This window comes from Scleropages formosus, chromosome 6 (genome assembly GCF_900964775.1).
Source record: "Scleropages formosus chromosome 6, fSclFor1.1, whole genome shotgun sequence".
Lineage (NCBI taxonomy): Eukaryota > Metazoa > Chordata > Actinopteri > Osteoglossiformes > Osteoglossidae > Scleropages > Scleropages formosus.
The window spans coordinates 11,310,940-11,455,118 of NC_041811.1; the positions used below are offsets into that span (position 1 = coordinate 11,310,940).

At 39.9% G+C, this 144,179-nt stretch overlaps 1 protein-coding gene and 1 long non-coding RNA gene across 3 annotated transcripts; one reads left to right on the forward strand and one right to left on the reverse strand.

Moving 5' to 3' along the window:
• Positions 1-11,203: 11,203 nt before the first annotated feature.
• On the reverse strand, positions 11,204-109,036 carry LOC108927221 (BMP/retinoic acid-inducible neural-specific protein 1). The gene is made up of 8 exons (XM_018740358.2): positions 108,965-109,036; positions 81,612-81,879; positions 59,184-59,374; positions 54,696-54,865; positions 42,026-42,131; positions 23,166-23,402; positions 18,352-18,574; positions 11,204-12,350 (listed from the first exon to the last, which is right to left on the reverse strand). The coding sequence occupies exons 2-8, from the start codon at positions 81,827-81,829 to the stop codon at positions 11,210-11,212; spliced, it is 2,286 nt and encodes a 761-aa protein (XP_018595874.1). The 5' UTR covers positions 81,830-81,879; positions 108,965-109,036; the 3' UTR covers positions 11,204-11,209.
• Positions 109,037-109,237: 201 nt separating this feature from the next.
• On the forward strand, positions 109,238-111,850 carry LOC108927198 (uncharacterized). Of its 2 annotated transcripts, XR_003797769.1 has the most exons (4): positions 109,238-109,318; positions 109,645-110,072; positions 110,166-110,262; positions 110,416-111,850. It is a non-coding gene; the product is annotated as an uncharacterized LOC108927198 (long non-coding RNA). The 2 variants fall into 2 exon arrangements; XR_003797768.1 differs by having other exon boundaries at positions 109,645-110,262.
• Positions 111,851-144,179: the final 32,329 nt, after the last annotated feature.

Here is a 144,179-nt window from a genome sequence, read left to right on the forward strand (position 1 = left end):
GTAACTGAGTCAACACAACTCTTTTCACCTGACCAGTTCCCAGCCATATAAAAGGGTTAAAGACACATAACTAGTTTGTGGATTCTTGATCAGCTCTTTACTGCAATTGCCTTGCGATACATGTTCCCCGTTCAGTGACCTGTTGCCCAACTTCCTCCTCCAGTCTGTTTCTGTTCCAGTGCCCAAACTCCTGTCCTGTCTACGCCAGTCCTTCGTGATTCTGTCCAGGTCCCATATTCGTCTTTGTCCCACCTCGTCTATGTCATGCTTCTGTGCATTAGCTCTGCTCACATAACCTTGTTTCCCTTACTTTAAAGACACTCCATCCATCTTTCACTGTGTTAACCCTGCACTTCATTTCCTGATTTGCACTGTGCACTTGTATATACTGTACACTCTGCATATAAAACCGTTGCACTTTTTATCTGTGTCCAGACAGAGTTACAGCAAAATATGTTCGTGTTCATTTCACATTCAGTATTGCAATGACTTTGATAGATCTGAACCTTAGGCATTCAGTAACTGTGAGGGTAAACACTAGTTCTGTTCATTGGTGGCTTTACAGTGTATGCATGTGATATTCTACAAATGCACTTTCACAGATCTTGTTCAGACTCTGCTAAGGAGCAGCATGCAGGATATCTCTTCATAGAAGGCCAAGACAAAGCTCAAAGAAGAATTCATTTATGCGTGTTGACATTAGCCCCATTTGTAAAAGACTTACTTTTTTATTGTGTCAGATAAGAAACCTAATTATTCTACAAAGAATATAAGTCTGTCACATATTATTCTACCCCCTCAAAGGAATTTACATTTCAAAAAGCAGGATCTAATTACCATGTCATTGCACAGTTCAATAACAAAGATTATAATTTTATAATAAATCAAATAGCTTTTGAATCATTGAAATTACTGTAATTGGTTCTTTAGGGGTATCTGTGCCCATATATCCAAGAATACATTTGTGATGGGCATATTTAATAGACTTTCTTTTCACTTATGTACAAAATGTTGATCAAAGGAACAGCTGCTTGAATAGAAACTGGAATATACATTGGGAGAGATCCTTTTTTAGCTAAAATAGAATGCATTATTTATTTGTGGTTTGGTCAGGTGCTTAAATAGCCACATTTTTTGTTCAGATTTGAATTTTTCCTTTTGGTAAAAAGAAAAACACAATTGTAATATTTTTTTTTCCTTCTGGAAAGTTTTGTTTCGAGGTTCAGAACAGACTCTTAATATTATTTGCTTTATTCTTTCTTTCTTAGAATTACGGAAGTGATAGGCATTTATTATAATTAATTCAATTTCAACAAGTGAAGATTTCAGCAGGTATGCAAAGTCTTCATTTTTTGGTTTTGAAAGTCATTGAAATACTCTTAATAATGAAATTCTTAAAAACAACAAAACAGGCACAATACCATATTTTTTTTTAAAAAAATGACTTAACTGATGAGTATTATTCCAAAGCCATAACTTGAACACGTCAGCCGAAGTGTTGTTTCTGTTTAGACAAAGCAGTGTAAACAAGGAAAACCCAAAAAACATCTTGAAAAAACGGACGAAATTGTTTTACCATGATTTTTACTTTTTTTTGTTCATTTTTTAAAGATTGTTTTAAAATGAGCACTATATGCTGTAAATGAATTTTAAAAAATTAAAAAAGCAACCTTTTATTGACTTTTTTGCATTTCATAATCTGAACTAATAGCTTCATTGAAAATGTTTTGGCTACAAAGTTCAATATTGCATTTCTGAGCCACAAACTTTTCCTTTTGATGCTCATGCCTCAGTTTTAAAAGCATATTGCTAAATCTACATTACCCTTGTGAGGGACCTTTGGAAGAAACTACATCACCTTTGTAAGGTTGACTGGAAAGTACAAACAATATAATTTGTCATTAACTGACACAAAATGCAATTTTAGGCAATATAAATGTGAATACTTTGACTAAACTACTGTCAGCGTGAGAATGAGAATATGCTTTGTATAATTTAATGCTATCTTACTTTCCATCAAATGAAGAGTGCATTTGTGTAATTTGATATGATTTTATTCGGTAAATGTAATCCTGTTTTCTTTTCCAAATCTGATTTAAAATACAGGGGAGAAACAACAATTAGCTCAAAGAAGTAGAGTTATTTTTTGAAATTCCACTTTTTTGCTGAGATTTTAAATGAAAGTGCACACACACACACACACACACACACACAAACACAAACACAAACACACACTCTCTCGCTCTCTCTCTCTCTGTGAAGTTGCTTGTCCCAAGCAGGGTCACAGCGAACTGGAGCCTAACCCAGCAACACAGGGTGCAGGGCTGGGGAGAGGACACACCCAGGACGGGATGCCAGTCCGTCGCAGAGCACCCCAAGCAGGACTCGAACCCCAGATCCACCAAAGAGCAGGACCCGGCCAAGCCTGCTGCGTTACCGTACCCCCCCCCCCGAAGAAAGTGGCTTCTTAGATATTTTTTATCCATTCAAATTTCTAGAAGTTCCTGAGACTGCTGACTTCAGTATATTCATGTTTGATCATTTCACTGAAGGCTTCAGTAAAATAACATAATGATTATAGTTTACGGCTTTTTACAGTAGATTTGTCTCACAGCAGGTCGAAATGCGAAAGGAACATCACAGAAAAGGCAAAACGAGTAGTCCAAAAAATATTATGTCAAGGCTGTCTTTCGAATGGAAACTCTCCTTAAGGTACAATGAACTAAAACAGTTATGGGAAAAAAGTAGCAAAAATGTAAAAAATTTATTTTATCAAAGGTCTCTTGCGTGTTCTTGTACGACACCTGGATCATAACTCATGGGCTAAGAGGCTGGTGTGGCAGGTATTTCATGAACAGTCAATACATGCAGTAATAATTATCATTGACTATAACACAGTAAAGCAGGTATGCACACACACACACATTGTCTGAACTGCTTGTCCCATATGGGGTCACAGGGAGCCAGAGCCTAACCTGACAACACAGGGGGTAAGGCTGGAGGAGGAGGGGACACACCCAGGATAGGATGCCAGTCCGCCACAAGGCACCCCAGACGGGACTCAAACCCCAGATCCACTGGAAAGCAGGACCCGGTTCAACCCACTACACCACTGTTATATTCAAACATCCAACAAATTTTAATAGTTGCTTTGCACTGAACTGGATTAGAGTGATCCAGAGTCCATCCCGAAAGCATTTTGAGCAAGGCTGGGGGAGGTATCCTGAAGAGAACGCCAGTCCATCGCTGGATAGCCACACACAGTAAAGGTAATTTAAAGTCAGCAATTCACCTGATCTGCATGTCTTTAGACTGTGGGAGGACAAAATACAAACTGTGTGTGAGCTGTCGTTTGGTGCAGGCGATGAGGAGCATGCAGAGTCATGGTCAAAAACAAGCAGGGGTTGCCGAGGTGCATACACTGGTAAAGGGAAATAGCCAGTAGACAGGGTCCAGTAAATGATGCCGAAGGTCCAAAGCCAGAAGAGCAAAACAAGGGGCATAAGGGGGAGGCAAGGAGGCAAGGTCGCGGTTCCCTAGGTAGCTGCTGTTGCTCGAATGAGGAACGGTGCGTTATGGGGCCATCCTTATGTAGCCCATCCCTTGATCTGCCACAGGTTCGGTCGTCTGGCATGCGGGCATCACACAAACTCTCTGAGGGATCGAACCCAAGTTCTGTGAGACAGTACCATTACTTAATTCACCATTGTGCTGCCCACATTATATACAGTATGCATTTATGTATGTCTGAACTATTTTTCAATACTTTTCCCGTTATTTTCTGTAGTTTCCAAAGACTGACTAAAGCTGTCTCAGCAGAGATTCTGCCAGTATCAGGGTTTAAGACATTTTCTTTTAATAGCGTGGTGTCCTGTAACACCACAAACATATTGCAGCACAATAGCTTACGTCTAAGAAAAAAGCAGAAATAATATTTTCGCTGCTGTGAGCGCTGAAACAATAGCAGCCGGAAGCTGTTTACCGTTGCATCACTAGTGGCTTGAGATACATACGCATGATTTGGTGTGAACCTTTTACAGGTGAGTTTATACTAACGAGTGTATTTAATCTGTCTGCTTCCCTCTGTGCCCTGAGGAAAAACACATACACTTATCTTCAAACATTTGTGGCTAAATAGGATTCACATTGTCTGCATAATGGATTTGAAATATATCTATATATTCTTTGTTTAATCTTTTGTTCATTCCTTTCTTTCTGTACCTTTATCCTCTGTGCAGGATGACAAGCTATGAGGCTTTACCCACATTGTCTATGCAAAAAAAAAAAAAAAAACATGATGATAAAAATCAGGGTTGTCGGATCCTTGAAACCCGCAAAATTGCTTTAGTTAATAATAATATTACTTATACATCATCGTGACTCAAGACAAATTTGAAATGTTAAGAACATTTTATTTTTCAATTCTAGCATTTAAGGAACTTTAAAAACTATATATATATATATATATATATATATATATATTTTTTTTTTTTTAAGAAAATAACCATAGATGACAAAAACAAAAAAAAAAAAAACAAAACAAAAAAAAATTAACTTTGCCCAAAGAGTAGGAGGGGTATCAGACCGAACAGAGGACACAAAAGAGCCTGGACCAAAGTGCATGTTTGTTTATTGGAATCCAAAGGGTTAGGCTGGTATTTGTGGTCAGGGACAGGCGAATGGTCGGGCGATCAGCAATCCGGGTGAGAACGAAGATCCAAAGACGAAGTTGAGAGAGGAGGCAAGTGATTGGGAGCAGGGAGACGAGGAACTGGGTTCGGGAGCGTAGGGGAACAGGACATGGAATGTGGTAGCTTTCTTAGGCACAGAGGGGATGTTGTCTCTAGTGAGACTCTGCAATGGGATGGTGGTGGACTAACTTCCTTTATACCTGCTTGGGCTGAGTAGGATCAGGTTCCTAGGGCATGGTGCTGCGCGTGGTAAGGGGATGTTTCCTTTCATATTCCGTAATATAAAGTAATCATCCCTTTGTCACGCCCAGCACCACCTTCCTCTTACCCCCACATGACTATGAGAAGATCGAGAAGTACCAAGGGCTGAAGGAAGAATTGGAATGAATATTGAAGGTGAAGTCCAAGGTGATCCCAGTGGTAATAGGAGCACTCGGGACTGTGACCCCCAAACTGGGAGAGTGGCTCCAGCAGATTCCAGGAACAACCTCTGAAGTTTCTGTCCAGAAGAGCGCAGTTCTTGGAACAGCTAGGATATTGCGCAGAACCCTCAAACTCCAAGGCCTCCGTAGAGGACCCGAGCTTGAGGACGATACACAGACACCACCACATGTGGGGATGGGAGGAAGATTTTTATACATATATAAAATATATGTACATACTGTATATATATGTGCACGGCTCTGGCAACCTGTCCTGGTACACTGATATATCTGACTACCACTGGCTGTGATTGTTAAACAGCATCTTACCATGACTCCCCTATTTAAGCTCCCTCTGCACACAGTGAAAGGATCCTTGAGATGCTATACTTGGACTTCGACGAACTGATGAATGACCTGGAATCCCAGTACCGGATCTCCGTCTACTGTTCTGAACTCCTCCCCGATGCCTCGCCCGGACTAAAATAAAGTTACAGCTGAATGAAGATCAACTAAACAGAGTATAAACATGCACACATTTACATAAAGTATAAAACACATACCATAGGAGGCATGCCACGGACAGAGTCACCTGATGAGATAGCATATTTTCCATTAACATGTCTTTAGGCTCTGGGTTTCCTTACCAGCTTTGCTTGTCATTTTCTAGTGCTGTGACATAAACCTCAGAGGCCACAAACTGTATAGGGAAAAAAATGAGCTCTGTCTTTTTTCAAGTGAAAACACGCAAAACAACATTTTCAGCTGCCATACAGCAAACGTTTAATTTAAACAATCTATATCCACTGGTATATACAAGATACACATTTTCAATGATAGCATATTTTCCATTTTTATCTTATCTGTCTTCAATCACCATTGTGTTTTCTAAAATTATAGAAAAAATAATTGAAAGTGACCTGTATTTCCACAACCAGCTATTACCTGGCTGAAATTTTAACACACTTTTAAAAAAAAAAAAAAAAAAATTTAAGAAATTAAATATTAAGACATTCTGACAAAGATGTATTCTGTTTCACATCCTCTGTTTCCAGGATACAGGTTTCCAGGTGGTCTCTGTACCACCACATCACTGCAGTGGGGAAGCTGCTAATGAAAATGAATGGATGAATGGAATTGTTATTGAATATTTTTATTTATGATAGGTTTATGTGAAGTTTTTACAGAACATAGCTAGTGAATAGCTAGAGGAATATCTGTATTACACTGTTTTTATGTGTGAATTCAGAATTTTGGAGAAAAAAAATTAGGAATACATTGTTGATGGCAAATGTGTTAGATCAGGAGCAGGGTATTTCACAGTATGGACACTTGTGTAACAGGGATTTTTTCTTGCTACAAATCATATTTAATTCATCGTTCAGGTTATTGTTTTGTGTTAATGTCATCACATTCAGTCTAAACCTCATGATGGTACTTTTAATGAAAGTGTTCCATTAAACCAGGTCAATCTCAGTTTTTGCAACAGGGCTGTAGCTAGGAGTTCTGGGTCTCCTGAGAGAATATTGCTCTGCCCCGCTGCCATTTAATTTGAATAAATTGATTACTAATGGAATTTTTGTGGTTGCTCTCCAGGTGTGGGCCCCTACAATCATCATCACCATTCATCTCGCTAGGGACAGCCCTGGTCTGCAAGGTTGCATCCTTCATAAGCAGTGTCTACTGAACATCGAAGAAAGACCCCTTTCTCCTCCACCTCGCCTCCTGCAGCCTGGCCCTGTTTACCACAACTCTGTCAAAGGACCTCTTTCAGCGCATACAAGGTGCCAGAGTCGTAACACTACGCCCCGCGAAAGAGAGGAATTTGTCTGACATTCCTGCACAGAGGATTCAGGGAAACTGTGAAGTTTTATTATTGGTCCTATGAAATCTGCCTGCTTGGCAAAAGCTCACTTTGTGTTTAATGAGAAATGTCATGAAGTGTTATTTTTTTGGTTACTTGCAGCTTTTTTCCTGTTGGTGGTTACTCACACAATCTGTGTCATCACGGCCTTTCAGAGCTGACATTATGTCTCTCTGTGTGGTCCTTCTGCTGCCAAATTTGTGTTGCTAATAATAACGAGGCAAAATGATATGAAGGGAAAGAAACAGTGCCTCAAAACTGCAGCACAACTCCAGCATCCATATCCCCAAAAATTTGAACTTAGTAACTAGCTGTTACATATAATAAACTGTTGAAGTTTTTTTTCCCTTTTTTATTATTATTGTTTTTTTTGGTAGGGGGTGCAATTTCAACCAATCAGAAGCACAGATCTCTGAACGTGCTAGGAATATTGTATACTTTGAACACATAAAGTTCATGTAGTCGCTGCCTCACCAGATTACCAACTTTTGATCCAATGCATCCTTCAGAGTGCTTCTGTTATTGAACCTGAAAATAAAAAGGTGGTCATTTTCTCTTAAAATGGGTCTTTCCACTGTTCTGCTCTAGCAGCGATGCACAGGAAAACACAGCCTCAATTAAAATGCACAGCAGTGGCATCCTAATTTCCAGCCCTGTTGAAGAAAACAGACCCCAAAGAACTCCGTAATCACACTCAGCCATCGAATAAAACATTATACATTTGGATATTGTTTCTCGCCTAATGTTTCTGCATTTCAAAATAGTGTTTCACTTATACAGAATTTAGCTAAAACATTACAGTAAAATAAAAACAGCAAAGTAAAATTTACAGAAAAGTAAAAATCTAATCATGTACGATCCATTGTTTGAGTTAAATTCCCTCTCTGAGTAATGACTTCTTGGAGATTATGTGGCCCACTTGTCAAGATGCGTAGAGGACAAATGCCAATTAATTGAATAGGAAACATTCAGAAACTGCAGCCTGGAGGCTGACCTGAGGACATCCAAAGCCAAGAGCATAGAAAATAGATTTTAATGGACTTTCTTTCATTTTAGTTGGTGCCAGATGCAGCCAAAGCAAAGATGATGAGCAGTCTGGAGTCTAGTGGAACATTTCCTATTGTCATACGACAGGAAATCTTATACCTTGCTTTTTAATTTTTTTTTTCTTAAAGGGGCGTATAAATCAAAGAGTTTGATAACAAGGATTTCAGTGGTGCGTCATCACTATTGAGTTCCTGTGAAAGACAATTTGCTGAATAGAAAAATTACATTTTTCTGTCTTGCATGGAAAAATTTCCTTTGGGCAAGTGTCAAAGCCTAGTAAAGCATAAATATCTCAAGTAGTTAAGTTTTCCATTTTTGATATCCCTGTTTTTTTATATGAATTTTTTTCCACTGCTTTGATGAATCCAGGGTGGAAGATGAGACCTGTTATGTGCCATCTGAAAGAACCAGATCCATCTTAATCATCTTAGTTGTTTCAGCTGTGATCAAAGCTTGGGTGTTTTGTGTGGGCATGATTTTGAAAAAATTATTTGAGCTGACTGACTAAAGACTTAATAATAACCATTCACACAGATTTAATCGTACAAATTGCCGTTCTTCCATCTGTTTCTACCAACATGATACATTTTTCTACCATTCTACTTAACACATTTTTGCACACATACACACACACATACTAACACATACATGACACTGTTTACCCAAACGAACAGCTTAAAATTTGTACACACAGACAAACTTTTTTCTTATTAAATATAGCATTTAATGCGAAATAGATTAATTATATGAAACATTCATTTGAAGAGAGCTACTATAATAGTTCCAACAGAACAGCAAAAATTACACACGGACAAGGAATTGATTGCTGTAACATCAATTAAATGTACTCAAGGTATAGATGTGGTGGGAGTCTGTACTCAGCGTTACAGGTGTGAATGAATGACTGTGTGCTTATGCATCATGTACACGCTTGTGAGACAAGGTTTAAGTTTTAAGAAGCCTCTGCCATGAAAAAACTCAGAAAATGAAAACTGACTGGTGACCCATCTCTCTGGATGAACATTTATGTAATATTTAAAGAACCTAAATATAATATTCTTTCAAGTTGTGCTAGAATTTCCCTTCCTAAATTCCCCACACTGCAGTTTTAAAGCAATACTCGCCATACCTCAATCCATCTGAATTATATTCTCTGCTTTACAATAATTCAAGTTCAGCCTCTGATGTTGCAGATATATCAGTACAATGTCACTATTTACAAGTAAAATGTACATTAGATTCATATTCACACTGTGTATCGGATCTATATCTCTTTCTGAAAAGACTCCTTTCACACATGCACGGTACAATGGCATTACACAACACCGCCTTAATGAACGGCTCAGCTCAGAGCAAAAATAAATAAGTAAATAAAAATACCGAGGCATCGGATCAGCACTGAATGACAAGAGTTTCCGAAATTTCAGTAGTGTGAGCTGCTTAAAAATAACATCCTCTCTTTTCCATTTTAAGCCTCAGTACCTGTTAATCCTGTAGCATTTGTGTGTATATAATAAAAAATGACCCTTATATAGTATGTTAAAGGGATAATAACAGGCACTTAATCATACCGCAAACATAATAAGAATCTTTTTTAATCAATATCAAAAAATAATTTACTTGGATTTAATGTTGGAGTGTGTATATTTAAAGAATAAGATATGTATGCTGAGAGAGTGAAAAATCATCTACCGCATTCGAATAAAAGAGGTATAACTTCTCATTTTTGTTTGTTAAAATGTTTTTATTACTTAAATCCACATCTTGCAAAGGCAGTGTTTTAAACCTTTGAAGCATGGGGATTTGCAAACAATAGTTTACAAAATAAAAACTGAAAGCTAAATATACATACGTATATAAAGGAGATTTGTAAACTAAAATCATTATAAAATTGTTTGTAGTCTGATGCTAGTCCGTAAGAGTCCTCGGTAATGGCTTTTAAATTGTTATGCCTTAATCCTACAGTATATACATTTTTGTTTCACTTTATCATCCATTATATATACATATACTGTATATAGTATATATAAATCAAAAAATAAAAGCTAATTTTTTATGTACGGGCCATTTTTCACAGCGAAAAATGTGTACAGGCCTATTCGTCATCTGCATCCCCCTGGGAAATGGATGGCTTTTATGTGTCTGTCGCAGATGCGCGTGAATGATCGATGTTCAGATTTGCTCTCACCCCCAGAAAGTCTGACGCATCAGCGGTCATGGGCCGAATGCTCTTTTTTTATTATTATTTTTCTCTGCGAAGCCACATGAAATAGCTTTGATTGTTCATGTTCATACTGACAATATTGCACCCAGGCACCATAAGTACAGACAGCTTGGAGATTTGAAACAACATATACTGGTTGGATTCCAAACATTGGAGATTATGGGCGTCAGACAATGAACATTCATTCTCCAAAGATAAATAACCAACCTGTAAGATCTAATGAAGAAAAAATATAGAAATCCCAGGATGCCTGTATTTTAACAGGATGGATTTTGTGACTACTCATGTTGTTTCAATTTAAAAACCAGCCTTAACGTTTGTACGAAAAGACTATTTGTGTTGCACTGAATTACCGTATACGACGGACATCCTTCTCCCCAACCCCGTGCTAAATGCAAAGTTTTTGCTATAAGTTTTAACATTATGTCAAAGCAAAATCAAATATAAATATCTGTGAAGACCATCCATGGTTACATTGTTCCACTGATAAAACATTGCATGTTAATTATGTTCTGTATTTACCCACTGTAGTAGTCCAACAAAATAATGATTTTGGTAAAATAAAAAAAGATGATATCTGGTCTACCTTTACATTTTTTATTAGATTAAAATGTTTACTCAGTTAAGAATGGCAGTTATCATTAAAGTACCTTTGCTCCCTCAGAGTAAATTCAAGGCCTCTTTGTCAGCAAATGTTTTTTTTTTCTTTCCTTTCTGTACGTTCTGTAAGGAAATGATAGACATGCTTGGACAAATATGGTACAGTCTTGTTAAATGGTTTGAGTTACTCTTTTTTTTTCCAAATTAAAAAGTTTCGTCCCTTTTTTGTATTTTAACAATTACATTTACAAATTTTCCAACAGTACATCAATAAGCAGAACGAAAAAACATCCAAAAAAATTGTTTGCCGTGTTCAGTTTGTTCATTTGTTTGTCTGCTTGCTTGTTTAATTTGCTTTCCCTCAGCAGAGTTTGGTAGTCAGACGATCAGCCTGTTTCAGGATTTCGGTGTTGTACATGTCCAAAGCATGGTTGACCCGGATCATCTCACTGTTGTTGAGCTTCAGTCGATGCTTGAGCATACAGGAGAAGAGATCCAGCTGGGGCTTCCCGGGAGCTACTGGAGGGGCCAGGCGATTGATCCGATCTCTGATGTCCAACAGCAGCAACATGACAGAAGATGACGAGTAGAACTGATTGCCCTGGGTGTAGGATTGGTTGACCTGCTGCACGGCACTGCGGAGGAGATCAGCGTTGAAACGGAGGCTGTAGCCAAACACTTGGACATCAGAGATCTTGATGTAGATCTGCCTCTTGTTGGGATCTGAGAGGTCCACGGGTCCCTGGCCTGTGTCGTTGCGCAGGGTGGTGGGCATCTTGGCCCGGCTGCGTAAGTAGATGTGTACCGTCTCAAAGAAGGTCTTCCAGCGATTGCCCAGCAGCAAGGTCCAGTTGTAGCACTGCGAGTTCTGCAGCCGCACCCTCTCCCAGCGTGGGTACCCGTGCTCTCCGAAGGGCATGCTCCAGCCCTCTGAATGGCTGCCACTGAAGGGGTTCACATAAACAAAGAACATGGGGTCAATGCTGCTGTTGCGCATCTGGCAGATCTTCATGGAGAGCCCAATGATCATGTGGAGGTAGTCCATCCGGTTCTTGTTGCTCTTCAGAGTGAGGGACATCCGCTTGCGCCACCGTGGGTCAAAGAAGGTCTCCAGGCGGATCTCATTGCTGATGAAGGTAGTGTGCACATACAGGCGGGAATCCATCTTCTGCAGAAGGTACTTGAGCTCCAGGTCCTGGAAGTCCAAGTCCGTCTCAAAGCTGATGAACTGCTCACTGCGCTCCGAGTCCACATTCTGGGGCTCACAGCGGCCACGGTACAGCTTGTAACCCTTGTTGCAGGACCCACACTGTGAGATGTTGGCCAGGCTGCACATGGCGCAGCTGTTGTTTCCGCCGATGATGCAGGGGATGGGCCTCTGGCATAGGTTGACCCCAGTGTGGCACACACATGTCCGCTGGCTTTCCAGAAAGGTGCCCCAGAACCCGTTCTCGTTGCAGTAGAGGAAGGACTGCACTCTGTTTAGCCACTGCAGCACGGATCTAGACATCAGGAAGCAAAACAAGAAAAAACACAATGATGAAACATTCCATTAATTACAGTCAATTGAAAGCAACAGCCTCGGTGTCACAGGGGATTAAGTGGAGCCAGCAAAAGTCAAAACACCGCAACTGTCCGTCACAGTCCCGTCCTGATGCTTCAGGCCTCCTGCTTTACATCCTACTTGGAGTGTGTTGACCTCTGTTCATACGCCCTCCCTCTCAGGGCTCTTCACTTCATGATCACTTATCATCTCAACGATCTTTTAACATCTGCTGGATGAGGGCAAATTTTGATTGTGAGAGGGGAATGTGTGAGTTTTAGGATGACATAAATTAACCTACTTTCCAAGGATAACTCTGATGACAATCATTCCAGGTGGCCAGCAGAACACGCACACACTTGTCAGGTACATGCAAGTAATGAGATGAGAAGTTCCTATTGTTTTTACAGCTGATTATTATTGCTGTTATTAGTTCATTGCTTGGATGTTGACCTGTATTCGGCTAGGTATTTTACTGGAATGGTAAAGGGCAAGTACCTTGATCAGCATTAGCAGGGGCATCAGTAGGGAGTGCGACCTGAATATGCAACCTTCATTTTACCTTCAGGCTTATGTCCTTAACCGCTACACCACTAGCTACACTTATAGAATAATCAACAAACAATGCAGTAAAAAAGGGGGCAGAAATTACTATTTGTGAAAGAAAGTGCCGGTCATAAGGAACAAACAGTTTTGCTTTCACCTTCCCCGTAGTGTTTGTTCTTTGGAAGTTATTGACAAGTTAATGCCTCCTAATGTGCTTATCAAATAAATTGTTTTGTCAGAACTTAACATAATGAAAGAAGTAGACAGTGGATTACAGTATACAGTAATTGAATTAAGTGGTTTTGTGTGAAAGCGGGTCCTATTCAAAATATCAAATAAATGTATTATCTTAAGAGAAAATGCTGAAAAAAAGTTGAATGAAACAAGAAACATGTGTTGACTTTATCTAAATATGAATCACAGAGAATCATAACTATGTACTAAAAGAAGTAATTTTACCATACACACACACTTCCTGAACCGCTTGTCCCATACGGGGTCACTGGGAACCGGAGCCTAACCCGGCAACTCAGGGCGTAAGGCTGGAGGGGGAGGGGACACACCCAGGAGGGGACACCAGTCCGTCGCAAGGCACCCCAAGCGGGAGTCGAACCCCAGACCCACTGGAGAGCAGGACCCGGTCTAACCCACTGCGCCACCGCACCCCCTATGTAATTTTACCATATAAACAAATTCATTTTGTGTATTTTGTACCATGAAAAAAGAAGAGAAGCCATGTGTCACGCCCCCCTCGGCACAACGAGGAGCACCTGTGGCTGATCAAGGGACGGGCGCATAAAAGGGAAACGCTGAGCTCACACACAGATGCGGAACCTTGTTAAGTATTGTTACTCACCTGCATACCTTGCCTTCGCTTTCCTGACTTCCCTGAGCCCTTGTCCTTGCCCTCGCCCACGTCCTCATCCTCACTCTCCTCCTCATATCCCCGAACCCCCTCCTGTATCTCCACGACTTCCTGGTTCACCACGACTCCTTGCCTGTCTTCGGATTACATCTCTCGGCTTTTCCCTTTGACCTTCGTTCGCACATCGGTGACCCTTTGCCTGTTTTTTGACCATGTTTCCTGGATTGCCCCCTGAAAGCCCTTCCTGTGCTCCGCACTTGGGTCAGACGCTCCCGCCCCGGGGGAATTCCGTGACACCATGATTTTTCCTTATTAATATAAATGCATGTAGGTTTTGTGAGTGTAGCACGGTATAACAATGAGTAGTGCTGGTGTCTCAGAGCTTTTAGGCTGTGGTTTCAGACATCAGTTAGAATGTGGATCAGTCTGTGTGGAGTCTGCATGTTCTCCCAGTTTTCTCATGGGCTGCCACAGACAGTTGAAAGACATATGTCAAGCATTGTTGAAGCGCTTCCAAAACTTCTCTTAGAGTGGAAGGCATGCAAGCCATGAATGAACTTCAACTTAACCAAAAATACTTACAGATGCATGGCTTTGTGATTGTTATGCATTCATTTATCTGGCATGTTTCTCCAAAATAAGTAAAAATGTTGAGCTTGTGCAATAAGCTACTTACAATAATTGGCCCATTTATATGGCAGGGTAACTTTTAATGTATCAATTCAGGGTAAATGACTTGATCAAGGGTACCATAGCAGGAATTTGAATCTACATCGTTTGATTTCAGGAAAACAGCTCTAACCACAGCACAACTCGCTACCCATGGTCAAAACTATGCATTGTTTTTATATATAGCCTTGTCTGTGTGTGTACAATCTGATTATCCACTGTGTATCAGTTTCACTAACTACTGTTTTATGTGATCTCTCATGCTGGATGCAGTAATGGCATGTTATCATATTCGAGTCCTTTTATATTCTATTACTTATTTCCTCACAACCAGCCTTGCTGGCTCCTGGTTTGCCACAGGGGATGATATGGAAATGACTTAGAAATGGCTGTGTGGGTTGTTTGTACAAATGAGATCCTCATAGTGGTAATGGGGTTGCAGACTGCTCTGGTTCTCGGAACATATGATGGATGCTGTCATAAGATTTTTTTGGAAAAAATATGACCATTCCTTTCACTCGATATTAGTTTTGCTGATTGGCTCTTTGCATTTATCATGGCTGTATTGTATTTATTCATTTGTTTGTTTGTTTATTAATCATACTATTATTTTTTTGTTACTTTGCCCAGCAAAGAGCTGGCTTCCTATCCTGGGTGTACCCTGTTTCACACTTAAACTGTGGACCACCAAGTCTCTGATCTGGACAAGCAGTTTTTAATAATGGATGGATAGATTATTATTCCCCTTCTCCCCATTTTCATAAACTGCTTGTCTCAGTTCAAGGTTGCTGTAGTCTGCAGTCTATCCTGGAAACATATTACCTGCAGTAGTGAACACTCAAGATCTGATGGCAGTCTCTTGCAGGGCCGCTCCACACACAGACACAGAGAAAAAAGTTTGGAGTCACCATAAACACAACTTTGGACAGCAGAAGGAAACTAGATCATCTGGAGGAAACCCATGCAAACATGCGAAGAACATGCAAATTCCATACTGACTGAGACAGATTTGAACCTACATTCCAACCTAAAGTCGAGGAGATGTGAAGGAGCGGTTCTACCTGCTTTGCCAATGGTTAACATATTTACAGTAATTTACACACGCAGACACTTTCTGAACCGCTTGTCCCAGACGAGGTCGCGGGGAACCGGAGCCTAACCCGGCAACTCAGGGCGTAAGGCTGGAGGAGGAGGGGACACACTCAGGACGGGACGCCAGTCAGTCGCAAGGCACCCCAAGCGGGACTCGAACCCCAGACCCACCAGAGAGTAGGACCCGGTCCAACCCACTGTGCCACCACACCCCCCCCACAGTAATTTATTTGCATGTAAATCTGCTTTTTCACAATAATTAAAAGTACAACCTTGAAGATGGCGATATATTCTGACACAAGGTTATGAAAAAATCATGAACTTTATAAAAACATAAGACCCCTTCTTCCTTAAAGCATTGAAATAACCATGTATTTCACTGTTGCAGAGTACCAAAATCAGAGCCATTATCCATATAAAAAACAGCTCTTGGTTTTGCTGTAATAGGTCCAAGTGTTTAATTTCATGTATGCACCGATTATCCTCCAAATGAATACAATATTTAATCACGTAACAGCGTGTAATTAAACCAACACCTAAAACGTGGGCCTCGCAAAGAGCTTTCAATGACTGTTTTTGCCCAAACTAATGGCTCGCTCTAATTGCAGCCATTTGTCACCGGTCGCACCTGATTAACTGCACTGAGTGATCTGCAATAACAAACATGAGATCCGAGCTCTGGGTTCACCTGTGCCAACAGGTATTGGAAGAGACTGAGTGACAAGTCTATTGAATATGCCACTTTTTCTGGGTTACTCAGGTATGCATTGATTTATTTGCACCATATTACATCATTACAAATAATAATGACCACTGTTATATAATGATGTGTTTTGTCTCGGGGGGGGGCGCGGTGGTGCAGTGGGTTGGACCACAGTCCTGCTCTCTAGTGGGTCTGGGGTTCGAGTCCCACTTGTGGTGCCTTGTGATGGTCTGGCATCCTGTCCTGGGTGTGTTCCCTCCCCCTCTGGCCTTATGCCCTGTGTTGCCAGGTAGGCTCCGGCTCTGGTCCCCCGCGACCCCGTATGGGACAAGCAGTTCTGAAAATGTGTGTGTGTGTGTGTGTGTGTGTGTGTGTGTGTTGTCTCCATTGATTAAACTAGTGTCTTAAATCTGTATAATAATAGTCCAGAAGCATGTGTTTCAGGTAAGCCATTGATTATTTCCTGGTGTACACCACCCCAAGCTTGCCCTTGACAAGTGGTTTTTGATAGTAAATTAGTTTTATCAAATTTATAATACTCTGGAATGCAAGGAACTGCTCTTGTATGGTCAGTACTAAGAAGTTTTAGTAGGTCTTTTGGATATTGTTTATTTTATCAAGATGTGAGGCATAAATAGGATTGCCCCTAAATTTGGTGGACTCATTCAGTTGTTCTGTTTGGACATTAATAAAGGAAAACCACAGTGTCGTTGTTAGGTTAAAGGAGACACTCAGGGTTCATGTTGTAAAAACGATTACATGCCCTTGCCTTGGAGGTCTCGACCAGCAAAGTTGCAACACACTGCATCACGCATGTGGACACGCAAGCATGCACGATGTAGCCGACCGATGAAAAAGGTGAAACAAAGGGCAATGCCAAGTTCCCTCTGGTTGAGTTGAGCAGGGATTCATACTTTCTGACAGCTATGGGATCCTCTCTTGCTGTATGTACGTGTGTGTGAGTGTGTGAGTGAGTGTGGGTGAGGGGACACCATAGCCCTGCAGCTGAATTTCCTCCAGCAGCCACTCCTGATGCAGGACCCCCCTCAGGGACCCCTGAGGCACAACTAAGATATGGGATAAGCTTAAACATGCCCACACACATACTGATTACTACTGTAGGCCAGGGGCCGCCTGTTCCAAATATCCTAACCTACCCCAATCCACCCTCTCTGCTCAGCATACATTAATTTCATTTTGACTTCTTGCACTCACAGTACTAAATCACAGCAGCCGTTGTTTCCACAGAGGATTGTGTTTACAGAGCACCCCTGTTGTTGATTTTGTTGATGACTGCCTTGTTGGGTTTAGAAACCATTATGTCGGTTTTCATCAAAGTGTGTCCTCAAAGGTATTATGTATGCTTTAAGATGTGTAAAGCACAAAAACAGACAGAAATTCTGAGATACTATTTACCTTCTGTCCAAATGCCTTCGTGTTACCTATGTCATCAGGCTAAGTGAAAGTTACGTCACATTATTTAGCCACATTTCATTACCCGTTAACGATTTTCATCAACCCACACATTTGGTACCCATGGTCGAGTTTACCAAAAACTTGACAAATCCAGTCGACCTCAAGTGAACTAAACGTTTTGCTCTTAAAATGCAAGATTGAGATTAGTTCTTTATCAGGTCCTTTGTCCTACAGGCTCACTTTAAGCTATCAGTCCCATTTCTCAGATGTCCAGCAGCAGCATAACATTCTGGAATTTGAGAGCTATACTCTCATCACACCCATTAAATCAGATGCGACCAGGATGGTGTCTTGAAATCCCATAGACTTCACAAATCAGTGTTGTGTTAAGGGTGGACTGCACCATACACAAGCACTAGGCAGTGCTAGGCTGTGTATACACTTGACTGCAATATTTTCACTTCCATGGCAGGGTGGATTCCCAAAACAAGTAGTCCTCAGATATGTCACGTGATTTTTTTTTTTTTTTTCCTACAGCTCCTGCAACTGCCTGCATGATATATTTTTGCAATGATCCCTTTTACCAGCTACTCTATTTACCATATTAGTTTACCAAAGTAGCCTTTTAATTAGCGATGCATGAGTTCAAAGCACGTGCAGGAAACCCACCTCTCTCTAGGCATCTGGTGGTTAGGCTTGTGGTGGCAGCGGATGCTCAGGCTGAAGAGCTTACGTGCCGTGCGCTGCATCTTCAGCCGCTGGGCCTCCAGGGAGCTCTGCAGCAGCCTGTAACGGGCCTGCAGGTCCCAGTCGCTCCCCCACAGCAGGTGCACACTGCTCACGGGCAGGAAGTGGGTTGAGGGCAGTCGCTTCAGGAAGGACTTGAACTCATCTGAGAGGGATGCAAACAGACAGAGAAGCAGTTTAATAGCAGTTTTTTTTTTTTAGTTAATTATAATTCTGTAGTTTGACTTAGCATTTGGCATAAACCCTTTTCCATGTTCTCATCTGCTTCCCCCACAGCAGCCAGTTACAGGTCCATAATAACCTGGGTGTCACTCCCACAGCCACCACACCTGCCACTGATCAGAGAGGAGAGGTATAAAGGGGCTGGCAAACCTGCTCGCAGAACCTTGAGCAGAGCAACTGCATCTCCAGTGTGTCTACGGAAAAGCAATCTCCTGCGTCCTTTTCCCTCGTTCCTGCCTCCTTGATCCTGGCCCTCGCTATTATCCTTCGACTACATCTCTTGTCTTGTCCTTCGGAACCATGTCTGCGACTCACCTGACCCACGCCTGTCCGTGACAGAGGTTTTTGCCTTTCCCCTTTGCTTTTGTATAGAATAAACGTACCCACATTTGGGTTCAACTGCAACATCGCTTCGCCATTGCCTCTTTCGAGATGACACTGGGACAAGGAGACATGATCATTCTCTGCATATGCACTTTACCAATTAATCTGTGATTAGCCATTATTTTCCACAAGTCTTACTTGAAAACTGTGTTTAAGATGTCAGAATATTTCCCCCCATTGCCATTTTAGATATGTCGAATACGCTGCCCCTGAAGAATGTACTGTAGAAAACTTTGTGACAATTTCTTGTAAAAATGTACAGTATTAAGTCAATTTTAATTGACTAGTTCTTTTTACATTGACTGTCCTACACTACGTAGCTTACTATTCAACCATTTCAGTTGTTGGTTGATCTGCTGACACTTTTCTGGGCTGCTATCTAACAAAGCAGAGCCCCTGCTTCGACCAATCTTTTTTTCACAGGTTTCCTTTCTTATCTGCTTGACACTGCTCCTTTGCTAGTACGTTTATGTCTTTTGCCAGTTATTTAAAGGCTAGAATTAGTGTACATGACATTGCTGAAATAGCAAATCAAAGGACTGATAAACTCTATTTATTTATTTATTTATTTATTTATTTATTTATTAGACAAGGCCCATTGTTTAAACAACTTGTAGTCACAGAACTAGTTTCCTGTAATCTGATGAGAGGTTTTACAATCACCACATTTGCTAAAAAAACACAATGATTGTATAATGAGTTTGAAAACAGTCTTGTCTCCCAGAATAACCATTCATTCACTCCTGCAGCTTTTTTCCCATTACTATCTGATTAGCTACCATTTTCACAAGCATATTAGATGTCTCCCCGTAAACATAACTGAGCCGTGTTGCGATATTAACATAGTTCTATGCACAATTTGTGCCATAACTACTTGGCAATTGTCAATGCTTTTTGATGTTTTGGACTGCTGGCTCATTATGTTGCTACGCTATCATGTGCTTGGATGTGGTAGGCATTGGTCTTTCCATAAAAAAGATGCTCGCCCTGTAAACACAGCCTCAGTTGATAATCGTCAGTACACATCAGTTCACTATTGTTAACTCCACTTCATGACACATAGACAGAGTGCAATTCCACTTCCAATTTCAGATTTTTCGTTATGTCAATTTGGAAGTGAACCCAACTCAATTTCAAAGCATTTTCTGTCACTTGTGAAGCCATATGGATGTTTATTACAAAGCCACACGATTTAGAATGGTCTCTTTAAAGCTGTGAAATCACAGTTCTGTGACACTGGAGAGTATGATTTGTGTGTCCACTTTCATATATACCTAGGCGTTTTGTGTTCGGGCTTTATTATATCTTAATAATGTATAAGGTAGAAAGCATGTCAGATATTGAATCATGCCTCATGTATTTTAATCAGGTCAGTTGGGGAGAAGGATAAAAGATGGACAGATCTGAACATGTCTCTCAGCACTATTTCCTCTCAATATATAGATGGAGAGTGAAGTCATTCAAAACTTGATTAAGTAATATTATGACTCAACAGCTTATTGAAGGAATCTTAGAATCATAAGTAAGTATATGTATCATTTACTTATTTAGCAGATGCGTTTCCCTAAAACAACTTCCAATGAGCTCTATGTAGTGTTATCAACCTACACACCTTATTCACCAAGGTGACTTACACTGGGTCACTCATCCACACAGCAGTGGAACACACACTCTCTCTGTCACGCACACACTAATTGTGAACCTGAACAGCATGTTTTTTGACTGTGGGAGGAAACCCACACACAGACACAAGGAGAACATCCAAACTCACACAGGCTGAGTGGGGATCAAACCCCATATTCTCACACACCACCAAGGTGCGGTGAGACAGCAGCACTACTCATTGTGCCACCCCCAATCTATCAACAGCCAATGATTGTTTCTGCTGCATAGTGATACAAAATAAAGAAAGAAGAACAAAAATTTTAACCAACTGACAAAATACGTAATTTCAAAATTATCTTGTGGTTGGTATTAAGATAAGTCGCCGATCAGTGATCGGTGAGAATTCATCATACAGCAACACAGACCGAATTCTGAAGTCACATTAAAGTGAGATTGCAGTGCAGCTATGTTTATGATTCATAATTATTTCAGAAAAATTAAGCTAAAGCTGAATTAAGGGATTAAATGATTGATATAATGCAAAAAATACGACACTTTGCCAGCACTGGTGGTAAATGTAAAATCTGAACTAGTTCTACGAAACCAAAGTATAATTATCGTTTCTATCCAACAAATGGGAATACTGTTGTATAACGACTGTTTACTCAGTCCAACAGTAAATAGTGGGTGGATTGGTATAACTTTGACAAAGAGGAAACCAGAATTGCACAAGTCCTGATTTCTTTTATTCAAATCAACTTTCACTAAGCGATTATCTCTTAAGCCAGCTACATTTTACAAAAATGTTGCATCTGAAGTCTAGTTTTTTTTTCTATTACATATATAAATAGAAGTTCTATGTAAATTAATGCAAATTTAAAAGCTGATTATCTGATAATAATTACACTTGTTCATTTAGTTAAGGTTTTTTTCTAACAAAACTAAAAAATTTCACAAGATTAACACTTTTTTTTTTAAGCAATTAATGGTATGCACTTCCCACAAAAGCTTTGCAGCACAAAGGGGGCTTTAAACCTGCAGCATCCAAAAAGAGAAGCAGGAATTTTAACCGTTATGCTGTTGAGAGCCAACACATAGCATGCCATTAGGGAAGTTGTCATAGTTCTCATTTTGCTGAACAAGGAAAAAAGATCTTATGGAGAACTTGCTGTTCAAACTACTAAAAGAATGAGAACATCAGACTGTTTCATGTCTTTTGGTGTTTTGTAACCATATTTGCAAGCTAGTTTAATTTTGCAGCAGCTGTTAGGTCCACTACACTAAGTAGTTAGGTATCTACTTTCAGTTTGCAATTCGGATTATTAGATATACCCTAAATCTGGAAACACATGCGTGGCATGGAAAACAAGATGAAAAGATACCTGTTTACTAAACCAAATCACTTACTAACATGAGACAATGACACTGATACATCATCAGCATATCAAAGGTAGCTCAATTAGGAAAAGTTTAGTCATTCCTTATACTGGTAAAGTAATCTGGGTGAACACTGAAATAAGTGATGAATCAGTTTTCAAAACCCTATATTTCAACATGGCTTGATTGGCAACATGTAATCAATGTTAACTGAATCTTCTTCTGCGGTGAATACTCCAATACCAAGTGTTTTTGGTTTTTGAAATGAAGCAGAATAAGGAAACTGACTGAAAGTCAACTGCAGGAACTTCGCTCTCAAAGCTGAAGGCTTCTACAGGACACTGAATAATTCATTCTTCCTTTATTGCATATTTCAGAATTTAACACAGTAGCTTTATATGACACATTCTGGAAAAGAAATTATAACAGGCCTCTCCCAGTTAAATTAGCCAAAGGATTTGATTTCAGAGTGCGCAGTTTAAAAATACTGTGGTTGTAATAATATATTTTATTGTTGGTCAAATATAGATGTTATAAAGAGAACTGCAGTGAGGCATCTTATTTTTTGAGCAATTTTTACCTTACAGTCTTCATTCCTTTTTTTGCCTCAAAGTTGCATAGTTGCAAAAATGTCTTTATTAGTTTGAGTTTTTTTTTAAAACAACTTAGCCATTTATCCATTTTTACTGGAGCCATTCAAGTTATTTTTAATGTTAAAGGGCAAGTCTCTGCACTTGAACCAGCAACATTCAATTGATTGTAGCAATAACATTTAATAGAGTGGCAAAACATTGCACTTTCCAGTGGAATTTCTAAAGCCGGGGTAGCAAGTAGTATAGTGGCTAGCGATGTTGCTTTTGTCTCCGAAGGCTGCAGGTTCAAATCACACCTTCTGCTGTAATGCCCTTGAGCAAGATACTTACCCTCAATTGCTCTGCTAAAAATTACCCAGCTATATAAATGGGTTAGTCATTGTAAGTAGCTTAACACCATAAGTTGATTCGGAGGAAAGCATTAGCTCAATGAATAAATGTAATTCATCCTTCAAGCCTATCTGTGTGAACACCAAATGCCTTTGATAATTCAGTAAGTATGAATATATAATGACAGTATCTGATGTGGCAGATCCAGTCTAGGTTTCCCATTACCTGAGTTCTCAAAGTCCTTGTAGGTGGCAACCCATGACTCGGCCATCCCCAGCAGGGTGTTCTCGATGATCTGGATGTCAGTGATGGGGCAGTTGCACTGTTGGAACTCCTCTGCGCATCGGCATGAGCATTGACTGTTGCGGCACACGTACTCCCCCTCCCCGTTGCACATGATGTAGCTCAAGGCAGACTGGACAAACTTCTCCTGCAGATATTCTGGAAAGATGACCTGCAGACCTGCCAGGGAAAGAAATGGAGGAGTTTTATTTGGTTTGCTGGCTGTCTAAGAGTATGTGGTTACTGCCGCTGGGATTGTTACCATGGTGATGCTGCAGGTGTTTGAAATGGTCTGCTGTCTGTGATGACTTTTGGGGCGGTACAGACTCAGAAGAGTTTGAATTTATTCCATTTCAATAGCAGACTTCAGTTTTAACATGCCGGCAACTTACAATACACAATTTAGAATGTCCTTCAGATGTCCTCTTGCAAAGTGTCTTTGTATAACTTGACACAGATGAGCCTTGATGTGTGTTGCTTTGTTGTTTTTTGGTTTGTTTAATCTGATTGTATTGTTTTATTGAGTTATGGGTGTGTGCGCGTGTGTGCGTGGTTGGAAGTACAAAATATTGTTCCATGTACAGTGACCCAGAACAAAGTGTGAGAACACCATAAACAAAGACATCACAGAGTTCAACATTGTGGAAAGCAGCCAAGAGCTGAGGAAAAATAACTTTGTCCTCCAGAGAAATTATAGGGCAATGTGTTCTCCAGCTTTCATCACACCTGCACCTCGATCCACTGAATCCAAACAGGTCCAGTCCTGCGTTAGAAAAAAACTATAAGCCACTAAACTCTGTGATGTCCAATGTGTCTATAGCATTTATAAGTCCAACATGAATATTAAACACCAGGAACATAAATCACTTTGTAAAGTAATCCAGGAACACAACCAAGAACAACATCAGCTACTGACTAATATTGGTTTGAGTCATCTATAAATGTGAATTCAAAGCATATTTCACTAGCACAAAGCAAGATCCACTTGTCCTTGTTTCTGGAAATCTTTCACATGACAGAGATTACGTAATGGACAGGAACTAATTCAAAATGTTATTATCCTCCTGGGACCCAGGGGAGATTTTTTTTCTAGGGTATCAAGGGAATATTCCAAGCTTTTCCCCAAAGACATCTTATGATTTATTTCCAGTTGTCATCTTTATTGATTTTCCTTTGCATTAAGACAATTTAGGATGTGTAGATTGGAAGAGAGGACAACAATGAATTGCCAGGTGTCAGGATTCTATAATAAAAATACGGATTTTCTTTAAAAGTAAATGTCAAGCTTTAAATTTATTTATCAGATGCTTTTCTCCAAAACGACTGCCAATGAACTCTATGTAGTGTTATCAGCCCACACGCCTTATTAACCAAGGTGACTTACACTGCTAGATACACTACTTACAATGGGTCACTCATCCATACATGAGAGGAACACTCTCTATCACTTACACATTATGGGGGAACCTGAACATCATGTTTTTGGACTGTGGGAGGAAACCCAAGCAGACATGGGGAGAACATGCAGACATCACACAGACTGAGCAGAGGTCGAAACCATGTCCTCTTACACCCCCCAGGCACTGTGAGACAGCAGCGCTACTTGCTGTGCTACCGTGCTGCCCCAGATGTGGTTTGCTATTGAGAGAAATAATTTGGTTTTCTTTTTAATAAAAAAATTTCGTCATGCAGGATTTGGAAAGCATGTCCAGCATTGTAAACAACACTCTTTCAAAACTGCTTTTTTGCAATTCTTGGCACATATGATGATTGCGCTTCATATGTAATCAGTGTTAGGTCATCAGCATCATTCCGAACATAAGCGAGTCCAGACTATAATATAAATTAATTTCACTGTGTTTTCAAAATAATGGTGCCATTTGGTTGAAAAAATTTTAAAAGGAAAAGTTATATTCTATGGGGTTAAAATTCAGCCTTCCGTCAGACAGGAAGGCTGCTATTTCTTATTATGCTCATTATTCTCTACCTAACAGAGAAAGGCTCAAAGATTAACTGAAGTTTGCTTAAATTCCTGAGTCACTGTTTATTAAGCTTTTTTTTTTTCTTCTTTTTCCTACTGGGATGTAATTAGAAGGAGATGCACAATTCAGATGCACAAGATATTTTCCCCACCTGAATTTCCAGCATTACAATCCTTCAGAGAACAATGGTGTGCTCTTCCATGTTAATGAGTCATACCAGGAAAATCCATGCTAAGTGTAGTATTACACTAATAATATTTTAATAACAATCATGCTAACACATAGTTATCACCGCTGTCTAAAACTGTCCAATGTACTTGACAGTACACAGAATTCATCCATGCTTTTATTTCTTTCTACTGCTTATGATATTCAGAGATAAAACACTGAGAATGTTGTAAAAGATCCAATGTGCTTTCATTCTGGGTTTTCTCATCCTTTCCAAAATAAATGTGATTCTGCCAAAGTAAACATTTTGTGATTCCTGTAACTCAGCATAATGATTTCAAACTATTTGGAAGCCCATCTGAAATAACTGCAGAATTGAAATGGATGACAATTGGGAAACTGCTTATTATTTTGTACGTCTGGTAATGTGGACTTGGCCTGATCGCAGGCCCCAGGACAGCGAAAGGGATCACAGACTTAATAAGATTTCTCACAGGCCTTATGATTTTTTAAATTTATATATTTATTTTGTTGTGTGTCTTTGACTCTGTGGCATTCAAACCGGGCTCCACGTAACACCTCTGTTACTCCTGTTGTGCAACGAAAATGGCACTCTATTGTGCAGGAAGTGCTCAGCATGGGTTAGCCACACACTCTGTTTCTTCATTTGCCACTTCCGTAGACTGGTTCATCATTGCTATCCCTGAGTAATAGCCTTGTGAGGAAAAGTAGAGATTGATACCTTCTGTCTCAAGTGAACTGGACAGCAAAAGAGCTCTCGCTTACTCTTTCTCCACTTATATTTTTTCCTTTTTCTTTTTCTCTTTCTCTCTTACTCTCACTCTCTGACAGCCTGCCCAGGGGCCCCTAGAGCCAATATTCATTTAGCCTGATATATTCCTGGACTTGAAACTTTAATGTGATTTGTGGGAAAATCCAGATGGCAAGTTCACGGATCGGTGCCGCTCGCTGACAGTAGCCGAGCCAGCGGCCCGCTTCACAATAACGCCGAGTCCAGGCCCCATTCTCCTTTATTTATTACTTCGGCTCACGCAGAAGGTGATGTGCTGTCTCTTTTTCATCCGATCAGAGCGTCACACTGTTTTGTCCATCAGAATGCTGTATCCGTTGTGCTTCAAATCATTTTCATTCAAAACACGACACTCAAAGCTACATTAGTGTCAAAATTAATCAGTTAATAAAAATTATATAACAATGCCTATTGTCTCAGTCCTGTTTCACAAATATAGCACTATATGTCTACAAATTAGTATGCTTGATATATTATATAATTCTACAAGTATTATTTGTACTTTTATAGCTGTTATTTTTTATCGGTTACAATGATTTTTTCTAAAGCTATTTATTCATTACCTCATAATTGCAAAGACCAGGAGCTTGCATCTTTTTTTATGCTATGGTACCCCTTAGGTATGATTTAGGGGTAAATCACTGTACGTAGTACTTAGCGTACTAATTTAACTTTGTAACTCACTTTGGACCAAAGTGTCAGATGCATGAAAAAATGTAGTAATTACCAACACGACTGTCAAGGAATCTGCACCGCAATACCTACAGGACTTGATTACTCCCTATACCCCAGCAAGACCACTGGCTGCTTGGAGGCCCCACTCACAAAAGGTCCAAAATCAGAAGTGCATTAGCTCTAGTAATGAGTTTCTTCTCCTCCAGAACTGCTGAATCTCTTTAGACATTTTAGAACTGCCTCAAAACTCTTTCAAAGTTATTTCCTTCTTGATCTTTAACTCCTCCAGAAATTTCCACCGCAATTTCTGCCAAAATCACCTTTGTGTTTTGTAGAAAACTCAATTTTATAGGCAGCTACTTGTGTAATTTGTACAGGCAAAAATACTGGTACGGGATTAACTGTGCTTCAACAATCGTATGCCTGCATCTAAAGCTCTTTAGTCTTTGCTCTTTAGGGAAAATAGTCTGCTAAATGAATAGATGTAGATAAATGTAAGTTATGTAACTTTCTCAAGGGTGTGAAGGCTGGGCCAGTTCTGGAATTTAAACCAGCAGGTACTTGAAGATCAAAGTATAGTGTCTGCTGCCTTTTCTGTCTTTTCTTATTCATTTTTTTCACCATAAAATAATAAGATAACAGCATTAGGAAACCTGAATTTTCCTCCAATCTAACAGACAATCAGTGCATATGCACAGTGGTATCTGACCTCTACCAAGAATGGTGCACACAGAAACAAATAAGCTGCCATCATTGTTTTGAGTCATCACTGCCCAAGACATAAAAGTGAGTAACTGTAGCAGTTAAATTGCCAATTTTTAATGTGTTATAAACTGAAGTGTGGCAACCAAAGTAATACACGCATATTTAATATCTTTCCGCTTCTTACTCTGTCAGTAACCTTAATTCATTGCAAGCCTACACGACTCAAAGAATAAACGCCACTGTGAATAAAATGCTGCTAGACCACAAATATATGAAATATGTCTGCCATGGGACCGAACATTTAACAAAGGCAAAAAGAAAAAAAAATGTATCACAGGTACCCGATAAAGCGTGTCAATGCAGTGCTCCCTGAACATTTCATTTTTATGAGCTGACGGGTGGGAACAACGCCCGGACTTAGTGTACAAAGCCTTTTACAAGCCTGTGCCAAACAGTGCCCAAAACCATGCCCTATAAACTTTGATTTTATCAAGGATTAATTGTCCGTTGCACAGTCACAAATTCACAAAATAATCATTACTTAGCGTAGTGTTCCATAAAACATCGCTGCCTGAAAAGAGGCATATAAAATTGCACTGAGAACTTGGTAATCCATGTAGCAAACAATGAAAACAATGGCGACATCAACACTGCATTTTTTTTCCACCTACTGTACTTTGCAACTGGTCATAAACTTTCAGGAGGCGAGTTATGATCAGCCTCAACTACACCACTGTATAGGTCCTATGTACTTGCCTATGGAATAGTCCAGAATATGTTCTTCTTCTTCTTCTTCTTCTTCTTCTTCTTCTTCGTCTTCGTTTTTGTCTTCTTCTTCTTCTTGTTATTATTATTATTATTATTATTATTACTTAGGCAAGGAATTTCTACTGTATCAAGGGTATTGAAAGTACTTGATCAAGGGTACAAATGCAGGAGCAGGATTCAAAGTTGATGGCTCTACACTATCTCATGCAAGCCATCATCCTCCAGTGCAGCTGTTCAGGTTGTTATTGTGATTTTATGTGCTTTAACATTGATAAGCAGTTGGTCTTTTTGTTCTTAGGCCCTCTGCGCATGCTCTGTGTGTAAAAGTAGCATCAGTGGCTCAGCTGTCAGGATTGCTCTTTCAGAACCCCCATGAAGCGGCACAGGAATATTCCCTGAGTTACGTTTTCTTCCTACGTAGCCCGTGGGAACCTTAATGTCAGTGCTTAAGCATCATTTATAGAAATGATGCGCATTTATGCATTCATGTATTCAAAGGACCTCACTGAGCTTCATGCTGTGGCAGTATCTCGCTTCATCTACCGCCAGTGTGTTAATCCTACCTGGGAAACTGCAGAGTGGGTGTAACTGGAACGCTTTACTTGTGAGAAAAAAGTTTTTAGATTCAAATCCCATGATGGAAGGTGTTGCTGTTCACATTAGCAAGGTCCTTGAATTGCTTCAGAAGAACTGCCTGCCAAGCCAATGAATAATAAAAATAATAATCGTTATGGACGGCAGCCAGTTTGCACGCGACTACACGGCAGACCATCATCTGCAGCAGACCAGGGGGTGACCGGACAAACCAATTATACTGAGTGCCAATGAAACAACAAGGTGGCAAGGGGCAGACAGGAAATGTCACGGGAACACCTCAGTTAACACCTCCTGCCCTTTGAAATAACTGCCTTGGGATCACAGATAAGACAGAAGCCCAATTTAGGGCCTCATCTGAAAAGCAGTGCCTCTCCCAGCACAGTGAAGTGAACCAATTAATGCCCTGGGGTATTGTTGGTTTCTTTCTTAAAACCTCAGTGACTTCTCGAAACCTTTTCTTCCAGAAAATTCCACATGCTTTTATTACAGACCTCAGATTTGGCATTGGATAAAGCCTTGACTGGCTTTCTGCAGTACACAGGAATGGGATTATACAACGGCATGGCACTCAAAGTGTTTCCTGGTGACAGGAGTAACTGGCAAATGCCAACGCTTACCATGCTCCTTCCTGTTGAAGCTTCATTTCAACCTGTGATACCAGAACCCAAGCCAGTCCCTTTTGATTCCACAAGCTACCTGGCAGTACACTGCCACAAGAGTTTATTCTTCCGAAGTCTTGCTCCTCACAGTAAACAAACACACACACACACCCCTTTCACTGGGTAAAAGAACAGCTGTGCCAAGGGAACCATTTGATATACCAATGGTTCGAAACTGCCCTTTGGTGAGAAATTCACTTATGCTGCAAAGAGTACCTTTGTCATTCAAACCACCTAACATGGATCACAACTGCCTAAGACCAATGTCATAATTAAATTATGAATGAAATATATGTTCGGATTTCTTAAGAAAAAAAATAAATCTTTTCCAGTGGAAAGCAGAGAAGATGACTGGAACCGCAGGACCCTTCTAATTTAAGTCAGTAAAGGACAGTTCAGTACTTTGTAAGTACTGGAGCGAAAGACATCATAGTAAGTTGGAGTGACTGCAACGGTGGCAGAATGGCCAAGAACCACCCTGGCTGCCAAAATGTCAGATTTAAAGCGTATTGTTGAACTCTAGCAAAGCTGGTGATAATACTAAAATATCAGGTGCAAAACTCTACTTTGATCGATTGAAGCCAGTAAAATAATTTCAGCTGGCTAACTATTCTGTGACTGAAAGGAAGCTCTCACTGTGCTTACGGATTTAGAAACATCGTCTGTTATTCTAAATGAATTAATATAAGCACATAGTTAATCAACACCATTAATCTCCCATAAAAATGTAAAGAATGCCAAGAGGTATGTCAAATGGCTGGCTACACAAAGCCTGAAGAAACAGTATCCAGAGAGACAGTGTATATAGCCACCTGTTTTCTGTGTAAGGCACACTGATACACACTTCAAAAAAAGGGGGGGCTGAACAATTACCATAAAAGCAGAAAATTGCGTGTATAAATTGCTCTAGTGTTCTAAGTCTTGGCCCTGTCACCAAAGAGGGTAAGATATAAATTGCATGTTGCCAGAGCACAGAGACTGGAGTGGTAGCAAAGGCAGGCAATGAAGTGTCCTTGGTCCTGAAACCGTGCAACCTCTTTTACTGCATTGCTTCCAAAATATGTGTTGCTGTTGTTTTTGGGGTAGAACATTTGTAGTAGAACAACACAGTACAGGGCTTTACAAATACAAAAAGACCAAAATGGCAGCATACAGTAGGGAGAAGGTAGAGGCTCTTAGATAGAGATTCTTAGGTTGGAAATTGCATACATTACACTGAAGAAAGTTTATTTATCATGTATCCTAATTGGTGTTGTCAAAGAGTTCTTACTTCTTTTTTTTTTTTTTTAATTCAAATATTTTTATAGTGGCAAGTGGTAGTTAAGGATCTGTGATAAAGACAGTAAATTGCTTTAGGACTTGGGTCTGAAGGGTTAGCTGCTCAAATCCCTCTTAAGCACCAATATCCAGTCATATACATGCAAGATGTAAAATTCAAAAGTATAAAATATACAAACAGCAATGTAAGCAGAATCATCTGCTAAGCCAAAAAGTATTTTATGCATTTATTTATTCATTTTAACTTGAGTAGGTACCTCAACCTCAGCTTGGCATCTTGCCTGGTGTGCTCTAGCCTTTCCCAGTGTGTCTCGGATTACACTTCCAGTCGGAAAGCTGATGAGCCGGTTCTTTGCAAATTGCAGTTTTCAAAATGTTCAAAATATGTCATCGGTGACTGAGACAAGTTCGTTCACTCAGGTCACTAGCAATACGGTTGTGGCTACCGCAGCCTGGGGAAGACGGCTGGCGACGGGATGCTATTGCAGAGGGTGTGAGTTGACATTGAAATTACATGCTTCGCAGGCAGAAGCTGAAATCATGCATTGAGATAGCATCCCCAAAGGATACTGAATTAGCCATGACAACCCCAAACGCTCGGCCAGCCGTCGACAGGGCCAAACAGAAGGGCGGAGTGTAATCCACGATGGTCGGCACCAGGGCGCTCCAGTGCAAGACTTCTGCTCTCATTTGCTTTACACACTGCTATTATGTAATTTCTCAGGGCAGCACTTTAAAGGAGTCAGAAAACATAAGCAGAGAACCACAGTAAAAGCATTAAATTGCAAAATTCGGTTTATTCCACATTACATGAAAAATGTGAAACGATAACTGCATACTGGCAAATCCATTTGGTCTTTCTTGAGCACATTTTTTACTGTCGGAATAGATATTACTTTTGGAATACTTAATTGAGGCTTCTGCAGTGGTCCACAGATAAATGGCTTTGTGTCCCACAGTGGGAACACTATTGTAAGTGCATAGCATGCCACAGAAGCTCATTTGTAGTGAGGATTCCAAGGGACCACAAATTGGCTTGTGCTCCTTCGGTGGAATTGAGAATCATGGTTCTCTTCCCTTATTCTTCACAAGGACACTGGAGACCTGTACAAATATCAAGCTGCAGGTGAAAGTGGGCAGCCTACACTCTTCTCTTAAGATGCTACATGCTTTACCTGGAGGAGCCTGCAGCTCGTAGGGTGAAAAAAGGCAAAAATAAATAAATATGACAACATTCAACTACTACGGCCTCACAGATTCTAGGCTGGGCTGGTATGAATCCAGCTTAGTCTAGGTGGAGTTTGTATGTATTCTATGTGTTCGTGTTTCCTCCACGTGCTCTGGTGTCCTCCTGCAGCCCAAAGACATTTTTCAGGTAAACTGGTGAATTTAAGCTGCCCTTATTCTGTATAAATGTGATTGAATAAGTGTGTGTGACTGTTCCGTAGTGTGTGACACCTCTCCAAGGTGTACCCTGCCTCTCACCATATGCTTATGTAATGGGCTCCGGACCACCATGACCCAGCATTGTATAAGTGAAAATTAATAGTCACTTTATGGATGAGTGAATGGATAGATGGGTGGACTTATAAATGTAAAAACTACCCAAATTCAAAAGAAAAGTTAACTGTGTCAGTGACCAGTTAGAACAGTTATTTCATTTGTTAAAAATCACAAATATTGTCATTGGTACCAGGTATAGTTTTCATAATTCCAGAGCCCCTGATGCCATGAGGCAAACTTAGAAAACAACTGTGGCAAAAGCTCTGAAGTGTTTGAACCGGGCTGTCAAAAGTGTTGCGGCTAAATCAGAAAACTAGAACCCGGTCGATGAAATGAAACCTTGTCTGAATCCGTGGCTATGAGAAAGCCTTGGATTGTGGCAAGCGGCTGAGAGAAAAGACCTCGAGATGCAGTGGATGTGATTATACGTGATTTATGGCTGATTTATAGGCCTACCACCCTAGGGAGAAACACACTCTTGATTGACTGCCTCTGATATAAAGTTAACCTCCAGGTCAGCACGGAGTGATTTAATCAGGTAACCAGTTAGATGCTGCAGACGGAACCTGAATGAATGGTAAATGCCATCTATCTGCACGACAAGGTTTGGTATATTCACTTCTGTGCAAATTTATTTTTTAAAAATAGAGTAACTTGGACAAAGTAGGACTTCATTACTTTCAACGTGACAGGTTCAGAACTGCAAAATATTATTTATGAATATAGATACAGATAGCTGAGAGGCCGCAAAGTTCCCCAGCACTAAATTCATAGTGATGATTATAAAGTTTCTAAGTTGCGTGTGCCTTATTATGGAGGTGTATGAAGTGTAAATTTCCGCAGTTATTTGGGTTGGTATACTAATGTGCTTACAATTACTTACCTGTTTATACTGCTGAATATTCTTACTGTATGAATTCGGGGTAAGCACTATGATCAATGGCATAACAATAGGAGGAGGGATTTGAACCAGTTCCTTTGATTGCAAGGTAACAACTTAAACTACTATATTTTCTGATGCCCCATTTTCTTTTGCAAAACTACACCAATGAGTAATTCTTTTACCCCCTCATCTTAAACAAAAGAGTTAACAAGACTGTCCTTATAATTAATGTGTCGGCATGCATCTTTAGTCTTCTGTTTGTTTGTTTGTTTGTTTTATTTTTTATATTGCTTTTATGAATGCTATGAAAACAGAGAAATCACCAATGGAATGATAAGCATGTAATCCATCAAACTGCGGATGAATTGCCTGTAGGTCTTCTTAATTTATTTTCTCTTCTCCACTTTGAAAAGTGTTGGCTCAGGCCATTTTAACTTATTCATAAATCTTCTTAGATAAGCTGATAGCTCCTTGAAGCTGAGAGAGGGGATGAAAAAAAAATGAAATGACTTTGCTTTTGTTTTCCTGCTAATTTAGGGCGGCCGTGCTGGAGGGAAGTTGTGGCTCAAGAAGTGGGCTGTTTTGACGGCAAAATCTCCTTTGTCTGTGTCACACAGAACCTGTTCTCGGTGAGCGAAGGACTCACAAAATACTAGGCTTCAAGTGAATAGAGCTTTCAAAGAGCAGTACAGCTCGTTAACTTTCACTTCAATTTAATATTTTCCCTCCTTTTGTGTGTCAATATTTATACACTGAGTTCTGAAAAGCCCAGTATTGAAATGTACAATAATGAGGACTTTTTTACCTACCGTGTTTTACTAAAGCATGAAGACAACGACTTTTTTATTACTTAAAGACCATGATCATTTTGGTCTCGCTGAAATTATCAAAGCACTGGCTTGGCGAAAAGAGTTACTATACAACAAATTCCTATTTTAAGCCTCCTCTGACGTCAAATTAACAGATAGTTTTTTGTCGCCACCCTTGACATATCCTTCTGGCTGCCAGTCTATATTATGTTTTAGAACATACAATAAGTTTCTGAAATAAGCATCCTCCCGATTACCAACAACAAATAAATTGGATATACCAGACCCGTTTACTCTGCATCGTTTGATCAGTCAGTTGTTCCTACAAAGTGCAGTTTCTCCTCCAGAGGTTGATCCTTTTCTGCCCTCAACCCCAAATGACATCCTGCAATGAAAAATTAACTTCTAAAAAACTGTATTATAATATAGTTACAGCTTTACTTTTCCAGCTTTTAGAGCTCCAGCAACTCTCTTTCTAAAGTCTTCTGAAGTGTCTTTTGTTCTGGTTGTGATGTGCTTCTCCAGATCTCCTCAGTGAGGAACAGGCAACAAAATTTGTAAGATTTTTTTATAAGGCAGGGCACCAAAAACCCTCATTTGTTATGTGTTTATGTGTGCTATCGGTTTGATCAGATTGGATTTATTTATTATGACTATTATTATGAAAATCATACCACATTTGAGAAGCCACTCATGCATAAATCTGTGTAATTCTAGACTTCACAAGCTGTTCTTCAAAACTGTGTATTCTGTGGTTTGCTAATGATTTGCCCAGCTTGCCTCCAAACTGAACAAGATGCAGACCTTGGGTAATGGTGATCTTTAGACTCTGTAAAATGATTGCAACAAAAGTCACCTTTCAAAAAGAACATTATAGTGCATTTCAAAAAAAGTTCTGACACTGAATTCTGTTTTATACTGAAAATCAGATAAAACCCAAAATGTGAAATATTTCATTTGAAAATACCTTCTGATGATTGAACAGTTAAGGTTGGCACAGCACATTGAAAAATAGAACAGGAAAGTCCATGTTATGGTTAGTGTAACAATTACTGTGCCCAATGGAACAGTCTGACAATCTTTGAATAAAGTGCTGTTGAATTTTGTAAAAGCAGATGAGTGCTTACAACACGCTGGTTTCAATCACATTGTACATTTGGACGAGTGTGGGGTTGGTTCCCTGGAAGAGCGGATTTTTGGGAATCTTACGGTGATGTCCAAGACTGTAACATGTTCTCCGCCAGATGCTCTGCAAGTTCCAATTAGACTATTACACATATAACAAGGTCCAGTCTAGCTTTAACAAATTAGTGGGAATAGTAAGGTAAATGGTGTTCATTCAAGTGCAGTGTTATCGAGAGAAATAAATACCCCAAGCGACATTCTGAACTGATTTAACGTTCACATAATTTCCATTTGGCAACTTAATGGGGAAAAGCAAAAAGCTATTTTTTTTTTTTTTTAAATTTGATGAGTGGCTTTCTTTATACTAGGTTTCAGTAATTGATTTTAATCTACCGTATATATTTGATACCACTGAGCTGGTAGTTCCAGTGTTCAGCAACCTTTTGCTGTTTAGAGTTCATATTATATGAATAATTATGCAGTTTGTAAATTAATAAAATGAATAGAAAATATAGTAAAAAGCAAGAAAAGTGTTGGTGTTGCTAAAATATAGCAGTCAGTGTAAAAGCAGTGGTAAAATAAACTCAGTGTGTAACTCAACTGTTTTATTGCAAGGTACACAGAGTTTTATGTCTAAAGCAAACTTTCATAATGTTTCTTACTAAACAGTTTAACAAAACCATCAGATAAATAAATAGTAATAATGGATAGCCAGTGGTTTTGTCAAAGCTTTTAGTTCAGAACATCATAAGTTCTTTCTTTTTTTTATTTGTTATGATGTGTTTTTCATTGAGGGGGGCGTGGTGGCGCAGTGGGTTGCACCGGGTCCTACTTTCCCGTGGGTCTGGGGTTCGAGTCCCGCTTGGGGTGCCTTGCGACGGACTGGGTGTGTCCCCTCCCCCTCCAGCTTTACGCCCTGAGTTGCCGGGTCAGGCTCCGGTTCCCCGCAACCCCGTATGGGATAAGCGGTTCAGAAAATGTGTGTGTGTGTGTGTGTTTTTCATTAATATTGCTAGTTACCACATGTTGCAATTGTCATGACCTTGGGGAGATTACAACAGAAGACCACAGGGGAAGGTCATCATAGCTAATCCTACATACATGATGAACACCTGTACCTCATTAAAACAGTCTTGAAAAGAAGTAAGCTTACCTGCAGTACTTGCAAAATCTCATTGAGGAACCTTTCCTTTCCTTGCTCCTTGGATTACAACCACAGCTCTTTGGACCACGATTGTCTCATTTGAACAACAGCTCTTCAAATGATGACCCTCACTCTTCGGACTACTGTCATCTCATTTGAACCACGACTCTTTGTACCATGACTCTTCAGACCACGACTTTCTCATTTGAACCACGGCTCTTTGGATCGCGACGCTCGCTCTTTCGACTACAATCTTCTGATTTTAACCATAGCTCTTTGTACCATGACTCTTCGGACCATGATCTTCTCATTTGACCCATGACTTTTCAGATCACAACTCTCGTTCTTCACAGAATGATCTCCACATTCGAATCTCGGATCACAACCCTCACTCAACAAACCATGACCATAAACTCAGCCAAGCCCCTCACACACATGCCTGCCTCATGAGTGTCTTTCCCCAGGTCAATTCTCCAAAGCCCCGTTTCAGTACTCTTGCTAACAGCTTCAGTTCCTGGCGCCCATCAGTGTAAGCTGCTCAGACAATCTCCACACTTGCATTCTGACAAATACCTCAAGAGAAACATGACAGCAATACTGTAAACACATACACACACACACTGGCTTAAAACGCTTATCCCAAGTGTGGTCGCGGCGAACCGCAACGCAAGGCTGGAGGGGGAGTGGACACACCCAGGACAGGACGGCAGTCCGTCTAATGTAAACACGGTAGTTTAAATTTACAAAATACCTAAATTTGGAGGTAACGCTTCTTCACCTTGGTTTTTTTGTAACCTGTCAAGTAAAAATTTTCAGAAAGAACATCGAACTAAATTGCAAGGTTTAAATTACAAATAGGAATGTTAAATGTGAATTGTAGATATTTATGTTCTCCTGGTACTAAAGAACAAAAGTTCTGTAACCCTAGCAACTGGTAAAGCTGATCCAATTCTCAGACTGCAGCACTGGAAATTTCATTTACAGCGGGGGGTATCCTCCCCTCACCCCCTCCTCCACCAACCCCTGACCGCATCAAGAGTGTGAATCGGTGACTGAACAATGATCCATCTCCCCTGCAACTCTCCGTTAGACTCCTGCTGGGTGTGACGCAGGGCTCCAGGGGTGCCCTTCACCAGAGATAACACAATATTGGGATTCAGTCTGTCACAGAAGTGCTGTGGCGCTAATGATCCACTGCTTTCCGTTACCGTGCCATTGAGGAAGAGAAGGCTGGAGACACCGATCCCGCAGCCATTTCTTATATCTCTGTTACGCATATCCCTGCAATAACACTTTCTGAAATATCTTATTGCATAGTGGGCATAAGTACAACCTGGAGATGGCAATTAAAAGTGCATAAATCCTACAATTCCTCTTAAATCCTCATCGCACTTCTTAATTCAGAACAAAACGTCTATTAGAACAATTTTTTACTGGTGTCCTCCACTATTGGATTTCAATAGCCATATTAAACATTTTAATCACCTAAACACATTGCATCACTTATTCAGTTCTATGAGAACGATGATGAGAGGTTTTCTGTGATAAACATACAAGTACATGCTTCCTTGAAATGATAAGAGTATTTTCATTTCAGAAAATTTGCCCGTAAAGCAAGTTCTTGCCAAACCAGTTCATAATAAGTATTAATTTAATCGGCACTGCAGGTAGTATAATGTTCAGAGTTACTTTTTCTGGAAGTGGAAGTTTTACCTTCAAATCCTGCTTGCTGTTGTAGTTGCCTACCCTAAATTACCTCACTAGAAAGTGCCCAGCTGTGAGCCACTCACTGGAAATGAGTGTAAGTAGCTTAACTTTATAAGTTGCTTTGGAGAAAAGCATCAGCTAAATGGATAATCGCAAATTTAATCAAGAAAATTAAATAATATGCTATTCAAAAGATTCACTAAACACGCACAATTTCTGCTTTATCATTTAAGTACATGAGCATATCAGATTCAGTATCAAGTCCACAATATCAGAACACTATCTAACAAGGCTGCTGTAATAATTTCTGCAGTTACTAATAACCCCTCAGTTGAGTTATTCGTGAAGTATCATCTGAAATGAGTATCATCTGAAATGATAAAAAGTTTAATCTGAAATGAATAGTAAATCAAATCACAAAGTCTTTGAAGTGATATTGCCTAGATATTGATATGAATATGATATTGTCAAGGGAATAATATATGTGTTTAACACTACAAGTGTTCAACTAGGGGGATGCAGTGGTGCAGTGGGCTTTGTGGGGGCCTGCTTTCTGGTGGGGCTGCGGTTTGAGCCCTGCTTGGGGTTCCCTGTGACGGAATTGCTTCCTGTCCCGTCCTGAGTGTGTCCCTTCCCCTTCCAGCCTTGCATCCTGTGTTGCTGGGTTAGGCTTTGGCTTGCTGTGAGCCCCCCCTTGGGATAAAAGGTTTCACCCAATGTGAGTTCTGAGCTAATAGGTAAGGTTTCGCATTCTTGCCTTCTCAAAATCTTTTAGCACTTTCTCTTGTTTGCTTCAGCATCCATTATTATAATAGATTATGATTTTATACAATGATAATTAAAGGTCATGAGATTTCTTATAGATGCTCGTGAAGAGTCACATGGCTTCAAGAAACTGGGGTACACAAAAGTCACACCCCAAATGGGTAGGAAATGCTACTCATGTTGACGTAACCAAGGCTCATATTTTTAATTGAAATTTCTGTTCTGTTCTTGAAAGGCATTTCTTCTAAATGTCTCACTATGCTGGAATGTCTTAGTGTACTGGAACTACCAGCTCAGTACAGTTATGTTATAGGGTATTGATCATCTATTCATAAGTACAAGTTCTTATTGAACTCTTATTGATGAGAATGCAACATACCGTAATTGAAAAGCAGTTCAAGCAAGTATATGATTCAGATATTTGAAATTATGTAATCAACACATTGACAAATATTTTTATTATACATAAGCTGTTTTTAATCTCTTATTAAATGTGTAAATTCATTCAGAAACATGAAAGTGTACACAAAGTATCTGTAAGCTGCCCTGGTCAGAGCAAACAAGAACAAAAAACAAACAGTGGATAAAAAGTCTTTTCTTATTCTGTCCTATGGCCCTGTTAAAGGTTAACTGCAAGTGCACATGACCAGGTGTAAAATGAGCACTGATGGTTTCTAGCAGCCCTTATAACTATAAAAGTTGCCGGAACAGCTGGGCGCACTAGACACAACTGATATGAACCAGTAACCTCAGCGCTGCTGCACTAAAGAGCAGCCTGTCGTGCCATATTAGTCAGCCAGGCTGTGCAGATAAACACAACCGTGGTGTGAGACAGCAGCCTCCAGAAGATTAAATTAATCTGACTGCCACATATTTTCTCATTTTCCGCATGATGGACAACTACATTCAACCATTAGATGGTGGCTGTTTTTTTCTCTTTATAGCACTCTGTGTTGATGCTCATAATGTGAATAATATGTGCATTTTTTGAACATCTTATTAATGAACAAATGGCATGAGCTGTATAAGATGTGAATGGGAGTAACCAGTGTTAACTTAATTATTTTAATGTTCACCTATCTAACTGTCCCGAAATATATTGCTATAGCGTCCAGGCTTGTTTTTTTTTTTTTTTCTTCATTTCTTTTTCAGATTTGTCATTCGACTTTTTGTTTGATGAAATGGAAGTAACATCTAAAAGGCAATTTTATTTACAACAGATACAATTTCCTCAAAGTGACTTTTCCCACATCTGTATGAGATAAATATGAAAGAATGGGCTGAGTGACGTGGGTGGAAGAGAGCCAACTGTTTTCATGGTTATACCAGTCATGTCCCTGTCTCCCTGTTGCATTAGCATCTGTGTCGTGCTGTATTTTCCTCTTCGCCCTGCCTCGACATGGCAGCCCAAGATGCAATGCCGGTAAGGAACGCAGGCCATGCTGCATTTGAAGGCACAGTACCTTGGACGTGTCTCGGAATAAGGTCTGCGTGTTACTTCCCATCATCTGCAGGATGCCTTGACACGCATGGACTTTTCTCAGGATATTAAACAAGGACACAAGGACACAGTGTTCCATCAGAGTATCTAAAGGGTATAATTCTGTGATGAGGTTGAAGCCCAGAGGTCGAAGCCAGGCATAAAAAGACATCCCTAGTGTTTTTTACGCAGTGCTGAAAGACTTAAGATAATCGTTTCCAAGGGAATAGAACAAAACAGATGCTCCCCCGCAAAGGCACCTCGGTGCATTAGCATTTCACAGTGTCTTAACTGTTCAATAACCAAGTGAACAATTGAGAAATGTTGCGGCTTCTTTTCATCACGCATTTAATCTCTTTAAACACATAGAGAGGAGAAAAAAAAGATTTTGAGTCTAAAATCACAGAAAAGGGAATAATAACTTATCACAGAATAAAAGAAAGAGGACAATAGCTTGCCAACCCCAGATAATACTAAAGAACTACTGAAAACACACACACACTCGTATATATAAACACTGTTTGTGTGTATGTAATTATGTATTATATAATTTTGTATAAGGAGGGTGAGGTGGCACAGCAGGCTTGCCTGGGTCCTGATCTCTGGTGGGTCTGGGGTTTGAGTCCTACCTGAAGTGCCTTGTGGCAGACTGGCATCCCATCCTGGGTGTGTCCCCTCTCCCTCCAGCCTTATACCCTGTGTTGCTGGGTTAGGTTCTGGCTTGCCGCAACCCCTCTCAGGACAAGTGGTTTCAGCCAGTGTGTCTATGTAAGCATAATTTTTGTATATGTAGATCCATCCTCCACTGTAGAGGATGTATAGAGGACTTTTAAGGGTATCTCCTAAACTGAACATAGAAGACTTAGTCCTAATATAAAAACTTATATATTTTCTGTGTGTGCCTATAGATTTTATTCAATGAATGAATGAATGAATGAAACTTTATTAATCCAAGTGAATTATTTATTTAGTGCTTCTCACTTCTGAGGTTCTTTCTCTCTTTCGTTGTTCTCATAAATTTCCAGCGGTCACCACCCTTTCCACCCTTCTTCCTCTTCCTTGGAACTTCCTATTCCTTCTCCTTTAAAGTGGATAATAAGAAATGGCACTAGTAGGATGTTTATGCTGTCTATGTGGAAACTGTAATCCAGTTAGCCAATGATGTTGGGGTTAACAGCACTTCTGGGCACTCTCTATCACCGAACACACTTGCATTTCTATAAAGGCTTGTAGGATTATAAAGATAGAAAAAATAATCTCTTACTAGACTCATATTAATCTTTTATGAGATTTATTTCTGAAGTGAAATCTGGGTGGTACTTCACTAGGCTGTCTGCAGCCTGCGGATGAGAGAGACTGCAGGTGGACAATGACCAAAAGCTCCCAGCTCCACCCAATAGCAACACAGGGGTAATTGCCAGTCACACCCACACACACACACACACACACACACACACACACACACACACACACACACACACACACACACACACACACACTGTCTGACACCGCTCATCCCAAGCGGGGTCGGGGCAAGCCGGAGCCTAACCCAGCAACACAAGGCTCAAGGCTAGAGGGGGAGGAGACACACCCTGGACAGAACGCCAGTCCATCGCAAGGCACTCCAAGCAGGATTCAAACCCCAGACCCACCAGAGAGCAGGCGTAGGCCAAACCCGCTGCACCACTGCACCTCCTTCCAGCCAAATCCTGCAGCCATTTTACCTCCACAATGAACCACGTACCTTGCAGGTGCAGCTTGCTCTCAGGGCTCTGAAGGAGGACAGAGCTCACGGAGTCCAGGTTGTCGTAGCTGCTGCAGCCAAGTGGGCCCGTCCGCGTCTCTGTCACCTGGGATACAGTGGAAATAGTGAGTCTTCATCTCCGCTGGGGCCGCAGGTGGAACTGTGCATGAGGACACCACACTGTACCCTAAAAGTTGCTGATTCAAGTCCCAGAATAGGTTATGTTATACCTCTGGGCAAGGTATTTACCCTGCATTGCTCCAGTAAAAATACCCAGATGCATACAGTATCACCTGACTCCAGTCTATAGAGTATCATGGCACAGAGTGCTCCTCACAACCCTGAAAAAAATTCTCTTTTGTTCATATACTTTATACAAAGGGTGAATATCTGAATTATGCAGCTATGACACTGGGCAATATGTGTTTCAACAGTCTTTGCCCCCCCATATCTTGCACAAGAAAGTACATGTTTGTTACGCTCCTACATCAGAAGCATGACTGTGGAAGAAAAACACAGCTGGAAGTTGTGGAAGGCCGGCCAACCTGTAGTTACACAGAAGCTGCTGAGATTAAATCCATGCCTCTGACCTCTCGAATGGCGTTCTTTTAAAGACCTTAAGAGACTTTATTTTATAAGAGGCGATCACAGAACCCCATTACGAATAGAGCTCTGGAACATGTAAAGATTCAACTGCGGCTTTAATTGTACATTTTCATCTTACACTGCAATATTTTTTGATTTCCATTGATTTTCTCGATAATTCTCTAGTTAATTGAACTTTGCACAATCAACAAGAAAAGAGGAAAAATATACAAAACCTGAGTAGCTATAAAATTTGAATAGTGAGAAATTTCTCCCCTTTTATGCTAACGTTTTTAAGAAATTTGCATTGAATCTCCCAAAAGCCTGACATGCACTATTTCTCCAGAAAAAAAATACTTGATTAATGTTAACTTTCTTCTGTGGCATTATTGCTTATCTTTAGCTTTGTTTGTTGATGGAACGGTAGTCGTTTATTTGTTTATTGCCTTTTTTGCTCTTTTTCCAAGCACTTAACAGAACAGAATTTGTTTTCGAATAAACAAGTGGACAGCTAAAGCACATAAGCACAAACAGATCCGAGATGCTTCTTCGGCTGCCAAGTGCTGCAAGTAAATCAGTGAGAGAGAAGCATCTGGACAGTGTCTCCACACTGCGGTCCGATTATAAGATCAGCTTTTCTAATACAGGGAGGGGCTGAGGACGGGGCAGCTTAGATATAGGAAGGGGGTAAACTGGGTGAATTTATAAAAGCTGCCAGACAGGAAGCCCTTTGTCTCTGCAGGGAAGGTGAAAAATGCCCTAATCTCTACTGAATCACTGCTTTGACCCCTCAACCAACCCATTAGTGAATAAAGAAGGCAGCTAGGAAGATTCTTTGCTTTTGTGTTTTCACATTCAGAGGAATCATATGTCATTTTACATCACAAAGGGTTTCATGGCCAGGAGAGGTTTATAATATAACCACATATATTTCAGTTGAGGCTCACAACAATTCAATGGACCAGAGCCAGTGATAGGGGCGTGTAGAGGCGAATGGTCCCCACTGTACCCTGCCCTCTAAATATAACATTTAAGGTATGAAAAATAAAAGTTCAGAAAAGTTTTTACTTCAGGTATTTGTGCTGTTTTTTTTTTTTTTTGATCATTAAGCACAAATGTAGTTTGAACTGCTGATTAAAGGGGGTTAAATCAATTCGATTTCATATGAGCAGTGTGACTGTGTGAAGACAAAGCTTGGTTTAACTGGCAGTTGACACTCCAGACCTTCAGCTTCTACTTTGCTTGTGGTAGTTTTGATTAGTTATTTCATTATAGTTTAGTTTTATTTAATGCTTTGTATGTATCTTGTTAAGTAACATCTTATTGGTTTGCTCTGTTTCTGACAGTTAGCTGGCGAGATGCAAAAGTAACCATCACCTTTTCCATTTCTTGAAAACAAAATCATCTGTCCACTTTTGCCTCCAAAATCCAAATCCTCATTGGGACATGCATTGATTTCTAATACCAAAAAGATTGATATTAAATTACATGCATGCCTTTAGTGGGCTTGTTTCACCAAAGCGACATACGTCTCAGAAAAGCATAGAAAAGCTCATTACATCACAGAAATGGATCTTGAGATTAAAATGCTAGTACATGGAAATCAATAATGGAAAAAGGATTAATTAATATACAGTATGTTTAATATTTTTTAAGTTTCATTGTTACTTAAAAACATGTTTCTGATGTAACAGAAGATATAATGGTTGCAATTGTCACCTTCCAGTCAGAAGGTTCTGGGTTTGTATCCCTCCTCCTACTGTTATACCTTTGATAAAAGTTCTTACACTGAACTGATAATAAAATTACCTAAGTATAAAACTGTACATTGCCTAATAATGTTAAGCACATTAATATTTAAAATTAGGATTGAAGGTGGCGTGGTAGGTTTGACGCGGGTCCTGCTCTCTGGCGGGTCTGGGGTTCAAGTTCCACTTGGGGTGCTCTGCGACGGACTGGCATCCCATCCTGGGTGTGTCCCATCCCCCTCCAGCCTTACACCCTGTGTTGCCGGGTTAGGCCCCAGTTCGCTGCACCCCCACTTTGGACAAGTGGTTTCAAACAATTAGGATTGAAATGTTTCAGTTTCAGAACCACTTGTCCCATACGGGGTCACGGGGAACCGGAGCCTACCCGGCAACACAGGGCGTAAGGCCAGAGGGGGAAGGGGACACACCCAGGACAGGACGCCAGCCTGCCGCAAGGCACCCCAAGCGGGACCCGAACCCCAGACCCACCGGAGAGCAGGACTGTGGTCCAACCCACTGCGCCACCGCGCCCCCCCTAGGATTGAAATGTGACTTAGGCAAAGGCACCATCTGAATGATCAATAGTAATTTCACAAGTCTAGTACATGAAATCACCAATGTCCATCAGAGATGCTGCTCTACATGCAATTAACGTCAACACACCCGGCCTCCCCTGTCTGCACCAATTCTTTGTGATCCTGTCTAGATTCTGGGTTCTAGCTTTGTCGGTGTCACACCTCTGTGTATTTGGTTACATGAAGGGAACTAACATGTCCATCGAGTCACCCCTGCACTTCATTTCCTGATTTGCACTGTTCACTTGCATACATGCTCTTCATTTGAGATTACTACATTATACACCCGTGTCCGGACACTACAGTAAAACATAACTGTACCTGCTTTAAGTCTGGATCTCACAAGTAACTATTCTACTCATTCAAAATTCCAGATTTATTATGAGGTCAGAAGTTATTTGTGAATATATCAATTTATTTAAAATATACAAGATTCCAGATAAGAGATATAAGCAAAATCAGTTTAAACAACATAAGGTGACTCATGCCTAGAAATACAGGAGCAGGACCCCTAAAACAGAACTTGCACTTTTAATTGTTTAACCAGCCCATCACCAAGTAAGAATAGTCATTCACAGACTTTTAGATGATACGACATTCTGAAAGTGTGATGCCATTAATTCTCAAAGTGAAAAGACTCCAGTCCAACTTTGAAAGTGATAAACTATATTATACACTAACACACTCATTGTGCCTCCACACCTAAATCTGTAACCATACATAAAATACTTTTACTGTTTGTTCCATTGAAAAAGAGCTTCTAAAGTTCAAATCAACCTTGGGTGATAAAAATGACCAAAGTTGTGTTTATTTCTATCCCCCAAACTACACATAGACTGTCCAGTCTTACTATGATGGATTATAAACAGCCAGATACTTAGTACATCAGATTATTAAAATGGAAAAAGAACAAAGAAGAACAAAAGGAGATCAAATCTCTGGAACATGGCAAGGATTTAGAGGATTTAGATTATTTAAGCCGTACACAACTCTCAAATCCCCCTTTGACGCAATGCTTATTCTTTCCCGGAATAGCCAAGTGAAGATGTCTCCAGGAACCATGAAGTTTCACAAGGAGGGCATCTGGGAAATGTGTTATTCTCATGCAAAGCGTGGCCTCATGCGTTCACGTGAGTTCAAGGTAAATCTCATTAGTGCTTTAAACTTGATATTTTGCATTCAGAGCATACACAATAAGCTGCTTTAAAAGACACCACAAAGTATGCTGAGATTCTGAAGAGATTTCAGATTTTGGTATCTTACGGGAAACAGTGATTAATTAATCAGATATAAACGGTCTGCATTTTAATCCTAGATTTTCTGCAGATTTACTTCTCTTTTTCTTGTTACTTGCAGGTGGTGAGAAGCCAGTTGTCATACCTGTGAGCTTGTTAGCTTATTCTTGTATGTTATTATTATTTATTCATTTTGCTTATGCTTTTCTCCACAGTGACTTACAATGTGAGGTTTTTACACTAAGCTTCTTACAGTGAATTATCCTTTTCTACAACTGGGTAATTTCCGCTATAGTAATTGAGAGTAAGAAGCACGATCAATGTTTTTTCAGTGGGAACAAGATTCAGACCTGGTTGCTTCAAGTACAAGGTGACAGTTATTTGGTGCAGGAGGTTGAAAGAATTGTCATGGCAACTTTGGGCAACTGAGAAAGTATCCAATGGAGTAACTTGTGTGCCCATGAGGAAACTGTTTTTTTTTTTTTTTTTAATGACAGAGTTTGATGAGGAAATATATGCGTTGCACATAGACACTCGTTGCTCTTGATCTGGACAAGCTCTGATCTATTGTGTTTCATTACTGAATGTGATCCCCTGTACTTGTCATTCTAAAGGACATGCTAATTACCTTGAGATATTTTCCCTGCTGTACATTACAGGTGAACTTGGTGTTAACGTGGAAGCAAAAGGCACCGCTGTCATGAAACCAAATGAAAGCATGTCAAGGATAATGGGTGCGGCATTCTCTGAGATTCTGACACAGGATAATGCTATTGAAATCACCCGAGGGTTTGTTTACTTGTAGCACAAGTCGTTTTGATGGCTGAGAGTGCATACCCTACCCCAGGAAAATGAGTTCTGGCTCTACGAGTCCTTGGGATGAAATTCCCCTCATTATTGGACTTGAGTGCCATCATTTAGCTGATCTTTCCTAATCCTGTCAGGCTTTCAAATTAACTATTCTTCAATAATTCAGCACATTGCTGTGGTGGTGTGCTTGGCTGACTGTCTGACTTCCGTGTCTCCATGTAGCTTTCCAAGATTCCAATAACAAATGCTTTGTGGGATGCCTGGATCGATAGCAAATTATTAACATTAACCATGACAGGCACAATTCAGACCTCTTTAGTTCCTTTGTTGAGGTCAGTAGCCTTCTAAATTATTCCGTTTTATGTCTCACAGATAGTCAAATACAGGAACAATATTTCATGAGCAAACATATTACATTCATCACAGCAGCCCTCAACACAAATTACAGTTACCACGTCATAACAAATCTTGAGCAGACATGGGCCAAATTGTTCAGTTCATTCAATGAAGAGCAAAGTCAGATCTTAATTAATTGCATGATTCAATCAAGAATACACAGGGGTACCAGGAGACCAGGACTGGGAAGTATTTTCAGTGGCCATGGCAGCATGGTGGTTACAAACCTAATGGTTTTCTCCTAAAAATTGCTGTGTTACATACCTGAACGGTCATTTCTGTTTAACGAGGCATCTAACCTCAACTGAGCAAGAGAAGTATCAAGCTGTTTAAATTTTTGGAATTGTAAGCTGTATCAGTTAAACAATGAAAGAGCAACATCAGAAAAATAGCCTCTTTGCATGCATATTAACATGTAAGACATTGTCTGATGTCCCAGCCAAATGCTCACATCCCACATACTGTCACTTGCCAGTTTGATTTTATTGGAGTGGTAACCGTCTTCTCTATTCTCCTCTTACCTGCGTCACCGTGAAATCTTCCAAATCTTCACAGCATACCTTCCTGGTGGCCTGGTGAGACTCAGTCTGTATTGCCCATGACCTCTCTACAGGAGTGGTGTTAGCTTAGATGACTTTTTTGTTGGTGCCTTGTGCTCTGCATGCCTTGATCAATATTTCATCTCTACCATCTACAGTCACAGTCCTCACACAGTATGGGTCTGAAACAGTGAAAACTGCTCTTTACTGAGATCCTATCAATATATTTCAAGGATATAGACAGTCCTCAACTTACAGAATGTGATTTATGAGAAGCTGGACTTATGAAAGCCTTCAAATTATCCTAATATTATTTTTAAGTCCCAATGTTTAGCCATATTGTCTAATGATGAATGCTCTATGTGCTGTGCAATAACACTGGCTGGCTGTGCTGCTGCAAGTCAGCCATATTTCCTGTTGTTTGAGTCTCTGTTAGAGTTTGAAGGCAGAAACTGCATTTTATTTACAAATTTTGTCATTCCTGATCCTCTTTTTAATTTAAACTGGCTAGCAAGCAAAAACATGAATATTCCCATGGTGCAAAAAAGAAGAAAAACGTAAAAGATTTTGAAATTAAAGTGAAAATAATAGTGCAGAAGAAAAATATAATTATAGCACTGTACTGCATTTAAATTAATATTGCTTCATATTAGTATTATTTTAACACAAAAATGGGCAAAATTAGTAAAAAGCCCTATTGTGTAATGTAACATTCATTCATATTAATTGCTTACATTTTCTTATGTTTTTTATAATTCAGGCTGACGAAATTTAAGATTTAGAACAAAGTCAAATTTCAGTGAGGTTGTGAGAACAGAACCTTGTCGAAAGCTGAGAACCACTTGCATTCTACATTTGTACATACATGCAAATGTCCATTCCCAACGTTGTAGGGATTTTTTTTTTTTTTAAGTCAATTTAGTAACAGGTAAACGAAAGCATTCTGTGTGTTTGTGGGTGTGTCAGTGTGTCTGAGTGTGCGTTGATGGTCACAAGGCCATAATCAAGTGCCAAGACAAAGGAAAACAATCCTGTTGCTGTCGTATTCCCTGCAAGACAGCAGCTTTGTTAGCTTCGCTGTGCTCTTTAATTTGTCGACAGTCGCATATTTAGCTTGTTTGTTTCCTCAAACGTTTGTCAGCCTCTTTCATTGCGGCCTAGACAGCGAGCTTTCATTTTTGTGTTAGCTGCACAGATCTTACTGCCCATCATCTTGGTTAACTTGGAACAGATCTTCTCGTTCTTAAGTGGCAGAAACGACACCTATCTTTGATATCTTACACCCTATGATCTCCTGTCATTGACGTGGGTGTTTAGTACGCTGTCCTTGATGCTGCTGCTCTGAATTTTCAACACATCCCACGATATTCATACACTGTGGCATTTCTTTATGCCATCTTCATACAAATGTGATCTAGTTAAAACCCCTGCTGTAATTACTATTCCTTTGCTTGCAATTACATGGTATGGTCATGGTCCTTACATGGTAAGGTCATGGTCCTTGCGATCAGAATAGCCTAGATTGAAATCCTTCTCCTCTGTAGCACCTTTGATCGAGGCTCTTACCCTAAACTTATACAATAACAATCACCCAGCTGTATAACTGGGTAAATTACTGAAACTAACTTAATGTAGTACACCTCACTGTTCTTTCCACACTCCAAAGTGCAGTGAGCCAGTTACTGTATTATAATGTGTGGATGTTGGGCGCACATGGAATTTTATGTCTTGGGGCGTACATATGGAGGCTGCATGGACACTTGCTAGTGTAGTAGTTAGGACTTCTTTCTTCGTAGATAAAGGTTGCAGGTTCAATCCCCACCTGTGGCTGTAGTACTCTTGAGTAAGGTACTTACCCTAAATTGCTCCAGTAACATTACCCAGCTGTATAAATGGCTTAATAATTGTAACCTTAACGTTGTAAGCCATTTTTGAGAAAGCATCAGATAAATGTATGTGCTTAATCATGACCCGCTGTTCATTCCCAGGTGTACTCCATCTTATAATTTGCCCTTGCAGGGACTGGCTATAGACTCTTTACTAATCTTTACTTCTTCAACATTACAGCATCAGTGGCTTTTTGCATATCTTGTGTTTTGCTCCATCAGAAGCAGCAAAGAGATTCTTCATTACAGAACTGGACTTCTGATCAAAAAGAGCAGGAGCAACTGTTGTGTCCCGAGGGCACAGGGTCTGACATGGTGGACTCCAGCCAGTATTCAGCTGGAGAAATGGACTGCATTTGCATTGTTCTGAAATTGTATGTATAAACCTCCATGGACATTATTTGTATTACCTTATTTGCATTACATCCTCCTGAGAAACATACAGTATGAGATTGATTCACTGCTCAAACTCTTTATGATGGAATACTTACAAAAACTGTATTCAGTCTAGCAAGTTGGAATAAGTATAACAATATTCAGAGTAACTTTGGTGCAACTTTGTTCTGTTTTTGTTATTGATTTGTGATTCCTAAGATTATTTATAATAGTTAAAAGTTCGTTAGAAAAAAAGGAGATTAGAAACATTTTTAATAATAAACATTACATCCCAGTTTAATACTGCGCTTGCTTTTGATATTATTCTATTGTCTCCTTATTTATCCCCTTCAAATCTGGGTTAAGCAGCATGCCTTTGAGTCTGTAAGCTGAAGATGCATTTGTCCTGGGAGATTTGGCAGAGGTTTAGATCAGATGGAAGATCCATTCCACCCAGTAGATTTGGAAAAGATTACAAAAAACACTGCATCACCTTGCATTTACATATTGAGTCTGCATATAGAACAACTGAAAGTGATTCATCTGGAAAGTGACCTTGAGGGGGGTGCAGAAGCCTATTTCAGAACATAATTATCACAGCCTACCAAGGAAAACATTCAATAGTAAAATGCAATTCTTTGCTATCATTAAAATGCTTCATTGAGTATATTATCTTTTTCCCATACTCTGCCCCTACAGAAATGGCACATTGCAAATTTGGGCCTAATATACCGTAATACATGATGCTCTTTTCATTTTCCCAGCAGGCTACATGGTCTTGCACAGTTTGAGGTTTATAATGCTTTGCTTTGGAGTTATCACTTTTCACTCGTAGTGGGCGACTCCTACATGGAGTCACTGCATGCTGTTTGTGTGAAATTGATTTTGCTTCAATTATTTAATTGCCTTTCCTATCTTAAAATAGACCTCAAACACTCTTTCTTGATTTTTTTTTTGCTTGTGTTTCTGTTTCATTTTTTCCTTTGGTTGGTAGATGAGGACACAAATCCAGCTAAACCAATATGTACAGTAAACCAGATCATCACACAGTAAATTTGATCAATATAAACAACATTTTTTATTTTAAACTTTTAAAAAATTATAAAAAAACAAGCATGAAGACTTTGAATTTGTCAGAAGACTTGGAGACAACATTTCGTTCTAGAATTTATTATATATTTAGCTATATTATAAATCTTGCATTATAATTCATGCCTTCATTCATGCAACTCTTGTCATTTTAAGGAGCACATACACTTTTCAGGGATACATGTCTATTCTTAGTACTAATAGGTAGGTGACTGTACAAACTCAGGACAGTTACAGCAGCGAAGAACAAGCTGAGTTAAGAAATTTATTTATAGTAAGTGTTCTGTGTAAATCTGGTGATGCTGTGAAATCTGGCTCTTGGTCCCAGGTTGGTCTGCCTGAGATTTACAGTCATTGTGTCGTCTTTTTTGTTTCATTGTGAGGAACTGCACTTAGGACTTGCTGTGTTTCCTCTGATAACCTCGACTTTTACGCTAGCCCTGGCTTTCTCTATGTTGCAGACTCTACTTCCCCCTTATCATTTATCCCCTTAGTGAGAGTCCATAAAGTAGAGTCATGTAGTCATGTAGTATGAATGTGTACTAGCTCTGTCTACAGGCCTTCACAAATCAAGAGAAATTTCAACAGGAATAAAAGAAAAAAAAAGAAAAATCTGACATCAGCTTGGTTTGGGAATGCTTTTGGCTGAAAATGGAATTGCTTTTCTTTATTCTCCTAATGCTCAGAGGTTCATTGATTTCTTAATGCTGAAAGGCAAGAAAGTGGCATTTGGGATTTCCAGAGTAACAGAAATCATTGGATGAGGCAGGCAACCTTCTCTTGGGGGACTTGAAAAACACCATACAGAGAATCTCCGACTTGCTGTCTGTGTTACCACTATGCCGCCAAAAAATGTCTTCATTTTTATTAAGAGTACCATGCTGGTGAAAACCTCCTGAGTGACGTTCAGGCCGTGACACCCTGGGCGCCGAGAAGGAGAATTGGATAAACAAAGCTGAGACAGCTGGAGAAGAGTTTGGCTGCGGGGCCTTCCCCCTCACGCGTGCTCTCTCTGTTCATCTGTCTGCTACAAATCCACCAGAACCTACTGAAGTGTTGGGCAAGGGGCACATGCTGCCCTGCGGCAGGGGATTGGGAAGGTAGAGAGCAACACTTTTTCTATTTCCCCGATTATGCCCGTGTGCTCCCGTCTGAGAATGCAACTATATGTATCCGCCTGTGCCTGGGCTCCAGGGTTGCGCACCAAACACACAAAGGACGAAGGACGCATTAAAATGGAAGTATTCACCAGAAACAAAAGCAAAAGAAAGCACTAAAGCATGAAGTCAGATACTGAACCCTTCGTTGTTTTGTTTAACAGCGTAATATTGTTATGACTGTTTACACGTCTGAAAAAAATGAAAATAATAAATTTAATAACTGAAATACGAGCAGGCCATCTAATGTTCTAATGTTGAAAGCTGCCACTCATCAAAATGAAATCGATATCCAAAGGGCAGGGCGGTCCCTCCAGCTTTAGAGATGAGGACAGGACAAAGGGCTGAGCATCGTTGTACATCAGAGATGGCTGTCTGCCGGCTACGTGACTGCAGGCGGGGAGCGAGCACTTCCGCAGCTGAGCTTGGCGCACTGGGACTGTGCCGACTGATTTGGATAATGTTCTTTGTGCCCAAGCCAACAAATATTATTATGCATATCACTGGGCACCCATGGCTTTATTTATATTTGTGCTTTTGTTTTTTTTTTCCTTCAAAAATGGGTTAGCTTTTTTTGCTTCTTTATCCTGCCTTTTTTTTAAATAAATACATCAATAAAAATTGATCAATTTTATGCTTGGGATTCAGTTTTTGGTCTGTTTGTCCTTTTTCTACTATAAGTAATTCATACTGTTCCTATGTGTTACAAAATGTCAAGTTACGAATTTTCAAAGACACGAGTCTTGTCCAGTTTACTCGTTCATTTCTAATCATACTTTCCTTGCTTGCTTATTTTCTGAAATTTGTTTGCTGCAGTCTGAAGGTGAACTGTATTTACATTCCCAGCTGATAGCAGTCAATAAAAAACTCACTTCTAGTATTTGTACTTTATGTCTGGTGTTCCTCAGTGTGCACAGTGATCAGTAAAATAATGGGGCATATTGCCCATTATTGAATGAATCAGTCAACAACATGCATTGAATAAGACTTTGTAGAGACCTTTTAAAATTATTTAGCTTGAAGTTATAATTGTAAATTGAAATAAAAATTATTTAAAGTATTTTTATTGGCATGGTGGCACAGTGAGTAGCACTGCTGTCTCATACCACCTCAGTAGTGAGAGGACATGGGTTTGATCCCCACTCAGTCTGTGTGGAGTCTGCATGTTCTCCCATGTCTATGTGGATTTCCTCTGGGTGCTCTCGTTTCCTCCCACAGTGCAAAGACATGCTGTTCAGGTTCACCCATAGTGCGTGACTGTCACAGAGAGAGTGTGTTTCACTGATGTATGGATGAGTGACCCAATGTAAGTCAAGGTGTAAGTTACCTTAGTGAATAGGGTGTGTGGGCTGATAACACTATATCGATTTCACTGGAAGTTGCTTTGGAGAAAAGTGTCTGCTAAATAAATAAATGTAAAATATTCAAGACTTGCACAGAACCTAACCTATGAAGAAATCAATGCACCTCTGTATTATTAAGCATTTACTAATTGCATTACAATTTAAACAAATCAAATTACAATCAGACTTCTGAAGCCAACTCTGATTGTGTGGTTAGTGCATATCGAACTGCTGGATATGTGAAATAAATTAATTTAGATTCCAACTGGTTTAGATTGAGCTTTTAATAAATATCTGTGTACTGTGCCTTTTTGAAGGCCATGGTGTAAAAAAAAAAGTGTTTGTCAATGATGTGTCTCTCTATGAACACTTTCGACTGTAATGTGCCACTATTGCCTGCTTTGATTTGACACAATGAATTAGTCTTGAGATGAGGCTGTCAAATCCAGACACATCTGAGCATAATTACTGCACAAGGCAAATTAAATTACCGTAGGGTGACGAAACAAAGTTCTCCTTCTTTAGGGGACAAAAGAACTGTAACACTGGAGGACAAGGCAAAGAAAAGATGCATCTGTGTCTGGGAACTTGAGCCTCTCTGTACGATCACTGACTGTTCTTCTCCAAGTGCACACCACCTGGACACTTAGTAAGAATATGCTGTGTGAGCTTCTTTTACTACCCCCCCCACCCCCCAAAACAGAAGCCAACCCCCCACACCTTCTGACTCAGCAGCCATTGTCAGCTTCACTTATATTCATCATGCTTGACTTCCTGCTTCCCAAGGCCCGTTCTGCCAGAAGCCCTCGGTCAGTCTGTCACTCCTGACAACAAAGCAGCTCAGCGGGCCGACTGGGAAGTAGACAGGCAAGGTGGTGGTGGTGTTGGTGATGGTGGTGTGCCATGGCAGTTGACATGAGGGTGGGATTTACCTTGATAGCATTGGTGGAAATCTGGATCTCGTGCAGCTTTCTCATGGTCCCATCCCGGTCTATGAAGTACGAGGAGGCCAGTTGATGCAGGGCCTCAACGCTCTGCGTGATGTTCGCTACCTTCCGGTCCAGTTTATTCTTAGCCATGTACATGGTGAGCGCCTCCTCACCTGTAATAATAAAATTTCATTACCTTTGGTTGTCATTTCCTTTAGATGTTTATATCCAGACAGTTCTTAAAACTATTTCAAACATTGCATTTCCAGGGCATAAACAAATTTGCCCTCGGTACGCATAATTTCTTTTAGTAACGCATTTGTACATTGAAACTATTATCAGGCTTTATTGCTGCGATGAGGAGTTGTTTTTAGTCTAAGTTTAATTACTGGTATTGTCTTAAGAGCACCATTCAGCTGACTATGCATGTAAACCAGTGACTGTTCCCAGAAAACTATTATGGCTTCACACTATCTCCTTTGTCTATGGCATAATGCTTAGCAATATCCAATCTATACTCTCTGCCATGCTTGAATTCCTTGTCCATCCAGTAGGTAATGAAGTAGTGTAACAGATATAAACAGGATGAGGCAGGGCATGGGGCCACACCCACAACGTGCCGTCTGAAAGCATTTCCCTTAACAGTCCTAGATGGATGCTGCATCCACAGTGAAAGAAGAGGGGATGCATAGAGGCTATCTTTGGCAGAAGATGAGGCAGACATCGTTGGCGCTTCAGGCACAATGCAGATTGATTCGTTCTCTAAGGACCATGCGGTTAAATGGTTTTTGCTAATAGATTTGGTCCATGTTTTCTAGGACTTGTGAGATGGATGCTGGCCTTGTTATTAGACCACTTGGCTGAATTGTTTCCTGACTATTTTCCTCCAGCCTGTTTGTCGTGTGCACAACAAGAATTTTGCATTTTATCATTAATGTTTTCATCTGGGGGGTGCGGTGGCGCAGTGGGTTGGACCACAGTCCTGCTCTCCGGTGGGTCTGGGGTTTGAGTCCCACTTGGGGTGCCTTGTGACGGACTGGTGTCCTGTTCTGGGTGTGTCCCCTCCCTCTCTGGCCTTACACCCTGTGTTACCGGGTTGGCTCTGGTTCCCTGTGACCCTGTATGGGACAAGTGGTTCTGAAAATGTGTGTGTGTGTGTGTGTGTGTGTGTGTGTGTTTTCCTAGGTCTTCTGCAGCAATTCTAGAGATGTTGGTCACTTTTGGGTTTCTTTGGTTTCACTCCTGTTTCCAGTTTGTCCCATGCAAGTACTTACCAAGTGCCCGGGGGTACACAGATATTTGACTAGTATTGTAAATGAAACATAAATGTTATAACAGTGATCTTGGCTATGTGCTGATTCTTTAAGGCGGTGAAAGCATAACTGTGAGGCATCTCTGTGTAAGGACACAACACGACATCACTGATGTCAATGAAACAAAATGTTAGTCAATTGTTACACTTTTAGCAGTGGTCCATCTCATCTATAAAGGTAGTTTGGTAACTTGGATGGAATTGGCTATTAGAGAACTTCAGAGTTAGCAGACAGCAGTAACTGATCTAAATTCAGGTAGTGTCTTGACGTGTTCTTCAGCTTGTGGGATCTACCACCCACTGTAAATTTTTCTGTTTGCCCTGTAGCAGAATCTAATTCCAGAAGAAAATGGACATGCTGAGTGTTGCAAGAAAGACATAAAGGAGTGCAGGTGCCAGAACACAGCCTTCCTTCATTTGATTGAGGTTTAGGAAGACAGAGCCCAGAATCTTCTCAGTGATGCTGAGAACACAGATAAAACCAATGTTACCATAGTTGGACCTATTACCTTTCCTAGAGACTGTAAAAATATTCAGATTTCATCAGTTAGCGGGAAGATGTTCAGTGTTTCATACTTCGAAGTATTGTGAAGTCTGTTGGTTTATACTGCCCGAAATGCTTGCAGATCTTCTGTAGTGATGCATTCCAGACCTCATGTTTTTAGTATGTCATACTTTTGATTCTTAATAGAAAAGAGTGAGGTTATCATGCCACCAGTGAAACAGTGACTCACAGGAGATTCCTGATCCATTGGACCCATACAGATACCAGATGACTGCATAGAACCCCTGAAAGTCAGGGGGTCTATATAACTGTGGATCACTTTTGGCTTGTTAGCTGAAAAGTATGTCTTTATTTCTTATTTATCTCAGAGTTAGGGTTTTACACTAAAGGAATTTTATTCACTTCCTCTTGGGAGACAGGCTGATTTTTACAGGCATGAGAGCCCTTTCATTTTCTGATTGACCACTTCTGTCATTACATCAACCTACTTTGACCAGAGTGAGTAGCAAAACCAACAGTATTCTTACAGTTTGTGCAAGTCTTGTTTAAGGTAATCTCAGTTCTTTTTAGTTGTTAATGTGTTGTGTTCAGTTTTAGGTTCCTCCATAAACCCACTCAACAAGCAGAGTCATCTACAGACTTTAGACGCATACCTATACAATGTGTACATTATAATTCAATGGCAAGCACAGTCCAACAGGCCATTGCGTCTTTGATGGTGTTCATTGGAGCCTGGAGCAAATAATCTTTAAAATGTCATCACTTGAAATGAAAACATTGTCATTTGATTTTGTTGCTGTTGCAAAGCCTTTTGGGTTGAAAAGTTCATGTTCAGCACATTTGCAAAGAGATAGAATGCTTTTGAGGCTTGTTTTACTGATATCTTCCTTCCTTGTTGCATTTCTTTTTTTTACAGACCCTTGCACTGAAATCAGTGATAAGGATGATTCTGCCCCATGCTGTTGGTGGACAGAATTTAGTCATGGTAGAGTAAAACAAAATACCATTACGGTCCCCCTTTGGTGCCAGGAGTCGGCACAGGGGCACTTATGATGGTTGCTCACAAGCTGATAGCCGGCTGATTGCAGATGGTTATGAGATGTTCACTGATCCCAACGGGAAAGTCTTTCAGGTAACTGATCATTACGTTTTGAAAAACAAACTCAACACTATGTATTTGCTTGTAATTTCCCGGTTCTCGAATCCAGACAAAAATATATCCACCTCTCACTTCCCTTAGCTGGCTGTTTCCAGTTAGGTTCTGCTGAGGACTGCAGTGTCAGTCTTCTTTTTTGAAGAGCTGTGCAGCAGTTTTTCTAGCACTGGATTCACGTAAGGTAACAGCATTACTCCCTGAGGTTCTCCTGGACAGCAAAATCTACCAAAGTCTGTCTGCTAACTTTAATTCTCTCTGGTACATCTGTGTAAGTGTGGAATGACAATAAAGTGAACTTTGAATACATACAGTGCACATATACAGATGAACACATGCTTGTACACTCAGGAAGCATGGTCCAAACTAATGTTCCTGAAACTCTTCTATGGGGCACCTGCAGATGGGAAGAAATAAGCCAGCAAAGAGAACATCTCTTGCTTCTTTATTACTTTGAATGTAATAGAGGTAGGCCTTTAGGGCAGCTCCCAGTGCACCCTGGGCTCCTCAGTTTATAAGATAATATAATGGCACACTATAATGTGCAACTAAAAGATTGAGATGAGTGACTTCCAGGCCATAATTCTTTAAAGACCCTGAAGGTAAAAGGAGAAGCTGGTCACAGTTTATCACAGAAGCAAGGAAACCAAAATCTGAACTATTTATGAACGCGATCGGTCGTACTGCAAGTGCGTTTTGGTATTTTTTCATGCGATTCTTGCCACCTCTGGTGTGGTGGCATTGTGATCATGAAAGAATAAATTCATACATTTTCTATCCAGCCCTTATTAGTTCTACTATGCTGCCTAAAGCAGGTCTACTTTTCAGTGTGATTTAAGTCAGTATTTCTGAGCGCTATAATTAACAAATCAAAGTTTGAGCCAAAATAGAATGTTTGGCAAGTTGAGCCATGTTTCTGAAATACTTTTTCACTCAGAAAGCCAGAAACAGGATGTGCTAGTTACTGCAGATGGCTTTTTTTTAATTCACCCATAACCCACTGCCGCCAAGTAAAAGCTGTGACCACAGAAAGGCGGGACGAACATCACCGGAACCCGACACAGACAAACCAGACCCGGAGGCAGTTTCATTGAACATCGCAAATCAAAACTGATGCAGAACAAAACCATTTGTCTGGGAATGGCCAAAAAGACTACAAAAGAAACCACAAACACAATCTATGTAGCCAGTAGCTCTCGTCTCGATTACTCCTTCTGTATCACAGCTGGCTCTTATATTCCTCATTCTCATGAGGACCTGTGACTAATTGGGAAGAATCCCTGAGGCTGCAGGTATAGCGTGTGACACATTCTGCACACCCTCCACACAGCCACAACCACAATTATGGAATTAAGTCTAAGTAAAAATTTATTTTGTTGTTTCCATTTACCATGTCTGCCTTTGCTTCAATCACACAATGAATCCAAAGTAATTTTACTAAGCGACAGTAATTTAAGGTATGTTGTGTTATGGGGGACAAGGTTCAGAACCAGGCTAAGATCAAAGGAAGAGGAAGCTTACCTCCTAGGGTGGCGGAGATGAGGATGTGGGTGCCGTACTTCTTGATGATGGTGTCGATGAACTGCTGCGTGGAAGGGCGCCGGCCCAGCAGCCGCATGCTGCGTTGGAACTCCGGCATCAGCGGCAAGGGGTTCCGGATTAGGTCCCTCCGCTCGATGGCGGTGTTCCTCACCTTCCAGCGTGCAAATTCTCTGCAAGGATCCAATGCACAGTTTCGTTAAATGTGGTGCGGGATGGATTATCGAGTTTTTTCTTCAGAATTTACCGAGAGAACAGATCAGACCGTACAAAAAATGCAGGAAAAACTTATAGTTTCGGTAGGTCTTTTTCATGTTAATGTTTTACATCCAGGTCATTAGTCTGAGTTGTCATTCACCTTTCTTCTTTACCCAATAGCTCTCATTTAAGTTTGAGATGGGTTTCAGGTTATTTTTCTGCTGAAGTCTGCCCAACTGGTCATGACCTTGATGGAATTGCATGCCTCTGAAGAATGTCATGTTGCACACTAGGTGACATTAATATTATCACTATTTATTAATTTAGCTTTTTCCAAAGGGGCGGTGTTACATTTGTAGACTAAGCTACTCACAGTGATTTTCTCATCTTAACAGCCTGGTCATTTTTACTGTATCAATACAGGGTACAGGTTCTGATCATGGGTACTATAGTAGGAGCAGAGCCCAGAAATAGCAAAGGCTGTAACTGCTACTAATGGTCTAAGTTCCCAAAGCATCCTGTGGTTGAGATAACAGTAATTTAGTAGCAAGATTACAGTGGAGAAGAGTTGCAAGACCTCAGCCAAGAGAACAACCACATCATGAGCACTTTTATCATTTTTATTGTTATAATTTATTTGGTATCATTATTACCTGCAGTAACACTAATACCGATTCATTTTCCACCATAGACACGATGAGTATGTCCATCATGCAGTAAAATGGTCTTATATATGAAACACACACACACACACACATCTTCAGAGCCGCTTGTCCCATATGGGGTCACGGGGAACCGGAGCCTACCCGGCAACACAGGGCGTAAGGCCGGAGGGGGAGGGGACACACCCAGGACGGGACGCCAGTCCGTCGCAAGGTACCCCAAGCGGGACTCAAACCCCAGACCCACCGGACAGCAGGACTGTGGTCCAACCCACTGCGCCACCGCACCCCCCCTATATATGAAACAACAATTAGAAATTTTCTGAGTGCAAAGGGTTTTTGTTTAATAGAAATCACAGCTTACATGTAAATCTTTGATTTGTATTCCTTTTTTAACACAAGACCCTAGGCAGTGCCCTTGTCCTTTTAATTTCCACAGAGACAGATTTCAAATCGCATGGGGCCTGGGAAGCTGTTTAAGACTACCAGCTTACAAAACAATTCCTCCAATTTAAGAGTTGGAGGGGGGCTTATAATGAAAATGTTACCCAGCAGCTCCAAACAGTGGGTATCCATATACAATTAACTCTACGCTCTCAATTGGAATACCACCATTTCCATGACAGGTGAATCTTTCTTCGCTGCTTTTTCAAAATGATCTAAGCGTTTTTTAATTACCGCCCTTCAAGGGAATGGAAACAAATGTATGCAAATTGCATTGTGTCTGCTATTTTTGCATCAACAAATCTCAAGGTAAACTAGGCCAGATAATGAGGCATATTAAGTCTCCATGTGAAACGTGAACATTAAAAAAATAAAACATTATCTTAGTGAATTATGGTTCAGCCTGGCTCAATTTGAACTTATCCCTGCTGCGTTTGGAACTTGTTCCGGAAACCGCTTACCCATTCAAGTTTATTTGTTTGCTTCAGCCATCTTACTTGGATCACTATCAATGAATGCTTTATATTCAGTGTACAATGGGCCCATTGCACTGGGGACACTTCAGTGTTTTACCCATAGTTTTATTTGCTACAGTCTCTGACTAGATGGCATGCTGGAATAAAGGCTGGAAACAAAAAATGAAGCACATATACAAATAAGCAGCAAATACACAGTGATTGTCACAGAAAATAGCAATGCTGTAATACCTTAGAGGAAAAAAAAAAAATTAAATTTAAAAAAAAAGTTCAGTGTTCCCCACTTCCCTGGCACAATGTGAACAGAGGGAGTCTGTATTTCTCACCAAGAGTCGTTTCAATACATTTTGTTTCTCCTGCGTTTGGCACTTCACTAGGTGTTAAGTTATCGGGATTTATCTTCTGCCATGTTCAGGTGTTACTCAAATTTGCTTTGCAAATTAGTAACTCAGTATGCAGGGTATTCATTTAGTAAACATGGCACGTTGTAAAAAAAATCACACACAAGCTACGTTGTGCTGATATCCGGACACGGGAAAGCTGGTGCATTTCGCTGACACGTGTTCCACGGCTCGACGCCGAGTCAACAAAACGTTCTTCACGCAGATCCCATACTTATTATAGCCTGAACTATCTGTCCAAATTTTCTGACTGTATCAGTGGATTTCCAACATGACCTGGTTGCAAGAAACAAAAAAGTAACTTGCCTCATTTAATGGTTCTGTTTTCTCCCATTCTCTCCACCACACACACACACACACACACACACACACACACACACACACACGCACACAGCTTTTCTCTCAGCAAAACTGTCACACTGTCAGCCATTCCACACGCACCCTGTGATTGCTCACAGCCTTGCTCCAGATTACATTTCACCAATTATACAAGGTGGCTATTAGTCAGGAATGTCAGCAGTAAATCACTAAGATTCACTGAAAGCCACCAGACAGAAAAGAACAAAAATGTCAACTGTCTCCTTTGTTTGCTCATGCCCTCGGTTTGCCCGCCGGACCAACTGGCACAGCAAACAGATCGTGAACTCCAAAGCAAAGACGCACTTGCACAAATTTTTAAGAAATAACATGCCTTGGTTGTCAAAGAGTAAGTCTGCAGTTTTGAAACAAGGGGTTCTTAATCTGGGATTCATTGATATTTTGGGAGTCTGTGGATGGGCTTCTGAGGGTCCATAAAGTGCAGACTTGCTTTCAAAACAACACAAAAGGAAAATGAAAAACGTAATAAAAAATAGTGATTTACTATCTATGACACATTTTTGCATGAATGTAATCAATATTCAATGCAATAATTTGAATGCAATACTTTTTTAGAATTTATTTATAGACATTTTCCCAGGGGTCCTTAGCTTTGATCCCATTCTTAAAAGGGCCCTTGGCTTGGAAAAGGTTAAGAACCTCTCTTGTATGTTGAAAATTTTAGGATCCCATCTGTTTCATCACAGTCATAGTTCTAAAAATGCAGAGTTAGAGGGTGATATGTATGTACATGTATATGTTTGGGCTTTTTTATAGATATCCTTGTAAGCAGTGCAGGCAGCCGAGAAATGTGCTGCAAGCGCAATATTGAAACTGCCAAGAGAACGGAGAGAGATGAATCAGAATAATAACATTCCCTAAATCTGTTGTACAGTATGCATTGCTTTCTTTCAAAGAGCACCCTGTTCCCTTCCCGCACAGCTTCAGAGATTACCGCAGCGCCATATGCAGGGGACATATGTATTTGGTTCATATTTCTGGATTAGCAGAGCTGGCAGATGGAATCTGAAATGTGATGCAGTACTTCGTTTCACCATTCAGAGCCCAGTGTAATGACCTCTTGGTAGACATCAGTGCAGAACAAATAACTCCCAGAGCCAAAATGGGTGATTGTAGTTTGTGGAAAATGACCAAAGAGTAGAAGTTAATAAAAAGACCACTTTAACCTTAAAGAATTTATGGCCACCACAAAAATCAACTCCAAGACTCAGGAAGAAGAGTCTGCCTCCATATCTACATCAACATGAACTGAAAGTGCAACTCTGTTCATATAAGTAATAGAAATGCCACACTTTTAAACAGAAGAAAAACAACTTTATGCCCTAATATCAAGAATATGTCACAAAGTATGAAAAGTTGTTTTTTTTTTTTTTTTTTTTTCTTGGAATATTTTGTTTATATATTGCAGAACTTATCCATTTGTCTTCACTGACTTCAGATATACAAGACAGGCAATACATTATGGTGCTGAATAGATTGCTCCTTTTATGGAATATAAAAGTAAGCGTATTTATTTTTTACGCAGTAAACATATTTTTCCCAGGACAAGTGAAATTCCTTTTAAGTGCTTTTTGGTTGTATTCTTTTCTCTATCTTCCCTAGGGGGGACTTTGTAAAGATGTTTCAAAAGAATCTTGGGTTTTTAAGAAAGAGGGAGAAAATGTATCAGCCATCCATGCTTCAATCCCTAGAGATCTCATTTGAGGAAGATTTCAGTGGATCCCAACTATTTGATTCCCTCAGCCCATGATCAGAACGCTGAGGGAGATGTCAAACTAGTCCACAGAGATCGGCGTACCAGCCTGACTGAAAACCATCAAACTGTTGACCCTTTTTTGTGACAGTGATACTACTAGCATTGGCCCTTTGTGATCCTTTCCAAAATGTTTGACTTTTTCAGTTCCTTCCACAAAGTAATGTATCATAACTGAGGTACCAGGGTACAAAGAAATATCACTAAGAAAAAAGAAATAAGAAAAGTGACACCTCCTGGCAATTTTCTCTATCTATGAATAATCACAACTTGTTTTTGACGAAATGCATCTGCTAAATGAATAAATGTAAATGTAAATGTAATACAGGGTCAAGAGCCTATCCTGGAAGCGTAGGATGTGAGGGTGCATCCATCGCAAGGCAATCACACTCATTCACTCACACACATGGAAAAAGGTATTTAGTCGCTATTCCACCTGAAACACATGTCTTTGGTCTGTGGGAGCAAACCAGAGCCTCCACCTCGAGAATGAACAACCTGCCTTTAATCCATTGTGTCTCCAATACATGTAATTGAATATTGCTATATAATGAGCTTTTGTGACATTTACAGTAAAGTCTTTATTTCAGTGCACCCAAACACATGGTGACAGACTGAATTATGCACACTTGTGCATCCAAGCTTTTCTTAAAAATCTGTGCATCATGTGAGTGTGTCGTATTGAAATCGTGTATTGGCCATTCCAGTTAAATCTGCGCTCATCTACAGCAAGCGTTCCGAAACAGGCACATCTGAAGTGTAGCTCCACTTCACAATTCCATCCTTGAGAGTGAGCGACACACGACATCATTGTCCCAATAATCCACGAAGCTTGAATAGCTCGCATACCTTGGCTTTTCTGCCTGCTTTTGCTATCCACAGCAGCGGCAACAAAGGACGGATTGCCCAAGTGTGAAATTTGGATGCCTGTTACTGGCTGTCTAGAATTGCAATATTTCATCATGCAGATGGCTGTGTCTGGCAGTGTCGCTGAAGCCTGATATTAGGAACGGGGCTAGCTTACAGCATGCCAGGACGATGCCATCCCTCCGTAGTATCATCTTCAGAGACAGCCTAGGATTCCACGCTCGGTTTTGTCTGTCAAGTCATCTATCAAACTGTCTTAGTAAATGAGGAACTGATGTCTCGTGTGTCCTGTTTACACGTCCCTAACTGCATCAGGAAGCTGGTCAATTTTCTGGTCTATGAACTACCTTCCACCTTCATCCTGTCCTTAAATTACATCTTAATGAAAGAAAAAAAGTCTTTATTTATTCACACAATATAGCATGTAAAGTGAAACTTACTTTAAAATTATACTGTGCGGAGACTTTTTCCCTGGTAGTTGAGTGTTAGAGACTTTTTCCTTAGTTTTGACACAAAAATTTTCAAGAAATATTTTTTTTTCTTCATTTCTTTCTTTTTTTGCTAACTCTCATGCCTGAAGATAATCCCTTGGTATTTAGAATCATGAAAATGATGCTAACAATAAATCTTGCCCAGGTGCTTCAGCAGGTAGGAATCAGAGTGACTTCTTTGCATGAGCAAAGTGAAAAACATATGAGCAGACAGCCAGAGATCTAGGCCTGTATTTCAAAAAGGCAGATATTTGCTTTCCGCTACCTCAAAGTCCAACCCCCACCTTCCACCCGCATCCTCTGACATGGCTGCTTCTGACTCCCGGTGCTCCTTCCATGTTCATCTGCCTCCCAGGCTTCATCTTAATCTATAGTTGCCTCCCAGCACAGCTGCCAAGGGGCAAAGAACCCCAAGTATGGTTTTCAAAATCCTCATACAGCCATAGTATAGGCACAAATGAGATGGGCCAGGGATACAATTGAATTCCTGAATGATTTTGAACCACCGACCCCTTTGAACAAATTATGCAATAAATCTTAGTAAAATGCCATTTTTCTTGGTTGAAGACAATCTAAGCATCTCATTACCACGGCAAACTCCCCACACAGTGCAGGTAAGCAGAGGGTGAAGGTATAAATCTAACCCTGTTTTTAGCTTTAGTGATTCATCTATGTTACTTGATAAACCTCTGTAGGAGGGTATACAACACAGGCTATTTATAAAAACTATGCATGAAAAAAGGCTTTTTCTGAAGTTGTGAAACAATTTACAAAGCTAAACACAGCATCTACAGTGCAGCAAATCAGATGAGCATTTAACTTTGACAGTGTGCATGTACAATGTGTATTTAATATTTGTGAAATTTGACGTAATATCTCTGCAAGAACTGCCATAATGCATGTCGGGTTCCTGCAGAGTCCATCTGTCTGTGTTGGTGGCAGCTGCCCCAATGGCAGTTGCCCCAGAGGGTGTACAACATGGAGAATTACAAAGAGCTCAGTTTCATTTCCACAAGCAAGATTCTGGAACTAGGAGACACATACTGAATATGCTACCGTACTGGAAGTTATTTTGAGTCACGGAATGTGTAGGGTTTTTCAGCAAGTAGAAAGAGAATCTTATTAGCATTGCAGTAATAGTAATGATTATTTCTAATATTTGTATACTAAATTGAAATTAAAGCAGGCCTACTATCTTTTAATTTTTTTTTTTTTTTCCAATTGCACTGTGCCCAGTGCAGATGTGAAAAGATGTGAAGAGGCAAAGGGTAAAGTTAGGAAACATGGCTTTAAAAACAATTACAAGAATTCAAACGATCTTTAACGGAAAAACTTAACTTCCATCTGCAATAGAAATTACGAAAGGAACCACCAAGCTTAGCCACCTCATTCCACCATGCTGGCCCCAAAACCTGTTAAATAATTTAGAGCTTCGTTGGACAAAACCTGGAGCTTTTTTAGTTCCTCAGCTGCAGCACATAGTGTGGGAGTTGTGGTGTGGTCTGCACCCCTGCGTGTCACATCAGCTTACCATGTTGTATAAGCGGCTTTACAATGATTTACCCATTTATGCTGCAAACTGTTTGTTCTGGGTCGATTCAGGGAAAATATGCTCAAGGGTACTACAAAAGGAACCAGATTTAAACTGGGACTTACAGATTGCAAGCTGATGGCCCTAAACACTACACTGCATTGCACTCTGCCGCAGGCTTAGTTCAGTGCTTCTAAATCAGAGGCCTTCATTTGCAGTGCTCAAGGGCATATGTACCTCTGTGTTGCACGAAGCATCATCTGATGATTAGCTCAACATCTTATACTACAGCAAGGCAGCTTACATCGTTTGGTGCTGCTCCATGAATGGGGGACACTGGTTTAATAATAACCAGTAAACCATGTTGACCGGTGCAAAGAAATGTTTGTTAGAGATCTTTTGTTTGAAGTTATATGTGGAGACCAGAATATCCCCAAGAAAAGAACTGTCATTTCCACTCAGAAGACTATTCAGTCAATGACTGTCCTTAAGTAACCCTTATCTATATTTTATTATTATTAACCAATATTTAGTTGACAGTCTTGTTTAAAGTGACATAGTGTTAGGTTTGAACAGTAAAGTATTTTAAATGATTTATACAGCTGGGTACTTTTTACTGTCCAGGGTAAATCCCTTTGAATAAGGGGACTACAGAAGGAGCCAGGATATAAAACTAAACCCTTGAGGTGCAATTTAACAGCTATACCACCTGCTATACATATAGTAATATAAATATATTAATCAGTAGGTGTAATGTCAGTCAATGTAGGCAATACTGTTAGAAGGTAGACAACTGAACCTCCAGTAAAGGGAATGATCTAGTTCTTGAAACAAGTTAAGAACTAAGAAATGATAGTATCAGTTGTATACTTGGTGGTATATGGATGAAATATGTTTGTGTATTAAGCGTGAAATTTACATTTCATCCATATCATATTTAAATTGTATTTGAAGAGGGCCAGCAGTTTATTCCGATTAGTCTACTAGTAATGCGTTTCATCCTCCATCTGGCATCCAGCTCATCATGGAGCACTAGATAGGACTGACGGCAAAGCATCAGCACTGACAGTTGCAGCACATCTGTCTGTTTTAAACTATGGGAAGATGACAGGAGGATCATTTACCCACAAGTTTCGACTTCTGCTTTGCTGCATTAAGGTAACCTCCCAGGCAGCAAGAAAAAAAGGTCTCTATCCAAAGTTGGGTTTTCCATACCACTTTCTGCCCGAGTGGGATTGTGTTTCAGCCAATTTCACGTGCAAATTGGCAGTTTCATTTTCGCATGGAAAGTGCATGTGGACAGGGTGTGATTAACCATGAAGTGCATCAACAACAATTAGATTTTTATGCAAATGGCCTGGAGAGGCTCAGACTAAAGGGACCGAACTCTCTGATGAGCTGAATTTAGTTTGTTTTCCTACAGAGAAAATGTTTTCTTATTACCCTCCAATGGATGGAACTATAATTATTAATTTAGGTATTGAAACAGAAATGACAATAATACACTGAACACTGATACTGTAAAATGTAAAATTTAACAGCATTCATCAAAAAAGCAACCCTGACTGACCATAATTTCATTGTTATAAATAGTTTATAGTAGAGGATACCATGTACTACTATGTTCTTTTCAACTTCTTGACCAAGCTACAAGCTTCTATTTAGACTTGTTTTGACAGCAGTTAGTTTGCTAATTGGTGCCAAACCATTGCCTTCAAAGGCTGCAGAATCTGCAGATAATATTACTTTTCGATCATCACCGCCCTGAGAAGCCCTGAAACCAGGTGGGATGAACAAGTGCAGTCAGATGCAGAACAAAATGCCAGTGGATGCCAAGATCGTTGTTGATTTGTGATAGGTATCCCTGAGTTGGTCAGGCAGCTAACACTTGTCTACTTTTTTTAATCCCCACAATGCCAGTGTTCAGCCAGCAAGAAAATAAACCATTTTAACTACACACACACACACACACACACACACACATACACACACACATTGTCTGAACTGCTTTTCCCATACAGGGTCGCGGGGAGCTGGAGCCTAACCCGGCAACACAGGGCAAGGGGCTGGAGGGGGAGGGGACACACCCAGGACGGGATGCCAGTCCGTCTCAAGGCACCCCAAGCAGGACTCGAACCCCAAATCCACTGGAGAGTAGGACCCGGTCCAACCCACTGCACCCCACCCCCCATTTTAACGAAAAAATATTATTTTTCGACAAAATCTATAACGCCATCTATAACTAGACGATATGCAATTAAAAGAAAAATGAGTAAAAGACTTGAATTTGTCAGCTATAATTCAAAGTATTATAGTTCTAACTTTTATAAAAAGTTTGCTAATTGGCTGTAACATATAGTCAACATTTTAACAGACATTCTGGTTTTGTATGGATGAAGCAGTGCTATTTTATGTCACGGATATTGACATTGCTGTGGTTGTCTGTTTGGCTGAGCACCTGCTCAGCATCTATATTGCAGCCGCACATCAGCAGGAGGGCATTAGGTAGGTGACAGTCTTAAAGAACATAATCAATAATCGATGAATTGATTAGCCTATACACTAGTATTCAAGTTGTTGGCTGCTGTCATTAACATCAAGTGCATATGTTGTCTTGTGTGATGCATGTTTCTTTTCTCACGGTGATGTCACTCATTCCCTGGGGAGACGAGAGCCATTTCCACGCTGGGAAATCAGTCAATGCTTAACCCTGACACCCTTTCCAGCTCCATTTCTCAACTAATTACCGCCTCCTCCCAGCAGTAATTAACTAATCCCTCAGTGGGGGCTGATCATCACAGTTTTGAGAGGGTCGTGACATGCCTCTGTCTCCTGGTCCTTCTCTGCAATTCGGCTCCTTTTCATGCAAGCCGCACCTCGCCCCAGAAAATGTTTGGACTGCGGCCCATTTTTTTGATTTTAGGAAGAGGATCAAGGGAAGCTGTTCAGGGAACATGTTCTCCGTGGTGCACCTGAACCAGGGGAGAAAACCATTCATCTTATGCAAATACAGGTTCTCTCCATAGGAAGCTGCGGAATACGTATCTGAACCCTGCTACAGCATGACATTCATATTAGTCCTGCAGACATATGCCAACATGCAAAAGAGCTTTCGCTGCTGGCATTGCCAATGCCTAACTTATGTCGCTTCTGAGTTATGACTGCAGATGTCAACTGTAATGGTAATATGGCTTCCACTTCAGCACTGCAAACATGTTAAAGAGCTAAATTGACTTTAAAGTTAGGACTGCAGATGCATGCTAACTTCCTAATGTGATGTTTTGTTCTCTGGAGTGTGAGATGGCTCTTTATGGAGTGTCAGGACCCCCGATTTTGACCTTGACTTTGAATTTTCTCTTTTATCTACATCTAAATCCCCAGCAAAGAACTTTTGTGTGTTCACTACAGTTGTTTGCTGAGCGCCATAAACTTTCCCCTCACTTGCCGAAGGCCTCTCATTATTAACAAACTGCATGAGTAGTGAGGCTTCAGCTTGCTCTGTCATCACAGATAAAACTTCTCCAACCCTTAAAAATTACAGGCCAGTTAAACGTTCCCCTTGACAGGACATGCTAAGCAAATATTTTTGGAGATAACTAATTCAAGCTGTACACTTTAATTTTATTTGGGGCGTAATTTTAAATTTGCAACTTGAGTTTTGGGTTTATGGCGTATTTACTGCAAACGGAGGCAAGAAGGAAACGAGAGGAAAGTGATAAGGAAAGTCGATCCAATAAATGGTGACAGAAAGTAGTCATTGATCTCCAGAACATCCAAAAAACACAAACTCAAGCTGCAGAGCATGGCCCAGAAATGATTTATAACATGGATATTAGACCCAGCACAGCAATAGCATACTAATACTGAATCACAAATTGATTAGCGCCGGACTGATTAAAGTGATGAAGCAATTTGAATTTACAGTGGCTGGCAATTTTCATACACCACCCTGACATGTTACAGAATTAGAGTTACAAATACAACAAATGTGATTATTTAAAGAATTCAAAGGTCATTCTTAATAGCCTAATGAAAGTAACGCAACCTTGAGGGTGTATGCTGGTGTCTATATATGACCATCAGAATTTATATTTATTTATTACCTGGTGCTTTACTCAGAAAGGACTCATGGTGTACTACTTACAATTATTTACTGATTTAAAACAGCTGGTCATTCTTACTGCGTCAATTCAGCAGAAATACCTTGCTCAAGGGTACTACAGGATGAGGTGGGATTTGAACCTGGGTTCTTTCAATTTACACATTCTATATACAATACATTTAAACATTTACAGATATTTATATATGCCTAATTGTCTGGCACTGCATACAGTAGATGAATCTTCATGAAGTCAGGCTTTTTTTCCAAAATATTGAATGACTGTCTCTCAGTGCTAAAATAAGCCAAAACAGGATTAAAAAAAAAAAAAAAAAAACTATATGACCTCACTTTAGTGAATGATATGAAATGATGTGTGATTTTCAGAATGTGAATTCAGTACAATATTGTCACTCTCAAGAAAACACTGATCTGCTTTTAATCCTGTACCATGCAAGAATGACTAATGCATGCCTGTAGGTGTATATTCCTTTTATAGATTTTTCAAAACAATCAAAATTTTATGGGACTTATACTAAGAATGCTGAATATTGTTCTCATAGGGATGCTCAAGGACATATGGTGAATGGTTGTTACAAAACCCAAATGGGGACCACTGGCACAGTGGGATTCTTCAGCAAAATCTTTGTAAAAGCTTATCAAGTCTGCTTTATAGATTTTCAGTTTGTAATTACTCCCATTATAATGGCTGTCTAGTGCAAGCCTCTTGGCTCTCTCCTAGCACTTCATACAGTGTCCCTGATCAAGGAGGAACTCACTCGCAATTTTATAAATATGTTCATTCCCAATGATGTCCTCCAGCTCGCTCTTTGATTACAAAACAATGGTTATTCAAAGCCTTTAAAATGCCCTGATGAGTGGATTTGCATTTATATTGGATTCCTCAGACAAGACGAGAGCGGGAGATGGAGATTCAAAACAATGACCACTGATCACGGATCTGCAAACGCGCTCGACCTTGCTATGCATCATCAACAAATGCAGGGGGATTCTGACGGCAAAACTTTATTTCTTACTTTCTGCTTGTTCAGCCACAATATGACTGTGAATACATAGACTGCATTCATTCATTCTTCTCTTTCCTACCACCATATACTAAATTTCCTTATAAAAATAAACCAAACAAAAAAGTGGCTGCCAGTTGTCACAATTGACATTTTTTGTTCTTGATTGGATAAATGATTGCAGTCAAATGAACTGATTACGAGTATCATTAATCCAAATACATTCCTCTCAGAAACCCCAGGACTGATACCTGGATATTTCAAACACACTGGCATCTAGAAACTCCAAGAAATCCAAAGCACACATCCTGGAAATCACCATTTTTAAGCTATTTTTTCAAACATAGCTACAAATTCTACGGCTTTTCCCATCACCCATACAGCACTTTGAGCCCCAAGCAACCCGGAAGCAGTATATTGCATTTGGCTGCACAACAGTTATGTGGCTCCAGCTTGTTAGCACCTGGCGCATCTTGCTGCTCAACCAGTTACCCAGCATTAGTCAGCTTGTAATCTCTCTTGGTAATAAGGGCTGAGGGATTCTTTTTCTCCCCGCAAGTCTTGTTTCATCAGCTGGCCTCTAAATTACATAGACAATGGAACCCGTGGGGAAATTTACAAAGCTGTTTACTCCTCATTGTCATTAAGTTTATACTTTTTATCAAGCAAACAAAGGGGATGAAATTTTCCAGATGGGAGACCACAATTAAGGGTTTGTAGCCCTTTCTGAAGTATATTAGAAATGCCCAGTTGTATAGTTAATTGTATATCTGAATAATTTACGATTGTATTGCGTCAGACAGCAACAGAGAAGCTGTCAATAAATTCCTGGATTGTAGAAAGCTAGTGTGGAGTCAGGATGTAAATGGCATGTGGTAAACAGGAAAGATTTTTATATATACTGCAGTTTTTTTTTTTTTTTTGGCCCAAGTCGGACAACTCGATTTACTTACGAAAAATACAACTATTATAGTTGAAAATAAATGTGTGTGTGTGTGTGTGTGTGTGTGTGTGTGTATTTCTTCTTTCAGATTAAAAAGAAAGAACTTTATTTTATTGCATTATTTATGCAAGGTGACTTACAATGCCAGAATTAAGATTACAATGATTTACTTGATTTACATAGCACACTACTTTCATTTGACCAACTCAGTTTAAATAGGTAGATCAAGGGAATTCCAGCAAGACTGGGACTCAAAACAGGAACCTTAAGAACAAAAACCAGTGAGCCTTACCATTCCACTCTTTACTTGAAAAAATAAATGCACAAATTCGTAAATTATACTTTATTATTTTGAAGGACCATGTTGTTTCTTCAGGTGAAAGGAAATAAGGCTGCTGAACATTAACAGGAGAAAATAACTATGACGCTGACACATATTTAAACACCTGACCTCCACATGTATGTCAGTTTAAAGTTAAGAGTGAACCCTAAAATAACCTTTCAAAAAATAATTCAATCCCGAGAAAGCTGTTTACAAGCATGAGTAGATGAAATTCTGGAAAATTCCTATAACCAGAGTCAGTAACATGTTCACTAATTGTCACATAGGGCAAATTGTATTTCTAATTCAAGCAACTGACAGCTGAATTGTTTTATGCTGTTGTGATGTATTCATTGTGGTAAACTTAGTATGAAAAGAAATAATAGAACATTTTGGAGGAGAGAAAGAACTGAAAACATATACGTAGGCGTTTTGTTCCTGTAGGCATTTTCCGTCTATCACACAAATTCAGCATACTATTTTCAAACGACTCAACACACTTATCATAAATGCCTGTTTTTAGATTAATTTTAAATTTTGGTCTAATTTAAAAATGGCCTAAAAACTCACCTCTTCCAGATTCACTTCGCCCATGATTTCTTAAGCTCATGTAAGTTGTAAATGCTCATGCACCATAACTTTATGATCATGCCCGGATAACCGTTTATGCAGCCACTAATGCTGTATTGTTATGTAAATGTTTGTGTATCTCAAAAAAAAAAAAAAGTAGGTAGGTGATCAGGAATTGTTGAAATTCTGAGTTTCATGCAGCTAATCATGTGATGAACATTGGTTTATATGGTGGAAAGAAACAAACTAAGTCTACTTAAGAATCACACGTCTGCAACTATGTCTTTCTCCAAAGGTAATGCACAAATTGTATCTTCTACGAGATGCACGTTGCTTTGGAGGAAACCATCTGCTAAATGAATAAATGTAAATTTTGATAATGGCAATCAAGTCAAGTTGTAATTGTTAAAGAAGTCTTTAGAACAGTGCTTAAACTATCAAGTAAAAAAATCTGATTTATTCCTGTATGTGACAGTTTTCTCCAGAGTGACTTACATTTTTCAGCTGTTTGCGCTGACTTACTCATTTATATATCGGGGTATTTTTTATTTCAGCAATTTAAGGTAAGCACTTTGTGCAAGAGTACTACAGCAAAAGATTAGAATCAAACCTGGATCTTCAGATCCAAAGGCAGGTCCCTGCTGCCCCTAGAGATAGCACTGAGGATTTCATGTTTTGTTCATTACACTAGCGACAACAGAAATTGTGTTAGCACAGAGTCTATACGGTTTAAAAGCACAGAAAAACAACTACCCAAATCATACATTTATTCATTTAGCAGACAGTTTTCTCCAGAGCAACTTCCAATGAACTCTATGTAGTGTTATCAGCCCACACACCTTATTCACCAAGGTGACTTACATTGCTAGATACACTACTTACAATGGGTCACTCATCCATACATCAGTGGAACACACTCTCTCTGTCACTCACACACTATGCGGGAACCTGAACAGCATGTCTTTGGACTGTGGAAGGAAACCAGAGCACCTGGAAAAAAACCCACACAGACACGCAGAGAACATGCAAACTGCACACGGACTGAGTGGGGATCACACCCGTGTCCTCTTAGACCACCAAGGTGCTGCGAAACAGCACTATTCATTGTGCCACTGTGCCGCCCATTATTATGAATCATCATACAATCTTGATCCTTGTGCTTAAATATAAAGAGCAGAACAAACCAACTGTATGAAGGGAAGGTTTATCAAGCACGTAAAACAATCTCCTTAGCAGAATAAGTGTTGTATTCTAGTTTTGACCATGCATAAATCATCCAATACCTTTTTTTGCAATGAATTAGTTGAGGAGACAGCAATGGCCAGCCCTAAGTTATAAACTGGAGATGGAAAATATAGATGGAGTTAGATGGTAATATGAAATATGGATTTCCTTTTTGGTGCATAACTTGCTCAGAAAAATAAGTCAGAAGTGTTTCACAGTTGCAGATTTCTGGCAAAACTGCTTGAAAATCAACGGCAGTCATTTGTCCAACAGCTGTAAAGATGTCCAACAGATGTGATTGCAGATTTTCCGATTACATTTTTAATGAGAAATGCGTTGTGTTCTGCTCGGTATTGATGCAACATTTAATTGCCTTGTCGCTAGCAAGGTGATATTCTGCACTGACGGCTGAATTTAATGCTTGCTTCAGCTTGATAAGCAGTGGAGGCAACCTTGGTGAGCCTGTGCCAAGAACTATGCACCGCCTCAATGTATAATGCAGAACCCCCCCACAAGAGAATCAAATAATCAAAGCACGCCAAAGTTGAGCCCCACTCACACAAGGCAACCTCACAATGCTGAAAGTTGTTAATGCGGCTGGTCTCCCGAAACCGCTTTTCATATAAATGCGCTGCACCGGTGTACAACAGAGCTGTCAAGCTGCCACATATGCAAATGCAATGTTTATACACAGCAAGGGGAGACAAAAATAAAAAAATAATAACAATAGTAAAAAAAAAATCTGAATCAAGCTTGGGGCTGGGAAGGGGATGGACCACTGAGAGGAGTAGAGCTCTGCATCTCCCACTTCAGTGAATATTAATCAAAACGTATCAAAAGTAAAAAAAAAAAAATTGCTGGCATTATTCCGCCCATCCTGAATTCTAAGCTTTTGTGCCGGGTGAGAGGGGCTGGAGTGATGGGGATGGAGAATCAAAGCTCACAAGTTGCAGGAGGAAGGAAATCTCCCAGGTGACTGTTTTTTTGTACCTTTTGACAGTACGGGTGAAACGGAAGATTAACAGAGCGCCCTGGTCCTGTCGCTCAATATTCATTTAAAAAAAATATGGGCCTGGGATCAACATGCAACATAAAAGTTGTTGTGTGTCAGGAGTGTGTCAAGTTCCACATGAATATTGTCACATTTGGGAACAATTAAGGTTCAGTGTAAATTGTGAGACAGATTGGTGGCAAACAGGAGTGTGCTCCTAGGAAACCACTGTCTGTGTTCATATTTGACAGAGGTATGAACAGTGATACACCCTACTAACTGCAGTTACATAGATCTGCTTGAAATACGTATATTTGTGAAGCTGGTAGCACAGTGTTTAGAGCTGCTACCTTTAGGCCCAAAGGTTGTGGGTTTGAATCTTACCTCCAGCTGTAATACTCCTGAGCAGCATACTTACCCTAAAATTGCTCCAATAATAAAAAAAAAACTACCCAGCTGTATAAATGGACAAATAATTACAAATAGCTTAACACTGCAAGCTGCTTTGGAGAAAATTGAAACACTACACACACTTTCTGAACCACTTGTCCCATACGTGGTCGCAGGGAACCAGAGCCTACCTGGCAACACAGGGCGTAGGGACACACCCAGAACGGGACGTCAGTCCGTCGCAAGGCATCCCAAGCAGGACTTGAACTCTAGACCTACTGGAGAGCAGGACCCGGTCCAACCCACTGCGCCACCGCCCCCCCACACAATTGAAACACTAGTGAAATGTGAAAACTAAATGAAAAAATACAATGTCATGGAACAACTAGTGTACACTGACATCTGACCTTATACACCAAATTGAGACTAGATGTCTGTTCATAAGTTGCATTATTTGTAAAATTAGCAAAATAATAATTAATAATTTGTGCTTTCCTTCATAAACAAAGGAAATAGTTATACTTTTCTTATATTTAGACTTCGTATTTATTATTAACTTTAACCTTCATTAAAAAAAATAGAAAATTTATTTAAAAAAAACTGCAAAATGTCTCCTCTAATTCTTACTCAGTCCTGACTGCTCATCAAGTCATCACATACTCTAAGTGTGCAGTGTTTGTCATCTTGTTGATCACAAACATTAGACAAAAGCTGTAAACCCTGAGGAAGTGAGCTGACGTAAGGCAGTCTCATACTCCTGTGTGGATGCACTTTACTGCTGTCTATCAGCCTGGTGGGTCAACATAGAATATGTTCACTCCACTACAAACCAAAATTAGAGATAAATAGTGAAGAACATTAAAATGATTTAGCAATTAAACTAACTAAACAACATGTAGGTCATTGAAAATTCATGTGTTTTCTTTTCAAATATGAAAAGAGAATCAAGTAGTGGAATGAAGACACCAAAACTGAAAAAGTAAACATGGGAAGGTGGGTGAACTTAATTGGTGTTCTTAATTTTCTTTTTTTTTTTTTTAAATAAACCTTTTAATTTTTTTTGGAATAACACTGGATTAACTTTGTTTCGCTTTTGGTTTGATTTTAAAAACACTGAAATAATGATCATTACCAACAGTTGAAAATGAATAAATGAAGGTTTTTACAGCATTTTATTTTTTTATTGAGCCTTTGTAACATCTCGTTTACTTTAGTTAGCAGACACTTTTCTCCAAAGTGACTTCCAACGAACACTACGTAGTGTTACCTTACAGTATTAAGTACACTACTTACAATGAGCTGCGATTCCACACATCAGTGAAACACACTCTGTGTCACTCACACACAACAGGTGACTTTAGAGTCACCAACCTACCTGAACAGGATGTCTTTGGGATGTGGGAGGAAACACATGCAGACAGAGAGAACATGTAAACTCCACAGAGACTGAGCAGAACTCAAATTTACGTCCTCTCACACCACCCAGACACTGTGAGACAGCAACGCTCTCCGCTGTGCCACCCGTTCGTTTTCGAAATACAGCTTATAGTACTTATGACTCTGTATTATCTGAATTTTTTTGTTATCCAGCCCATCGCCAAATGGAAAATCAAGACAGTACTGTACTGTAACAGTAATGCGAAAACCAAATAGAGAAATGCATTTTCAATTTGTGGGGGGAAATGAAGCAAAACATAAGTATGGCTTAAATGTAAGACCCTCTTGTTTAAATGCTTCTGATGCTGCTGAGTACAGTAGGTGGCACCCCCAGGCACCTTGAGCATTTATCTCTGACACAATTCTGTCGCTCTTGCGCTCACCAAAAATTCTCCAAGCATAGGAGTCACTGTTTTTTGTCTTCCCTCCTCACGATCCCGACAATCCTGCTCATGTTTTCGGCATCTATAAATATGCATCTGAACGTCAGCTAGTTTTGGCTGTCAGTCTGCATTTGCTTTGATGACCTACATTCAGGCTGCTCAAAGACAAGGAGGAAGGCTGGCATATTTAAACAGTATTGACAGAGACACCTAGGCCCAACCCAAAAAAGTCAAAGTCACTCAATTAATTTGAGACTGCTCAATAAGATCCCGGGATCTGAGCTGAGCTGCTGGAAACGATAAAATGAAAGATACGACGGAGGAGCGTGGTGATGAGCTGCTGACACAAAGTGATCATTTTTGGCAAGCTGCGGCAGGATGTAAATATGGCTTGACATGACATAAATCTGAAAGGCACAATGCATGTCAGAGTAAATAATGCATGTTCAAGGTATGTACAGAATGTGTGGTTTTCAAAAACACCCTTTACCTCAATTCTTTAGAACCTCATTTGAATGACAGCAAACTGACTGCTTTGTATTTGATCCTATTCATTGTCAGACACACATTTATATATAGAAAGCATCTGTTGCCATATTTATGTGATCTACGCTACCTTGTGAGGATTTATTTGCATGATTTGTTAGCGCTACTTCGTTTAATTCTTTTCTTGCTTTTTTACCTGCTGGAGCCATTGCTTCAGGCCTTAAAACTGTAGTAAAAGCCGACGTTAAGCAGAGAAAACAATGGCCTTGTCACACTGTATACCATATATTTCAGCTTGGCATCAAGTCCGAAGACACAGAGACGGAAGCAGCTAAACAGTCCTGGGGCGAAAGGGAAGACCGAACAGTCCCTACTTAGTGCTTAGAGGATGCATAAAACTAGTTTGTACTCTCTAAACTGTACATACTAATGGACTGAGAATATTGTCTATTTTCCAGTAAACATGATTGAAAAACAACAATGTTCTCCTGCACTCCGGTGCTGAACAATATGCTCACATAAAACACAACAGGCATTCCCATGCTGGGACAACAACATCTGGAATTTTTCTATTGTTTCATGTGGCACACGGGGGAGATATAATATGCACACACATACACCACATAAAATGATACGCTGTCAAGCATGTGCACTCACGTGGATACACATATAAACATGCTCACAGATCTATATACACAAACAATCCTTGCACCAAAATTTGTACCTGCTTACCATTCTGGCTACCATCACTCCCTAACCCTCCCTTGCACCTAGTTACAACAGGCATGAAGTTACCATGAATCTGCCGTTTAAACCTCCCCATGTCCTCTGGTGAGAAGAACCAAGCATTTGTCACATATTGCTTCTACTTTTTTTGCAGAGAACCTAAGGTGTTCCTAACTTATACTATTTCCGAATTTATTCTCATGTGTATCTGCAAAAATTCACATGGCAGTGTATGTGTTTTAAAAGATATGTTGTTTTATTACCTCTGGTACACGCACTTCAAAGTGGGTAATACGCAAACAGCCAATTTTAATTGCTGCAAATCAAGCAAAAGTGCCTCTAATGTTTGAGCTGTATTAGGAAGCAGAAAGTGGGGTGTATTATCCACTAATGGGAGCATTTACCCACTGAAGAGTTTTAACAAGGTGCATCTGGCAGAGACGGCATTCACACCCCCGTGCTTCCTGCCTGTCCTATTAGCGCCACAATTTAATGGAATAACCATCCGTCATAGAGCTGTGCTTTCATATTGTTTACATAACCATGTCTAACCACTGTATTTGTTTACCTACTTTTGAAACCATTAAGCTCTGTGATTTGAAAGACTCTACACCACCCCAGCAGCAGTGCTCTCATCCTGGGAAGCCAGCCTTTCTGCTGCAGTTACAGCAATTCAAGATCAGGGCCAATTAGAGACCTAAAGGTTCATAATCATAAAACTTGCCTGGCAGAGTTGGTAGTCTTGGCGTTTTAAATTGTGGAGTATCACATTCCTGTGGAGATAATAATTCATCTGTCGTTTTTTCATATGCCTGGAAATAATTAAAGGTCTTCAGACTAACAACACCAGCTAGCATCTTTATTCAAGGCAACTTTGATTTTAGATTTGCACACTGATCTACTTACATAGATTAATCATTTATATAGCTGGGTGATTCTTGCTTTACCAGTTTAGTATAACTACCTTGACCAAGGGTGGTATAGCTGGAGTAGAGATTTAAACCCATGTTCAACAATTACAAGATGATGGCACTGCTGACCCTAAGTAAGCCATTGTGCGCACTGTGTATGCATGTTTGCATATGTTCCATCAAGGTTGGGCAATGCTTTTTGTAACACAGAGAATAAGATTTTTAATTAAAAGATCAAGTCAGAAGAACTGATTTTTTACTCTTCCATGATATGCTTAACCTAAATCGTTTCAGTAAAATATAATGCTGTACTGTATAAATCTTACAATTTAATTTAATAATAGATTAAACCTCTGTATATGCTAATGTGAAAAAAAGTTACATATAAAGTTTTTAGTGTTCGGTAATGTGTGTCCAGTGTAACATATGCTGTGAGTCTCAGTGATTCTTGACATTTTAGTTGGTCGGGGGTATGAAACTCAGCAACAAAGCAAAAAAATTTCGGAAAACTGAATTAAGAGTGGCCAGTGTCTGGTTAGGTTTAGGATTAATCGTATCGGTATGAGAAGATTTGATCCATGCAGCTGGTTAAAGTCTTTTCCCTGTCAACTATCCTCACCTAAAATCCCACTTTTATACATTTCTGTAACTATACTCTACAATAAACTAAAGCAATTTTCAAATTGCCTGTTCCCATTGCAGTGCTATACTGTAAGATGTATCAGAGATTGACATTTCCTTCCATCATCATCTCTTCTGTAGGTCTACCTCAGAAAAATCGCTTTATTATTCCATCCTTATATCTCACCACTTAAAGGCCATTCAGCTGAAATGTGAGAATTTTATTTGCCTCTACCGGTAACCTTGATCTACATTGTCATGGTTTCTTCAAAACCCACGTCGAGCAGTCTGCAAAACTGCATGCTGTGAGAACTGAGTTGTCGGCGAGGATGTTTCAAAGACTGAAATCCGTGTTTTGTGTGTACGCTAGCTATTAGCGTGGATGCATGGGCAAATTGTATGCCAATGAGGATGCTTTCTGCTAGTCTAGCTTTAGAACTTGTTCCAACACACAGCGTTTGGTTTCATCTGGGCTCTGTCCCTCCTGACTAAGTGAAGCTGCTGGAGATGTGCTTCAGGAGGCAACCGTAAATGAGCTAAAATGCTGAAATAATTAAAAATGCTCATGGGTAAACTAGGAATGAGTCACTGCAGAGTTGCTTGCTCCCTATGAAGAAACTGAAGATACATGCCAGTGGATCACACACAATGAGAATTGTGCTTTTTTTTTCCCCCCCCCGGTTCTACTTAATGCACAGAGCTGTAATGGCACGTCTATGTCTGTTGGATGACATATATGTTTGTCAGTGAGGTTTTGAAGGCATGGAAGGTAAGAAAGATCAGGAATCTGTAGCCCACTTTACTTTGTTCTCATTCTTCTCCTTCATTTTCCTGCCCAGCAGGTGGTTACTGCCAAAGGAACTTATAAAGCTATTTATTTAACTAAAGCAATCTTACTTAAGGGGCACCACAATAAGGCCCCTTACTGAGACTCAGTTCAATAACTACTTGTCATTTCATACATGAATTCCATAGCTACTCATTGTTTTCTTGATGAAATGCCCTAATAACATGTGAGTCAATATGTCTATATTATCAGAAAGATATAGAACATGTGTAGAAATAGAAAAAGGACATTTACCTATATATTTTATATCGGGTTGTAAATCCTTGGCGGAATCTTTCCACAAAGGAGAGGTAACTCCGAGAGTGGTGGAAAGGTCCGCGGTCCGAGATGAGCCAATCAAACTGCTTGGTGACATGTTGCTCGGCAACAGACGGATCCTGGCGGGAAGACTGAACTGTTATATGGTCCCATATAAACAGGAAGCAGATGACCTCAATAGACCTCCAGTTCATGCTTTTCTTTCAGCCTCTCTCTGCTCATTCTTGCTCCATTCTGTGGAGACCTGCAGAGGAAGAGAAAAAAAAAGAAAAAAAAAAAAAAATCTCTGGTTAAAAATCCTGGCGCGAGAAGAGAGAAAAAGCCGCTTAATAAAATTAGCTAATTTTGTTGAAGTTGACTAATGAGATGATTTTGCTGAGAGGTGGTTGTCTCAGCAATATTATAGCACAGCCTCTTAACCACTCAGCCGGGATCCATACACAGTTACCAGGCCCAGATTGCAGCTGTCCCTGCTAACGAGGAACCACTGCCCTTTGCAGCTGAAAATGAAGAAGGTTCTGGGATTTGCGGGTTTTATTTTTTATCAACTAATTAGTTCCATGATATGATCGGACAAGGTTAAGAATCTAGTTTATCATATGATGCAGCATCAAGCTGCTTAGAAAGAGCACTGTCACATTGCATGAATTGTTGGATGAGTGATCCATTGTAAGCAGTGTATCCAGCAATGTAAGTCACCTTGGTGAATAAGTCGTGTGGGCTGGTAACACTACATAGAGTTCATTGGAAGTCGCTTTGGAGAGAAGCGTCTGCTAAACAAATAATTGTATGAAACTAAACTGATAATGTGATTCAGTTTTCTTTATAGGAAAAAAAAAAGGTGTCAGAACTTGTCCCAAAAGCTGAAATGCAGTTATATTATCATTTCCAGAGGAGGCAAAGGTTAGTCTCCACTAGCAAACTTTCATGTATCCAAGTGCACTCAAATAGTCCACTCAAAAATTCAATCTTGCTGTAAATTATTTTCCATTGATCTTCTTACTAAATAATAAAGGTACTTCACAGATATAAGAAGAGACCTTTAATTTGCCAAAGATAGCCTAGTAACCATGCCTGAAGTAACAAAGCGTCATAAACACTGTACATACGTATACAGTGGGCCTATGATCAAGTCACGGAGCAGTTCAATACCAAATTATACAAAATTAAAGAACGATAATTCACAAGTGTTTTATTACATAACACATTTGCACATTACATTATACAGTACATTACAGTAGGACACTGTTACCCACAACTGCCAGAGGAGTTATATCTACCCTCACTGATAAGGGAGTCATTTTCATCTTTAATTGCATTTAAGAACTTTGGCCTCTAGCTTTTGAGAACCAATATTGTGACATTAAATTAGTGCTACTGTATTCAGAAACCATTTTTTTTTTCATGCTTTATTAGGCAAAAAGTTACAACACAGCCAGAAGGAATTAATGGGGCTAAGCTTGCATTATGCAAGAGAAGTCTCTTGATTGCTGAATTGTGCTGAAACATACACTTTTACTGTAGTATCAAAATGATAGCACACCAGTATCACAGCATAAACTTCAAACATCGTGTTTGTCCTTTATCTAAAATAAATGAAGATATATTTCAATGAAAGTCCTTTCCAGATAACTGTTACCTTCTGTTCTAATCTAAATATTAGGGGACAAATAAATTTTTATCACATTGAATAAATTTTTGTGTTTAAAAGCAGATGGCATATAAATAATCCATTCGTTTGTTGTTACGATCTTGCCAAAGCATACTGTACTTGAAAGGCATACTGATAATGAGGAATGAAACCACATTATTGTTTTGGTACAACAATGGATTCCTCTGCATGTACCTTGGAAGATACTGTGTATTTTCTGCATGAGCTTATGAGCTACTTTTTTTACATATATCAGTATTTAATTCTTTTTAGGCAGGGATTATACAGTTATATAACTGGTTGTATTGCAGACTTCTACATGTTCCATTATGTAAATATAGATATATATATATATATATATATATATATATATATATATATATATATAATGAAAGAAATTTTAAAAAAATATAGAAAATATAAAAAAAGATATTTATATAATTTTTTACATCATGGAATATGTAGAAATATATATCAGAATCAGAATGAGGTTTTATCTGCCAAGTGTGCTGATGCACACAAGGAATTTGCTTTTTTTGGTGCTACATATGTAGCACCAAATGTCACAAAGTTCTAAAAAACATCACACTTTGTTGTGAAGTAGCTCTTACAAATGAGTTTCTTTAAAAATGATCAGAGCCAGCAGTTTCCTAATTCTCGTGAAAGCAATATCATAGTAACTATCAAATACCAGGTTAATTTTACAATGAATGTTCAAAACCATATATAAATAGTTTAGTGTTACACTGAACATTGATGCATATTTGTGTATTATACTTAAATGCAAAAATAATCTTCCACATAATTTATTAATTTATGAACAGAACAACAACACTGATCATTGTTAATGAATACAGTATATTAGCATGGGCCCCGCCAAAGGATTACACACAAATTTGAAATGAAACTCTAACATTGTCAACACAGTGACCTTCATGTTTCTGTACCTGCTGTTTCCACTGGATGTTCTTACAAGCCTAAATGGCACAGACATCCAGAGCAAACAAAGAAAGTTATGTTTCGCTCTACATAAAAGAGGGTTTAAATTACTCCCTAATGTGTTTGAGGGCACATGGTATTTTTTTAAAAATTTTTGAAAAGTAGATAGCTGAGGGCTGACAACATAAATGCACTTTTTGTATAGCACCTTTTATCTTATTTGTCAGGGATTGAACTGAGTTGGGCTATATATACGAGAGATACATATAAGTGCCATATATATTTTTTAGTACAGTCTGATACCAATCACTCATATTAGATTACTCAGATAATGGCAGTGCTTAGAGATCACATGACCTCAAGTGCAGGTAATCCATAATACAATGCCACATCCGTTCCCTTAAGTGTAAGGCTATACCTTGACTGTTAAAAATGTTCAGGTCTCCTGCAAAAGAAAAAAAAAATATAAATCTACATCAAGTTCACGTTAATTTGTACCTGAGTAAGTTAACTCCTTAAATTTAACAATTCACTGCCAATTCATCATATAACATTAGAAATGTGATTTAAAAAAAGATACCTGATGAAAAATATTAAATCTGTTATATGAATATGCATGCTAATATTTGAGTATAAAATATATTTTATTAATATATTTTCTTTTTTGATGTAGTGTTCCAGTATTGTGATACAGAACACATTTTATAGTATTTTTAATGCCTACCAACCTCTTATGAAACATAACCCTGACATTTATTTAATGTGTATGAGATAGCAGATTTATAACAATTTCATAGAATAAGAAGCTACTTATACATGTTGTGAAAATATTACCTTATCTCCAGCATCATGAAAAAATGCACATTGCCTTATGGCCTCTTTTTCCTGCAACATTTTTGGATTCAAAGCACTGTGAAAATGTGAAATACCACTGTGTGTGCCATGCCTATCAAAAACCCATTTCCCCTCTTTGCTCTTAATGTCAAAGAAGCATGCTTATAAATTATTTAACAACAATAAGCAGTGTGTGTTGGCACTGTTCCCCCTTGTTTTCCTGGCTTCGGGGCTGGACAGGAACTACACTGTCTGTAAACTCGCAGATGAAAGATTACTGCTGTACATGTTGAAACAGTAATGTCTGCTGAAGTCAACTTTTGCTGCTCATGAAGCTTTATATTTTAGCCATTGATACATATTTGTACTTATTTAAGGTAAAGGAGTTAAATTACTTGCTCAATTCCTTTCTGGTATTAAAATCTCCCACCTTTTGGTGACACCACCTCTTTCTTGACCACAATAGGAATAGTAGAAAATTTCTCAACTGCTAAGCAGGCAAAAGCCCTTCCTGCAACATTTTTTCTGCCCCCAGGTGCTTTATACATACCATATGGAATTTGTACTAACTAAAAAAAAATTCCTTTTACCAGTGCTGCTCAACATTTTCAACAGCATTACCAAACTGTAGTAGCCAAAAAAGGTCTAAGCTGCAAAGGAGTTTATTTTCACTTTAAGTATGGAAAACAGACCTTTGCAGAGAGGATGCACTCAGCAAATCGATATGATGCTGAAATGGCACTATTGTTCCACAGTTTCGGGAGACCACTGTATAATTCTCAGAAAGATAATCAACCCGAGATTAAATACCCGGGCACTGGCTTTGCCAGCCGCAGGCACTACACATTTCCCAGTAACATCCACATACAGCATCTATCTAAGCCAAAACATGGTTAATAGGCTCCAGAAAATTATGCCCTTACCCAAAACATTTTTCCAGAAACATTATGCATAGAATTTAAGTCCTTTTGAATGGGAGCTGCCATTTTCAACTGGATTTAAATCAGAGGAGTTCATGTCTGGAGAAGTGCTCAACAGTATGACAATAGCTCTCTGGATTCCATCCCATGGCCCTTTCATTCCGAATGCATTTCACACGACACTGCCCATAACGGCTCTCCCTGTTGCAGAACAGCCCACTCAAATAGCTCAGGTCAGTCGCATCGACAGATTGCCATTCTGTGCCAAACTCCTTCCATTGGAACAGTGTCAAGTACGAGGTGCAGTGCTGTCCTCGTCTCTTAGTTTTATTGAGTCCTTGAACCCGAAAGTGTCACAGCTGCCTCTATCAACAGGACGACAACACTTGCGATCCAGCCTAACAAAGACATGTCATGTTTTTCAGCCATAAATGGAGCCATTGTATGGTAGAACTTGTTACACAAAAAGCTGGCATGAAACATTTATTCGCTTCTTTTTTAATTTGTTTTCCTTCAGGCTAAGAAAAAAAATGCTGTTTGCATGCATCAGGCACTTGTTCACACCATTTCCCTGGAGTTCTGGGTATGTTTATGGATGCCGATTCATGTACTTAAGTCAGGAGCAAATAAGTTTCAAAATCTGATTTGTGTCTGTAAAAATCACAGGAAACCACAGGAACTAATTACAGAAACTGACCAGTGCAGAATCTAGCTAATTCACACAACCCCTTATATATATTTCTTTTTCTTTTTAATTTCTCCAGAATTAATGATGAAGGTGCAGCATTGTCATATTCCTTTCAGATTACATACACATCTCCGTATACATCTCTCAAAATACAGTATGAATGTTTATTGCATTTTTTTCTATTTTAAAATTAATTTCTGTTTTACTGCTGGGAAAAATGTGACGCATAGTCGTCCCCATGGTTTGCATAGAGCTCTGGATACTTTAGCAAGCTGATTTTGTGTCTGACTGTCCTCTCTGCCTCAGTGATCTGTTCTCTGATGCTGCACCATGTAGAGATGTGCATTGGCTGTGTGCCCCTTCGTTGATTCAGTGCCCTCTGATCTTCGGCCTGTTTTGTCTTTTTTTTCCCTTCTTAAATCCTTCCGCTCCAAAAGCGACATCCGCTCCAACCTTGCGTCAGTCAAAGGGAGAAGCCAGTGTCCTCAGAGGACTGCCTTAGGTCTCCTGCTGGAGCTCGCGGCCGTTCCCGTTATCTGCCAACCAACGCAGCTGCGGCCATTGGCACACGTCGCCAGGGACATGGGGGTGGGGATCCTCCCTGCCACCTCCACAGCCGGATCGTTTAGATCATCGTGACACCCCATTGCAGCTGTGACCTCTGGGCACGCATTGTAAAGGTCAACAACTGATAGATCGGACAAGCGTTGGCAGGAGCTGCACTCTATACATTACATCTTTTTTTTATAGCTTGTTTTTTTGTAGTCTAATCGGACTACAGCGGTATAGGTTTAGGGTGGCTTTATGTGGAATTGCTGCAGTCTGACCTTCAGAATCCATGCATCAGCAGATTTGGGTTAATAATTAAATGCCTGGGTCAAGTCAAGCCCAACCAGCAGTGCCTAAGATCAATGGGGGCTTTAAAAACAAACTAATTCACTAATGGCTTGAGCTATTGTTCCAATTTACCTGGGCGTGGATTTACTGTCGTTCAGTCCCTCCCAGTACAGGATCAATGACAGGAAGACGGTGAAGGCGACGTGGCACAGCAATTGAGCAAAAGACGGTGCACAGCTCTGTGAATGGGTCAACGCGGTCATTCTTAACTGCTGTCAGCTGTGAGCGGTTCACACAGTTGTGAAGCAGAGTAATTAATAGGGTTAAAGTGCCACCTTGGCTGGGAGAATCACTGATTATGCTTCAGATTACTGATGCCACTATAATGAACAGCTCAACAAGGCTTGTCAAGAGTAGATAACTTTCAATGGTGTGCTGAGGTCAGTTTATGAGCTGTCTTCCAAGATGCTTCTGCCGAATGTACAAAAGCAATGCACAGATAAGGTGCAGCAGTCCATTAAAACTAAACTGAAGGCTCCATGTGCTGTAGCCAGTTGAATCAAGAAATCAGAGGCACAAGACATCTGAATCTCATTTATATTATTGAACATTGGTTATCTGAAATGTGCAGTGCTTGTAAAGTCCAGTTATTCATAAATACCATGAATATCATGAACATATTCTTAGCACATAACTCAAAACAAGGTTTTTGACTTCAAAACACGTTGCTAAAAAAAAGCTGTAGCTGAGAGTATTAAATCAGAACTTATTCTCACAGTCCACCATATTATACCAATTTAATACACTTGCAGCCCGAAATACACATGCATATTCATCTTCATAGTTTGTGAAGAAAATGAAAGAAAACATCATAGATAATAACTACTGAACCTGCCATTGTCAGAATCGTATGCTATAGTCTGAAGACAAATCACTGGAATGTAACTTCAGACATCCCTTTATGGAAAAGTAAAAAGCTGTAAAATGCACGAGTTGTGAAGAATTTTTCGAAAATGCTGCATTGGTAATTAATGTTCTGCAATACTTACGATAATATATTCCCAGAGTAGTATAATAGCATCATGCAATTTATTAAAATCAAACAAATTGCTTTCTTCTTTCAAGGGATTCTGCAGCATGGTCTCTTTGCATTTGTTGTATTTGGCAGAAAAAAAAATGCTGTTCGGGGTACCAAATCAAATATGCACACAGACGAGTTCTTCAACTCTTAGTTACCAAGCAAACATTCTTGCTATGAACTACTGTAAAGTCCATCTGCTCCACCTCGTTCGATCGTCCTGTTCTGCAGATAATTTTTCCGGAGGTTGATGAGGAAATTGCCAATCTAAGGCTTGTATCCGCAGCTTGGCCTTCTGCACTGTAACAAATCGAAGCAGCTTATATGGCACAGTTATTAAACTGTACATAAAAGCTGCTACGTACAGTGCCATGGAGATCGATAAACAACTCTGATGGGGCAAATTTATTGTACAATGTTAGGTGTCTTGGCGGACACAGTTTTTAGCCATTCATTTCCACAAATATCAGAGTTTCTCACTTTTTAATCTGTGATTCATATCAAATAGACATGTATTTTTAGCATTAGAAAGGTGAGAAAACGGGCAGAGAAGATGAGGGGTGGGGTGGGGTAGGGGGTGGGAGGTACATCCTTTGGCAACCCCTTGAAAGCATTACAGATGTTCTCACCTTTGACAAACCACAGCTAACAACATCTGAAACCCTTAAATAGTTTAAGTGAAGTCGTGCATGTTGCACTGCAGGACTGCAGAGTAAATTTAAATCCAAGTTTATTACCATGACCCACAACTGAAGAACTCTGATGTCGCAGCTAGAGAAATCCTGAGGACCTCACGCATGTAAGACGGGATTGATGTGATCCCAGAGGCGCTTTGGCCTTGTGGACATTGGGACCTATCTGACGATAGATCTAATAAAGGCGCTAACAGGGGAGATAAAATGAGTGTGCAAGGCCGGCGGTGGGGGGTTATCGTAGCCCTGACCTTGGCAGAAGGAGGCACTGTTTGAAGCTGGAGAGCATGAGAAGAGCATCTTGGCCGGAGCATGTGGATAATTCCTTTAATTACCTGTCAAATTGCTTTGATAGATGGGCCGCCTGCTACCCTGCGCTCAGATGGAGTCCCCATAATTGAGGAAAACCATAAAAAATGCATTAAAAAAAATCCCCTCCAGTCAGAGGCTCCAGATCACGAATTTGGAGTCAAAAGGCATGCAAGTATGCGTGAACGTTTAAGAAAAGGGGTGAGCACTGAACAGACGATTGCATAGAAAAACCCCATTCTTCTCTAGTTCAGTCTTCAAAGCCGACATTTTATCTGGAGCTTCACAAGGTCAAGCATGCTCAAATAGTCTTATAACACAACATAGGATCCGGTGTGCTTGAGTTAGGTCACGACCTACACCATAAGAAATTTAAAGAAAAAACATTTTCAAGCCAGTTGAATGACTTTTTCCTGTAAATCTTGACACATGGCCGACACTGATTCAAGGTTTCTGAAGGTGTGAACTCATGCAGTCAGATCTCGTTTTGCTGGCTCTCCTGATAGATACCTTAGAACATCTGCTGTTCTCTGGCTCTGCATGGTACGGAGTCCCCCAACCAGCACCCCCAACCCCCAATACTCTCCCTCACACCCTGCCCCTTTGCACTGGGACAGTTTTTTGGCTTTTTCTTTTTTTTTTTTTGGCAGGGCTTGATTCATTCCTCTGCTTAAATGCAAAGCCTCATCGGAACTTACTGACCTAATTTTCCCAGTCGCCTGCTTCTCCTCAGCATTCTGTCTTCTTTTGTGTGAATGAGTGCATGTACGCAAAAGAAAATACACACTTAAATGCATGTATTTGCATGGTAAACATAACACTCAACCTCTAGTGCCTATTAAAGCAAAATGAGTTTAACGGTGCGATTCACAGGATATGAACATAATGTGGGGATGGGGGGTGGAAGTGCCTATAAATCAGTAAAAACCGGCAGGGACAAAAAAGCAGATGGCAGAAATTGCTCACGCTCAATTTTGTTAATTCCTAGTAGCTATCATGTTGCCAAGCTTAACACCTTCTGCTTATAAGCCTTGGCTATCATGGGGCAGAAATAAATCTGTGAAATCTGAGAGGTTCGGTGATGAACAGCGATCGATGGCCTTCGATCTCGTTCTAACTGATGTATGTTCGCCAGCAGCTCTGTGTCATTAACATGTTTTTCTGACTTCACTTATGAGCCTTTACATGACATGCCAAAACAACCCTGGCTGTATTTAATAAAACATGACATGTCATAAAATCCATATCTGTGCTTTGCTGTTTACAACACTCAGAACTTCTGGCCATGTGACTCTGAGGAACAGTAAAATTGCAAAATGGTTTTGCAAACTATAATCAACTCAAGTGGATGAGTTGATGAAATATTTCTTTTTTTTTTTTTCTTCTTTAAAGGTCCTGTTTTTGGATTTTTGTCTGCCACATCTTGGTAGACCATGCATTCTGATATCATGTTTAGCCAGCTGTGAACTCCCTCTTTCCACTATTCTGTTTTCTCAAACAGAGACAAACACATTAGAATTTCTAATAATTATCAAGAATAATGACTTTTGCTATGGAGTAATCCTAAAGGAAGCTGACAGTAAGGTGAAAAAAAAATAATGAACTTAAGTAAACCTCACCTGATACTGTTTGTCCTACTGTTTTGTATTTGACATATTAGTAGTAACATTAGCAACACATTTTCACAAAAAATAACATTCTATGGAAAAATGATCTGTTGTATTTCTCATTCCTTTTAAGGGGTTAACACCAACAGTGCACTTAGGTAACGTTCTCAGCCAATGTTCTGAACCCACAGACACACAATGAAATAAAACTTCCACTGAAATTCTGTTTCATAGTGTATATTATGGCTTTCTTTTAACATAATCCCTTTGTCTCTGATAATCTCAAAAAATATATATCTTTATGATTCTGCTTCTATGAACTGATTTGCATGGAAGATCTGCTCAACAATTTCAGTTTTTGGGGCTCAGGTAAAATCCAGTCTTCTACAAATCTCGACCAAATAGTACTGGGGTAGATTTTGCTTAATAAGAAAATAAACAATGACCTGGTAGCGGCTGAACCTTGCACTTTCTGCGTAATTTGCTATTGCAGTGGTCCAACAAGGACAGGCAGCTCAGGGTCCCCTGCTGTCACACAATTATATTGAAAATGTGCTTCGAGTGGATCTCAGGAGACCTTTGGCTCACGTCACCTCTCTGCTAAAAAAGCATTGAAACTTGCCATTTCTGTGGGCCAGCTGTTCAGAAAGTTTCATCTCACGGCGCTCGTCACGACTTGGTCACAGCAGATATGTAATGCCATCTCTGGGTGCAATCGGCTCCACTCCAGCTCAAGGGAATTTTGTGCGAAATTGAGAAAGACCCAGTGATAGAGAGGGAGCGAATCTCGTCTCAAACCAGCTGCCATTCGCAGTGGTCATTTGGGACAACCTCATGCAGCAAATAGTAGTGGAAAAAAATGAGATTATGAGAGAAAATCAAGATGAAGAAACAAGCTGACTGGTGATGGGGAATAAAAATATATATATTCAGCTTGATGTGGGTGACAGCACTGGATTTTAACGCTCCTGATTTTAAATATCTCAAAATAGACTACTTCTGACCCCTCGCCTTTGAAGTGCCTGCTCCAGAACTCAGCCTTCCCATGAGTTCAATCGTCTTTTTATATCTTCCAGGCACAGACCACAGGGTAGGTGTATTCCATTTACAAAGCATGGTGAGCTACCCCATGCTCCCACACAACCATAAAAGTTTATATAAAAATGTTTGTGCACAATGCATAATGCATCATGGCTTAATAAAGACATACTGTACTTTGTCCACGGCAACAAATGCTAAACAAATCCTTGTTTAACGTTTCCCGAAAGAGGAAGTCGTTGCCTTTAAATTATTCAGCGACCAGATTTCCAAACTTGCTCTCAGTGCCACCGGAGAGGCAGGGAAGGCTGTAAAGCAAGGCTGAGACAAGGCATATGGCACATTTCTAAAGCATTCATCCTTCAGCTGTGCGTATGAAATGATCGATTAGGACTATATGCTGGCATTTTTTACAAGTCCATATGCAAAGTGAAAGGTTTTCTGACAGCTTTGATACTTTTTACGGCTGTGATATAAAGGAGTATGCTCGTGTTTTGTTTCGATGGTATGTGTGTACGTTTTACGTTAACGTTGGCAAGGCACTGGGATACTGCTTAAGAAAATGTTTTGAGATGCTAAGAAAACACACAATATCTATTTAACTGTTACTATCCCTCAAATATAACGTGTCCATCTAGTTTTGTCGTACTCTGATTAAAGAGTAAGGATACCCACTTCCACTAAACTAGTAGACCCTTGAGCAAGGTAATTAAAAAGATAAGTAACAAACAGAAAATGCCCTCCTTTATAAATGGGTAAATTACTCAACGTAATTTAACATTCAAAAACAGTATGCTGCTGGTAAACAGCGAATTTTATCGTGTATGACATGAAAAAGAAGAGTTTTGTGGAAGCTGGTTATGGAATAGAAAGGAGAGCATGAGTGAGAGAGAGTGAGAGGGAGATGGCGAAAAATTATTTCTTTACCTTGATGAATTCTCCATGGGACACACTTGTGAATTCATGTTTGACATGAGGTAGCTAAGTAACTAAGGAATAAGCCAAGTTATATCAACAGCTTAACCTCAGGCAGAAGTTAGATGACTTTATATGTGTGTTTCCCGAATACTGATCAAAACTTGGGTCGACGCTTGCTCCTTTTAAAAAATTCCCAAATTTCCAGTGTTGCTTTTCTACTACCATTGTTTTGTTTATTGCTAATAACTGGTAGATAATGACAATACGCAAACAGCGTAGCAGCAAACTACAAAAAAAATACAAATTGTCTAGCCCAATATCAAAAAATCTAAATGCTATTCTAACTTTAACCATGTTGATATATATTTTAGGCATTATCTTAGCTGCTGAAGAGTTACATTTGTAACTTTCTGTCTATATTAAATGTTACATTTAATTATGTAAATATTGCTCACTGTGTCACTTTAGACAATCAACAAAATCAACACAATTTGATACAAATTGTACATGCTGCACTGTTCAAAATCAATATACACAGAAATATTGTTTTTTTACTTTTTGTTGATTGATTGATTGATTGATTGATTGATTGATTGGATCAATCATTCATTCATTCAATACTTTATTTAGAAACAGCATCTAATCAGATGCAGTGGCAACCATTGAATGCTAAAATATAAGTAATGAAGTAACGAAGTCCAGTCGTATACTTTTATTTACAGCAACATCTGTCCATATAAATATTTAAACAAAAATAATTGTGAAATTAGAAACCTAACAATTTCTTGGCAGTCAAATTTCACACCCTGGAGAAGTTTATGTAGATGTGATTAGCTATGTAGATATGATTTATGTTGATATGATTAGCTTTCATATTTATATGAACATATAGTTTAAGCCAAAAAAAGGGAATTATGTGTGCCAACATAACTGTCAGGAAATGATCTGAAGAGTGACTGCATCCTTCCATGCACAGCCTCAGCAGCTGCACACAACCCAGACAATGCATCTTGGGAGAATTCCCTGACTTTCTGAAGTTGAAGTATCTTCTTGGCATCAGGTAAGTCAGTTTTCAGCAGCCCTCATGTTGTTAAAGGCCATACCATGACTATCACCTCCAGCAGAGCAGATACTGTATTGGTTAGAGCTGTAATTTTCCAGCCTAGACCAAGGTACTTACCCTGAATTGTTAATTATCCAGCTACATAAATGGGGAAATCATTGTAAGTAGCTTAGGGTACAAACATATTATGATGCTTTGGAGAAAATCATCAGCTAAATGAGGATACGATAAACATATTTGATCTGTTATATGACCCCGTGACACATTTCGCTAATGACATCACTCAGCTGTCTGGCCTGCAGTCCTCTACAGAACCAACCGAGCATATTGGGACCTTTAACACTGCCTTTTAGCACATCATTTACACCACAGGCTGAGAAAATTCAAGAACAGCTCTGAATCTTGTGCGGTCCACTGGGGTTCCACTCTTTTTTCCTGGTTACAATACATTGTGCTTTTTTGTCACAAATGTTCCTTTACTTGAAAAACACCAAAAGGAACGACTGCCTAATTTCTAGGTAATTAGAGACTTTCTTGCAATTCATTACATCTGAAAAAATACGTGGAAACATAGCCTACATATGTGGCAGAACTCTAACAATTCCAACAACTGTGCCTTGTTCCACAGTTGTTCCATTGATGTCGTCACAACTTACAAATACACAGTCAGACAATCGAATTTCCCACCTTAATTTTTATGTAAGGAGTCCTAGACCATAACTAGAGGCCTCATTTACTATAGTAGCAAGAGTCATCACCATGCTGTTGAAAGACCTTGGTTCAAATCCGTACTTCCATTGTAACGACCTTGATCAAAATTCTTACCTTTTAATTTGTCAAAGTAAAAATCAGCCAGCTGTAAAAATGTGAAAATGATTACGCAAACTAGCTTAACATGCAAAGCTAACATTGCAAGTTGCCGTGGACTGAAGTATTGGCTAAATTTTGAAACATTTTTTAACTATTTAAAGAAAATATTATTTTGCATATTGTTCGTGCTTTGAAGTTCTATCGTTTGCCAAGCTTCAAAGTTCAGACTCAAAACATTACTGTGGTGTCAGAAATACAGTCTCCATTCAGGTAGCATGTGGAATGGGAGAGGACATGTGAATTAAGCTATCACTACTAAGCAATCACATCTCACTGTCTGCCAAGAAACCCTGGTGACTGTTAAGGGGAGAAGATCATTTCTGAATGTGGTAATTAGTTATTGTCTGTAGGTTCAGGCCCCTCCTCCTGATTGTTGAGTAGATGACTACCCTACACATTTTAAAATGAGGTATGAGTTGGACGCAGCGGGTCTGGCCAGTGCCCGCTGTGTGGTGGGTCTGGGGTTCGTGCCATTTGGGGCGCCTTGCAATGGACTGGCGTCCCGTCCTGGGTGTGTCCCCTCCCTCTTCGGCCTTGTGCCCTGTGTTACCGGTTAAGGCTCCAACTTGGTGCGACCCTGCTCTGGACAAGTGGTTGTTGACAATGGATGGATGGATGGTATGTGTTAGATGCCCGATGACTCAGATATGTTGGATGAAAAGTTTATAAGTTATACATAATATAAAAGAAAGAAATCAGTGGCCAAAGCAAGGAGCAGGTATGTAACTATTGTACGTCTGATAACATAAATAAATTACGCACATTGTAAATGCATCCCTATTTTTCCCTTGGCTGGTAAATTAAGTCCAGTTGCTGATATATCAGTGTGGAAACTGGTGAGAAAATGCATAAAAGGGCATCCCTGAAATATCGCAATATACTGTACATGTCCTGGAGCTCAACAATCACAGACAAAAATAAGGCTACAGAAGTGTTGTCATGGCCATATGGGAATGAAAGGAACCTGTCCAGGAGCTAAGATGAGCCACAGTGTTGAGAATCACTGGGAGACTCAACAGACCACACCTCATACTGATTGATCTAGAAGGTAGCACTGGGCCACTGGTTGATTTTTGTTTGGAAGCTCAGTGTCCAACGCCTCAGGCAAAATCAAGCATGAGTCATCACAACTTTAGTCTCTATGCTGGGAATAGCATGAAGGGTTTAAAGGAAAGAAAAGAACTTTTTGATGCAACACACAGGCCCAGGTTAGATGCTCCTCACTTTACTCTCAACATGAAAGTAAAGCGGAGCAAAGTTATTAAAGTGTACTCAGTCTACTGAAATATGCACTGTATCTAGCTTTGGAAAAATTATGAAATTATCAAATTTAACATTAACAATAAGTGTAATTTGTATAAAGTTTTTTTTTTTTTGTTCAAACGATAATATATTTATTAGTATTGATGAAAGCCAAATGTAATACACTAAGCAATGTTTTGTTTTAGAAACTTTTTTATTTCTCTTTATAGACACTTTTTTCAGCACAATAGTTCCCCCTTAAAACAGTGAAGTTGAACTGGGAAGATGTGGCAACATTCTCTCCCAACCACACCTGCGAGAAATAAATAAACCTGAATAAAGTAGGACAAAAAGTATGGAAAAACATCCCGGACTGTTTTTTCTTTTAGTTTTGAAAAACAGCAGAAAATGGAAGAATTTGAATAACAGAAATTTTGAAAGAAATATTTTCTTCATGCACTCCGTTTAAGAAAAGACTGTTAAAAACTTCAATTAAGTCACATACTATTAACATATGAACACATGTTCTTCCAGATAAATGCTGTAAATTGATACTGAAGTCTTTTCCAGAACATGGTTTAGCTCTTTGAATCCACCTCCCTAACACAGAGGCCATTAACTGGTTTATTGCATTGTTTTAGCATTGTTTAAGCTGCCCCTCTATTTAATTAATATAGCAATGTCGCAACAGTTAAAATCACATAAATCATTTAAATGAGCTTTTTTCTGCTGTGTTTGCAACATAAAATTAATCACTAAGACTCCTAAGAGGCCCAGCCAATAAAGGCGCTGATCCGAGCCCTCCAGCCCAGAATGTGGCCTAAATCTGAGATACATTGCACAGTATGTCATTAGCTCAGAGTGACCGGGAATTCCATGTTGATTTTGACCCAAAACTCTATAAATAAAAGTCAAAATAAAGATCATAAACATGTCTACAGGTTGCATTACATCACAAGAATAACAGTATGCTGAAACTGAACAACAGAACCAACATAACTAAAACACAAAACATACTACAAGAAATATTTTAATAAGCTTTTAGCAATTTATAACATGCATGCACGGGACATTTAACACCTTTGTAGACATTTTATAACACTGTCATTCCTCTCTAGTTTTAGCATACTTGTTTTTAAAATACATTTAGTAGTCACTTGTTTCCACAAGTAAAGCACTGCTAAAGCTATTTAATTTCCTAGGCATTAAGGCAGGCATCAGTATTACACACACACACACACATTTTCAGAACCGCTTGTATTATGAAATATTTAATGGTGATAGAAAAAGAGGGCATATGTACCCGAAACAGGTTGAAAAACAGCACCTCCCAATTCACACGCAGCTATCCCGTCTGCCTAAGGAGAGAGCTGGAATTACAAGGGCCAGCTGTATCACTTGGAAAAGAGCAGAAGACTTGGCTTCACCATACTGTTACGTTTGGTTTGTCAGTTTTTTTTTAAATCTTTTATCTGTTCCCTTTTTCATTTTGATATATAGCTACAAAAAAGAGATATGCAAAACTAATGTGGATTCAAATCCAGCTCAGTTTGGCTGGAGTTCCCACATTCTCCCCATGTTAGAATGAACTGCCCCCAGGAGCTGTAGCTTCCTTATGGGTTATGGGTTTCACTTGAACGGAAGGCACTTAATTGCCCTATGTGTGTGTATGTTAGAATGAAGTGTGTGAGACTGCCCTTTGATCGACCAGCATCTCATCCTGGTTGTGCCTTGTCTCACACCCTGTGGTTGTGGGATCGGCTCTGGACCATCATGACACTGCACTGAATGAAAAGTTTTTGATGATGGATGGATGGATGGATGGATGGATGGATGGATCTTATATCTGACCATGCTGCTGCTCCATTTTGGTCACTAGCCAAGTGTAGGCCACAGAAGAAAATGTATGAGTCCCTCCAGTTATCATCAAAGTAAACTAAAGCAATTTCACTAATTTGCTAAATACTTTTAGGCAAAAGTCCTCAGCAGGATAATAAATTCCTATTAATAGTTGTAGTATGTTCTGTTTTATGAAATTGGTCCTCAGGACCAGTCTTCAGAATAGTTTGCTCACAAGCTTAATTTTCTTCAAAACCATATCATTTATAAGTAGAATAACAAAGATAAACCTGTGATGGATCACATTAGTCCTGCTTCAGGATCTAAACATTTGAAAGAAATGAGTTTATACCTGGGAGGAACGGATTTTTATTTTTTTTTCTATTTTCTGATGTAAAGATACAGACTATAAACAGCACTTATGATATAAACTGCAGTGAAGTCAATAAACACAAACAAAAATGTAATCTGTAAAGTTTCCCGGTGAAAACTGGAAGAAAGCCTAAATTCCCACTTGCAATAGGCTGACTTAAAAGGAATAGCTAGATATATTAAAATTGAGGATTGTGGAAAGGTGTGTGTGTCTGTGTGTGTGGTGAGTGATGTTCACAGCTTTTGTCCTCTGGGTTGGGATGTGGGTTTCAATCCAAATCAATCTGTGCGTGTGGAGTTTGCATGTTATCCCTGGGGTTCCTCCGGGTGTTCTGGTTTCACCCACAGTCCCAAGACATGGTGTTAATATGTTTACGTATGTGTGTGCATATGAAAGACAGGTAGAGAGAAAGAGGGAGAGAGAATGAAAGATTCCAATGTGATGGGCTGGTGTCTCATCCAGAATATCCGTTGCATCACACCCTGTACTTCCAGTATTGGCTATGGACTATGGCAACAGTTGTTCAGGTAGTAGCTAACAATGCATGGATGGATGGATGGATGGATGGATGGATGGATGGATGGATGGATGGGTGGGTGGCTTGTGCAAGAGGCAAAATGTCTTTTATTCAATAAAGTCTTGGATTCCCTCAAACTGTATTACATTACAACTCACACACACACACTCACACTGTCTGAAGTGGACACACCCAGGGGAGGGGACACACCCAGGACGGGACACCAGTCCATCACAAGGCACCCCAAGCAGGACTTGAACCCCAGACCCACCGGAAAGCAGGACCCAGCCAAACCTGCTGTGCCACCGCACCCCCCTACATTATAACTGTACACATCTATTTATAATATTATAGGAAATGTTATATTTATTAGCCTATTTTGTCCTTTTTTCTAGTGTTGTAAGTCCTTTTGGGACACTTCAAGTCATTACCATTTTGACCTAAATATTTTATATTTTAATGTCATGCTTTTCCCTGAGGGAAGCTATTCCGAGCCCCTTCTTTCATCATGGCAAAGATGAGCTCTTTAGGAGAAGGGAATTTCGAGCTCTCTCACTGCGACTCTTTGGTGAAAAATGCTGATGTGTTCCCCGAGTTCTAATTTGACGGCATTAATCCTTCGCGGTGTGGAATGTCTTTTCCAGTAACTCCGCCTAAGACCTACAGCTCTCCCCTCCCTGTCCCCCGCCCTGCCCCACCCCCAACTGTGTTATCCTTAATGCCCCAAAGGAAACGGAAAAATCCTGCTAAAATCCCACCCTTAATAGTCGCTACCCCATTACATGATCGTGCAGTGACAAGATAAAAGAATGGCATCTTTTTCTGGGTGGCAGAGGAAAGGCAGAGAAAATAGGTCTTGGTAATTACTGTTAAATCAGCTAGACAGGCTCTATGCCTCGGCCTGCTGGAGTCTCATCATGTAAAATCCAGGACATCTTCATGCACACATTTCCTATTCCGCAGCTTGGCTTTCAAACTTTTTGAAATCGACACAGATAGCGCTTTTAGCCTCTCCTTTCAGAAGTCAGCTTTTTCTGGCCACAGCCGAAAAGCAGGCCGATTAGCAGCTGCATATAAATCAATAAAGAGCACCCTCTTAATATTAATACACAATACTGAAAGTATGCAGAAATATGTTTCGCTCAGAAAATGAATTGGAAATTCTAGTTTTTCTCTCTGGCTGTCTAGCTTCGAATATGTAACACAGCCTATATTAATGAAAACCCAATATATATGAAGCAAAACAATAAAAAAATTCTGGCAATGTATACAGTAACTTTGACCAGTAAATAATATGTATATTTTTGCTTATATTACAGAAAAGAAATAAGTATACTGGAATAATAGATATCCAGGAAATTTTTGCTAATTACTCAATTTTTTTTCAAGAAATCGGTAAAATAGTTGTTTGCTACTTTATCTAAAGGTCTAATAAATGAAACAGGTGTACCTTTAAGTGCACCTGAACTATTTGTAAAGACCTGCAGTTCTTACGATTTGCAAAATTTTTAAAAATGTGAAAAAGGTTCAAAGTTTAATAAAATCAATCTACCTAAATTGCATGTCAGCAGACTGTCAGAGGAGACATGCATATCCAGAGGAAACCCATGCAGACATGGGGAAAATATACAAACCTGCACAGACTGAGCCATATTTGAACCTATGCCCAGAGAGCCCAGATGCTGTTAGGCAACAGCACTACCCACTGTACCACCCAATTAATAAAATCACTTATCCATCATTTTAATTGTACATCTATATAATAATAATAATAATAATAATAAGAAGAAGAAGAAGAAGAAGAAGAAGAAGAAGAAGAAGAAGAAGAAGAAGAAGAACCAAATACACAGATTCAAAGAAAATATAAAAAATGTAGTATTTAATTTTGTTAGTGTATTAGTGAGTATACATCAGCTATACAGTACCTGATGCATTATATCACCAATAAATCAATGTGAAACAACAATATGCAACATCATTCTATGAGATATCCAAAAACATATGTTCCATTTTGCCAGGACATAACACATTTAAAATTTCCAATGTAAGACAAGATTAACGTGCTAAAAGACAGAGCTGAGTGAAAGCAGAAACATAGCTTCAGCGTGATGACACCGCAGGCCTCCTGGCACACGTCTGTCTGTCACAAAGAATGATATCACTCCTTGGAGGTCCCTGTAATAAAACATAACTCCCAAAGCTGGAGAACCTTTTCACACAGATGGCTAATGGTCCTTTTCAAAGTTTTGCATGTGTGGTCTGCAGGATGGCTGAGCATTGCGTATTGAGCTAGCTGTTCTGGAGAATGCAGCCCTGACCGGAGACACTGCGAAATCAGTCAGCGATAGACCTTGACGTAAGAGGAAAGCGGGAGGGGGATGGCAGCTCATGACAGATGGAGACAAGAGTCCCCTGGGGCACAGAGTACGCAATCACTTAGGCAGCAGAAGTACCCACTGCTGAACATTCTGGATGAATCTTACAGAGCATGCAACTGTAGAGCTCAACAAACGCATTCCTCAGCTTTGGATTGTGAACTGGAGCAACTACATAAACCACTTCAACAACGGGAAGGATGTCAATATGTGTTATGCTATCCATAAACTATATATTGTTACAATATATAAAGGAGCAAAGTGGCACTGTATGATAAAGAAAAAGTAATTATGGCTGTGATTTCTGCAAATCTATCATAGTCTAGAGATCCACACAAGGTGAACTCTGCCCTCTGCTCAATGCTGAACAGGCTGCAACTCTGAGTTGGATAAACTGCTACTGATCATGGATGGGTGGATAGATGGTTGATAATTGATGAGGCAAGATTGACTGTTAATCTGCATAATCTGTTGATTCAGACCACAAACACAGAGATGCAACAGTCACACTTGATCCAGACAAGCAAGCGCAAAGCCCAAACAATGGCATGCATGGTGAGCTCAGAGAAGATTGAGACGTGTATCTGCTGTAATACATCTCAGATGACATGACCGTTGCTCTTTAGAAATGTGTGAAAAGCCTTACTGGGATCATGGGATTAATGTGTGAAAGGTCTCTATAATCCTTACTTCCACTGTCCTATAGCCCCCCCCCCCCTTCCCACCCCTGGCCCCAGCCAAGAATGAGCAACATCTAATGAAACTGCTGTGTCTTTTTTAAACACTGAATTCATTAGAGGAAACCCTGTTAAGGAAACAAGATTTTAAAATAATTACGGCTGTGTGGAAAATATAGAGGGTGTTGTGTTTCTCAGTTCTTACTCTGGACTAACCATGTGCCTCCTGGACTCTGTTACAGCAGACTGCCGAGTCATTAAAGATATAACAGTTGATTGCTTATCAGCTGAGAGAGTTTTATTACCATGTGTCCAATTACACATAACAATTAAATATATATGGACAATCTTTAAGATATTGGGTAGCAGTGGTGGAGCAGGTAACGCTAATTCCCTCACAGAATCTGCTCTGTTTTTTGGCTGTGCGTTCAGATAAAGTTCTCTCTGTGTGGGGTTTACGTGGACCCTATGTGTTTTCCCGCGTTTCCTCCCACTGCCCAAAAACATATTTCAAGTGACCCGGTGACTGTGAATTTCTGCCATTGTGTGTATGTGTAAGTGAACAGGTGAGTGTTTGCATTGTGATGAACTGACATCCTGTACAGATTGTGCTCTGCCCTCCAGTCTGTGCTTCTAGGATGGGACCCAGATCAACAAAGTCAAGCAATAGATAAGAAAGTACTGATAATTAATTAGTGAATGCAGGAGACAATTACATTTGCATGTTTTAATGTCATGATTGTAAGAATGGATTTAAAACGTTCTTAGCGGATGCTATCTTTTCCAGATGACGGAATAAAGGAGGTACTGGTGTCGGTACGTGTCCTCGCTGGGTCATCATTAATGAAATGAGGAAACTTAGCATTTGCACCTGTGTCGCCATGGATTTGTTGCCAGTGAAAATGGGTGAGAAATTGGGTGAAGACACAGAACATCAGAACATGATGGGTGAGGGTCACAGGGCGGCCACTCTTCACTGAATCATGAACAAAACACGGCAGGAGGCCACAAGCACGTGGGAAGTGGATGTGATTCAGCACACAGCTACCTTATCACAAAAGGACTTCTAAAGGACGAGTCATCCACGGGAATGAGGATTGTTTTTATTTACCCTCATCGGACTGGTGAAATAAAGGCCAGGCTGTATCAGTTTTTTTTTAAAACTACACAAAATAAGGGGACAGCAAAAGAGGAACACTGACGGAGTTTCCAGAGATGGCCAGAACTGCCAGGTCGAAGCACACGTGGAATTCCTTCCTCGGGCATTTATTTTGCAAGTCCTGGCACTGACTTCACACGGTATCTGAAGGGGGGTTGTAACAGTAGTGAAGAGATGCCAGCTGGCAGGATACCCTCCCCCCGCCAGGTTGCCATTGTTTATTAATGATCTCAACAGTCTCCTTGGATTTGAGTGAGGGCAACCCAGCTGGTAGGTGTGCTGTATTACCTACACAGTGTGGGGGGAGGGGGGGGGGGGTGAGGCTTTCTATCCTACCCTTGCATGTACGCCGACACAAAGCACACGGCAGGTCGGGCCCTGGGGTACTTGTGTAACCTCAGTTTGTTGTTTAATTTTTCATTTTTTGTTTACTCAGCACATTACCGTCACTATCAGTTTAAAGTCATCCCACATAGTCTTCCACGGTGCACCACTGCGTAAAGCTACCTCAAGCAAAGATAAGTTGGGAGTGAAGTGATAGCCACTTATTGTTATGCAAATACCGTGCCCCCACACGTCTCAACACAATGCTTATTCACCCTCTGTGTATAAGCACAGTACAAAAATAGGCATCGCACGTGCCTTCTCCCTGATTTCTGAACTCCGTAAATCCCTCCTCACAACTCATTCCATGCATTCTTAATGGTAAGTAGGGCACATGCAATGACATGGCCAAATTCTCGGGGCATAATTAAGCGTTTCGTCAAGCCGCAATAGGAGATAGATGCTGAGTCTGGGAATACAGTCAAGGTTAAGCCCAAATGCTAGTACTCCCTATATTCAGTTTAAGAATCCCAGAGATGCTGAGCAAAAACAAACATTTCAGTGCTTAGTTAGTGCAGTACATTAATAGTTTTTACTGATTAATTACATATTTTGTGTTATCCCCTTAAAATTTGGAGGAGGTTTGAGCACAGCGGGTTTTTTAAAGCTATTGTTAGGAACTAAGTATTCTGATATAAATGGGCTAGGTCCCTTTAACAACAGTAACTTTGTTAATTGGAATTCTAATGGATGTCTTAATTACATGTTTCTTTTAAATACATTTGGTGATGCATTGAATACTAAGTACAGGGTTTAGTAATTCTGGTAGCAGTTAATGCTTGAATGCCAATGAAAGTGTTTTGAAAACTTTGTCTCTCCCTCATTCGAACCTGTCAAGGTTCTGTATAGTTCTTTCTGTGTTTTAATATATGCTTTGCAATGTAGTGCATGCTTTTTGATGTGCATATACAGTATTAACTTATGTTTAGATTTTGAAATGTGGGTTTTCTGAACAATATTTCAGAAGTGTGGTAATCATGGACATCCTGCCATCCTGCCCTTTGGTGTCCGAAGCAAGTATACGTGTGCGGTTTTTTGTGAGTGACAGTTCCTCTGTGTTGTAGTTAGGATCCATAGGGCTTACAGTCGATAAGGACTACACTATACTGCTCTCTCTACTGATGTTAAACTATACAGGTGGTTCCTGACTTACGATGGGGTTACGTTCCACCAAACCCATCATAAGTCGAAAATATCATAAGTTGAAAATGCATTTAATACGCGTAATACACACCTGCGCATGACAGAATGGGAGATGTGGATCGCTGTCGCTGCCCAGTATCACGAGAGAGTATCACTCCGCGTATCGCTTGCCCAGGAAAAAAAATCTAAATTCAAAATTCGAAGTACAGTTTCTATTGACTGTCTATCGCCAGCTCAGCATCTTAAAGTCAAAAAAATCAGAAGTCAAACCATCGTAAGGGACCACATGTACTGCTCTCTCTATTTTTCTCTCTCGACCCCTATCTTCTCATTTAAAATATAACACCTCACACCCTGTCCCAAATCACCTTTCAGCATCATTAGGAGAAGACTGCAACCAAAGTCGTCCAAGTGCAATACTATAGTGTCAGGAAACGTCACAGCTCCTCTTATAATGGTTTGCTAATGCTGTGGTACTGAGTACAAGAACAGCATTCTGAGCAAACCTGGTTGTGCCAGACCACTACCACTCAACCATTTACTATTTTTGGCTTTTTGCTGAAAGTCAACATTCTCAAGATAAATGTATCGAAACAATAAGTGAGGTGAGGTATTGTTCCGGGCTTTTGACACTCTTACGAAACCTACCGATATGAAAGGTGCGTTGTTAAGAGCTCATGACACAAACAGTGTTGAATCTGAAGATTTGAAACTAGCATCTTTGTCTCTGCTGCTCCTCCTAAGGCCAGCACAGGTATTTAGATAATAATTTATTGATGTCTTAGCCTTTATGAATTCCACAAGTATGAAATGCTCATTTATTAATCGATTTATCAAGCAGGAGGTTCATTAGGCTCCCTTCAGCTGTCAAGCACTCTCTTTTGCTGTGGGTTGGGGGTACTGGGAAATAGTACATGCATATTTTTAGAATGAGGGGAGGGAATACATTAAAAATATAACTGTATACATGAATGTTAAATTTGAAATATGCTTTACTTGAAATGCATATTACGAAAACCAGTTATATGCACTTAGTTGTTTTGTCATGTATAGCCATATCTATATTGGTAAAAACTGTTTGAATACGGCCATAGACATAACCACATCTATACATATAACCACATCTATACACATCAATGCTAAATGTTCCCTATTATAAACTTGTGTAATTAACTTGGCATAACATGTGTAATTAATTTGCCATTTATAATTGTAATGTTGAGTCCTGACTAAATGACAATGTTTTCCATTAAAGTATTTATTTTTACAAAAGCAGTATACACACTAAAGAAGATTATATATCTATATGTACAGTATGTATGCATATCTAACTCTTAAATGTTCCAGGACCACACACGTTTTCAAACAAAAAATCAAGACACATTCCTTGAGGGGTGAGCATGCTTCATTCTAAGTTTCATTCACTTTTTTTCGTACTCAGTGTTAAGCTTGCCCTACATGCTACATATACACTAAAGAAGAATGTTTGCCCATGTGAACTGTAAAGAGCTCATTTCACATAGTATCCCTCCAGCCAGTAGAGGCCAGTACTTGATGTTGTATAAGCCTAGTCTCTCATGTCATAAGTTAAAAAGCAGTCAATAACATTTAGGAAAAACGGCAATGAAGACATAGCATTGACTGCGCTTGAAAAACTTAACTAGTATTTCATGTTTCAAACACAAAGGTTGATGATGAAATAGGAGCCATTTCAATAACAGGATTTATTTTTATTTTTTTTCCTGGACACGAGGGAACGATCAAATGAGTGTATTTAATAGCTCCCAGGTCAATATCTCCGTTAACTTATTTGACTGCAATGGACACTCAAAACGGCTAGAATATTTTCAGTGCAAGCTTAGTCAATGCATCAAAGACAAAAGACTTGTCGGCTAACAAAAAAATAATAAACTGAATTTAATTAAAGTTTGTATAATTAAATCACGCAGAGTGGTCATCGAAACAGACAAAACTAGGGTGAAAAAGTATAATGATGTATTCACTTTCATCAGAGGAGATGTTTACTTTTTAATACATAACCATGAAGCATGAACGCTGACTTTCCTCTTGGAGAGAAGGACAAATTCTTCACCTATTTGAAATCATCCCACCATTGCAGCATTAATAAACTCATTAATAAAGCTGATCTGCATGTGAAGTGATGAAGAATTTTTGCGACTATTGCTGGATGAAAATATTATCTTTGTGTTTTCAATTCCGGTATATTTTGACATAAACACATTAGATCCTGATCTTCAAAGATCAGCTTTGTATTTCTGGATCCAGTTCATCTTAAAATAACCGCAGTAAAATCCCAAACTTATAAAATACCCAAATACAACGTATAATATTTTTTCAAAAAAGCCACTGAAATGCAGTTCTTTTGTAACACCACTTTGGAGGACGCCTGTATTTTGGTGCAGCTTTAAAGTCTTTTCTGAAAACGTTATACCCTGAAACTGACTCATCAGAAATGATCTTCTTTTAAAAACGTTTCTCTCAAACTTTCCTGACATTGTTCGTTCAATAGCACAATATGGCAATGCAAACAGCCACTAAAGAAAGTCATAACATGTTAATACTAGCCTTTAAAATACAAATCAACCATCCAAGCAAGCAACTAACCAACCCGATGCATATATTTTTTTGCAATCCAGCTCAGAATGAAAAGTGACTCAGTCATATGTAGAGCTTCAATGATGCCTCTATAGACAGGCTATTTCTTAAAATGTAACTTTAACTTTATGCTATGTCTGCCTTCCTTTGTAGGCGAAACCCCATATTTGGTATATGCATGAAGATGAGGAAAGCAACGTCTGTCACCTCCGTGAGTGTTATTGAAACAGCTCAGTTTTTTTTTTGTTTTTTTTTTTTCTAATTCTTTCAATTAACAGACCGTTAATTGGCGTTTCCAATAGGAACGCTGAAGTGCGCGAGCTCCCCCTACAGGTCGCAGTCAAAACGTTCACAGGCAAGGCACCCGCGTCCTGTGTGTGTCTCTGTGTGTGTGTGTGTGCGTGTGTGTGTGTGTGTGTGTGTGTGCGTGTGCGTGTGTGTGTGAGTACGCGCGCGCACACACAAAGTGAATGTATTTTAAAACGGATTCAACACAGTACTTTTTCCTGCAGCACCCAACCTTCACCGTTTCAGAACATAAGAAACACAGTTATGATAAACGATATTATTCTGCGCTTCGGGATGAATTTCACAGGTTGCGCGCTGACTGACTGACTGACTGACTGATCATCGCTCCACGCACGCGACGGAGCAACGAATGTAGTTGAAACGTAGCGCCACTTTCTCTTCTGAACTGTGACAGCGATTCAATGAACAACTTCGCATGACATGTGCGCAGCCTTCGCGACCAGTCTGTTCATAAGAGTGTTCCACCATCACTGGAAATGGAAATTAAGTAAATGCATCAGTTATGCATACTAAAATCTCGAAGAAAATACATATTAACCATATATGTATTATGTATATAACCATACACACACACACACAATAATAAAAATCCCACCATCGCAGCATTATAATACCTTCTTCTTCTCAGTTGCACAACAGAGTATGACTGAGAGGCAGTCCCGTCCAGGGACAATCCCTTCTTATGAGAATTTAAACCACTTTTTTCTTTTTTTTTTTTGAGTGGCACTGAGGTCTGCTATGCTGTGGCTCTACGTGTGGTTCGTGGAGAGGAAGAAGTGATGCGTGGACTGAACACAGATTTCGACCCCCCGCTCTTCACTGCTCATCCATGCACTCTGCGTTCACACTTTGCATTTCACATGTAACATTTGCAACGTGTGTAAAGAAAACAATCGGGCGAGCTGCTCCGACTTTTGGCGAAAACAACGGCGGCGCATCGCCAGTTTTCGCGCTGATTTTCCTTTCACATGTAAAAAAAAAGTCACTGAGACTCGCGCTGCCGCGTCTGCTGTGAGTACAAACTTGGAATAAAACGCGGTCGCATCGCGACAGCCAAACACCTCCACTTGCACCCTTCCAAGCAACCAAACACGGTCCCTGAAAACGGGAGGCGCGCGCGGCCGCGATCCTAGGACGCGCCGCGCCGAAATAACTCCCCCCCCGCCCTCCCCCGTCGGGCGATCGTCCCCCCGGAGCGCGCCCAGCGACCCAGTGAGACTCAGGGGGAGACCAAAGGCAGGCAGTTCTCACCTAAATGTGATCCTCCCCAGCGCTCGGAAGCCCCGGTCCCCCGCGCTTTAGTCCGACGACGCAGAACTTCTCTTCGTGGCGCGCGCAGATCCAGCTCTCATGCTGGAAGCTCGACCTCTGAAGCGGGATTGCGGACGAGCTGGCAGTCCTGCTCATGCTCGGGGTGTGTGTGTGTGTGTGTGTGTGTGTCTGTGTGTGTGGTAGGGGCGGGGGGGGGCGGGCACGGACGCGGTCGCACGCACGGATCCTCGGCGGTTGCGGGGCCGGGTTGCGTGCGTGCGTCTGTGCGCGAGAGGAGAGAGAAGGAGACGCGCGGGTTCTCCGGAGAGAAGTGATGGGGGACGATGCGTGGAGGTGGGTGTGGGGCTGTGGGGCTGGGGCTGGGGGGAGAGAGAGAGAGAGAGTGAAATATCCGCTCTGATTTGACGCCGCGAGCCCGAAGGATGGGGATGCTGAAGTGCGGCAGGGATGTCGGTGAAGGTGGACCGAGGAGGAGAGAGAGGGAAACCAGGGGGGAGGTGCCGAGATCACAGAGGACGGCTGCGTTGCACGGCGGCTGGGTGGGACTGTACCACACAAAGTGCGTGGGAGGTGGTACTGGGGGGAACCGGACGGCGCGATCCTGGACGTGGAGCCCGCTTTTAGTGTTGACAAACATCGATCCTGTCTTTCCCCCCGAGGTGCCGGGAGGTGGAGGAGGAGATGCTGCTGGACCGGGCGGTGCGCCACCCTAAGGAGTGCGGGGGATCCGTGAACTGAAGAGGATGGGCTGAGTGAAGAGCGGGGCTCGGAGAGGCAAGGGATCGGTATCTTTGTAAAATACACCCCCTCCGGCTGATTAATTGTGCTGCAACACAACATAAATATGAAACTCGCGTGCATCTTAGCAAACTGTCCTGGAGGACGAGTGGGGTTGCAGTTATAATATGAGGAATTATTAGTTCTGGGAGGGGACAAAAAAAAAAAAATATATGACACGTCTGGCAACATTTTGAAACACTTGATGAAAAAACGATGTCAGTCTTCCAAGGCTGAGGATGGCGGATGGGGGCGCTGTCCAGGGTGCTGACAGAATGCTCTCGGCAGCTGACGGTCATCAAGGTAGCAGGTGGTGTCGCGCTTAATTCTCATTTTTATTGGTTCCTTCGTTTGATCAAGATCTGGTACATCCTTGAAATGGTCAATATCCATCCGTCCACAGATTGACTGACTGACTGATTGATTGATTGACGACCGATTGACTGATAGATATGCCTAACAGAAAACCTGCTGCGCACAATGGACGCTTTTTAGATCCAGTGAGTAAGCCCTTATTTGGCAGAAACCTGTGTTTAAAGTTCAGTCGTAGCAGAACAGTTCTGCATCTCTCTTTTTAGTCCACTGTGACACAAGTATTAATAATTAATTGTCCCGAATGCTGCATTTCACTATTTCTCTCTTTCGACTTTCAGCATGTCCTACAGATCCCCACATGGCTCTGTCCCTGTCTACCCCCAGACTCTAATCTCTGCTAACTGTCCACCACAAAATCTCTGCCGTGGCTTTGGCTGCCGACTCTCTGTGTCGGTCTGGATGCACTAAAAATGATTGCTCATTTCTCTCTCATAGTCCCCAAGCTGTGGAATGGGCTTTCTTCAGAACATCAAAACTGTGCTCCTCCTTCTGACCTTCAAGAAACACTTGAAGATCCATATAATCACACAGTTTGGAACTGCTTACAACGAGTTCTAGCTGTACAACCTCATACGTAATCTGTGTCGGTATTGTCTTATTTGATTCTTTTAATAATTTGAATAAAATTGTTACCACCTTCCAGTCAAAAGGTACAGGTTTTATGCAGCTTAGTGTACAAAGCTAAAATTTTAAGTTCCTTTGGAGAAGACTATCAGGTAAATGAATAAATTAATGAATACTGAATAAATGACAACATCAACTATAATAACGATACACTCCACATGTTCCGTTTCAGGAATTGATAAAAAAAATGTATCATAAAATAACAAAAAGGCTGTTCATATCTGTGAAGCAACAGTGTCCGTATATATGTTGACTCACCATTTATGAAGATATCTACTCTGCAGCGTTCTTGTCCACTGAAAGAGAATGAGGCACAGAAATCCCAACGAGAGGAATTCACACAGTGAGAGTTGGGCCTCGGTGACTTTAAATGGCTTATAATTATTGCTCGTTTCAGTGACAAAGGCCACGGAAAATTGGCAGTGGAACTTGTTAACATGTTACAAGGAGCTATCCGAAAGCCGATATCGGCAGGAGGAAAGGGAAGAGGAAACGGGATCTCCCTTTGGATGGGCCCCAGTAGGAATTATTCCAGAATGTGGAGAGTTTAGGGTCAACAGAGACACATCACTGGCAGGAAAGCCTGGACATCTCTGGCGCTGATTGCAGTACACAGTGTAAAATCACTTTACAGTGTTCTTAGTTCATTTTATTAATGTATGCCAATAAGTGCCTCGGATTGATTCCGCAGAGCTTTACAAGTATAAAGTTCAAATTTTTTTATGGACAAAGCAACTGTGTAACAGGATTGTACATAATGGATTATGGATTACTTACATATAAATATAATGTGTACATGGCTGCCAGTTGAGAACTACACTGAGAAGCTTATTATTATTATTATTATTATTGTTGTTTTTTTTTTTGTTTTTTTAAGTGAGCAGTAGTTGGCATGATATTTACAGCTCTATCCTTGCACTCAAACTATGGAGTCAAATTGCACCTCCTTTAATACAATTGACAAAAGCACTTTTCAAAAATTGCTCCAGTAAAATTTACCCAACTGTACAGATTAATGAACATTTTAAGTGTCTTTGAAGAAAATCAATTTAATAAGTCTGTCAATAAAATTCTTCATGTTTCCTTGCATTTTCCCCCATGGCTTTTGTTGTCTTTACAAATGTAAAAATAGACCCCATAAGTGGCCAAAAGTCTCTTTGCGGTTCACTTCCATAAGATTACAGTTGGGTGTGCATGTAACTGTCTGCACTGTAGACATCTCAAGTCACACATCTCAGTCATTGCAGTTGTCGGGGACAGAATGTACGTGGTGCCTCGATGCAGAGGTACATAGAGGTATTGGAAATAAAACACAATTTAATTTCCACTTTGACTGGCTGCAAAGGTAATACAGAATACCCAAGAAACAGTAGTTCTATATAAGTTCTCAAACACAGTCTTATGTTTAACAGTAGCCTTGGCTGTACAGATAGGCATTGCCATCTTGACATTAATTTAAAATTAACTTCCAAATAGTGCAAAAAGGTTCATGTATATTGTCAGCACATGTCCAGGTAATTACTGTACATATTAACCCGCTGACCTTTAGAGTGTCTCAGAGTGTAAAGCCCATGTCAGCGTCCTGTCAGAAACACTCAGCATAACACAGCGCGGGACGCAGAGGTAGCTTTCGTGAGCTTGTCGGAGAATATGGATACAAGGGAGGATGTAATCTTTTGATGGTTTGGTCGTGTGGCAACCCAGCATTGGACTCTGTCAGGAGGCATTAGTTACAGGGCGCTAAGGGCTGTATTAGTAATGGCACAGCCAGACACAGCAGTCAACTGCACATACTTGCAAAGTTGCAGATAAAAGCAGGAAATCAGAGGGAAAGAAAGATCAGAATGCAGCGCAGAACTGGGCTGAGATGGCGAGGGAGAGCAAACGCAAAGGATGAAAACAAAGGGGGGAAATCTGTTGTGGACTGAAAACAATTGGAGGCCATAAGCAGACAAAGGGAAAACAAAGGGAGATCTCAAGTTGTTCAAGCCGCGGCAAAGCCTGAGTCTGTCGTGTGGTTGGAATAAAGCAGACAAACGGGTAGAGAGGCTGGGGGAATCAGACAAGACTGGAAAAAGGGGGGGAGGGGGGCAGAGAATGAGCTGCTGAAAGATTGTGCACATTCCCAAGAACAGTTGTATAGAATTTCCAGGAAAGTGATGACTGCTAGGATTTTTTTTCCAGCACCAAGATTACAGACTGTGGAAGGTCTTGAATCACCTACCAGCAAAACTTCTCATTGAATGAGGAAGAGTTAAAATGTCAAGGGGTCTGGCCAAACCCTTTCTCAGATACATCATCTCTGTATGCGAGAGAAAGGCGGGTAGTTTAACAGTTCAGGAATAAATGAAGTGCAGTTAACCTAAATAAATAGATAAAAGCACAACACTGTAAACTGTTGGTGTTGTTGTAGATAATATAAGCACAATATGCTAATGCGTTGGTAGGTGTCAACGGGTCATTGAGTCCTATGATATTACTGTATAGCTTACAGAAATGCATGAAACTCAGAGAAGAGAGTTTACAGTGAAGGTTTGTATCGTAAATATTCGGATGTAATACACCGTGGTCGTTCATTTCAGGCAATATTTAGCATACTTTCCACTTGTGTCTTCAGTCGATGCTCATCTCTTTTTGTAGTTTAAGTACCTTGCTCAAGGGTACTATCGTAGTAGGTGAGATTTGAACCTGCCTCCTTAGAGTACTAGGGTCATCTATAACTGCATTACTACCTACCGCTCCATCTCGTCTTTAAGTTCAAAGTTGTCTGAAGCCCTCTCATTGGGACACTTTTGGAGAAAAGAGGGATGGTGGTGGGTTTGCAGACAGCAGTGCATGTGGGAGCGAGAGAGTTAGCAGGAGTTTATATACTTTGACTGACAGCTGGCCAGGGACCAGGGATTTGGTCTAATATCTCTCTCCTGAATTTTCATTTCCTCAAAACTTCAATTCATACATTTAGTGTTTTATATAAAAAGATGTATTCCTCAAATTATTCTTATGTATTTCAATTTTGTGTGCACTCCCGGTTCCCACTTTCATTTCGCTCTTTGAGGTGGAAAGAAGAGCTGACCCGAGAAGCAGGCAGCAGAGGCACTGTGGGTCCAACGATAATTTACACTCCTGTAAGTCGACACGCAGATGCGAGGCGTCGACTCGCTGTGTCTGGAAGGTAGACGTTTTCCGGCGCTTCGCTGACAACCTACTAATGACTGCGCTCCGAAGGCACAAGGGGGGATACAGGAGTACAGCGTTTTCCCTCCTGCGTTACTTCCAGTTTTTCAGGGCCTGTCAAGGAGCTGTGCCTCATTAGCCGAGCTGAAAGCAAGAGGACGGAAGCCCAAACAGTCAGTGCAGGGACGTCCCTTTTAGCCACATCACAGGTGCACATGGACAAAAAAAAAAAAAAAAAAAGGCTTGTTATTAAATTTACTGAGTGCCCATGCTGTTCCTTTTCTCCATTTACTGGACGTAGAGATAAAATAAACAAAATCAATATTACAGCCGGGAACAAGTCGACATCTTTAAGAATCCTGAGATACCACATCAGCGTACATTCGCTTTTTCCGTGTGTCGACCCTTAACCCCCTTTAACCTGGGGTGCCTAACCCTAGTGACAAAACAAATAGGAACTATTATCTGCAAATCAAAATGTGTGCACACAACACTGATGAAAAGGATCATAAATTGTTCAACCTGTCTTTGTGTTTTCCATGAAGACTTCTTTCTTTTACTGGTGAGTCCTGAGAGGGTCATCTGAAAGAGACTGGAGGGAAATGGAATCATTGCCAGAATGGGCTCAGTTAATAACTTTTAATAAACTGCAAAGTGTGGGTCACTTTCAGTCATGGCACACTTGTGTCAAAACAGAGTTTCTACAAGGGGTATGAATTTTAGAAATGTATTTAGCACAGGGCAACACTGTGAAATGTTTCTGTGAGCGTCGTAGTGAATGACTCTGGGAAAAAGGATTTCTCAGTCACATACAGATGGTTTTATAACAGCAAAAAATGTTTTTTATGAAAAAAAAATTAAAAAGGGAAAGTGGAGAAAACGGATGAATGCCATGCTTTTAGAAAGAGATCTTTTTCGTTTCATTTTTTTAATTTTTGGCATGAAAATTGCATTTTAGAAACTACTGGCTGGGCAAATAGGGTAGGTAAAAAGCCATTAACTGTCCTTTGCTTCTCTGTGATGTTTAAAAATTCCTTTCCTTGACTAGTGTTACTCACAGCATTCCTGAATGACCTACCAAACAATCCTTGGCGACCAGAAAAAAAAATCCCTCCCCATCTTTCCCCAGAGATGGCAAGGAATTCAGGTCTCACTTTCTATCCCCCGAGCCAGAAGAACTGGCATCAATGCCAAAAAATTATAGTATTTCCATCAACGTTAACAGCCAGGTTTTTTATGAGGCAAAGTGTAAAAAAAGGAGGGAAATTAAACACCCCCACCTCCTACTGCCCCAGGTTAACAGGGGTTGGGAGAATCAACCCAAGAGAATTTAACAAGTTGCAAGTTGCCCTCCATGTGCTAGATTCCAGGCTGAATGTGGGGCTTAACTGTAGAAGTAAATGGTTTTCTTAATGGAACCTCACCTCTGTTAAACAGTAATATTGAGTTAGAGGCCATGGGTGCCGTTTTTAAAGGGCATGGAGGAGCAATGCTTGAAATGGGGTTAAGAACTTAATCACAAAGTAGGAGGAGCATCCCATTCATTTCAATCTCTAGTCAACAGACGTAAAGCTCACAGTCCACGTTTTCATTTGCAGTACTCTTCATTTCAACAAAATTCAATCCACCTGAACTTGCAGTTGTGTTATTTTCTTCTTAATTTGAATCATGTTCTTTGCTGGGGCTATTTCTGAATCAAATGGTCTCAGCTGCATTCTGCAGTCTGATATTCCTCTGCACAAGAAAAGCAATTTAAAACCTTTTTTTTCACCTTACACAAAGTGGAAAGAAAGAAAGAAAGAAAGAAAGAAAGAAAGAAAGAAAGAAAAGAAAAAGAAAGAAAGAAAAGAAAAAGAAAGAAAGAACACATGGACTCTACAAAGGAAAATCATTAAAAATATAAAAAGAAAACCGTGTAGGGTTACTGTACATAAATCATTAAACTATTCTTCCAAGGTAATGATGAATATGTTTGTCCCTGGAGCCAAAAGCGTATTCTACAAGGGCAAGGCTGTACGTAGGCTTCTGTAGCTTCAGCGTAACCTGTTAAAAATGTCCTCTGTGACCTTTCCTAGTTCATCAATACCTCGCTGCTGCAGTTACTTTTCACCCCAATTATCTTCAAGCATTTACTGGCAATTCCTCGCATAACGTATCCTACACAGATTTGAAATACATATCTGTATTTGTTTTTCCTGCGGAAACAGGTTACACCGATGACATATCACTGACATTTCATTCCTTAGTCCTAATTACCAAGTTGGCATGTTTGTTTAGGTGTTCTTTTTTTTTTTTTTTTTTTTTTAAATCTCTTTTTGCTTGATGTTTCAACCTTGAAATCATGGCAGGTAGTGAATGACTATTGTCCTTCACAAACCTGCACCGTCAGCCCATACCAGTGGACATGCCAGGTGTATGTGCAGATATGGATGTACTTCAGGGTTAGGGTTATCTTTATCCTGAGCTCACATGCTCTGTGGTGTCCAACATGGTGTCACAAATCAAGGGATTGTTGCCATGATGGTACAGTTGTGGTGATGCAGTACATTACATGTAGTGCATACATGTCGAACCGTCGCAAGTCAAAACTTACAAAACGGTACCAATCAGATAAGCAGGGTTTTGGAGATTAAATGGTTAATGTGGGAGTGAAAGGGTGGGAATCCATCAGGGTTTACCCATGTCATTGGGTCAATGTGAATTTTTTAGGACAGTGTCATGTGAAGAAATCCAGGTTTTTATGTTATTTAGGTAGATTTTAATTACTGAAATTCCATATACAATGCATTGCACCTTTCTTAAGAATTCAAAGGCAGTTGTAAAAGAGCTATAACTACTAGTCAAGTATTGGGGTACCAAAAAAAATTAAAAATAGTAATCAGAAAAATCAGAAGAGTTATACAAAAATACTAGAGGGATATATTAGGTTGCTTGAATTATACAATGACACAGTCACCCTTATAATATCTGTGACTAGTGTTCTTGATACTGGTGCCTACTGTACTGCAACTGAAGTAACTAGTGCTGGAAATGCCACATGAAATACCAGGAATATGGGCAAAAACAGACTTTAGACATTCATTCATATTATATAAGAATCCTTGCATACAAAAATAGTTTTGCTTTATTATCCATCCATCCATCCATTTTGAATCATCATTTTCTTCTTTTAAAGCAGGGTCACGGTGGTCTAAAGCCTATCCCAGAAGCACAGGTTCCAATGCAAGAAATATGTGCTATATAGGGTGCCAGTCTGTCACAGCCCATAATATTTCAGTTTTTTTTTTTTCAAGCATCCAGTGATTTTTTTTTCTATTATAAATGACATTTTGATGCAATTTGCCAGTCTTTTTCAGCTGCACATCTATACTACATGGTTTCCATCTATGTAGATCAACTCTCTGAGCTTCATTTGATGTATTTTGCTGAAGTTATCTTCCTCTGTGCTATTCTTCCCTCTGAAACTCTGCATGGCTGAAGCATAAGGAATATTCAAACAACATTTCATTAAAAAACCCTACTCCACAAGCAAGGAAGGACCATATGTTGAAGGTATATGTTTCAAGCCCAATTTCTGGACTGCAGTCACACAGTAATAACGGTGTAATCATCTGATTTGCTCCCTGCACAGGACTGATGAAAGCTGCAATATTTCAAAAGATGTAAGACATATCTTAGTTCCTCTGACTGCTGTTGCTTTTAATGTAACCCTAAGTGGCAGGGAAAGCGTTCGTGAAGGAAGGGCAACTCGGTACGTGAAGATTAACTTCAAAATCAAGCAACTAATTAGCTCCCCCGCCACGCTCGTTCTGCCATCGTGATCACAGCATGATACTGGGAAACACACGGGCCACTGAAGGAGGATGTCCCGGTGTCAACGAACTGCACTGTCAACACCCCACCATTCCACAAGATGGGATGGAGGCCATCAACAAGAAGGGCATCACTGAGGAGGTCCTGCAAGATGTCCTAACTGGGAGTGTGGGAGTTGCTGGAGTAGCCAGGAAAATAAACACTATCACATCTTCAACACCAACCCATCACCCACCTGGAAATGCACACTGACATGTATGACTGCCTGTTACTGGCAGTAACCTGTCCTCAGCATCATTTGAGATTATTTTGGGTTATAACTCCGTGCCCTTCATTGGTGAGCAGCCTGCAGCCTCAGGTCAGGAGTCCTCCATACACTGTTGATGTGACACAGTCATTATTAGACATTAACTAGTAAAGTTGAATCACTCAAGTATTCAATTATCTATTTCCAAAAGAAAATGCTGGAATATCACTTCCTGCATTAGAAAACAAGAGAAGGTTGGCGATACACCCCTGTCCTCAACAATCTTTGATATAAGTTAATTAATTATCTACTATAACAGCTTGGTATGCAGAACCCATCAACCACCACCACTCTAACATGAAATATCTAAATTAATTCATGATGTGTTTTGAACACCAAAAAAGGCCCAAGAGTCTGAGAGAAGCTCAGATTTTGAACATTCACCTCGTCAGATTCACACAGCCCACCTCAACCGTGTTGCACTGCATTCGTGGCCATCTCACAATCCTGTAATTGCAAAATCAGAACTTCAACCTTGGCTCATCCGAGTGCTTCAGCTTGGAACAATGTGAACTTTTTTCTGGCTGCTAGCGAGGTATTAAAAAAATAGTGGAGGAGCTTCCGTGAGCTTATTGTATGGAGTTGTGAGAAGGAGCCGATGCTTGTAAAATAATATCACACAGTTCTTCCATAGAGGGTGAATTTCAGGGCTAGCTGGTGACAGTTCAGTCACCTGGGCAGGTATGTAGCTTTGAATGTGTAATTAATGTGGCTTGTATTCATTGAAGAACTGCCTCTTTTTTTGTTGGCAAAATGTAATTAGATTTAATTTGTTTCAGGGATGGATTTTAAAGTTGAAGCACTGCCACTTTTGCCCCGCCTGCCCCCACCCCTCAACCCCACGCGTGATAGTGGGTTGCCCACATTTATCAGCATTATGGAATGAAACTGCACTCGAAATGACGGCCAACCCTGCATTTAACATATAATTGATCCGATAAACTCGCAGATTAAAGTGCACAGGTGTGCCGACATGGGAGCATAATTAGGCAGTCGATGTGACTTCGCATCATGCTCGCAATTAAATCAGCCCCGCTGAATCCATCTTTTCATAAACAATGGAAGTACTTTCGAACAGCCAAACACACAACCACCTTCAGCTCTGACAAACCTCTACAAATTGGACAGTGATTCTACAGGAAACAAAATGGACTTTTTTATATGCAAGAGGCTAATTATTGTTTCTGTGAAGTGCTCCTGCTGACAAGGAACTTTAAAAACCCCAAGTGTAAGATACTGGCAATTGAATGCAATGTAAAACTTTCACAGAAAAAAATTGCAAAATAACAAAAGTTTGTGCAGAAAATAATGACTCATTGTGATGTAAAAATACTTTGTTCAGCTGATGGCTTTATTCAAGGTGTTAGATTTTAACAAAGTGCTTGCGTGATTGTAGGATAAGAATCATATGAAGTAACTTAAGGCAAAGTTGTCTGCTAAGAAAAGGTTAATGATAAAAATGCTGATGATCTAAGATTAACCTAGGGCTGAGCTAGACACAATTCTCAGGATCACGGCAACAAAATACAAAAATTCGAACTAAAAATAAAATTAAAAAAAAAAAACAAAAAAATCTCATATCTTCTTCCAGCCCTGCATTTTGCAGTGAAACTAAAGAGCCCTTTTCGTTACACAGCACATTACTTTAAGTCAGAGCATTCTGACTCCCAAGGACCTAGGTGATTGATTTTAAATTCCTGGTCTCAGACCAATTGATTGTTCATGGATTTGGCTTAAGGGTGTTGAGATACCAAAGTGCCACACACCGCACAGGAAGTGTTCCCCCAAGTCGAATTCATCAAATGCAACAGAACCGTGGCAAGTGTTTCTTTTCCTTTGTTTTACTCAAAGGGAAAATAGGTATAGTGCGTCCTCATATCACAGAAGTATATTGCTGCACTGGCCAATGAAATACCAACACCTCTCATCTTGAGAGAAGATAATCCACTGACTTCTGCTATTGGCCCATCATGGACGATTATAATCTCCATAATGGTTTGGGTACCCCACCATTATTGTTAACCTGATTTAAATCTATTTACGTGCTGAGAGAACCAGAAGAGCAGTTTAGCTACTTTGGACATTACCGGCACATTAAATGTGAAAATTAAAAACCTGTGTTTCATGAGTATTCTTATGTGGGGCATGGTGTATGAGTGTGAATGGGAAAAAATCAGTAAAACTAATCTCTGTTAAATCGGTCAACCAACACAAATTAGACTAAAGAGGACTTTGACGTTCGTTTGGGTCTGCATTCATAGAAGTGGTTTTTGAAACTTCTAGTGTACAGTAAAAACACTTGATTTACATTTACCTGGACTAATAAAATTCAATTAATTCCATTGATTTCTTTTTAAATATACTTCTTTTGAATTAATTTCTCTTGCGACGTATACAGTCACAAAAAAAAAATCATGAAGCAAGTCTCAGCACCCAAGTTGAATAAACACCTGCTTTCTGTCAAGGCCGCAGGGTTATACCCAACAATTCTCACCATTAACAAGCAGCAGTGTGCAGCAGGGGACCGCGATGCTGTCTGTTTGCTCTTGCAGTATGTTAGTTGAAGAACTAAGGTGAGAAGTTGTTTTTAGGCCCAACTTTTTACATGTTGATGACAATGAAGAGACACTGAAAGTAGTATTAAAAATATGGACAGTGTTTTGTCATTGCATAGCTTGTGCTATGAATACATACATGTAGAGGATGAAGGAGCCTTTTTCTATAAAGATTTTGATCAGAGGTTCTTAACCTTTTCAAGGCCACAGACCTCATTAGGAACCTGATGAAGCCTGGTATCTGTCCTAAAAAGTGTTCAGAAACAAATGTGGAGAAAATATTGGATTGAATCTATTACATTGAAATTTGACTACCTTTACACAGAATTGGCAGTAGAAGCATAGTAATATTTGTAGTTTTTTCTTTTTTTTTTTTTTTTTTACTTTTATTTAGTGATGTGTCATGTGTTATTTTCAAAGTAAGCCTGTGCTTCAAAGATGCCATGAAGCCCATCCATTCATCCTTATGTTTAGGACCCCTGATATAGAGAAAGCTTCTAAAGATTTAATTGATAAATATTTTCCTACATGTATTCAATCAAAGGTGACAGTAAACTGAGGAAAAGTGTGACTGTACAGTAACCACTGTTACATTTTAAGACTGGTTTTACATTCCAACCTAAAGTCGAGAAGATGTGAAGGAGCAGTTCTACCTGCTTTGCCAATGGTTAACATATTTACAGTAATTTATTTGCATTTAAGGGGGTGCGGTGGTGCAGTGGGTTGGCCTGGGTTCTGCTCTCCAGTGGGTCTGGGGTTCGAGTCCCACTTGGGGTGCCTTGCGACGGACTGGCGTCCCATCCTGGGTGTGTCCCCTCCCCCTCCAGTCTTACGCCCTGTGTTGCCAGGTTAGGCTCCGGCTCCCCGCGATCTCGTATGGCACAAGCGGTTCAGATGGTATGTGTGTCTGTGTCTGTGTCTGTGTGTGTGTGTGTGTGTGTGTGTGTGTATATATTTTATGGCATTTAAACCATTGAGCTCTGTGTTACTGTCTTTTATATCGAATCCATCCAAGAGAAGTATTCCATTTTATGTAATAAATATGAATTTACAAACGTCTCTAAACAAAAGGAGAAAGATGTTTGGAACAACAGTTGGCCACGTTCCTGTGGTTCTCTTATATCTTAATTTTAGAACATGGTTCAAAAGATACAGAAAATGATTTTCATCTCTTCATCTGTTAAAATACTGTAGTGGAAAAAAAGGGTTATGCTGTGTTGCTTTAGAGGAAGATGCACAGGGAAGCTCGTTGTCATGGTCTGAAAGGCAGTGGTTCAACATCTTTATATTGTCAGTTCCTTAGTTGCCCTGTTCCACTGAGGGATTGGTGCTGCGTGGGTTTCCTCAAGGTGCTCTGGTTTCCTCCCAGTCAAAGACATGGGGTTCAGGTTCACCCGTAGTGTGTGAGTGACAGAGAGAGAGTGTGTTCCACTGATGTATGGATTTGTGACCCTTTGTAAGTAGAGTATTTAGCAGTGTAAGTCACCTTGGTGAGTAAGGTGTGTGGGCTGATAGCATTACATCGAATTCGTTGGAAGTCGCTTGATTTGATGTGATTTTCAAAGTACAACCATTTAGTCTTATATCACAGTTTTTCCCGGCACACATTACGCATTATGAGTCACTGGCAATTGGTGTAGAATGATTCATATAGGGAACCTATAACAGATTCGTAACTACTCAATAGACTCTCAGTGAGAATGATCCCACCAAGCAGATTCTTCAACAGATCCTCAGAATGATTCCATCAGAAATTAGTGACTCTTCAGTAGATCCCCAGCCATAAGTGACTCCTCAATTCTGTACATAGACGGCACACCAGGATGTAGTAACAATTCACCTGGTCCTCACTGAGAATGATACTGTCACGTCCATGCCCGCATCACAGTCGACAGCACCTGACACAGATCAAGCACCAGACACGAATCAGTACACACACCGTTAAAAAACTCTCCTCAGCTCCCATTTCCTTGCGGAATATTGCTGAGACAACCATCCCTCTGCACTTTGTCCTGCTCTTCCTCACCCCTTGCTTCCTGTATTCATTCTCTGGCTTTCGACTCTTCGCATCATCTCCTGACCACGTGCGTGGATCCTCGCTCTCACTCTGACTGCCGTTCAACCGACTCTTTGCCTATCCCCGACAACGAGAACTCGGCTGACCACTTGGTTCCTGAAGAACAATCTTGCACTTGGGTCCAGCCGCCCTGGCGTCCTTGGTTCTGTGTGACAGATACAACAGACTGTAGTGATTGTTCAGTAGACAATCACTGAGTAAGATCCCACAACAGGCATAGCAATTCTTCAATGGATCATCAGTACAATTTCACAAACAGTCCTAGTGAATCCTAACTGAAAATGATTCCACTCAACACATACATAAATCTGTGACGAGTTCCCAACTGGAATCATTCTACACCTCTGGCTCTATGACAAATCTAGAGCAGACATTCAAAGGGGAAACTTGGGTATTAGTACGTGAAAAAAGAGTCTATATCAAAAAGATTGGGAATGCCAGGAGAAAGCTGTCAACAGATATATATACATATATTTTGCAATTACATAGAATAGAAGACAATGTTAGTGTCCAGTTTGAAGATTAGTTGCCATAATTTGAGAATGAGAATCAAGAGGGAAAACTGCTTACATTCCTTAAAGAGAAACTGATAAAGCTAAACTATTCCTTTTGGTTATTTTTACTTTGATCAGTAATTTATAGAAAATAAAAAAGCAATTAATTACACATTGGCTAAATGTAAATGAGTTGTATGAATTTCTTTGTGTGATGTTGCCTACAGGCCTTAATTTTTAGGCAGAAAAAACACTAAATAACCCTATGTACTCTAGGCATTAACTGTATCCTAGTAGACAATATATCACACAATACAGTGAGGTCCCAATACAGTATGAATAAGGCCATATTGCAAATATGTGCATTTTATTTAATAATCAAATAGGGTTAGCAATGTTTTGGAAAAAAGTGAATCAATCCTCATTTTTCTGTATATATCTTTTCATTCATGACATTATTGCTTTTTCAGTCCAGGGTCACAGTGAATCACCATCATGGACTACTCGAGACTCATTGCCGTAGATCCAGGTACGTAGTTTATTTTTCTAGAGATGTAGTGATTCACTGAGCTGTGATTTTGTGGAGAAAACACCAGACAGAAGCCATAGAACTTCGAAGATCACTCAATGAGAAAAGGGAACCAGAGACAATGAACGTAGCACTCTTTATGGAAAGGTCTGTGTGCAAACTCTCGGGAGGGTTCAGGAAGAAGTGCCGGTGTTGGTGTTCCTTAAATCTGTGCTGGAGTGATTGTGGTCAGGTGCAGGTGCTCAAGATGAAGTTACCTTCAGTGTGTGTGACATCCAGAGCCTATCAGAGAAGCATAGGATACCCAAACTTATAAATAAATACTGAATATTTAAACAAGTCCTGCCTTGTTTTTTTTTTTTTTTTTCATATAATTTAAGAGTGGCATCACTGCACCAGATGCATAACTGCTTTGTAACCCATCTCAAAAACTTGTGTGTCTCATCAGCAGTGTTTGACCCATGAACATGTATCTTCATCAAAGCTGACTTACAGTCTCTGACCTCTAAAACCCCAGTTCCCCCAGGGCTATATTTTGACCTGGAGCTGAGCGGATGTTTGATGGAAGGGCACATGGGCACAGCGTCTGGGGCACTGGATCAGACAGCTCCAGGTCAAGCGAGAGGGCCACCTTGGCCTGTAACCAGGCTCATGGAAAACGACTTGCGGCATGAGGTCTGACCTGTCAGGAAGTGTGTGTGTGCGTGTGTGTGTATTCAAATTTGTACCCAAATCATCAGTGAAACCCAAGAAAAAGATGTAAGCAAAAATTGCAAGGAAATATTAGTACAGAGACACAATGTGTGTGTCAAAAATTTATCAACAAATAATAGACCATCAGAGTCCTTAAAATGCGCAATGAAGTCCTTATAACTAGTTTAAAAAGTGTGTATGTGTGTGTTTCTGAAGTCTTGAGTACACCTCAATGTCCTTGGCATAAATACATCTGTCCTTCATTGTATAAGCAGTTTCCTGCCTCTCTCTCTCTCTCTCTCTCTCTCTCTCTCTCTCCCTTTCTCTCTTTCTTTCTAAATATTATATATATATATATATATATATATATATATATATATGTGTGTGTGTTGGGTTAGCTGTTCATCAGGATTCTGTTTTCCAGGAAAAAATGAATAATGCACATAGTTGTCTAGTGTAGGCCTATTTGTTTTCCTCCGGTCTGTCATGTACTTCCTCTCCAGTCAGAGGGAAAGTGTTTCATAAATCTCAATTTATCAGTTTTCCTTGGGCATCGGCAGTGCAGCCCTGAGATCTCAAAGCGCATATGGTTATGCTAATTTTGTGCTCCTCAACTCCACCTTATGAATACCCAAGGAATGAAACTTGATGCTATAGGATATTCTACTCTTTTCTTCCAGGAGAAGCTTTAAAATGTAGAAGCGGATGTCTGCCTGAACCTCAGGAGAAAGCTGGTAGACGCTATAAATCTGCACAGCAAGTCTGTTCATGTTTTTTTTTTTTTTTCTTTTTCAGTTTCCTTCTTTAGACTCTATTCACGACTCCTATCTTCATAATGCAAGATGCAGACTATACCACTGCTGGAGAAGAATGCTTTTCTGCAAAGCTGGGAATCTTGGGCCATAAGGTCTTTGGCGGGAAGTGTGAACAAGGCGTGAGGGTGGTGGAGTCCAGTGAACTCTAGACTGTTACACTCGCCTCTGAAACGGGAAGTTCAACGTACTATTGTTAACTTAGTTTAGGGTGGGTTATGGTTCACATTTAAGATGTTGGATGTTTGAGGCCTCGCTCCGGTCACGTAGGTTCTGTACGGTCTTTTCGCGCTTTCTCCTGAACGGCCACTCTGAGAAGAAGAGATGGCTGCAATTTCATGGCAATTGTTAGCAGTATCCTTCAACTATTATACTTCATCTGACAGCCTCATTATAGAGCCATTTGAAGAAAGAAACCAATTACACAGCATCCAAATCAAATAATTAATTTTGCATTATTATGTCAAGATTTTTTATTCTTCTTTGACATTTCTGAACTGCTACCTTTGCTATTTAAATTATGCAGAGAACAGAGGCATATTGTACAGTGTCATTTAAGAATCACATTTCTTTTTTAAACACGTCTTTCTTTTAATGAGGTATTTAAACACACTTCCCGCATATAATACAGTATATTTACTGTAGCAATTATCCCATTACTGCAGCTGTTTAGGTATTTTTAAAAAATTGCTAGTGAAATGAATCATTTGAGTCTGAAGTAAATGAGATTTATAAGAAATGTTAGGCGTGAATAACAACAACTGCATTTTAATGGTATAATTATACATGAAATTGTCCAAATTAAGAAATGAAATTACTTTTTCTGATAGCGTAGTGTAAAGAAATTTAATATGCTTTTACAACATGTAAAAAGATGCTAATGACACAATTTGAACATATATAACAGTGAGAACTTTAGTTTATATAAAGCAGGGATACACTTACACGTTAAACATTTGCCTGATTGGAAAATTTCTTACAAACTACATCATAAGTCATACATTCACAGACAGACATGCTAAATTTATCACACAGTAAGTACATATTGGTATAAATGTGCAAAAGAACTTTGTGGTCATTTGTGAAAGTTCAGACTTTATGTCACTTATGACTGATGCATCACAGCTGCAGACATTAATTTTAAACAGTACATAAAAGTTAAATGAATAAATAAAATCAGTTCAGATACTTAGTCTGGACCTTCTTCTTGGGAAATGGCAGGCTTTCTTCCTTTTCTTTCCTTTTTTTCTAGATATACAATTACAAGGTAATTGCTTGTTCTGTTGTGACTTAGAGCTGAACTGGTGTGCCTGCTGGCCTCCATTGCCGGCCTTGATGAAACAATCCAAAGATGCAAGCTTTCTGCTCATCAATTAGCTAATCAATACATGTTTTGATTAATTTGCAGTACTGCATGTTGTGCCGGTAACTTGGCGTCCTACTGTGCCTTTCGTTTAGCTGAGCAGAAAGGCTATTGATGATTTTATCAAAAAACAAGCTGCACAATTTGTTTTTGCTGCTGGAGATGGAGCACCAGTCAAAACTATAATAATATGTACTGTGAAATTTACAAAAATATCCATTTTAACATCTTGTGTGGCAATGGATGCATAATGATAGTTTAAAAACAGTTTTTAAAATGACAATCAAACAATAATGACTAGTAGGGGCAGGGTGGCACGTTGGCACAGTGCGTAGCGCTGCTGTCTCACAGCGCCTGGTTGGTGTGAGAGGATGTGGATTCGATCCCTGATCAGTTTGTGTGGAGTTGGAATGTTCTCTGCGTGGGTTTCCTCTGGGTGCTCTGGTTTCCTCCCACAGTCCAAATACATGCTGTTCAGATTCACGCATAGTGTGTGAGTGACAGAGAGAGCGTGTTCCACTGATGTATGGATGAGTGACCCAGTGTAAGTAGTGTATCTAGCAGTGTAAGTCACTGCGGTGAATAAGGTGTGTGGGCTGATAACACTGGAAGTCACTTTGGAGAAAAGCGTCTGCAAAATAAACGTAAGTAAATTTCTAACTTACTGCTTTTGCTTTTCAAGTACTGGCTTGCCTGTGGACATTCACGATCAAGGAAATACCTCTTCGGTGGTTGACAGGTTTCAATTTCAAACCATTTCATTTAAACGGCTTCTAAATTAGCAGGAGTACACACATTTATTTTAATATCTTAATTAAATTTTTATAGGTCATCGTTCATATGTGACTTTCAAGCACAGTGAAACCGAGCAAAAGTCATTAAAGTAGTGCTGAGCAAACGCATCACTGAAACACGTCTCAGAGAAATTTTGAAAGCCTGTCTCGTTTTGCCCCAATTTTTCCCAACTTTGTCGTAGACACTTACGAAACTTTAGTTCTCCTCCTTCAAGAATGACACCCACAGTAGCCTCATAAGGGTGAAGACAGGTATGTGTCTCCGACGTGCACACTGTGAGACTCATGCTTCTTCTCACTTTATGGGCCGCAGGCTTTTTCGGGTGACATAACACACAAGGAGGAGAGTGTTGTTTGCCTCATTCCCAATATGATCTCACCACCCAGCAGAGTACATGCTAGGCCAAAGACAATTTGTGTGGCACGATGGGGACTCGAACCGAGCTCCTCCACAGCAGGTTCAGCACCGTCTGTGCCCTGCTTTTATGAAGCCACTGCAGGTACTGTTACTGTTGTCGTATGTGAATGTACTGCAGAACTTGGATGTTATATAAAAGACTCACCTGAAGACAACCAAAACAGGTATTTTATATTACATATTATCCTATTGATGTTCTTCTGTGAACCCTAGAAATATTATGGAATGATCGTTTATCTTTTTGAAGAAATGAATATTTGAACAAATATTCTACAATGAGAACCTGTACGCTCCAATAATATGAATGAAAAGTAGGTCAAGTCAGGATTTTTTCGCTAAAAAAAGGTTAAGCAAAGCAATCTGGTACACGTTACCGTCTCAAAAATTGTTATTGTGTATTTGCAGCGTAATTGAGCATTTTCTTACTGGAATATGTTGAATTGCATTGTGGTTAAAGCTGATTTTCTAAAGCCTCTTTTTAGAGGCATATAGTGTACAGATTATGCTTCACATGAGATCCCATCTCTTTCAATCATATTTCATTTGCTGCTGTAACGTAATAAAAAATATTCACAACTGAAAAAGTCACAGTCCGAAGCTTATATTATATACATATATGCCAAAACTGTTTTCTCTGTTGAGCTTTAGAATTAATCATACTGCAAAAGAATCAAATGGATTGTTTGATTCAAACTATACTACGAGAATATACCCTATATGACATTTCATCCTGAACTGTCTCGGATGGACGGATGTAGACAAATTTGGATAAGGCAAATCTATTTGGGATTAAGTAAGAACACAGAGATTATCTTGTTCCCTGTTGTTTACCAATATTGCATGATCTGTAATGACATTGTGCAGTTGGAACACTTTGGAATGCAGGGCTTACCTTGCTCACAATTGTTTACCAATGGTGCCTAATATGCAAGGACACTGCCTGATGTTGGGACACTTTGAAATGCAGATGCTACCTTTTTCTAAAATTATTTATCAGCAGTGCATGATCTGTGAGGAATTTCTGCTGCTGAGACTCTTTGGAATACAGAGGTTAATTTGTTCTCTGTTGTTTATCGGGGGGGCGGCAGTGGCACGGCGGGCTTGGATGGGTCCAACTCCCTGGAGGGTTTGGGGTTCGAGTCCTACTTAGGGTGCCTTGCGACAGACTGGTGCCCAAGATGGGTGTGTCCTGGCCCTGTACCCTGTGCTGCCGGGCTAGGCGCTGACTCAAGAGAAGTGACTTCAGTGTGTGTGTGTGTGTGTGTGTGCGTGTGTGTGATTGTGTGTGTTTATCAAAGGTACACATCCATGACACTTTGCAACATATTACTCAGTGAACAGCATATTTCCTAATACTGGTGACAGTGTATCTTTGACTTTGACAACTGAGACTGCACTCAGAATTTCTTGGAAGAAATGACCACAAGTGCTCTTTGGCCTAAAAATAAGTCCGCTATGAGAATGAGTTCAGCTTCTTCTGTACTTTAAAAAATCAGTTTCATCAGTTAGAGAGTATCGAAATAAATTTAAATTTCCAAACACAGAGCGCATCACGCCTTGAATAATTCAGTCCATATGGGTCCATTATAGAATATAATAATTAATAGGAAAAAAATCAGCCAATTAACAAATTATAGGCAGTAAAAACCATTCTGTATTTGTATTTTGTGCTTGTTTTTGAAACTCTATTATGAGTACTTTAATTATCCATAAAATAAAAACAAATGCATTATTCATTAAGTAAATCATACATCTCACATCATGTACAAAGTTGGTACATTTTATGCATTCTAGTTTTCATAGCTTTAGGCAAAAATGTGCATGTATGCAATCAATATTAAAAGAACAAAATATGCTGCTCTTAAATATGCCTTACAAAATATCTTGAAGTCTGTTCCGGTCTATTTATTAAACAAAATGTAACATTTAATATATAGGAAGCTCATTAAAAATGAAGCTGGCAAACAATCAAACTCGATTTTTAGTAGTATATGCATAATACATGCCCTTCTGTTCTATCTATGCACGTCCTCACATATAAGGAAACTCTGAAGATTGAATAATGCACACAGCGTGTGTTTCTGAGGCTGACATGAAGGCTTGGATCGATATCCAAGAATTTGCTTCAATCGGTATTGATCATGCGCCTTGATACCACTGCGTGCGTGTGCGTGCTGCGATGTTTGATGTTTTCTGCAGCATTCAGAACGAATGGTCGCAGTGAAAAGAGGAGGGTGTGTATAAAGAGTGCCTCCCATGAAAGGCGTGAGTTGGAGGAAATGCGAGTCAGAAGGTTAACAAAGGTGATAGCCTTTTCTGCTGTGATGAAGGCGGATTTCATGGGGTGGAGCAGTGGGGAGTAGCAAGCCCCAGAGATCAATGGTGGAGAATGTTAACCAAGCCTTGGGCCACAGATTACGAAATATACTGAATCAACATAAAACACGCTGTCTGTCTGGGTAATTTACGAACATGCCATAATCTGTCGACATTTTGAAACGCTTCGAATGGAAGCAAATGTTTTGGGGAATTGTTGCCTTTCTTGCAGCCAGACTCGCAGGCGCGCGGTCGTCCTCATTCTCAGAACTGGCTGCTGTCACAATGGGAAGCGCTCAGTCGTCTCCCTAACGAAGCCTCAATTACGAAGCCAGATTCTAAAGAAAATGAGCGCCCGCTTTCGCTCTCGCCGTCACTTGTAAGGTCTCGTCAGCGGATGAAGACCGTAGAGAGAAAGAGAGAAAAAAATGTACCGACACATGGAGGAAATATGTGTATGCTGCACCAGAACTTGTGTGACGCCACAGGGAGTCTTTCTCTGGTAATGAACAAGCATTTGCTGCTACAAGTAATGTTTACATTGTGGGATTTTTTCCCCTCTTATTAAAATATGGACATGCTGTGCAATGGCGGACAGAAGCTTCGCGGGGCGTTGCTTCAACTTTGAAACATGCTGCCTCCAGGTCACAGCACACAGGACAAGACCTCTCAGGGTGCTAAGCAGGAACTCCCTCCATTCTGGGGCACCAGCAGGAACCAGGCTCTGTACCATGCAGGACTTTTCAGCAAGGTTCAGCCATCCTTGGGTCTATACCCAGCATCCATCAGAATCACAGACCCCATGATCCATCTCTTTTTGACTTCCCGTGTTTTGAATCGCAAGGCCAAAGTCCTTTAAGATGTCTCAATCAAAGGAGCACCGGCAAAGGTATAGAGGAGTAGACGCCATTTGGACGGCTACCGCAGCAGGCGACGTTCTGTTAATGACGAAAAACTCTGAAAGACACCATGGTGAAGCTTGTGCCATGTTCTGCTCCTTTCATCAAGAGGAAGGGCAACCCATCAGGTGGAACTCTCCTTAATTACACTTCTGGGCTCAGCTCATTGGTTTCAAAAATCTGATAATCATCTCTAGTGTGTTTCACGTAACGTGCCTGTGTCAAACTCAAGTTGGGCCTGTTTTCTTTGATATTAAAATTTAATAGGTGTGTTTTCTAAATTTTAGATGTAAAATATGCAAGAAATGTAAACCCGGTGAATGGAAATAAAGGATTATATCTGAAAAGCAGTTAGTGCTATATCTCTATCAGTTGTATTATTCAAGTGTTAATGTGTTTCATCTTTGTTGGGGGTAATATGAGATTATATTCAGATCAATTGTCAGGATGAAAGAACTGTAATAGCCCTTAAACTTTTATACTAATTATATCCAGCTTCAGTGACCTTTCACCCAACCAGTGTGCTGACCTAGTGTTTTCATGGGTATTGATGACCTGGAAAAGTCTGGAGTGTACAGCAGAGGGGGGTGTGGTGGTGCAGTGGGTTGGACCAGGTCCTCCTCTCTGGTGGATCTGGGGTTCAAGTCCCGCTTGGGGTGCCTTGCGGCAGACTGGCGTCCTGTCCTGGGTGTGTCCCCTCTGGCCTTGCTCCCTGGGTTGCCGGGTAGGCTCTGGTTCCCCGTGACCCCATATGTGACAAGCGGTTCAGAAAATGTGTGTGTGTGTGTGTGTGTGTGTGTGTGTGTGTGTGTACAGCAGAGATCCCAACAAGACAAACAGACACATACACACACTGTTACTCACACAGTCACATGCAAAAGGCAATTTACAGTCAAGGGTTGACCTAAAGATCATGTCTGGGGGTGGCAGGAGGAAAAGTGAAGGACATAACAGGAAAAAGTAAACAAGAACACAAAAAACATGAAACAACTATAGCTGGTACAAGATTCAAACCCAGAACCCTTCAGATGTGATATGATACCACAAATCAGTGTAAGTTTGAATGTCAAAGGATGGTATGTGAGGTTCAGGAAATGAAATATAGAGCATGCTCTATATAGAGGATGTTGTTGGTGGATAATTCATAGGTTTTCACAAATTTTTTGCTTTTAAAGTCTGGCAATGCCTGTTACGTGTCAAAAATTTACCTTCACCTTTATCTGCTGCTCTTGGGTACTATGGTTGTATGTCCAACTCAAGTTGCTTGCTATACCCTTGAGTAGAGACACTTTGTTCCAGAAAAATATTCTGCAGTTATAAATTGCAAAAAAAAAGTTGTAAAATACTTTAAACAAACCCTTCAGATAAGCCGCAATATAGTAAGACGACAAAGAAAATACTTTTTTTTTCCAGTATCAGGCTGAAAAACACTGAGATTGTTTCCTGCACGAGGTCTCACTTGCTTCGGTGAACAATGCGAGTGCCTAAGTGTAGCTCTGCAATGATAAATGTCTGGAATGAATTTTTGCCTTTCTCTACAAAGGACGAAGATTGTTCAGTCAACATTTTGCTTGCTGTTACATCACCTCTCCATCTCATTCAATCTGATGAAGAAGCTCAATTCCGTACCATGGGGAGCAAGAGACTATCCGAGAATTTTTAATTATGCATGCATTTTAATGTTATCAGTATAATCATTACTTATTTAATTATCATGGGGGAGTTGGAGGAATTACTTGTTTTATCCATTAAAATATTCACAAAATATAAGAGTTTTGGAAATGCATTTATGGCCCATCCCAAACATAATTAAAATGTGTAAATAAATAAATAAATAACACCTCTTACTCATGCTTTTTTAAATTATCTAGTCTGACTCATGGAGCAGGAATCATGGCCCACGCTGCATAGCAAGAGTTCATACAGTATGAGTGCAGCTTTATTGCATCTATTTTAAGAATGTAAAGGTAAGATTTTGTCAAATTAAAGTTAGATCCAGAAGACATCATTTCTTCATGGAGCAACTGCTATAAATATAGTGATGAGGTTGTTTGAGGTTGGTTCTTGGGAACATGATGGCTTTTAACTATATGTGGCATATTAAGTTGTCTGAAGTGATGGACATGTCACTACAAATTTCAGATTGTATATGTTGACTTCAGTGTCCATTTATGTGTACTGTACAATGTATATTTGTACACAACATGTACCACAACAGATAGCACAGCTTATGGAGCTGTTGTCTTGCAACTAAAGGACCTGGGTTTAATTCCCACCCTTTGCTGTAGTACTTTTTACCAAGGTACTTACTGGGAATCGTTACAGAAAAAATTACCCCTTGCAAATTGTTATATGTTCATTACTGTATAAACTTTACATAGTAAATCATTTATGCATTAATTCGTTCATTATAATTTTTCTCAAGCGCAACATACAACGCAGAGTAAACAAAGTACATTTAACTGAAGACAAATGAAGTTGAAACACATGACATGAGTAGTCTATGGAACTGAGTCTGAAAGGAAATAAAAAGATAAATGATAGATGATGTGATGATAATTCATATGGCTGTCAGGAGATCAGAAGATAAGTGGGTCTCCAAAGAGATGTGCTTTCAAACTCTTCTTGAAAGTTGAAAGGGATTCAGCAGTTTTGAGGAAAGAGAGCGACTTTATTTCATCACATCGGAAGCTAAACCAAGTAGTTACAGACTTTCAGTTTCAGACCTCTCACATCAGTGGAACTATCAAATGACCAGAGGTGGAGAATTGTAGTGTTGCTTGGCTGTAGGGAGTGATGAGGTATTGTACGTATCATAGTGCAGCTACTTTGACCATATTGTAGGCCATTATACTTTTGAACTTGGCACACACAGTCATGGAAAAACAGTGAAGGAAAAAAAAAAACACTTGGGATCGCTGTGGTAGGTTAAACACAGTTCATGCTGCAGTATGAGCTGGAGAAGTTTGATGGCAGAGCCTGGAAGACCAGACAGGAGGGAGTTGAATTAATGTACTGTTGGGATATGTCCATGAGTTGGACCAGGTACTTCACAGAGTGTGTTATGAGACATTGGCGAAACCTACAGGTGTTATGCAACACGAATCTACAGGATTGCCATATGGCTTAAGAATGCTGGGAAGCAAAGAGACTTGAGACTATCGTTACTCCCTTGCTCTTGACCACTGAAGTGGGTTAGATAAACAAACTGTCTCGTTTAATAGAGATTGTTTATTTAATAGAGTTCCTTAGCGGTTAATGGTACTGCTGGCTGTGGTGTTTTACACCAAGAACGAATCCTTGAGAGTTTTGTAAAAGAAAGGTTCCTGCCGGCCTGTAGGGTGTAAGTTGACAAAGGATAATTGTCATTGGTTAGTTCCTAAAAGAAGCGGGAACCGTTATTGGCAGCACTATATATAACGGGGGTGTTTTCGCGCAAAAAAGCAGATGAGGTTCCGCGGTGTGAAGTGAGTTTGTGACGCGAGCTACTGTTCTTAATAAACTCTTTGTTTTGCACACTTCAAGTGTTCCAGTGCTTTGTTTCAGGGAAACCTCCAAAGAACGGTGTACCTTCCTTTTCGGACACCACACTGGCAATGGAGAATATTGGATTGGAAGGACTGGTTTGTGAATGGTGGTCAGCCGGAGAAAAATGTCAGCTAAATGAATAAATAAATGAATACATGGAGGACCATGATGTTGTTGAGTTGTTGAGTAAATCTCTTCCTCAGTTTTAATGACTAAGTCTTACAAAAAGTTGAACCCTGACAAGTTGACCATCAATCAACCAAACTTCAGCACTATTCATAGCAGGTCTGTATACAGACTGGAATTTTTGCATTTGTACCTTGTTCACAAGAGCAGAAAGAAAACAGACAAGGGATATATTTGCACACTGCCAGCAGCCTCTGGCTATGTATTTTATCATCACCTTTAGTGCATGCCTTGATTGAGAAGTAAAGCGGGGAGTTTTCTGCGAGTCAGTAGATCTCGTTGGCGTCAGGCGGGGTGGATTTGCATAGTTCTGCTCTTAAATAAGTTATTACCCACGGGCTCAGACACGCTCACGTTTTCTGTGACAATTTCAAGGTCCGGTACACATCTGAGGCCAACAACGAACACTCGCTCCTGGGCTGTGATGCCACTTCGGGCCATCACTGTCCCTCTGAAATAAAAGCAATCATCCTTTGGCGTATTATGACAGGCACTTCTGAAGGACAGAAGAACAGCAGATGCAGAGCCCATTGAAGCACTGTATACTGTATTAATTAAAATATAAAAAGTGCCCCAGTACGTTGTTCAGCTTAGTTAAATATGCTCTAATTGTCAAATTTTGGCAGGTACATTTTCACCTTCAAATCATCATATACATTCTAATAATCACCACTTATGCCAACAGAGAAAGCAAATCAGTTTTTACTGAAGTCACTTCATAGAGATTTTCTAAGGGTGGATTGCTTGACATACGAAACATTCTTGCAGGAAAAGTTTCACTTGGAAGATCAATACAGGAGTAAATGTGTACAAAATGTACATTTTGCTAAAGTAAACTCACTGTACTCAAACAAGCTACAATGATTTTTATTATCAAGATATTTATTACATGGTGATCAGCAAAGCCTAGTAGTTTAACTGAGCCTTAAAATATGTTGAAAACTCCTACCTTTGCGATGACTGAAAAAAAATATTTATCTGGAATATGGGAAACACGTGTAATGACCTAAAGCATGACAGATGATCTTAAAATTGATTGATTGATTGATTGATTGATTGATTGGAAAGACTGGATGGATGGATGGATGCTTCATTAACTTATTACTTTATTGCCTTAATGGTTTGTTGGTTAATTGATTAACCAATTTTTAGCCACTTTTTTCATTTGATCAGAGAGTATTTCCAGTTGATGTTGTCATGAAATTAACTAACAGAATATAAAGCACATTTTGAAAATTGTAAGTTTAGATGAAGGTCTTTGAAAAAAATCTTTCTGTTGGTAAGTAAACACCGGTACTCTCTGGTATGTGAACTGATAAGGGGAAAAGCCAAATCTGCTCCAGAAGTGAATTATAGTTTGAAGCACCAATGTTTTGATGTTCAGATAAAAACAGAAAACATTACGGATTTTTAATGCCCTTGCTCAGGGTGAATAATAAATAACTGCAAAGTAATATAGGGCAGAACAAAGAATGACGAAGTAACAATTATTTATCCACTTGGTCAGTATAAACAACATCTGAGCGCACAATCATTTTAAACAATTACAGAGAATTTTTTTTCTTTGTAGAATACCACACGACTGTTAATAGCTCTCACTTGCAAGATACTCACACCTTTACATTCGCTCCAGAACTGAAGTTGGATTGTTAATTTAAAACAGCTCTATCATATGACAATTTGTAACACCACAACAAGCTGTTGGCATGCTAAACCGCAACACTATTTCCTAAAAACAAGACAAAATTTACTTTTTTTAACTGTCACTGCAGCATCTCCTACAACTGAATTCCCATACTTGCAATGATAATGTTATCATCTTCACTGAAAGATGTTGGACAGAAAAGCTCAATAAAGCTCTTTTTATTATGCAAATCTCAATGTGAGGATTTAGCAGTGTATTTCTGAGCTGCATTAAATGTGCAACAGGCATTTAATCCAAGTTAAATATTTAAACAAGAGAAACCACGATAAACAATTTGCACTTGACAAATAAAATCTCAGTTAAAATGCATACATCTTTTCATAGTTCTGGAGCAGTAACTTAAAATGATGTGTTTTGGCTGTGCATTCCTTTTAGCTGATTTTAGCCGATATATATTGTCATCTGTCAGTTTCTTTAAGTGAACGTAGAGTGCCGCAACGCCATTGTTCTGGGTTATGGTCAACGGTTCCCCAGGGCTGCCAAATTGGTGGTGTTCCACCACCCATCACCACCAGGCCCTTGATGTTTTTGTATCTCCGAATGGCAGCCCACGTCTACCTGGATGCTGAAGACATTTGCATTGAGGTGGACCTGCTCACAGAAGGACGTTGTAGCCAGCAGACAGACCACACACTTCCCAAAGTGAATGCCGGACAATGGTTGTACAGTCGTGTCCAATTCCCACCAGGAACTCATGTAGCCCCACGGTCGGCTGCCCATAAGATGTACTGTTGACTTCTCTTGAATGAAGTGTACAGTTAAAACAGCACCTTATCTGTCCTCCAGTGCAACTGTACCGTGGTAGCGACTCCTGACCCTGGCTGTGCAACTACAGTTAAGCATGCTTGTTCTATGCAGATAAAATTCTGCATTGATTTTTAGAAAAACTCTGAGAAATAAAATGTTGATTCTTGAGTATTATCATTTTTGATGAATTTCAAGCTTAATGATATAATTTCCTAATTACCACATTTATTTATTCTTTTCTACATTTTGTTCAGAGAAAAATTATAGTCCCAAATCAGTTAAATTAATAAAATGAAAGATATTACATTGTTAGTTGGATAATTTAATTTTAATCTCATTTGAAGAAACACCTCATATTTTATTCATATTTAATTAAAAACCATTCACTTTGGGCAAAGGACATTGGACGCTGGTGAAGAAATAATCAGCATATTCAAAAGTAGCATTTCCACACATTGACATTTTGAAAGTATGTCTCCCAATTTATTTGTATGTAAAAGAGAAAGCAACGAGGAACACAGATGTCAAGGAAAGGTTTTTATTTTTTTATTTTTTTTCTTGAAGCCCTATTATGTACCGTGCACTATATCATTCTGTTAGCTCTGAGTTTTAAATACATGAAATAATTTACATCTGACAACCACATCATAAAGGGCCAAAGCCACATTGTAAAGCTGTCTGGTTGCATGATTCTGCTTTTACAAGTGGATGACAGTACTCAGCAAAAATTCAAAAACCTTAACATTCTGGGGCAGATTTATGTAAGGAAATGCCAGTCAAACAAGGCTGCGTTTGGATATGTATGCAACAGTATTGTTTCAGTTGCATGATCAATTGAGCTTCTCCTATTCTTTACATTTGCTATCGATGTGACAGCTCCTTAGATCGTGCCTTTTCCCAAACAATAAAATGCACTAATTAACAACTTTAATCTATTCGCAATTTGAAGAGGCAAATTATCATCCAAAGTTAATTAAGCTATTATTCATCCTGGGGAAATGTTAGGTGCCTTTTTTTCAAAAGGGTAAATAATTTCAGTTTTTTTTTTTTTGTTTTTTTTTCTCTGAACAAATTGCCTTATGCACTGCATCTGTGTGCTTCAGGTTCATTTGCATTCCGATGTGCAGATATTTTAATCGCATTTGACAGAGCACTTTTTTCTGACACCAAATCTTGTCAAAAGTAAATTGTTTGGAGTAGATTTATTTCATCTCAAAGGAAATGTAACAAGGAACAATGCCTTTTTGTGAGCGAGGATAAAGACTGTTAAGATTTCCCAGGACAAAAAAAGTGCATCATATGGGCCAGGTTCGTAACAGGGTTTTAACTGGTTTATCATACAAAAAAATGCCATGCTTGTGTGATAAACCTTTCCAAATTCACAACCTGCATGAGGAACTTATCACATAATAACAGACCAGAAAAATTAATGGGATTTTCATGCAAAAGAGGGATCGCTGAGATTCCTTAATTCACATAGGCACAGCAAGGTGTCAGGTGATAAGAGGTCAGATAGTTTTAGCTTGCGTACATTTCGGGGAAACCTTTCACCGGATTCATACCTTTCTAAACCTTCCAGCTGCTCATAATTTCACATATGCACTTTTCGATAACGTCACCTCGTTTGAAACCCGCAAAGAAAAAAGAGGTAGGCTTTTGGTCGCAAAGTGAATTGTAGTTAGGAAAGCTGTCATAAGTCATTTAGTCATTTTCCCACCTAAAAGCAATTGTGCCGCACCAGTAGCACGTGGGCAGTACAACAGTCACAGATGCTGCATTGAAGGGAGGAAGCATAAGCATTCTCGAACTGAGCGTAAACACACAGCATTCTCACCATTCTAGTGTAATCCACTAATTACTGATGACTAATGTGGGTGAGCTGTAAATAAAGACGGCCAAACGTGGCGTGAAATAAATCATCTACTTTTTGTGTGGAAAAGTACCAGGATGAGTAACCTCCTCCTCCATAACCAGTCCCAAAACAGTTAGGTGGCAAGAGTGAGGAGGTACAACACGTTAAGGAACCGGACATATCTCCAAAACATTAGAAGCTGAGGTCCTTGGGGAATTTTTGTCATCTATACTTTCTCAGTTTGCCATGGAAACTAAATCACTACCCTTGTCTAAATAGCAGACAATGCCAACACTGGTATAGTTTGGCAACTGGCAACACCATGATTCAACTTTATTGTCTGATAAGGTACTTATCCAGAAATTTGACAGTAAGAATTCCTTACTGTATAAGTCGTGGTAAAGTTCCTAATTTGCATGGTAATTCACCTTGGACAGGGCATCAGCTAAATGAAGGTTGATAAGAACAGTCAAATTAGCACAATTCAGCAACAGTACAATTTTCACTGTTGAATTTTCATGGAGAAGCCCCTACCAAATAGAGTAGAGTGGGCCACCATCGATTTAGAGCTCAACGTTTGAGAAGGATCTGAATTTTTCAGTTTCCATAAGCTGTCGAGGGCTTGCTCGGCTCCACAGCGTTCCACATGTAGCTACTTCCTACAAACCCGACGGCACAGCTGAACTCATTCCCAATTAAAGTCATTCCCTGGCCTCCTGGATCAGCCCTCAACGGTTCTCCACAAAATTCTCCCTCTCATCTTATTCTCATCTCATCGATCTTCAGGGAGCCCGCCCTCAGCCGTAACTTAATTCTCACCGAAGATGAACCAGGGCGTGGAATCCTTCAGGGTGCGAAGATCACATAGTGTGTTTTTTCTTTCCTTCTTTTTTCAGCTCCCTTCACATTGCAGGCCTTCTGCAAGCATGGTAGAAAGCATCTGAACCACACCAGAGGAGCAAAGTTAGCAATGTAGTGAAAGGAAACGGGCAAAGGCATCATCACCGTTGACTGCAGCTGGATGTTACTGTATTTCCTTTGCTCAAAGCTAAACATTTTCAGCTTGTAAAAGAGGTCCTTCTTTTGCTGCAGGTGTTCAGGGTCAGTTGTAAACTGCTGACTTCTGTGGTTTGCTGTGCAGCCAGCATCCTCCTGCTTCTATTATTCCCAGTTTTACCACTTTTTCATAATGCATGTATACCAGAAGCATTAGCTGATCTGCAGTCCATTTACAACACACATATTCTGACCTGAAAAGTGTCCTTGTTGATGTGAGCGTCTGTCTACGGCTAAGTGGGGAGAATGAGAGAAGGCCAACATTATCATCCTCTTCTTTCTTCCTTTTCTTCCATTTTGCTCCTTCCGCCAGGTCATCTATCCAGCTCTTCGGCGCACATGTCCTTATGAAGAAACCCACGATTTAGTTTTTCTAATCTGCTCAGTTTCCAGTTTCACACTCTGTGATTTTCATCTGTGGGCTACAGCATGCCCTTCTGCTAATTTCCATGCTCCTGTGGTGATGTGGGCTCCCAGCCACAGCATCCTAGATGAAGAATCGCATACTGTATCACTTGTGTCCTTTAAGTGATCTGGTTGACTGTGTAACGATCTCCGTCTCGATCCTGGTTGCTCTCGACCCTATATAGTATTTGACTTGCAGAAAAGTCATGTTTCTGTCCAGGAGTCCATATTCCTTTCCGCTTTTGAAAGTCCAGAATTTGAGGATGTTCAGATTTCTACAAAATCTCACCTCTTCCAGTATTTTAATTCACTCTCTTTCTCTCTTCCACCCCACCTGTAATACGGAGAACAACAGAAATTCAAACCTGTTACTTCAAAGTTTTCATTTCACTACTCTACAAAATTCATCGACATCCTTTGCCGCGTTAACGATATTCATTCCTTTGTCTCAACCTCACGTCCAACTCACAGAAGGAACAGGCAAAGGTGCCTTAGATTTATCCGACGCTGCTGTCCATCCTAACTTGTCAATTGCTTTCGTCTGGCCACTAATTGAAAAAACTTTCCCCAAGGCCTCTGCCATTAACTTCTGCTGCAAGCTGTACACTCTCTCGGCACCTGCCTTTTCCTAATGTGTTTAGCTGGCTCTTTTTCTGCTGACCTGCCTCGATCACCTACGGAATGCAGACAGCTGTACATAGCATATGTCAAGCTTTGAGGAAAAGGGTGGTGCATTATACTATACATTTTTCTCCCTTTCTACCTCTCCCATTCTCCTCAGATGCTGATTTCTGCTCAGTCATTCTGACATGGAATAAAAGGCCACCATGCTGTACTGGAGAATTCTCTTATGCTTAATCTCCACCTGAACACACTCCTTTCTCAGTGTCGTTCACTGCTTTCCCTCTCCTGAAGCTGTCTGCATTTGTTGGAAAATAGAAACGTATATTTAAAAGAATCCGTCCCCTTGTGTAATGTTAAATTAGTGTAAATCGTCCTTTCAACCAGTGCTGTCAAAAGCATTCGGGGTACTGCCCTGATTTCCTTGGAGAGATGTTCCGAAGAGCTTTTCAGGTGCTTTCTGTCACATGGCCGGCATTGCCAATAGGCTGCACTCTGAAAAGAGAGTCAAACAATGTGACCTCCCCCCTCCAGCAGTATCCTTTCATGATAGAGAAGTTAGTGACCCAGATACCGTGTAAGTGAATAATATTCAAAGAGTGCCCCTGCGCTTTACTACTGACCAAAAATTACTCATTACAAAGGTATAACATGAAGGCTACCGCACATGTCTGATTCTGAAGCAGAGTTCCAAACAATTTTTGTGCTGCTCCAAATGCTCACTATTGTAGCATTGTCCTTCAGGGTTACCTCGGTTACGTGATTAGCCACTACATGGCTGGGCTTCGTGTTTCCAACAGAAACAGGAGCACTGCATGCTTTAGATAAATGTTTCGTTGCGATTTCGCCAAAAGCGAATGGTCACACTGGTTGCAGAGACTTCCTATTGTTTTCCATTAATCTTTGTACATGTGATATTACTCCACAAACTGACTGACAAGGAGATTGAGCTAAAGTGAAACTGCTTTTTGTTCTTGCTTTTAAAGATATTGTTTGTTATGCTTTTTCAGATCCAAATTGTTTATATTTAAGACCTAGTAATGAATATGTTAGACACAATTGTAATCTGCACTCAGAAGAAAAACACCGACTTTTAAAATCCTTTGCTTTTAAAATAACTCACTTCCTAAAAGACTTGTTGATGGATCTCAGAATTCCGTGATTTATACTCATTATTTTTTCTACTGCTTAACCTTATGCAAAGGTTATTATAATAACTGAACATGGGATTATATGTCTGCCTGTTTCATATGTATTTAAGATAACACACACAGTGTCTGAAACCACTTGTTCCATGCGGGGTCGCAGGGAGCCGGAGCCAAATCCAACAACACAGGGCGTAAGGCTGGAGGGGGAGGGAACACACCCAGGACGGGACGCCAGTCCATCGCAAGGCACCCCAAGCGGGACTCAAACCCCAGACCAACCAGAGAGCAGGACCCGAGTCAACCCACTGTGCCACCGCATCCACCTTATTTAAGATAACAGAAATTCTAAAAAGCAATTTTGAATATGCTTTAACTATCCTGTCAGGATATAAAGACATGACTGAATTGAGAATTGCTATAACATGTCTCTTTTTAACTTGTAAAGTATTTTTTCATAACTTTATATATCTTCAGAGTTGTGAGTTTGAAGCACAATAAAATGAAACTCCTGTCATTTCAAAAACGGTAAGAGGGGCCCATTTTGACAAATTTTAGTGAAAGTAAATGAAAGTAACTGACATAAAAGGTCCACCTCGCTGTGGTTTTTGATTTTATCGAGACAGCGAATAACATCTAAGCTTGATATGTGACAGCGCTGCCGAATTGTCGTGAATGCAGGAGGCCAAACAGAAAGCATCAGCGCTGTGTTTTTTATGAGCAGAGGTTTCAACCACAAATTTCTCTTGCTGTGCCAAGAAAATCCTATAGCTATGTATCGCAACATCCATTAAAACAGCAAGGGGAGATGAAAGATGCCTTTTTAGTCAAGCACAGGACGTTTTTTTTTTTTTTTTAAAAAAAAAAAAAATATCTGGCCTTCTTTTTTTCCTTTTTTCCTCTCTTTTTCCTAGAAAATACTCTCATAAAACATATTTTAATGAAAAGCTTTTTTCGAACAACGTACACTCCCCACACTTAAGTAATTCAAAAGACTGTTGCCCTTCGTTTTTAAGATCCAAAGGAAGCTGTTATTAACCTTTTGTCCAGCAGCACAAAGATTCTTGGAATCAGAATAAAGAAAGAACAGAAAGTAGAGAATGTACCCCCAAAAAAAGAAAAATCATATTAAGCACATTTATTTTTTTCTACTTCCCAGCAGCTATTCGTTCTAGATCTCTTCATTCAGATGGATGCTGGTAACCCTAATGGTGGGCATTTCGTGCTGATTATGACAGACTTTTAAAAACCAGTGTAGCAGGGACATTCATGGTGAGCTGCAACAACCAAAAATCTAAATCAGAATCTAAAGTCAACACTTTGATTATGTGCCAGTTGTCCAAACTGCTGTTATGTCTCTCTTTGTGTTTTTCAACCTCACATTTTGATCTCATCATGCAACATTATACAACATAAATACACAAAAACAGAATTTCATGCAGATGTGGCAAAACTGGAGCTGGATTCTCCGCACAGCTTCATTGGACCCAGCTGGATCCTATTTCGAACGATCATAAGAATCAACTGTAGCACTCAGAAGGAAAATTATTACTGGAGTTTTCTGGAAATGAAAACTTGAGAGAGAAGTAATAGACCAGCCTCTGCTTAAACGTAACCATCAATCACAGACAAGATACATAAGCATCCGCTGACCTCCATGCTCCTGCATGCTGTTCTCAGTAAAGTGTAGGCCCTGCAGTGGAACCACAGCCAGAGAAGTAGTGCATTAGCAACTTTACACTGATTTTCCCATTTATATAACAGGGTTTTCTTCCCAGGGTAAGCATTTTGATCAAGGATACTAGAGGAGAGTAGGGATTTGAACCCAGGAGCTTCAGATTGCATCCAAAAGCCCTTACCTGTATGCTGCCTACTGCTACTCCATGCATATATTTTCATTTTGATTTTTGGGTCTACATTGGCTTGTTT

Bases quoted from the DNA above. Each gene is read 5' to 3' on its own strand.
- LOC108927221 (XM_018740358.2), bottom strand. From the start codon at position 81,829: ATGAACTGGAGGTCTATTGAGGTCATCTGCTTCCTGTTTATATGGGAC. The intron at 54,866-59,183 runs GTAAGCTTCCTC...TTATTATTACAG, and splicing joins CATCTCCGCCACCCTAGGAG to GTGAGGAGGCGCTCACCATG. The intron at 42,132-54,695 runs GTAAATCCCACC...ACTGTATCCCAG, and splicing joins TTTCCACCAATGCTATCAAG to GTGACAGAGACGCGGACGGG.